The 141,319-nt window shown below is 41.3% G+C and overlaps 6 protein-coding genes and 1 long non-coding RNA gene across 12 annotated transcripts; 2 read left to right on the plus strand and 5 right to left on the minus strand.

The window, feature by feature from the left end:
• Window positions 1-864: 864 nt before the first annotated feature.
• LOC118220200 lies at window positions 865-8,690 on the plus strand. The gene is made up of 2 exons (XM_035403918.1): window positions 865-1,350; window positions 6,083-8,690. The coding sequence occupies exon 2, from the start codon at window positions 6,102-6,104 to the stop codon at window positions 7,749-7,751; it is 1,650 nt and encodes a 549-aa protein (XP_035259809.1). The 5' UTR covers window positions 865-1,350; window positions 6,083-6,101; the 3' UTR covers window positions 7,752-8,690.
• Window positions 8,691-10,235: 1,545 nt separating this feature from the next.
• On the minus strand, window positions 10,236-37,201 carry LOC118220199 (liprin-alpha-3-like). The gene is given in 33 exon segments (XM_035403917.1): window positions 10,236-11,848; window positions 12,643-12,706; window positions 13,071-13,233; window positions 13,451-13,519; window positions 13,801-13,976; window positions 14,379-14,476; window positions 14,789-14,964; window positions 15,326-15,352; window positions 15,750-15,812; window positions 16,503-16,703; window positions 16,871-16,952; window positions 17,080-17,173; window positions 17,889-18,040; window positions 18,556-18,689; window positions 19,128-19,374; window positions 19,849-20,042; window positions 20,143-20,308; window positions 20,521-20,600; window positions 20,737-20,799; window positions 22,149-22,280; window positions 22,514-22,597; window positions 22,813-22,947; window positions 23,340-23,433; window positions 23,756-23,808; window positions 24,760-24,852; window positions 25,954-26,082; window positions 26,306-26,365; window positions 26,449-26,523; window positions 27,041-27,205; window positions 28,156-28,257; window positions 33,791-33,980; window positions 33,982-34,923; window positions 36,993-37,201. Coding segments are annotated over 31 exon segments (3,687 nt in total). The 5' UTR covers window positions 34,119-34,923; window positions 36,993-37,201; the 3' UTR covers window positions 10,236-11,848; window positions 12,643-12,653.
• Window positions 37,080-56,263, plus strand: LOC118220202. The gene is made up of 3 exons (XR_004763928.1): window positions 37,080-37,219; window positions 40,711-40,818; window positions 56,156-56,263. It is a non-coding gene; the product is annotated as an uncharacterized LOC118220202 (long non-coding RNA).
• Window positions 41,806-61,087, minus strand: si:ch211-234p6.5 (pleckstrin homology domain-containing family A member 4). Of its 6 annotated transcripts, none has more exons than XM_035403911.1 (24): window positions 60,752-61,081; window positions 57,970-58,042; window positions 57,459-57,557; window positions 57,224-57,296; window positions 56,926-57,026; window positions 56,424-56,542; window positions 56,118-56,324; window positions 54,174-54,510; window positions 53,909-53,968; window positions 53,292-53,435; window positions 52,486-52,551; window positions 52,257-52,337; window positions 51,920-52,087; window positions 50,282-50,380; window positions 49,915-50,017; window positions 49,742-49,827; window positions 48,908-49,018; window positions 48,550-48,649; window positions 48,334-48,389; window positions 47,459-47,596; window positions 46,260-46,871; window positions 44,625-44,749; window positions 44,256-44,371; window positions 41,806-44,022 (listed from the first exon to the last, which is right to left on the minus strand). In XM_035403911.1, exons 1-24 carry the CDS (start codon window positions 60,805-60,807, stop codon window positions 42,476-42,478), a joined length of 4,677 nt encoding a protein of 1,558 aa, XP_035259802.1. In that variant the 5' UTR covers window positions 60,808-61,081; the 3' UTR covers window positions 41,806-42,475. The 6 variants fall into 6 exon arrangements, with proteins under 6 accessions (XP_035259802.1, XP_035259801.1, XP_035259803.1 ...); XM_035403910.1 differs by having other exon boundaries at window positions 49,915-50,023; XM_035403912.1 differs by having other exon boundaries at window positions 49,915-50,023; window positions 53,301-53,435; window positions 60,752-61,080.
• A 956-nt stretch (window positions 61,088-62,043) lies between these two features.
• Window positions 62,044-72,885, minus strand: LOC118220201 (nucleobindin-1-like). Its single transcript, XM_035403919.1, has 13 exons — window positions 72,713-72,885; window positions 71,846-71,978; window positions 71,439-71,546; window positions 70,387-70,519; window positions 67,815-67,918; window positions 67,399-67,584; window positions 66,770-66,860; window positions 66,140-66,198; window positions 65,618-65,710; window positions 65,212-65,301; window positions 63,283-63,456; window positions 63,047-63,161; window positions 62,044-62,926 (listed from the first exon to the last, which is right to left on the minus strand). Exons 2-13 carry the CDS (start codon window positions 71,972-71,974, stop codon window positions 62,832-62,834), a joined length of 1,377 nt encoding a protein of 458 aa, XP_035259810.1. The 5' UTR covers window positions 71,975-71,978; window positions 72,713-72,885; the 3' UTR covers window positions 62,044-62,831.
• Window positions 72,886-73,444: 559 nt separating this feature from the next.
• On the minus strand, window positions 73,445-76,917 carry LOC118221459 (G1/S-specific cyclin-D1-like). The gene is made up of 4 exons (XM_035406543.1): window positions 76,504-76,917; window positions 75,291-75,506; window positions 74,454-74,780; window positions 73,445-73,870 (listed from the first exon to the last, which is right to left on the minus strand). The coding sequence occupies exons 1-4, from the start codon at window positions 76,708-76,710 to the stop codon at window positions 73,697-73,699; spliced, it is 924 nt and encodes a 307-aa protein (XP_035262434.1). The 5' UTR covers window positions 76,711-76,917; the 3' UTR covers window positions 73,445-73,696.
• A 16,366-nt stretch (window positions 76,918-93,283) lies between these two features.
• On the minus strand, window positions 93,284-99,737 carry LOC118221584 (stonustoxin subunit beta-like). Its single transcript, XM_035406795.1, has 5 exons — window positions 99,629-99,737; window positions 97,277-97,306; window positions 95,046-95,108; window positions 94,381-94,520; window positions 93,284-94,283 (listed from the first exon to the last, which is right to left on the minus strand). The coding sequence occupies exons 1-5, from the start codon at window positions 99,678-99,680 to the stop codon at window positions 93,858-93,860; spliced, it is 711 nt and encodes a 236-aa protein (XP_035262686.1). The 5' UTR covers window positions 99,681-99,737; the 3' UTR covers window positions 93,284-93,857.
• Window positions 99,738-141,319: the final 41,582 nt, after the last annotated feature.

Here is a 141,319-nt window from a genome sequence, read left to right on the forward strand (position 1 = left end):
ATCCTTTCATCTTTTAAAACTTTCAGGTAGAAAGGTTTTGGCGAAATGAGAACGACAGATTGGTAAAGGAAAGAAAAAGCCAGGGGTGGCCCCTTTCTCTGAACATCGACCAGTTTATGGCTTCCCATTCAATTAGAGCTTTGACGCTAGACCAGCAGCTGATTGGACATTAACGGTTCCCAGTTCTGGGAGGTGAAGAGAATACACTCGACACTATACATCTCTATGCTAAGATCTCCTCCCATTATTTCTTATCGCCCTTCGATCTCTGTGCTTTCCCTCCTCGACTCATTCCACTTTTCTCCCACTCACTTTACGCGCTTATCTTGCCATACTTCTCCGTCCTCGCTTTCTCTCACACGCACACACTGTAGTACCGCCCCGACAATTTGATTGTTCGTCGTGACGTCATCACTTACCTGGCTGATTTACTGCGACTGCAAAAAGAGAAGTGCACGGACCCTGGGCAACTCATGACTTCTCGTTTTTATATTTCAGAAAAAAACCTCTTTGCTGGATACATTACCTCTCCTGATTAAATATGGCCACATCGACACTTATCAGTTAAGAACAGCAAGTGGGATGTGGTAGATTTAGTTGTTGCAACATTATAGACATATGAAACACGTGTTTCTCATTAAAAACTGCATTAATACCTCCATCGCGGTCAACATCTGAAGATATCGAACGGTCGTGCATAGCTGTATTTTGTTTTGATTATTTCTCAGTAAAACGTTTTTCCAGAAATAACCTGTGTAAATTAGGAGGCGGTCGATTCTGCCACTCTTTACAGATGTTCCTCATCCTGTCTGTCTCTGTTGTTGCCGTCCACGCAGTCCTATTCCCTCTTTAGAAATCCTCCCCTCCCGCTCTGTTCTTCCTTCCACGTCTGTCTCGAGAGTGAGTGAAGCTCACTGCGCCAACTTTTTGCGACATCGACTTCTTCAGCCCCAGACTACTAACATTTATGGGACTTATAATATTTATTTTTAACCCTGACTTGACTTAATGTCCGCATTTAATAAGTTGCTATTTTGACATCGCAGTTCTTAGGCTACCAAATTTCGTCAAAAATAACTACAGTGTGTTGTGGGATGTCTTATTTCATGTTTAGATGGTCACAAATCCACTGCCAATTTAAAAAACATATTTTAAGGACGCTATTCTAAACGCATTATGGTTAAGCGATATAATGTAAAGATTGCTTATATGCAGAAAACATGTAGGCAGTTGATTTTGACAATTATATCACTTGAAGCTATGATTACGGGTTCTTGGAGAGTCTTGGACCACCACGGAATCAATGTGTTGTCCGCTGAAAGAACGAGCTGTTGGAATCTCTCCTAAACGGTAAGAACACATTATTATTATTATTATTATTATTATTATTATTATTATTATTATTATTATTATTATTAGTAGTAGTAGTATCAGTAGCCTAGAAGCATAGTATTAGTAGTATCCTTTTTCTTGTTGTTGCCTTAATTACATGGGGCTGTAATTCAGCCTTTATTTGCCACTACATCAGTTGCTACAACAAGCAGGTATTTTATGTTAAGCTAATTTAAGCCACTGAAATGTAATTGCGACAATAAAAATATTTAGGTTCAGGGAAATAAACTACAATGAACTAGAATATTTCTCGTACCACCCGGACATGGTACACACATACATTTGATAAAACAATGTTGACAGTAATGTATGGGGTTAATGGGCTAGTACATACATCCTACAAGTAAATGCATGTTATTTATTTTATTACCAGAACACTGAAACACACTACATATTATTACTATCATTATCTCTTAACTGAGGGAATTGCTACCTTATTGCTATAAGGTAGCAATTGCTATCAATGAGTGTAATTCTTGTTTCCCACATGATTGCAGCCCGGTGCTCTAACCCTGCTCTACTACACTCTGTGGCCCACAACTGTATAGTATATCATCCATATGGCCCACATTTGTGTAATTGTCTAGTCTTGTTATGCCATTTTTTGCATATGAAATAGATGTTCAATTCATTTTATATAAATATTTTTTGAAAACCTGAAATACATAATTTTAGTGCTTCTTCCTGTCCATGATGTCGAAAAAATGATTGTTCTGAAAAAATATTTTTAAATCGTTTATTTTTATTGGTTTTTATTTATTGTACATTTTTAGAAGTAGAAACTAGCATTATGACAGTTGTTTCTGCCTTATACGTGTTCTTATAATTATTTATAATTAAGTTATAAATGCACTCATTTCAAAAGTAAAATGGCTCAACAGTACCGCTAAGTATTTAAGCAGCTCTATCACCCTTTGCAAGGGTTGTCGACTACCTGTTTGAATGTTTGTAGTACACAGTCCTAATGAGTTTAATGGTAAAATTGCACTACTAATCAACTAATAAGAGCTTTGTAGATACTGTCCTGTGATTTCCCCCCCATAGTTTGTAGGAGCTATATGCATTCATATTCATTAATGCTCAAGTTTTGATTTTCAGATGTATAGAAAATACATTTGTGATGTAAATAGATTTTTTTTTTTATTCTTGCAAGGGTTATTCTGACAAGAATTCATCTTTTTGCCCTGTGGGAAAATACATAATGGATGGTACATTTTTCTCTCTCTTGTGTGAGGCATTCACACAAACAGACTATAGTCAAGATTACCAGTTAAGTGGAAGCATGCTGTGAGAGACACTAGATCATGACAGAATATGGTCGACAGAATACATGGAGCGTGATGTGATCAGAGAATCAACAGGACTAATGGACTGTTTGTGCTAAGGACAGAAAAGCTCAACCATGTGCGGACAAACACACAACCTCAGACACACAAGTGGCACAAAGTAAATACACCCTCCACGTACTATGGCCGTAAAACTGTCATTTGGTTTCCCAAAGCATCGGCACATGCTCTATCTGTTTCCCTTTTTCTCTAATGCATAAGGCTACAGAAGCCTTTTAACTCTCATTGTATGCCTATCACTATGCTCTTCAACCGTTGTGCAGCAAAAACCTGATGTCTTACTTTAACAACCTGAATTCCAGTAATAATGCAAAATTAATGTCTACATAGCAGTTGTTGTACTTGTAAAATCACCATTGACGTGTTTACAAAATGGTCTTGCATGGTTTGCGTGTTGGCAACTGTATAAGTGTCTGGGTTTCCTGTTGTTGAGATGATTCATGAATGATCTGAGTCATTGCAAGTTAAGGTTGATTGAAAGAGGACTGAGGACAGAAAATGTATCTCATTTCGTCAGTGTTAGTAATGCCAGTGTTGATAACCTTGAGGAGTGACACCATGGGTGGTCAAACCTGTCAGCGTTCAGCTGCTGTCTCTTGTTTTATCCAAGTCCTTGCTTAAAGGGACACTCCTACAAAGGACTATGTCTTTCTCAAACTTATTATTGTCTGCGTAATTTTTTTGAATGTTTTGTAAACCCACCCAAATTTATTGATCTGACACAGTAAGTGATGGCCTGATTCTTTAATGAGCTTTCTTGGTTGACCAAACAAACCGACATTGAACTTTATCAATGACAGAAATTTGTTTGAAGGGAACTAAAGATCAACTTTAGTGGTAATTGTAGATTATTTGAAACAGCCATGAAAACAATAATCCTTGTCCTTGCTAAATGGGCTTTGTAAAAGTTCAGATGCTGAAATTATGAGCATATGTAGTCGTAATCAGATTATTTTAGAAAACCGTGTATATCAACTTGCCAGAGTATGTGGAGAAAGACTTTATATTGAGCATTGCACAGTAAAGCATTCTAAAAGGTACACTGGAACAGTAGTTTGCTAATGTGTGGATCCCTTAACAAGAACAGCATGTCCCTAGAGATCCCGCTGTGTGATTAGAAATATAAACTAAAGCCACATTTTCCGTGGACATAACAAAAAATCCTAAAGAGGAGTCTACTCAGGGTGATGTTTCCAGGCCTGCTATGAGGTAATGGGTGTAATTAATTCCGAGAAAGGACATTATCTATTTTATTGGAAATGATCATGAAATCACAGTGCTGGGGTAATTATTTAAACTGAGGAATTAGTTGAGTTCAAATGTTTAAATGACTGTACACCTTGAATAAGTCAACATTTCCAATTTGGAAATATGATCTTTGCTCTTTGTACTTCTGTCAAACTATACAATACTAACTTTAAAAGGGTACAAGCTCCTTATATTGACTGGATGCCAGAACTTACTGTATAGTGTAACTTGTACCAAGAGGTACGAGGGGCAGTATGTGTGAGCAAATTCGCTACAATATCCATCACTCCAAACCAGCCAGTAAACCCAGAGTGAGCTGGCCGAGTCCAGCCACGACCAATGAAGCATGTCATTGGCTCAAATGAAGCGTGAAAGTGCTTCTGTGTGCCACAGAGACAACGAACGCTGTTATCTGCAGATGTGGCTGCCTGTCTTTTGAGTTCACAGACCCCCGTCCTGTAGCCAGCCCTCTCTGCTGGAAGGCTTTGTAAAACAAGCACATCTATGCAAAAAATGCGCTCCTCTTTCTGTCATTCGTTCTCAATAAAAAAAGGTTAAAAGACTATCTCATAAAATGCATCCTCTCTCTCTCGCTCTTTTATTTACTCTTGGTGTTGATGGGGCTGTTTGGCTGTTTCTGGCTCAACATCACTGAGCTCCTCATAAAAGACAGAAGTGCACATTCTGTTGCTACCAATCAGTTTTCTAGAGCAGCAGAGTGTTGATTGTATTTGAGACCGGATTAGTCCCTGTTGCACTGATGGTGTCTCACATTCTGGCATTTTCCACATTGCAATAACACCTCCTTGTCAGGCCTTCAGAATGACATAGTGACGGGTATGCTATTCAAATAATTTAGGAAGGAGGTCAAAGGTCAGGAGAATTAGTCAACTCCAGGTGTGAGTTTTAATAGACAACTTGAGGCAGTGAAAAACATAAAGAGCAATACAGAAATATGGAAACTTTAATTTTAATACACTTTCTCATGCAGGATAAATAAATGATACTGATCAAAATAGCCAATTTTATAAATAATCTCAAAGATGATATTCTTACACTTACAGATCTGTGATACAATACATACACACAGAAGTCACATGTATTACCTGGGAGTGATTTGTTTATAAACCTCAGTACAAAGGCAGTCATGTGTCCACAGATATGCTACCTGCCAGTCAAAAGTTCAAAAATACATTTGATGGTGTAACGAGTTGCACCAGTTCTGAGAGTCTATCAGTTGCTCATGCCAACATGTAAAAATGAAAGCAGCGGAGCAGTCTGTAAAACCGCATCAATAAAGTGAGCGATCCCATCAATATCTGTTACAAAGTATTGGCAATCCAAAGGTGAGTACTGCATATTGTGCTTTTGGCAGCTCAGATTGCAGGTTTAGGTGTTTTCTGTAGTTGGATCCTTGACCTGGAGTGGTGCTCTCTTCCTTGGTTTGACAGCAATCTGTCAGTCAGGGCCCCAGAAGCAAGGGTGCGGGCGTGGCTGTTGCTCGGCGTGTTGACGTTTGAGCGTGTAAATGTGCAGCGGTGAGCACCCCTGGCTCTCGCTTCCTATCTCTCCCCCTTGCGGTGAGAATGACAGATCACCCTGAGGGAATCTCTAGTCTAAACCCGCATCATTCGCATTCTGGGCATTCCTCCCGTTTTACTCTTTTTCAGGTCTATCCCTCCCTCCTTTCTGTTATTCATCAAAAGAAAAGAAGGACACCTGGCTGTACCTTGGGGTGGGGAGGGTGTAGAAAGAAATGACATTTGTATCTGAGTGCAAGTCAGGGAGATTTAAGTGCTGGAATTTACCCACATCACTGCAGTTGAAGACACACACCTCTGAGATAATGGGTTTCAGATTTGCTCAAGGCAACCTTTGGCAAAGCATGTTAAGATGTTAGCTCGTGAATGAATAATATGTCGTTATTGAACGTTGGTCTTGTTTGCCATCTAGTGGCAGAAACAAAATGCTTAACCACTGAGCACTGTCTCCAAACAATATTTCTTGTCACATATGTCATGTAGAGTTATTTGGAAAGAAAGTTACATTTCCTTGTCTCCCTCTCATGTAAATATGTTCTGTCTGTTTTTTCCTAGTTGATACGTCTTGGGAGTGATGCACTGGCTTCCCTTGGTTGCCATGGTGATCACCTCGGCCCTGCCCTCCCCTCGCAGTCCTGCCCCAAGGCCCATTGCCGCAGCGACAGAGCCTGGCAGAAGCCTTGACAACCACAAAAATTACAACAGTGAATACCACAGTCTTTCTGATGCAAGTATGAGTTCGAGAACTGACATGACAAATAGCAAGCAGGATCACGTGGGCGTGTCCTCTCTGCACAGCACTGACCAAAGTAGTGAAGGCCTGAAAAACTCTAATCATCTAGAAAATGCTTCACAGAAGGATTTTACTGTGACTACTGCTGCCAATCAAACAGACAAGACATCCCTGAGTGATACAGGAGACTCTCAGTTGCACAATAACCACAACCAGGTGGACTACAGTTTACCTTCTTTAATTAATCAAGTGGACTACAATTACCAGGACAAAACAAAGCAGGAGAAATACTTACTTCAAAGCAAAAGTAAAAAAGATCCCCGGATTGATACTGCTACACAAAGGGACAATACAGATCAAGATACTGACAATGACATTGTAGGGGGAAACTTGAGAAGCTTTCACACTGAAAACTACAGGTTACAGGACGGACAAAGGCAAGGGAACTACATTTCTCCAAATAACCGCAAAGCAGAGGAATACAAATCTCAGGATATCACTGCTCATGAAGACAACCACTTACCTGCCACCATTCAAAAGGAAAATTATTTTCCCCAAAAAACAAAGCTCGAAGAACACTATAAAATGGCAGACATTTCAATTCAAGAGCACTACAGTCCGTATGAATATGCTATCTCCAAGGATGGCACCATTGCAACGGGCAATTATGACAAGCCAGAAAAGCTGTCGGTGGCGGACAGTACTGGTAACTGGGGGGGTGAATTGAATGAAGTACAAGGGGCATCAGAGACAGATATGATTGGAGGGAAGTTGCTGGGAGAGGCAGATCTGTTGTTTTTGGACACACACCCAAGAGTACTGTTCTCACCCTCTCCCTCCCCCCCAAACCATCCCCCTCTCTTACTCATGCTGGAGGGCGGGTTTACCGAGGACGAAAGGGTGGGGGAGGACGAGGAAGAGAGGAATGAAGGAAGCGATACGTACATAGAGGGACCAGGAGATGGGAAGAGACAGGTCGAATCCAAGCGATTTGACAGAGAGGCAGACGCCCGCTCGGAGTCTGGAGCTGAGACAGAACAGGCCTCTCACCCTAAAGCCAGGCCCAAACGTGCCCAGGCCTCCTATGTCGGGCTGAGGGAGATGTCGGTGTGCGACGCGCATAACGTGTGGGTAACGGACAAGAAAACCGCCGTCGATCTCTATGGGCGTACCGTCACCGTGCTGTCTGAGATTCAGACCCTGTCAGGTCCTCTCAAACAGTACTTTTTTGAGACGCGGTGCAGGACAGCCGACCCCCGCGGGTCAGGTAAGAGCAAAGCGGAGGTGGCCCCGGGGAGTTCAGGGCCCATGGGAGTCTCTGGAGGGAGTTGCCGGGGAGTGGACAAGAAGCAGTGGGTCAGCATGTGCAAGCCAAAGCAGTCCTACGTCAGGGCTCTGACTGCGGATGTCGACAAGAAGATAGGGTGGAGGTGGATCAGGATCGACTCGTCCTGCGTATGCGTGCTGCTCTCCAGAGCCACCAGGAACTAGTTAGGGAATTTGGGGACGGGGTGGGGAAAAAGGGAACGGGATCAGAAGTTACAGGATGCACTGCAAGGGAGTGTCTCAAGTGTTGTTTGGAATCTGCTGCTGCTAACATTCCCAAGGGATGTCATACTTCTCTCTGTCAACTCAACTGTGCTGAAGATGGTCACTGTACTGTTAAAAAACTGTTACATCAAAAAAAAAAAAAACCCTACATAATCTAGAAATCCATATGATTATTGTGCCTTCATAAAGTGAGTAAATATGTTCTCTGGAAGTTCTCTAAGTAAAGAAACTCTACTGCTCCCTCTATTCATCCAGTGAACCTCGACTTTAGCCTTCTTCCCATCCCAAACCTGACTAAATATCTTAAACACAGGTGGTGTTTATGCCTGTAGGCAATCTATCTGTGAGAAATGATTTGAGTGGATCATTCAGAATAGGTTTGGCACACCATGTAGAAGTGAAGCTATGCTGAAGCTGCCTCTGTTTAAAGCATAATGAAAGAGCTGAGGAGAGGGCAGGAGGCCTGGGTGTTTCCAATGTAAACTTTGATTCAAGCTCCATCTGGTCAATTTTCCGATTTTCCGTTGAACCTTGGACCTGCCTTCTGCCTTCTGCCCTTCTGCATTCATTCTCCCCCTCCACCTTCATGTCATATGACCAACATCCATCTCATCTGGCCTCATCTGCCATGGCTATGTAACATGGGAAAATCTCAAATCAAAGGGAAATATGTTGATGTACGTTTTTTATTCTTCTGATGACTTTTTTATATTTTATGGATGATGTAAATTATTTGTATTGTTTAGTTTACATGTAATCCGCTACAAATATGTTTGATATTAATATATTTCTTGATGTATGTACTACATGCGTGCACTGTATGTATGTGTGTGTATTTGTATGTACGTGTGTATGTATGTATATTACACATACAGATTATGTATAATCTGTGTATATAGCTATATATTATATATGTATTTATATTAGGTAGTGATTTGTTGATAGGTGGAATGAAAAATCAGCAGTATTTGGATATTTGACTTGAGGATTACCCCTTATACTACTGAATTCATCCTTTTTATATTGCGAAATAATGTACAGTACCACAGGACACTGAACAATCAATGCATTCCTTCAACGAGTTTAGTTCTTTCAGGAAATTTGTTCTCCTAGCATATTTGTGTTTGTGTAATGAAATTAGAATACTTTCATATTCATCTTTTCATGCTAAAATATTTCATGACCAGCATGTCATTAACCACAGACAAGGCTAACAATATAAATGATGTTTCCCAACGTAAGTAATAAAAGTAATTAATTTATGAACTGTGGTCTGTGTTTACCACTAGAAGATATGTGCAAGAATGGCAATATAGAAAATGACAACAAAATCAATCTCACTATTGAAAGAGTGCAATTTCTGCAGGGCTGTTGCCTCTTTCCATGTCCATGCAGAACCATAGCAGGGATTGAATCTTCAAAGTTGAGGAGATATGACTCGATATATGTATGCCTGAAATATCCAATGCAGAGATACTAACGGAATTTTTATCACGTGTCTCCTGGCTGAATGGCAACTTCTATGCAAACAAAATACAAACACGAGCACAATTCCAGGGCTGTGCCTTTAGTGGGTCCACATGCCTTTTGAGATGTAGTTACGATGCAGTCCACACTTCGGTGGAACTACGCAGTGAGTGAGTGTCGCATAATGGCTGAACATCCAAACAAGGCATGTAGTCTTTCCTAGTTCACATTTTCACACAGGCACATCTAGTCTAGACTTGAGCATAAATGCATGCCGTCAAAACACATAAAAATGTAAATGCAGCAATGCTCACTTTAAACCAATAAGTAATCACTTTAAAATGAATCGGTCAACTGCATAACACTAGCTAAGACAGAAATTAATAATATTTTATACACATGGATTTGACAATAGATATACTGTATCTGTAAAGTGCCGCTTCATACTGTTTAAGTATAATCATTTATGTAATGATTATTGTGAAATGAAAAGCATTATTATTGATGTGAACAATATTGTTAATTTACTAGACAGATTGTTGATACTCCTATTTTTATGTCGAAGAAGTTTGATAGGTATAATAATAACAATAGTAATCATCATTACGGTAATCAAAATACTAATTTTGAGTTGCACTAACATTATACTTTTAAAACCATTGTAACAATGTACTGATCTTATTCATGTTGTACATGCAGTAATATTTATTGTACATTAATTTATATGGGTGTTCATTATTCAAATCCAGTAAATCAAACGCTACCTTATTCAGACTAGCGAGCCCGTCATAATGCACAACGAAGACCAACTTGCACATTTATATAAGGACATCTACACACAAATGGACTCACCAACCCACATGCCAACACATAATCAGAAACTTCAAGAAACCCTTTGTTTCAACCCCTACACCTCTCAATGGAATCTTATACAATAAACACTCAGAGACCATACTGTTACAGTGGTTTTGCATCATTTTTTTTAATTTTACCACTTTTGGTTTTATCATCATTACTGTAATTGTCATGTTTGTCTTGTAATTTTCCATTGTTATGACTGTTCTCTTTATTAATATTTTTAATTTAAATCATAACACAATTTGTTCTCAAAATTTACACATACAAGTAGCATATTTTTACTGTCCATTTTTAAAATGTATTTACTTTTCAAACTAAATAAATTAAATTGAATTACAGTCAGTCAGAATCAAGTAATAAATGAACAAGTACATACAGATATTCAATACATACATACATACATACATACATACAGAAATAGTAGTTATCATAAAAATAAAAAATAAATAAAATACACACGTTTTGCAAACTCTTCCCCCACTTCATGTATATCTTTTAAATTCATTATAATTGTCTTTCTCTAAATTTGAGTTCATTGTCACTGTTGTTTTGTCATGCATTTGAACACAGAAGATAATCTTGTCTTGTTTTGTTCACCAGTGCCCCCTAGCTGCATATTATTCTGTGCTCTCTCTCTCTCTCTCTCTCTCTATATATATATATATATATATATATATATATATATATATATATATATAGGCCTCCCATCCGCCACTCATTCCCTGTCACTCTCTCTCTTCTGTTATGGCTTACGTGCATAAAGTGAATCCCCCTTAAATCACTGCCTATACACTTTCTTTTTGCTTATCTTTTCATCTATCCTCTATGCTCTTTCAGATCTTCCACTGCTGGTTCATGGAGGTGTATCATCTCTTCTACTGTCCATTTCTGTCCGAGAAAAGACCAGATTGAATGGAATGGACAGTGGTGAGGTTTATTCTGTTATACAAACACAAATCATAGGTCACCGTCCACCATGAACTTGTTTTCAACCAGGCAAACTGAATGTGACCTCAATACAGTTAATCGGAGGATAGGATGAGCTGACCTAACCAAGCAGAAGTACAGCCCACTTGCATACACACGCCGTCAGTCTGTTCTATGGCAGTGTCCGCTCTGTCGCAGTGTATAGACACTGCCAGTTTTACATGGATTCACACTAACATCACCACCATGGATGCCTGGATACAGAGCTCTAGTTGAACATGAAGACACCTATAACATATTCATATTATTCATATCCCGCCGCACATGACAGAGAGATCAAAGTGAGCCCATGGGCACCCCAGAGAAGCTTCGCCTCTTCAGATTAATAGAAAACGAGAGCAAAAATGGCTGCCAGGTGGGCGGTTTTTACGTCCTTAAACTGTGACACTGTGTAAAGATGGGGCTACCGTGGATAACTGCAGTCAGTTTCAAAACCATCCTAACGGCTTCACAGCACAATTGTGGACAGACAGAGAGAAAGAGAGGCAGACAGATATATTTTTTTATCTCTTCCAGCTATTCATACATTTGCTGTTTCTCATCCTCATTTCTTCAAGACATCAGTGCTTTCTTCTCTCCAAGTGTTTTCTCTCATTCTCTCTGTTATTGCAGAATTGTAAGACAAATATATATTTATATGTATTTATATTTATCTATATAGCTTTTGTTCTTTTCATTGCTTCCCTGTTGTTTTCCAAATGAAGGAAACACAAATCCAGTGGGTCCTGTAGAACATACAAAGATTATACTTTTTTTGATACTGTAGGACTTCTCAGTGAATACATGCTAACAACTTCCAGCACATTTTTGTGCAGAATTACAGAATTACTGTCTAGTCACCTTCTAGGATAGGAAGTTTTAACTTGGTAATACAGAATTCCATTTTATTGTTTTATGTTTAAATTGATATTTACGATAATTAGCAATACAGCTGTGTCTATTCTTCTCTGTATCATAAAGTCACTGGCACATAGTTCAAAAGACAATATTCATCCTATATGGGCACTTGACAATGGCACAATTTGTACAACTTTATTTTTTATAATCTCTTCATAAATTTATGCATTTTAATTTTGTTGCTTTGATATATATGATATTTATTTGTAACTCAAGCTGTTTTTCTGAATGGAGTAACTATTGGTACCTTTTGTTAATGGTACCATTGGTTCTGGTATTCCTATCAGCTTTCTAGGGAAGCTGCTTTGTTCTATTTTAATCACTGTACTGCATTTAGTTGGCAGTAAGTAAGCCTAATATTATAAATCCCATAATGTTGCCCTGTGGTCTAAGGTTATATGCCAGAATTGCATAACTGGAAAATGAAATAAAAATGAGCAGTACAGAATCTACTTAAAAAATTTGAATGGAAATAATTCCAGAATTGCCAGTACAGACTTGTACTTCGATGAAAGCGAGTGGTAATCTTACTTTCCTTAAATGTAGCAACATTAATACACGCTGTAAGCTGTTATAATAATAAACAAGGCGATACATAATGATGGCTACAGACTCTGCTCACCCCAGTGTGTCTCAGCAGGAGTATGTTCTCACTGACCCTGACTCTCCTCTGGACCCAGAGTTAACTGCGAGAGAGAGAGACAGAGAGACATAGAGAGAGTAAGAGAGACAGAGAGAGAGAGAGATTTACTGTGACAGGTGCTATATATAGTGCTACACAGCATTGCACTGCACTCTCCAAAAATGTGGTTTACATTACAGTATGCGACTGATGCTGTGGTTCTTGGCATGCTTAAAAAAACAGGTGCCGACAGGAGCGGTGCCATGACAGGCCCATTGCTGCCCCGCTGCAAGTTCCAAAAAATGCTCTTTGCAGTGAAGCTGCACTGACAGAGTGTTAGACAGACAGACAGGCAGGAACACACTGGTGGAATGGCGGAGTAGACTTGGCAAGAAGAAGGCATCAGAAGGAGAGAAAACACTCCTCACCTTCGCTCTGAACTTTCCTCAAGGTCACGGAGGGCGTGGAGATGGCTGAGGCACGGAAATTTGGGGGCAATGTTTCTGAGGAGTCCGAGGTGACTCCCCTCAGGTCCTTCTCTCGGAACATCTTCCTCCATGAGGGCGAGCGAGTGAAGGTCTTTGTGCCATCCTGAGAGACAGACGGAGACAGAAACCGTCACCCTCTGGGCTCACATATCAAAGATCAACCACAGTTGCGTGGAGGTCCATAAAGCATTTATAGAAGTGTGTATTCTCCAAGGATGACTGCATGTCTTTTGCAACTTCTTTTGTTCTGAATAACAGCTTCTGGAAAGCAACATTTAATTTCTTGAAGATTTATTATTATTGTTATGATTTGTCTTTACCTCATCGGGCCTTCTCTCTGTTCCCATGGAGATGAGAGCGTTGTACTCCTTCTCCAGAAGCTGTCTGGCCTGAGAGGACGAGGAGTAGGAAGACAATAAAATCCTCAGTCATAACAGTGAATCATGGATTGTGGATTGGAGACAGCAAAAACCAAGTATTTTAGTCACACTTAGACATAAAATCTTATTTCTATTACTTTCTTGCTTTAAGATTTTGAAGATTTGACAACGGGGTGAGAACATTTCACTTGTCAAGCAAAACGTAACTTTAAAACCATGCTAATGTTTTGTTCTTGAGAGAAAGATCAAACACAGTCAGGATGGAGCAGTGGTTGGGACAGCTGGGCTACCTGTGTGTTCTGGTTGGGGATCTGAAGAAGCAGGGCCAGGTCGGTGTAGTCAAAAGTGTCGTCGAGAGCCAGCAGCGCCCCGTGAACCCCGCTTTCGGTCAGATTATCCGCAAACTCCTTCAGACCCACAGTCTGCACCCAGCACATCACGCGCTCGTTCGACCACACCATCACATCTAGACGGGAGGGGGGCCAAGCTTGTTAGAACGTACCATTATCTTTTTAATTGGCTTATCCTTTATTCATCCAGGTGAGTCTCACTAAGATGACACCGTTTCAATGAAGGCCTGGCCAGTCAGGTGTCAGGTAGGTGGATGAAATGGGGGGCAGTGTTGTGGCTGAACAACTGCAACTGTGACTAATTAATCTGGTTCATTAATTCATCTATCTTCCACCAATTAAGAAAAAATGTCAGACAGAATATCCACAACTGGAAACTCCTTGAGACCTTACAAGCACTCTCGTAACACTTGCAGGTTATATTTTGGTTTAAGTCTGAACAAACACTAGAGTGGTGCAGAAGGGGAGGAGGTCATGAAGGAGGCCTGAACGGGGAGATGAATGTAAGGGGAAGTCACCTTTGTTCTGATGTTGACTGTCGTCTCTCCTCCTTTCCAGCTCCTTCCTGTCATAGTTTAATCTCTTCAGACACATGATGCCGTAATGCAGGCTGACCCTGAGAGAGAGAGAGAGAGAGAGAGAGAGAGAGAGAGAGAAAGAAATCACAGCCATGGGTTTGGATGCAAGTCAAGAATGTGACATGATGTCACTTCCATACGACATGGCCACCAGGTACATCAAAAGACATCAAACTCAGAGCAGCAGAACAGGGACTTTTGAGCCCCTTTTGAGGCAGAAAAGTAGCTATATACAGTATAGGGTTGTAACACTGTAATGGTTAACATAAAGCATAGGGTGAAGAATGGCATCAGATACAATCTCCGTGAAGCACTGGGTGCTTGGAGCCGAAATGGCGCCGGGCCCATACCTATGGAAGCTGTCCACCATTTTAAGCTGCCCCCTCAGCTCCTTCTTGGTCAAGTGGTCCAGCATGCGGGCATCCACCAGGGACTCCATGAAGTAGCTGCGGTACTGAGGCAAGCCCAGGCTGGGCAGCCACTCGTTCCCTACCCACTCATGGTTCATGTCCCCATAGGCCAGGATCTACAAAGAGACGAGGACATGAAGCAGGTGGAAACGAGAGCATAAATCACGCATAGGAACGGGAATACAGCGACGGAATAGACTGAAGCAAAAGGCCAGAAGGAGGAAAATAAAAGGCAGGTAGACGGGAGGAAAGGGGAAGAGAGGGTGGACTGGAGGGGATTCAGAGCACAGAAGCAAAGCGAAGAGATGTAGGGTTCTGGAGCTTGAGAAAGATTCAAGTTTGCACATCTAGTCTTTGCGAGAATTTGTGCAACTGCATGCCTATGTGCTTGCAATATGCGCATGCATATTGCATGTGTGTGCTCATATACATACTATTAGATGCCTTTTTTGATTTTAGTTCAGAACAGGTACTTACCTGATCCCAGCTAATCTCTTTCAGCTCCTTGTAGGTAGGGGAGGAGAAAGTAGAGAAGGAAAGACGGAAGGAGAAAGACAGAAGGGAAGAAGCGATTGAGGGCAATTTGATTGAGGGAAAATGGAGGTAAGGGAGAGCAGGGTGGAAAGGAGGACCCAGAGGGAGGAATACTTTGTTAGTGAATGGATATTAGTTGGAAAAATTCACACTTAAACGGAAATTGAGGAAGCAAGGGGTTCAACTCTACTGCCTAATTAGGAAGACAGACAAAGAGAAAGAGAAACAGAAATGAAAGAAATTGAATGCCGGGTGGCTGAATTGCAGGTGAAGAAACTGCCCTAGATAAAATGGTGTCTCTAATGATAATAAATTATAAAATGGCCGATTTTTTCTTTTTCTTGAAAGCCATGCCACAGATACTCACAGGTTTGGTGGCAGTGGCCAGCGACTCCATCTCAGCGTGTGTCATCCACACATTGCTGGTGGACTGTAATCATGTCCAGTCGTGGGGATTTAGAGAAATTGGAGAGAGAAAAGCATCACATGAGATATGATTGAGATAATGAGGTAATTAACGCTTTCTATAAACAGCGGAAAAAGTGTAAAATTAATTTGTAAGAAAAAATTAATTAAGTTAGAGAAAATGACCTAAGGCCCTTCTAATATAACTTAAGTATAAACAACATAGGCAGACATTCACAGAACTTTGGTTCAAGTGGATAATAAATCTTTAAAATCATATTTACATTATGACCTTTACACTTATATTTGGCAGGAACTGTAGGAGTAATAATTCCAATGTATTTGTACTTGCACTTTCTGCACATGGCAAATTGAAACAAGCAGGGTGATAGTGTAGATAGGCCTGTATTGGAGTCATAAAGGTAACAGTGATTGGGATCATATGCACTGTAGGTAATCCACCCTATGGGGAGTCTGCAGTGTGTGTGTATAGTCTGTAGTGTGTGGGTACACTCTGCATTGTGAGGGTACAGTCTGCAGTGTGTGGGTACAGTCTGCAGTGTGCGGGTACAGTCTGCATTGTGTGGGTACAGTCTGCAGTGTGCGGGTACAGTCTGCATTGTGTGGGTACAGTCTGCAGTGTGTGGGTACAGTCTGCATTGTGAGGGTACAGTCTGCAGTGTGCGGGTTCAGTCTGAAGTGTGCGGGTACTGACGGAGCGCGTGCTGGCCGGGGCAGAGGGGCTGGTGAGCGACACCATCTCCTGGATTGCGAGCCGCAGCTTTAGCCGGTGGAGCGGGTTGCTGATGCCGATCTCCCTCTGGATCTCCGTGTCCGACAGGTTAGCCATGATGGCACCGCTCTTCACATTCGCCCGACACGCTGCTACATACCACGCCGGCATCCCCACCCACAGCTACAGGGGAGAGAAGCGAGCAAAGACGGGAGAGGGAGAAAATGGCGGAGCAGTGAAAAGTGCCAGAAAGACGACCTTAGTCAGCATAATTCACAGAAGAGAGGGAAATTATTATTTTTCCTTGGTGGCTGCGTTGACTGAGAGACACCGTCAGACAGACTCATTACCTCCAGCCAGGAGACTACAGTGGGCCCATCCCAGGAGGCGAAGGGCAGCCCCTGACGACAAGCCTCTTCCAGCAGCTCATGCCTGAGGTAGTGAAGGATAAATACATATTAAAGTAAGGTCACCTGATCACGTCCATTAAATTCCAAATAGCCAGTCATAATCTGGGTAAATGGTGAAAAGGAAGCTGCGAAGAAAGATATTTTCTCACTTCTTCTTGCTGCGTCGATCCTTGTCCACAGATCCAGCCAGCTTGGTCAGGCCCAGAGGGTCTGCAGAGCCCAGGTCTTCAGAGGGTGTGGAGGCTGAGAGAATAGAGAGGGTGTCAGCACAGATACAGCTACAACTTTGGCCCTATACGCTATTCATCTTGAACAGGGCAGCCATTTTAACTGTAGTTGCTACTGTCTTCTGCTTCTATTTTTAAAATGCTTTCACCACCCACCTCCCTTTTTCTCCCCAGCTTGGAAAGTCCAACTGTATTCAGCAGCGCTCATGCTGCTGTCTTCGCAGCAGAGTGTAGACAAGCACGCACTCTCCTTAAAGCATGTGATGTCGCCAGCTGCTTCTTTTCACACCGCAGCCCACAAGCCAAGCTTGCACAGATGAGTCAGACACTTAACGCGCAGCACTACCAAGCAGACCGCGGAGGCCGGATCAACCAGCGGGCTCGCTAGATAGTGCTGAGGCGCGGATCCTGGCCGACTGAACGCTCCCTAACCCTGAGAAACACTGCTGCCAATTAGGCTATGCAACAGGGGCTACTTGCCACAGTTGGCACAGTCAGGATTTGATCCTGGACAACTGGGTCAATACATGCACTGGAACTGTCCCTTAACACAGTTGATGTGATGACCCACCCAGCAGCCCCTGCCTTTATTTTTAACTAAGCTACAAAAATGTGACTTCGTCATCACACAACAATTCATCACACTCAATGATAAACTATGCGGTACTACAATGAACGTCAGCGGCTGTGCAATGTGCATATTGCATATTTGTGTTGCTCTTTCTTTTCACCCAGTGACGCAGACTCTCTCCCGGGCTGGCCCATCCTCCCTTTCTCCTTCTTTCCAAAGAGGCGGCCGATGGAAGACTTGATGCTTTTCTTCTTGCTGGATTTGTGAAGGGAGTCCTGACTGCTGTTGGAACTGCTGCCATCTGCTGATAGGCTGAGACACCAGAGGAAAGGAAGGTATTCACATAAGCCTAGCGCACAAGCAGGGAGGGGTTGCTGAAGTTAATGCTTATACATATCTGAAATATCAGTCCTGGTTCACTTTAAACTTTGAATACAGAATTTTTAAATACAGAATGTGACAATAAGGATATGTAAAATATAGGCAGAAGTATTTTTTATGTATTGGAGAACACATTCAATTAGTTTAATTATTTGGCATACAAGCTGGTATTTATACAAGTTGGTAACCTTTTACCACTGGGAATATTCAAAATTCCAGCAAAGATACACGTGTCGTAGTTTGTTTAATTGGAAAAGGCTGCATTAACATTAAAAAGTCCCTCTCTGTCTTGATTTTCCATCTTCCAGTAAAGGCAATTTACTGCCATATTGACATACCATGAAAATGACATAGCCTGTAGTTTTAAATATCAGCTTACAAATCTGTAATACAATTTTGGACGTTGGGAGACAAAGATGTCTAGAAAAGACTAGTGGCTGGCTGACCTGCGGAATTCACGATGGTCATCAAGCCCTGCCCCTGGATGTGTGTGAGTCATTCTGTCCAACCGTAGTGCACGAGGTGTGGGAGGAGGAGTGGAGTCCAGCAGGGCCAGGGACCTGTCATCCTCCTTATTGTTCTGAAGTGAAACATTTCCTTTCAGTAATGCTGGCGCCTTGGCTAATTCTGTTTAGAGCAACTCTGGGGCATAAGGAACTAAAAATCCCCCCGTTACCCAAGTGGCTTGTTAGAAACAAAAATAAAAGGCTAGGCAGTTCCTGCCCTCATGGCCAAAGGTGTCTCTGTTTATGCTGCCATATGCAAAGAGAGACTCATTTACAACAGGAACTGGAGGCAGTGTAACTTCCTGTCCACATCCCAGGACTTCAGTCAATGGTCTGAGTTAGCATTAAAAGCAGACCGCTGCCTTCAAAGAATTGACAAGACCTGGAAAACAGTTCTAAAACTCAAGTTAAACTGGCAATACAAACTCGAACACATGAAGCTGCAGCAGGATTAGAACTCCAGCTCAAAATGACTGACACACGCTTTCTACAGACCCGGAATGGCAGCGTACCGGTCGGTCAGTCTCCCGGGCGGGAGAGTGAGGCAGGCGGGGCGTGGAATGTCCGGAGCTGGGGGGCGAAGGGGAGGCCAGGGTGGAGGAGGTGAGAGAAGGGGGGATGAAGCCCCGACCAGTCCCGTCCCTTCCTCCGCCTAGAGAGGATGGGGGAAGCGGGGGGCCATCCAACGCAACGCTGCTGACCCGGCTCTCGATCTCCTCCGCCCTCAGCTCTGTGCTTTCCTTCTCCTCCTGAATCAGTCTGGGGGGGGGGGGGGGGGGGGGGGGGGGGGGGGGCGGGGGGGGGACGAGAGAGGAGTAATAATGAGAGCTACGATTAAACCTGTTCTCGCTTTCTTTATACCCTCCCTCCCAAACCCCAAAAGTCTTGCCATATATCTTTTTGACCTACATTCATTATGAAGGATGCATATCCTCACTCCTTTTCGCCCTTATGAACAAAACTTGCACAACAACACTTAGCAGCTTAACTATACGTGAAATCAAACAGCCACTAATTTCCCTGTGGACGCTACATGCTAATTCAGGCCAATCCAAAACAATGACACTGCTGAGGAAAAAGAGAAAAAACTGCATTATTGATCAAACCATTGCAAGAATATGGACCCCAAGGAATCAGAACCTTTCAAAATCCAATAGTGAGTCTTGTGTTCTCCCTAATACAGGTTCCTGACCCCCAATGAGACCAGCCTAAGTGGGAGAGAGAGCCGCTCACTTGATCTCTTTGTTGATGGCCTCCAGCTGCTCCTGTAGCATGATGGCCAGGGTCTGCACGTCCGTCTGTCCGCTGGGCGACAGCAACTCCGAGCCGAACAGCGTCTCCCTGTCCTCCTCCTCGTCCGAGCACCCACCCTCCACGCCTCCCTCGAACCCGGGGCCCAGCAGGTTGCCGCTGTCCCATTCTCCATACTGCAGGGAAGGGGGGGAAAGTGAGGTTAGCGTAAGCAGCGTGGGCTTGCTGAGCTATCCCAGACAGTGACACGGTCAGGCCTCATGTGGGCCACGTCACCTTGCTGGCTTCATCTCTGGCGCCGCCCCATCGCCCGCGGTGAGCCCGCCTGACCACGCCCCCGGAGGCGGCATTGCCATAGTGATCCAGGTGTGTGGTGGAGCCAGCCGGGAGGGACCCGCCTCCTTGGGAGTATCTCAGCTCTAATGCACTTCCTGGGAGGGACCTGACAAGGGCAAGGGCAACAAAAAAAGGGGGGAGAGGGCAGTTGAGGCCACTTTGGCTGTTCAGCTTTAGGAGAGGAATTCAACACAACATGCAGTAATTAGCATGCTATGATCTAAAATGGCATTTGTGCATTATTGTTCCCTAATGTATAAAGTGTTTGTTAATGCTTTTACGAAACATAGATACCCTTCAATCGCCAATGTGGCTAACCTGGAGTACGAGGAGCCAGGCCGCCCTCTCAGCTGATCCAGCTCCAGCTGAATCCTCTCCAGCTCAGCTATTAGCTGGTCCTGAGAGAGAGACAGGGAGAGAGAGAGAGCGATAGAAAGAGGGAGAGAGAATCAATATAGCATGCACATACACAGAGAAAAATTAATGAACTGATCCAAACCCATACCGTCTAGACGGTCTGAGCTAGAGACATACCTTGTTAGCGAGGAGATCATCTTGTATCTTCTTCATGTTTGCTAGCTCCTCTGAAAGGGCATTCTGGGAGCAAAAGAGAGAAAAAAACTATTTTGAATGCTGACACGTGTAATGAGTACAGGATAAAACCGACATGAGGGTCGAGGCGCACCTCTACACTAACCAAAGTAGAGCACAGTGCAGATTAAATGTATCCAAGTTTGTTTGAATACATTCTAGTGATTAACTTGAACAAAAACATTTGGTTAAGCAAACCGCACTTCAAAGATTAGCATAATTTTATCTGGTCATCGATCTTTACCAACAGTGCTGGATCATTGCATATTGGCAGGGCAGTAAAGTGTGACAATATTGTTGCACTTGCGATTTAACAGTGCGAATATAAAAACATATTTGTATTGCACCCATGTGACAAGTTGTTTAGTTAAATTGTGTTTCATTAATATAAATGTTAAATCTGCCAGACTCAGAGTTCAATGAGCTTTCTCTTCTAAGACGGATAATTGCGAGCACTATGGGAGATGTATTTCAAGTTGTCACTATCATACAAAGCCGAATCACAAAAAAATGTCTTCATCCCAAACATTATGGAGCTCACTATACATAGTTTGCACTTCACTTGTGAATATTTGTTTTATAATAAAGCATGCCAACCGAGACCAATAGAATCCCCTTTAAGGTCTGTGCTACAGTGATTTTCTCTGTGCTAGTAAATTTTTTTAACCTTATTAGCACTAGTGCTACAGGCTAAAAAACGAATACAAAACCCTGCATATTGGCTATACCAGAGATAAACATTGCTTATTTCCCCTTATCCTGTCATCCTATATTAGCTTAACAGAGGAAACCAGTGTGCTTATGTTCCCAACAATGAACAAACAGAATATGTATTCATCTATTAATACAACATCTCAGCAAATAAATGCACATTGAACTTACACAACAGGGAGTTCACTAAACTAAAAAAATTCAAACATTATGTTAGCAGCAAAGCTTGGGGAGGGGAAGGGGCGAACACAGTATTAAGCTACCATGTGTTGCGTGAAACCTGTTTGAAAATCAGAAAATCACCAGGGATGTTTTCAAAAGCGAACAGACTTGCTGAATAAGTTGGCTCAAGGCAGTGCTCTTTCACTGCAGCATAGATAATTATGCCATCGCACAATATTATTGTATCAAGGAAGCACGCTGAACCTGCTTACAATCACCCATTTTATACCACACCCTTTCATTGACTCTTTCATAAAGATTCATCAAAGCGCATGTGACTTTAGACCAGGAACTATAATTTTTATAAAATCTGCATGGTTCCTAACGATGAAGTGTGGGACAAGGCTTCTGTTGACATTACGAGACACCGCCCTCCCGAATTAGCCTCGCTGAACAGCCACGCCCGGGTTTGAGTGCAGCACCTTCTCTTCCAAGGCCGCCATTCGCTCCTTCAGGTGAAGCTGTAGTCTCTCATTGGACTCCGAGAGGAGCTTGTCCACCGTGTCGGATAGCCGCTTGTTGTGCTCGTCATTCATTCGCTCTCTCTGTCTCGCCTGGAAAGGAAAGGGGAAAAAAGGAGGGGCGGGGTGAAATGGAGGGAAAGAGGGGAGGAGCTTGTACTGTACAGGACATCCACTGCGCTTGACTGGAAGTGGTGCTGGATGGTGAGCGGAGAGTCCTTGGATGCAAATGGGGATCGACAAATGGGTGGTGTAGAAAAGAGAGGCACTATAAATAGACAGAGAGAAAGAGAGAGCGAGAGGCAAAGAAAGAGAGAGATAGTCACCCTCTGTAGCTCCTGATTCTTCTCCTCCAGTTGTGCCTCCATCTGTCGCAATCGCTCTTCAAAGTTGCCATGGCGTTCTTCCGCCTGGGTGACAGAACGGGAGGGAGGGGTGGAGGGGAGAGAGTGAGTGAAAACGAGCCAATAAAGCACATGCACAAAGACTCTCTTCTGGGATACACCACTCTCATACTGCTACAGTACCACAAGAGATTCCAGCAGGCAGAGAGGAAGAGAGCCCAGGGTACGGTGAAACAGAGGAGCTGAAAGGCGGAGAGAGGGGCCCAGAGGGGGAGCGGCACCTTGTTAAGAGCGGCCACTCTCTGCGCGAGCTGGGCCTCGATCTCCGGTAGCGTCTCGGCCCTCTGCAGCGTCTGCTGCAGCTTCTGCTTGGCGTCGTCCAGTCGCTCCTGCAGCTGCCGGTTCTTCTCCTCGCTCTGGTCGGGTATAGGAGGGAAAGAACGAGCGTGGAAGACACTTATGTCCGCTGATCATTACTCCTCCCCCAGCAGTACTCTGTTCTTAGAGTGGGGACAGCAGACTTCCTCCCAAGGTCAAGATAAATGTCACTCTCCGCCTCTAAACTACACCAGCGTCCTGCCCGCAGACAAGACATGGCGAGCAAAGAACGATTATATAGTCCTGACTAATACACGTCGTCACATTTTCGATTCAATTTTATTTGCATTGCGCTTTTCACAGAGAACTGTCACAAAGACACTTTACAGAGTCGACTCTACATTTGGACTGTAGGCCTATCCTTTCAGTCTTCAATATGACAATATTTACTTCTGTAATTTCTGAATCATGTAAACAGTAACGTTGGTACCTGTCTGTAGAGAGACTCCTTGCTTGCCAGTTCATTCTCTAGTTTGTCTTTTATGTCGTGGAGTGAGGTTGCCTCCCTCTGGGCGCTGAGGTATCTGCACGGAACAAACACAAACCAGACTAGTGTAAACACTGCATAAAATGACTCACTCAGGAAGAAGCAAGAGAGCTTTACTCACAGGAAGACGAAGACAAAAGGATAGAAACCGCATTAAACCGTTTTTCATCATAAAATGTCTCTTTGGTCCAAGTTCAAACACCGGTGGAGAATTGTGTGTAGGAGTGGCAGTCGGTTAGAGAGTAAACTAAAAAGAGCAGGTGAGGTAAAGTACTGTGGGAAATTCAAGTGCAGATAGGACACAGAACAACTGAATTCTGGGTCAAAGGAAGGCTAAACTGCAGTAGAGTGAAAATTACCTGCGCTCTAATGTAGTAATCCTCTCCTCCATATCTTCCCTCTGACAAAGAGCCTAAGAAAAAAGAGACAGAAACTATCAGGCAAAGTCTAAATAAACCATCTGTTTCTGCATTGTAGATAAACCACTCAATGACAGTAAATAGCAGATACACAACGAAAAGGCAGAGGGGCGCAATGATAAATGGCTGAATGTGAACAAGTAAGCTCCAGAGAACAGAGAAAACAGATACTTATGATGGTATAATAGACAATTGCCCTGTTTAAAGTCTATCACACACGCACTCTGTAAAGAGAGTCAAAAGCCCCCATTAAAATATGGAGTCATTTATATATTGAAGAATACTATTTGTTGCCATTCAAAAAACAGCAAGAAAAAAAAATCGCTGGAAAGCCATGTTTTTTTGTTGCCTGTTTTGGATTTCACTTGCAAACTCAAACAGGCTCATTAGCTCCTTTCATGTTGTTTACAGTTCTCAGGAAACGTGGATTTGGAAAACTCCCTTTTCAACAAGACTTAAGTTCTATAAATCCCAAGCAACTTTTGCACTTTCAGCAGACAACAACCAAAGGAAGCTGCACCTAAACACACAGGTACAGACTTGTTCTTCTAGCCCATCAATTGAATTTCAAACAAGTTGGCAAAGTTCTCCTTGACAACGTATGATAACATCCTCTACGGTAGCCTCATATTGGAACTTCCCCCATTCCAATCTGAAACTTGCGTAAGCCTGTTGCATAGTTCCAGGGCAAATTCTATGGCATATCACCACCAAAATGATTTGCATTTCACATCCCATAAACTCATAAATGAATCACGCAATACATAGTTGACAGTGACAATCAGTTTTGGCTTTTGTTCGTAGGGATTCCTGTGTTTTAATTCATGACACTTTTGTAGATTTTAAGTCATGTTGAACAGCGGTAGATAAAGGCAGTTTCCAGAACAGCCCCAAATGTAGGACCCTTCGGATTCTACACACAAGAACAGTCGAGACATACCCACCTCTTTAACATCTCTCTGCAGTTTCTGATTGGCCTCCTCAGACTTTGTCAGCTCCCTCCTTGCAGCAGCTAGCTGTTCCTCTATTTCTCCTACCTGACAGACGGAGACAGTGGGTGGTATAGGAGATGAAGTTATTGGAGGACAGGGGACAAAAAGACAGCTGTTCATATTACTTCAATTCCTTTGGCAAGATTTTACAGTGACTGTGATTCCACAACTGCCCACAAGAGGGAAGTGTGGTAACCCATAAGTCAGCTTGTGTGCTTTGAACTTAGCTATGAAATAACTGCAATGAACAAGCCCTCGCTCTGTGAAAGTCACTCCATACTCATTTTTCTTCCATATTCGCTCTCGAGAGATTTATAAAGAGAACAATTACGAAAAAACACAAATATCATAGGAAGGAAATGGAAAGTGCGATGCAATCAGTTATTCTTTAGGGATTTGATGGAATAGAGAAATGGGATAAACAACCCTCTTACAGTGGTTTTTAGTTCATAAACTGAAAAGTATTTGTTTAATCCACTTTATGTGAGAGGTTGGTGTAGGAGTGTTGTGTCAGCCACATCGTAAAATTACTGTGTTTTATGGATATCACTATAAGTGAAAGTGAAAACAATGTGTTGCAAGTCTACAATATAAAACAAACAGTAGCAACAGATTTTCAAAATTTAAATCATCTATGTATGGACACATTTTAAACAGTTTGCTTTTATGGAGATTCTGCCGATTCAGAATACCATATAAAACAAACCCCTATATAGACCCTAAATATAGTAACACAGAATCTGATTTGCAATTTTTCTACCCAAGTTCCCAAGCAGACTTAATATTTTATATTTCAAATATATTATAAATATCGGAGGTGTGACCTTTCAATTAAGATTTAAGTCCAAAAGTTAATGCATGTGGCAAATTGTTAAATGAAGATGTTTTTATGATGTGAGTGACCAAAGGTGGTAATGGTGAACAGATAAATCCTGTACATACAAGGAAACCTTTATGTGGGCCCACGGGAAACCATTTGGGGCTATTATTATTTAAAAAAGAAGAAATCCAAAATGGCAGTTAATGGATGTTAGTAGACCAATACTGAAATTTCATGGCAGGATACGTACGTTCAGGCTAAGCCTTGGCAAATGGCATAATGTTTATGTCCTAAAAAAGCAAAGGTGTGCCAGTGTAAGGTCCCACCTGTCGGCACATGAGAGCCAACCTTTCCCTCAGCTGGGAGAGTTCTCCTCTCTGTCGCTCAATCTCTCCCTCTCTCTGTCGGTCAACCTCTCCATCATCCAACACGGAAGAAGGACCGTTTGGCAGGCGCTGAGAGAGTGTGGAAAAGACATGAGAAAGGAGGAAAATCAAGTCGACGAGAGAAGAGAGAGGGAAGGGGTGATAAAGAGAAAAAGGACTAGAGATGCGGGGAAAAGCTCTTGACAAATATTAAATGGCGCTGCGGTCTACGCACACTAGTAGCTGTATAGCCTCTTTTAAAAGACTATCCTTGTCGAAACACACACAAATACCGTATGCAAAACCACCTTACCTCTTTCCCATTATCTAACCCTTGTTGTCGTCTTTTGATCTGGTCTCTTAAGGAACTCACCTGTAAGCCAAAGAGAATAAGGCTCAATGGCTTGCAACTGAAGCAGAGACTTTGAAAAATACACAGCGCAGACATAACCTTACCTCCTGGGAGGAAGATTCCAGCGACTCCTCTAACACAGAAACCCGTTCGAGGGCCACGCGCAGCCTCTCTCGAACCTAGGGCCAGAAAGGGGAGGAGTGGAATGAAGAGGAGGGAAAAGAAAAAGGAAAATGAAGAAAGGGAAAGAATACAGAAGGCACAGGCACAGGAGAGCCGGACAGAAGCAGGGATATGATGGTGGAGGAGGTTGTGACCGGCTGTAGTATAAGGGGGTTGGGGAGGATAGTGTGTGGACTGAGACAGTCAGAACCACTGAGAAACAGTCGGCACACCATATATCACCTCTCCTTTTCTTACTGTCTCCCTCTTTCACCAACAGACATTTCAAGCGTGGCAACGCAGTGCTCATCATTTCCATGGTTACATCTTCCTATAGGATGGCTCTTCCTTTCAAAGTGTTATAACATACTTTCCAAGTGATAAGGATTACCAGCGCTGGCATTTTCAAAATTAGAATAAATCATTAAAGGTAAAATGTGCACTTTGCAAGTTAAAAATGTCTATAACTATGCGTTATACTGGCCAGAATTCTAAAGGGGACCTGGTAAAAGCAACATCTCCCCCTTGGCTCACCTTTTCATCCAGAGCCTTGTGGTGCTCGAAGAGGGACTTCAGGGCCTTGAGCACCTCCACTTCACTGGAGACCCCAGCGGGGGACTGAGCCTGCCTCTTCACCACAGTCATCCTCAGGCTGCGCTCATGACGGGACACCAAGCACTCCAGGTGCTCAAGCAGCAACTGGGGGAAAGAAAGAGGAAGACAGGAAGTGAGGTCACAAAGACAGACCTCTGCAGACAGATAGTCCATTTGATAGACGAGCCAATGATCCAGGAGTATTGCAGGTTTAACAGTTACCTCTCAATAGCGAACTCTTGCGCCACTGAAACATCCGGCGAGCAAACCTCCAATCCAATTTAAATTAAACTAAGATTTGAGGGCTCTGGCCTCCAGAGCTGGAAATGCCATTCCTGATCATAGTGGCTCATGGGAGATGTATGCTCTAGTAACACTAGTGCATGCTACTGAGAGAAGAAGATAAATAAAACAATGTGAGGACAATAGGGAGGGAAAAATAATGGAAACTGAACAGAGAGGGCAGTAGTGAGAGAGAAGAATTTGGGTCATTGTCCCTATAACTACAGGAGTAGCTAGTGACAGGAGCAGAAGGAACACAGACAGTTCACAGAGGTGAGTTGGGTCGCCATGCCTAGCTTTAGGAGCCTGAATAACAGCACTGTCTTAACTTCTGACCATCTCAACCAATGGAAAATGTTTTAATCAGCTTGCGTAAGTACACATTGGTCTAAAATGCATTTCAATCAAAGTGACAAACTGCTTTTGCTGTTCTTGATTAAAACTATAAGGTATATGTTTTCTCTCTGCTTTCTAAACCCTTCTAGGCTAATCATGTCATCTGGTAATCCAGACTGTACCTCTGCTTCAAAAATCACTGAGAGAAAAGGAGTGGAGTGGCTGTCTGTTACCCGTTTCAGCGAAACAAAGAGATGAAAACAACCAAAAGAAAGCGTTCACTTACGACTGAGAGAAGATGACAGAACGTGAAGGACAGTGAATAATTCTGACACCTTGCCTTCCCTCAGCTTAAGCATGCTCTGTCAGCAGAGTTAGTTCTCAGGTTTACAGCGAGGGAGTCGTGGCTCAGACAGGGATGAGAGGCGGCGACTGACCCGTGTGTTGTTCCTCTCTGCCTTCAGCTCAGCGATCTCCTCTTCCCTCTCCAGGAGCTGCTCCCTGCACACGTTCAGCTCTTTGGTCAGCACTGCAAACTCCTGAAGAGAAACAGAAAAAAAACCATCAAACGACACGTAGCGTAAGAGCACACACACACACACACGCAAGCACGCGCACGTACATGATCACGCATTCCCACATGCATGCGCACACACACAGACGCAAGCACCCACGCAAGCACACGTACATGCTCGCATGTATGCACACTCACACACACACTCCCTCTGTGCCTTGCACTCACACACATTTAACTCTTTAGTTAGCATTGCAAAGCAAAACATCACACAACTCCTAATAAAAGAGCACACAAATATAGTGGACATACAATATATTGCTTTTAAAAAAGTATCCTTCTGTAAATTAATATTTCCAATATCATAGTAGTTTTAATCCGGTTTCAATTTTCCAAGATTGGTTAAATTACTTTAAAATGGCACATTTTACTGTGTTATTTCATAAACAAGCACATAAGCACGAACCACACGCACGCACGCACGCACACACACACACACACACACACACACACACACACACACACTTGCACGCATGCACACACTCGCATGCACACACCCACCAGAAAACAGATTTTTGTCTGGTTGGTGGACTTTTTCAGAGTGTGTGTGATGCACTGTATCACATAAATATCTTTCTGTGGTGACCCTTCCAGACTCATCATTCGATTTGGTGTGCTTTAGCATTGCTGTTACATCACACTGTTACACACTGGAGCATAACATAAACTCAGATAGCACTGCATGAAAGCACAATAATAATTGCACTCACCAAAGTGGTTACTGCAATATATTTGCGTGCACACACAGAAACACACACACACACACACACACATACACACACAAACACCGCTGACTGTCAGGGTATTTACATCCATTTCAGGCAATCCATGTATGAATTACAGCACTTTTTATATATACTTCCCCCTTTGTAGGAGACCAAAAGTAATTGGACAAATTAACATAACCTTAAATAAAGTCATCATTAACATTATCTGAAATTAAGTACTTAGTGGCAAATTCTTTGCATTCAATGACTACCTGAAGTCTGTGACCCACAGACATAGGCAGACGCTGGGTATCTTCCCTGGTGATGCTTTGCCAGGACTATACTGCACCCATCTTCACTTGCTATTCGTTTTTAGTTTTCAGGGCTTTTGCCTTCAGTCTTGTCTTCAGCAAGTGAAAAACACATTCAGTTGGATTCAACATTCCAGTTTCTGGCCATGAAAAGCTCATCGGTTGCTTTAGTAGTATATTTGGGGTCATCGTCCTGCTTCAAGGTGAAGCGCCGTCCAATGAGTTTTGAGGTATTTGGATGGATCCAAGCAGAAGTTTCTGTAAATTTCAGAATTCATCCTGCTGCTGCCATCAGCAGTCAGATCATCAATGAAGAGAAGAGGGACGGTACCGGTGGCACCCCTATATGCTCAAGCCATAACACTACCTCCACCGTGTTTCAAAGATGAGGTGCTATGCTTTTGATCATGAACAGTTCCTTACTTTCTCCACACTTTCCTCTTTCCATCACTTCGGCACAGGTTCATACTCGTCTCATCTGTCCATAAGACTTTGCTCCAGAACGCTACAGTTTTTCTTGTATACTTTTTAACAAGCTTTAGCCTGGCTGTTCTGTTCTTGAGGCTTATGAGTGGTTTGCATCTTGCAGCAAACCTGCTGATGCTGGTGTAGTATTCTCTTTGTGGTAGTCTTTGACACCTCTATACCTACATACTGTACAGTGTTCTTCATCTGTTGGACTGTTGGGAAGGGTTTTTTTCACAACTGTAAGTGTTCTTCTCTCATCCAGTACAGTGGTCTTTCACTGTCTACCAGGTCATTCGCTATTGCTGATCTCACCATTGCGTCCCTTACTTCTTGCTAATATGTCAAACAGTTGATTGTGGCACACTCAAAGTTTTAACTGTCCCTGATCGATTTATTCAAATTTTTCGGCTTCACGATGGCCTGTTTTACTTGCAATGACACATGCACTTACATGCATTACAAAGCCAACACTACAAAAATTGTGTCACGGTCCAAATACTTACAAACTGCACTGTACGTGTGTGTATATATGTGTGTATTCAAACCCATGGCAAAAATAAAACACAAATTCAACACAGCATAGTACCAACAGTCGGGCACTCAATCTTCCATCTATTTAGTCTATTTTAAAGCATCATATTCCAAGGGCCACATTTTGTACTCACTCCCCGCATCTTGCACTAGTCTCTGAGGTCATGTAAATTCAGATAATGGCAGTACTATTTCTCTTCAGATCCTTTGCTACATGCTAAATGAAAAATAACAACAACCAAAATACTTGTAGAATATTAAAGGCAATTTTTTTTTTGGTTTTTGGTTTTCAGAAGGCATGAACAACAAACAGCATGCACATCAAAAGAACCTGAAGGATTATAATATTAAGAGTAAGAATGTTTCTCAGATTATGCGAACAGTTGAAAATATTATTTACAGTCAATATTCATTTGCAAGGACTACATACTCACACATAGTAACACATTCAAAATATTACAATATTGTGACAACCAAAAAAATCTTTAGGAAAAAACCTGATAAAGGCTAATCTACCCGATATGATTTGCCGTTTTATCACATAACTGTTGTTTTGCAAACTGGAATATTAAAATAAAAATAAATCTTGTAGAAGGGGTTAAGATTTTAAAAATTTCTTACTGGTAACCACAAATTTGTTCCTAACAACACAATCCCAGGACACGAAATACCAATCAATAGCATATTGAGGGATCCAGACTAGATCTGAAGTAGACCAAACTGTTTCTCAGCCATCTGCAAGAGCCATCTGGACCACTCCACTGACCATCACGCTCTCCGCATAAACACAACTCTTTAGCCAAGCTAGTATATTTAGCTTCAGTTTACCCACTCTGGCACCATAACAACGCAGGACCACAGGCTCCCCTATAGTTCACTGCCATGCGCAGGTATGCTGCACTGTCACTCAGAAATCAGGCACAAGCGTGACCACTCCCACCACTTGGCTGACCGCAGCTTTGCACGCGCTCACTTCGCCCACCGGTCCTCTCATTAGCAGAGGTCACTGGAACCGCTGAACAGAACACCTGGCTCCAGTCGTTCTGCTCGCCTTGCCAACTACAAGCAGTCAACATGCTCTCGCTGAGTTGCCTGTTTTACGGCACGCTTATGTTTCCATTCCACAACACATGCGCCTACATAAAGAGGCAGGAATCAGAATAATAAGTAATGCACATTTGGCAGAATTGTTTTATTCTCAAAATCCACAATATGACAATTTGTAATTATAAAAAGGTTTTTTTTTTCTCTGCGAAGAGATGACCAGCTGTTTCTGTAAAAATCATAGGCAGAATTATCTCAGTCATCACAAGATCATATAAAACTGATGCCGCTGTTATTGGCAAACAAATAATATTACACTAAAAGCTGATTCTACAAATGTAGCAGTATGTTGCGTTACATTTGCATATGAAGACAAACCATGCCAGGCTGTCAAGCAAGAGTACCCTTTGCCTTGTGATTTCCTTGTGATGAAAACTATTGAAATACTATGAAGCCATCCCAGCCCAAATCTTTCAAGCAATAATCGGAAATGAAGTTTTAGAATGAACCCTTCAATCCTCTGTTTGCATTAAAATATATAAATCCTGACAGGCAATTTGTCATTGTGAAGCTTCTGCTAATTCTGTGAGTCATTAGAACAAAGCTGTCAGATATGCAGGTTGCCCAAAAGCCCCATGATTAACATGGGCCAATCAAACATTACATTCTCACTCTCTCCAGGGTAGTGCTGAATGGGGAGCTGTCCAGCAATAAGTGGTGCTGAAAGCACTTTCTGTTACTTTTCCCTACACTTACACCTTTTCAGATACATATTTACATTGCCATTGTCAAGTCAGCAATTGGGGTGTTGTAACCCCAAGCTAAGTAACATAAATATACGAGCTGCACAGTCAGCGAACGAGCTCGCGCACTGGTCAGCTTATGTTTGAGTCACTGATCCACTCATTCAGTCAGTCAGAGATGCAGACACAGTGACACAGATGGAGAGGAAGAGTAGGGGAGAGAGAAGGCTGTGCAGATGGTGACACAGTGGGCCCATTGGCGCTAGGCCTTCTGGGATTGTATCTTGCTGGGAATGGGCTAGAGTTCCCATTGGCACCGCTGTCCCACAACTCGCTTCAGTCCTCCTCCTCTCTGACTCCATTTCATTCTCACTCTCAGTTCAGTCAGTTGAGTGGCTGTGGTTACCCATGAATGCAGGGTCCAGGGGATGTGTGTGGTGTATTAACCGCTTCCCTTACTCCCAGGACAACGTAGGTGCAATTGTGCTGTAAGGTCCAGACAGTCACTTATTCTCTCTGCCTTGCTTGCTTTCGCTCTTTATCTCTGTGTGCTAACTCACAGCACCTAAGAATAGATTCTCTGGAGTCCAAATTAGCATGCAACAATATGTAAATTGAGCATAGATTTGTCGGTGTCAGAGCCTGTTTTGTATAACCATCTCTCTCTCACTCCCATATTCACATACTTCTAAAGCTTTGCGAAAATGCCACCGCAGCAGTAGATGAAGACTACTACCGGCCCCTCACGCATCATGTTGGTCTTTTCATGAACGGAAGTGTCTTCTTATGAGTCAACTCAATGTATTTATATTAGATTCACTCTCTGTCAATGCTGTGGTTGTGGTACTTTAAGGTACTCTAACATTGTCAGTCACCTTGTACAAAATATACCTCCATTCTCTCTCTCGCTCTCTCTCTCAAAACGTCCCAGTGTCGGTATTTTGACTGACACTAAAGTTTATCTTCTCTCTGTGGTTTAGGCCATTCTGTTATGTAACTAACACCATGCCCCTGTCCTTTGATAACAAATTCTGAATCGATGTAGAAATGTAGTCCAAGCACCTCCTCTCTTCTTGTCTGGGTCTCTCTCTAAGTCTGGTCTCAGTCTCTAGTGAAATCTCTTCCAGTGCTCCAGCAGCACAGCGTGTATACAATGGACCACAGCTCTCACTGAGCATCTTTATGGTGACCTAATGCCTGTTCATATGTATAACGTTTATGACCACATATAAATTCAGAATCCCTAATCATAGGGAAATCGGGGGGCTGGCACTGATAATGATGGAAACTCAGAAAGTCCTTTAAGTAGATACTGTAAAATGAAGGTTGGATCACTGCCACTCCTATGCCTCTCCTTGTCCTTCCTGCTTGTTTTACTTCCTTGAACCTCTCAATAATTCAGTCCTCCCCTCCAGCTCCGTACCCTTCCAGGGATACCTCTCTTCCATCATCAACCATCACTCAGTGGACTGCACAGTAATCAAAACTTATTCAAGAGATCATCCCAACAGCAGCTTCGGTGGGACATTCTGATTTGAACCAGACAATACCAGGATGTCTCCTCATTTTTTCAATCATTCATAAACTCTTTAAGATTATAATAGGTTTTCACTTCCAAGGGTCAAAGTATAGAGGCAAGATCATATTGTCATAGCAACGGCAGACCGTGTGCGTAGACATAGCCACTCCCTTACCTGTGGCAGGGCGATGGACAGCTGCCTTTGTAGCGAGTCCTTCTCGTGCCCCAGCTCCCTCAGCCGCAGCTGGGCCGTCCCGAGGCTGTCCTGCGTCTCCCTCAGGCTCTCCAGCAGCCTCTCCCTCTCCGTCAGCATGTTCACCATCAGGGACTCCAGGTTGCCCGTGCTGCCCCCCTCGTCCCCCCCCCCTCTGCCCCCCATACCCGCCTCCCATCGCCCCTATTCCGCCTCCGCTCCCGACCCCGCCCCCGGCCGGAGAGGAGGGGCCCCCGCCGCCCCCTCCCCTCCCGTCCTCCGAGATGGTGGGCATGACCTCGCACATCATGGTGAGACCGGAGTGTGTGCGCTACGCGGTCGGCAGGAGTGAGCGTTCCGCTGGGGACCCGGCTGCCTGGGTTCGCCTGTCACGCCGTGCGCCCGAGTGAGAGTGTGTGGGTGTCTATGTGTCTCACTGCCGCCCTGTTTCAAGTGAGTGGGTGTCAGCAATGCCTATGTGTGGCTTACGTTATAGAAGAGCGATCGGTCGATCTTTTCTGCAACTTCAATGAGCAGGTTTAGTTTGTTTAAAGACCCATACTAACGGCCTGGGTGCGTGTGATTTTGCAGGCCGCGATATATTTGTTCCACAGAATTATTTTACGATCAGTGTCTTTTCTCAGTTTATTGCAAATAATTTCAGCGTATCTGTGTATATGAACTTATATACGCACAGGAACTTGGGCCTGTGTTTGCGTTGAATGATGTTTTCCTATGAGCTCAATTATCTGGTAAAATATGCTTTTAAAACGCCTCTATGGTTTTCTATCCCACATGACTGTATGAACTTGTGGGGCTATGTGTTAGTCATTCTAAAGCTGTCGGTGACTGCAGACTAAGAGGAATGCTATGATATGCTACAGAGAATGTGTGTAACTTCATGCAACGTTAGGTGACATGCTGTGGCCGCAGAGAACTCAGTGATGTGTAGTTTAGCTTTCTTGAAAGCTGAAATCTAAGAAGGGTCCACGAGGATGGGGTTCAGGATGACTTGGTGTGTCTAAGGGTTTAAGAGGGGAGGGGCAAAAGGGGAGGCTGGAATAGAGGAGGTCCTACTTCCCCAGGATTGGACTTCACAGCACGTAGACAAGGAGCTGAAACAGAAAAGGAGCGCTATATTAATACAGTGTTTCGTCATCACAGTCTGATCTGACACATGGTATGACACCTTGACACCAAAAACCAAAAGCAAAGAGGGGTTTGGGAAGTGATGAAAGGATAAAGGTGAGGGGACTACAGGGACTGGACACAGCAAAAAAAGCTTTGTTCATCTCAGTGAAAAGTTTTCATTTTAGGACTCATGGAGAAACAGAGGAGGACAAAAGTATTTATTTTAGTTCAGTCATTTAACCAAATTTTTTAAAACTTATTTTTAATATTATTTTTAATATCTTAACCAATATCATTTGAGAATTGGTGAAAAGTAAAATGATAAGGAAAATGACTAACCACTGTGAATCCTTAACTATTGAATCATTACATTCATAATTAATTACAGTATTAAAATTAAGTCTACACTTTTGGAAATGGGGCAAAAATATCCTGTGGGTGTCCAGGCCACTGTACGATGGCGCTTCCAGATTCTGATAGGGAATATAACAGAAGGAGGAATTCCTGAACGCAATACATACACTCTAACACATGATACCACCAATAAATGCGACTGTTTCGTGTTTACAAAGCTGCTTACATCGTAACTATACTTACAGCCTTACAGCTATATAGGCAGTACCAGACACGGGGGCGCGAAGCGTAACTACATGAAGATGAAGCAGCTGATAAGGCCGACATTAAAATAGACCTCTCCAAATACCAATCAAATAATAACAACAACAACTATTTATAAATGGAATATTACCTTATTCGTTTTAGACACCCTATAGGCTATCACAAAGTAAGCGAAGGAAGGTCTTCAATGTGCTATTGAGAATAGGCTGCATGTTCTTTTTATACCATGAAATGGTCCAATAGAATCAATACTCACAGGTCGGACACTCAGCAGCTAGGCAGACAAACATGCATGTATATAGGCCAGAAATTGTGTATGGTTTTATGTCAATTACAGAAAAGAAACCTGAGTAGACAACATGTCGCCGGTTAAGATAACCAAACCTCAAATTCAAAATCTATAAAAGAAATATCACCAGTCAAATGAGCACACGCGCGCACGCGTACACACAACACATGCACGCACACACCTATGTTGAATTATATTTAATTAAATTCTACATTCGCAAAGATACCGTTCTGTGACATTACATAATTCTGCTGGCTGTTAACACCTATTTGGGTGACGCTGCCATATAAGACCCCCTCCCATATTGTGTAGCTAGCTATGTAGCCTATGTATGTTTCTGTTTGTGCTGTTTTCGGAAGCTCCGGTCTACAGTGCAAGACCACTGTAGCCTAATAGCTAATAACAACGACCCGAATTACACTAATAATAATAATAATAATAATGCGATGATAATCACATCATCAGGGGTCCGGGATCTGTATGAAAATAAACGTTGTGGAGGTTTGTGCTCATATGTAGGCTACTGACTGCACCTAGTGTTCTATGTAAAGACACAATTCGAACACACAGGAGCACGAGATAGGTACACGCACTCCATATTAGCCTATCAATATAATCGTGTAATACAGGATAAAGACAGCGAGAAATGATTTTCCTAGTAATTCTCTAACCTCGATTTATGGTCATGTGTTTGGACACATATGAGCTATTTACGAAATATACAACACGGAAGAAGGTCTTATATGATTCAGTAGCATGCGAGAAACTGTCTAAGAAACTAACGACAGCCTATATTTTACAATTAATATGAGGCACACTATGCATATAGTTGACTTAAGGTACGTTTAAGATTTTTTCCTTCAACTTATCCTAAATTAAAACACACATGTAAAATTACTTGTGGTGTGGTGTCCAAGCTAACGCACCTGTCAACGCATGAAGTGTCTCGACATTCCAAGCTTTGCATCGTTTATTCTTTTTTCCCTCCATTCTCTCTCCCTCCCTGCACCGCTACACAATCGAATACACATACAGATTTATTACATGCACACATTCACACCGTCACACAAAACACGCACACACGGACATTTCATGATACAGTCACAGGCAATGGGTATGAAATGGGTTATGGGTTTTGTCGCTTACCATGATCATCGTCGCAAGCAGATGGTTGGCATTATATTCCCTTCGGCTCCATCACAGTCTCTCTCGTTTTTTCAGAGCCAATACCCCCTTTAAAACCCGGATAACTGTTTTTCCTACTCTATCTCCTCCCTCTACATGTAAAAGGCACAAAGCAACAGAAATCGACGCTACAACACCACACCGTTGCCTATATCCCCTCCTCCTCTCGCTCTATCTCGGATGAAAAGGTAATGAGTCTTAAAGAAACATTCTCAGAACATTCAGTGAATTTCAGAATTCATCTGCCATCTCTGTCTTTCTCTAACACACGTTAAGGACCTATCGTATGCCACGGTTGATAATACATTATCAATGAGAGTGACAGGTAGCCTACAGCAACTGACAGCATAAGTTGCAAAGGAAGACGTGTTATAAACTACATACCATGACAATTGTAACAACGTTTTAAACACATCTGTAAGCATCAACTGCGGAAGGAAAAACACAGAGTAACAGTGGTATCCTCATCTCACCTCAGTACCAGCATCATGTAGAACCTACAATGCGGTGCTATTGTACTCCTAATTAACCATATAAATCATGTTTCATTAGCGAATTGCTAACAGTATTAGGGCATATGGGTCAAGTATAGATTCAGCTATCTATGGGTAGGTGAATCAATGGAACCATTTGCTTTTGTAATGTTTCATATTTTAAAACAGCTATAAACTCAGGGTGGTACAGCGAAAACTGGCAGAACTTTACAGGCTAGTGATTGTTGCAAATTGCAAACCATATGGTGCAACTGGGTAACATAATGGTAAAAACAAGTCATTTATGACCTTTGAAAGGTCAGCAGTCATGTCCCATTTCACCTTGATTCTTGAAACATGGATACATATGTCCTCCTCACAAAGAAGAACTGCCTCGAAGACCCATAATTTCCAGTATACTGGATTTTCTGTTTTAATTTTATTTATTTATTGTTTGAAAAAGACTAAAGAATCTCATGATGAAAACTAATCAGATGAAACTAATTTGGAGAGTTACCATACATGTAAGTTTTTGGATTTTGCTATTTCCCATAGCACTATGAAATATTTTACTCCAAACAGCTTTGACATATCAGCAGGCAATATTCAATTACATTCATAACTTAATCCAGTCGGATACAATTAAATCCAAAATACATGCAATCCGATGTTACACTCCAACCACCTAGTCGGCATATTGTTACAGAGGTGCGAAATAATTGTAACAGTAAGTGAAAACGCCGTATAATGTGCGTAGGAAGGTTTTTTCTGCACATAAGGGCTACTGATGTTAATCAAGGAAACACATTTCCGATGGTAACATGAGACCAGCCATGTTCTCAAATTATGAAGCATGGGGCTTTATTTGTGACAAAAGTCTGTCCATAAACATTAATGCACAAGCAACTTACAGTGAAGTGACTTGTGGTAACGTCCAAATCGATGAAAGCCACTTTTGTTTGTTTCTGAACATCCAAGTAAACTCCTAGAAAGCAAATAGCTGACCATACAGACCAATCTGGTCTGCGCTTATTACACAATAAAAGTGTTACACAGTCCAGTGTTAATTAAACTCCAGCAGTGTTAATTCAACTCCTAACAGATAACATTTGGTCCCACTAAATTGCAAAGAAGGCTCTACATCTAAAACATGGTCAATGTAAGGTTCTGAATTTTCATCATAACTAAATATGCAAATGAGCCATTCTCCTTCACCATTTTATTTTCAACTGGTGTGCCCAACGACTGAGGTATGAATACATGTATCGTAACGTAAAAGTCACAGGTTCGATTCACAGGTAGGACACTGCCATTATACCCTTGAACAAGGTATTGTATTAACCAGTATTGTTTCAGTATATATACAGCTGTATAAGTGGATTCAATGTAAAAGTTGTGTATGTCGCTCAGGATAAGAGTGTCTGCTAAATGCCTGTTATGTAATTTTCTTCTCAAGATCTGTACTTGATACTGACAATAATGTTGTAAGTTGGACCTTTATAGCAGGCTCTGGGTAAATTGCAAAGGTAAAGTTGCTATGCCAAAGATGGCTGAATAACAGCCAGACATATTGCAAATTTGCACACAATGCGAACAAGAATACTCAATCTCATTTTGGTTGCACTATGTAGAAATTATGGCACTTGTAATCCCCCCCATTTCAGGTCAACATGTCTGGGACACTAAAAAATGAAAATAGTCATGTTCAGTACTTTGTCACATATTCTTTTCATGCAATGACTGCTTGAAGCCTGTGACTTATAGACAGGTGTTGAGTATCTTCTCTGGTGATGCTCTGCCAGACCTGTACTGCAGCCACCTTCAGCTCCTGCTTGTTTCGGTGGCTAGTTACATTAAGGTTTCTCTTCAGCAAATGAAACAGATGTTCAATTGGATTTAGATTGGGTGAATGACCTAGCCAGTCTGAAAATGTCCAATTTCTGGCTTTAGCAGTATGTTTGGGATCATTGCCTTGCTGTAGGATGTAGCGCTATCCAATGATTACAAACCTAAAATTGTGGAGTACAGAGCCAAATCAAATAGAAAAAAAATATGCAACAGGAATTTATGTTGTTGCCCTCATCTTAATTCCATCTCTATAGCTGGCTCTCTAATGCACCACAACACAGCAATGGAGACATATTTGGACTATTCTAGGGCTAAAAGTGACTGCGCAGTAGAAAAATGTACTAGAAGTGTCAAATTTACAAGGTGAGTTTGAAATCTCCCCTACACCTCGGATACAAAAATTAACTATTGTCCACCATTGGGGGGCCCTATAACTGAAGCAAGTGTGTTTAGGCTTAATAATCAGGAATTTTATTTCCTCTGATTTCCTGAGAGACAACCTGTTTCATAGAAACTATGATGTAATTCTCCATCTGGATTGTTTTCCCACCATTTTCAATTTTTTGAGAAACTTGGACACTGTAAAAAAACTTTCATGTGAAGGGCAGAATGGAACCTCTGTTCACACGCACAAGATCCAAACTCAAAACACAAACCATCCAATCAGTGCCCTTCGGGGAATTGCCGCGGTGGCGTAATCTCAGACGCACCCAAAACACAGCAATGGGCCCGTGTTTGGGCTATTTTGGCCACTGGATACACAGTATCACTGGGACTAACATTGTGGGAACAGATAATCTTCGGCCAGCTGCTGTGTGGTTGTCTCAATGGTCTGGTGGTGTTATGAATTGCTTCGGATTGCTTGCGCCTACAGTTGGACCCTGTCATAGCTGCCTGCAGCTCTAGTTATTATCTCTGTTTCTGGTTCTATAAACTGTAAACAAGAGTCTTTATTGGCAAAATCTGAAGGCTAATTTAATAACATGAATGTCCCTGTGTTTCTTCATACGTGTCTCAAAAGTTGTTAGCTCTCAGGCTTCTGTTACAAAGTACTCTGTGGTACACCTGTGCCTTGCGTCAAGCAATGTAAAGCACTGTGTCACTAATTATATGGTTGTGGATACAATTCTGGCCAATGCCCTTGAAAATTGCCCTTGAATTGCCACATTGCACCAGTTACTTAATTCATGATCATTTCAGGAACAGCAACTTTACAGCACAATAGGCTTAGCATATAATTGCTATGCATCTGAACAAATTCTTAAGGTAGGTACAATAGGCCACATATTGGAATACATCACTGAATCAAATCTACTCTGCTATCTGCAGTTTTAACTCCTCCATTGTTTTACTTTCAGAAGATTGTATGGAGGCACTGTGTTGACCAGAAGACCGCCATTACCGCTGGGATCCAGGGAACAAATTTTGAGTTTGCATAAGAAAAGTCTGTGTTCAACATAGCACTGGTGAGAAATACAGTAACCTACAAGATAAAAAAGCAAGTGTCACATGATTTGGGTCACTAACAAAATGGGCATTGGGATATTTTTTTTAAGTAATCAAAACTGTAATGTCACTGTTGTGCTTTTTTTATAATATCCGTCTTGACTTTTATTTGCCTGGACGTAAAATGGAGTATTTTAGATTTGCAAATGACGTATGACCTATGGATCTATTGCTGCCGTAATTGGTCTGTAGCCTGCATATGGATCTGTGTACATTTCAGCAGTATGCGTATGTGGGAAGATTTAAGATAGTAATTTCTCTGCACACCGACGTCAAGAAAGAATAAAATACAGACACCGGATTACCCGCGTTCTCTGTTCTACCAATCCCATTCTGCTGAGCAGTCGATTGTTCTGGATTTTTTTAGCCAATCCACAACTCACGTTGTATGAGCGCATCCAGATGAAAGCGAATGGGAGATGTACCTGATACTGGATAAAACCAATGCAGATTTAGATCGGCCGACACTCGCGGAATAAGGCGGGGCTGTCTTAAAGGCAGTGGTGTCCAGAAAGAGATGATGTAATGTGTTTTTGGACGATGATGTCATTAACATAGACGCGGTAGAATTTAAAGAGACATTGTTTTATTTAAAATGAAGTACCGCATCAGGCCATTTAGGAACCTACGGACAGGGAAATTAGAGTGAAGCAAAACGATTGAAATAATTTCATTGTCTAGGCTGAGGTATAGAGGGAGAGGATTAACTCAATAAAGTATAGCACGATTCTGTCTTGCAATGCATATGTATGGCCTACATCGCGGCTTGATTTGGCTTGTGGAGGGAGAGAGAGAGAGAGAGAGAGAGAGAGAGAGAGAGAGAGAGAGAGAGATTGCGGTTGGAAAGGGAAAAGGCAGATTATATAGATAAAAAATTAACATATGAAATGAATAGAAGTGAAAGTAAACACAGAAGTATCAGCCATGCATAAGTCTAAAAAGCAGACTGTAATTTAAAATGTTTATTTATTAACAAATCAGAAACACATAAACATAATGTTACAATTAAAATATAGGTTATAGGTGATTTCATTCTAAAAACATGCAAATATATGTCTATTGCTAATAATAATGGAATTATCAATGGAATTCAGTATAACAATCATTTAAGTAGGTTAGTATATAGTCTGTTGCTGATGTGTTACATTCATTTGTACAAATATGCTTATGAAACTCAATTTAAATGTGATTTTTGTACTTCCTGTCCATTCTGTTATCTCCTCTTTGGCAGAGGTTTACATATAGAGGTTAAACATTTGCAACAAACGCAACGTAGTTCAGAGAATAGTGGAATGAATGATGATAAAAACATTTTGTACGCATCTTGCTGAAACTGAAAATTCAGTTCAGCAACTATGGATGACATTAGGTTCCTTTTGCCACCTCATGCCATGGGGGCCAGTTTCCTCTTCGTGTCTCTTGCCCTGCAGTGTCAATCAGTTTGCTTTGACTCCCCTCCTTGCCTAATGTAACTGTCCATCTCTACGCTCTGACTGTGTCTCACTCCTTTTCTCATTCTGTCACGTTCACATTTTCTTCTTCAACTTACTTGCACTTTCAAAATCAAGGGATTTTCTGTTTTTCAATATCTATTACTTTCTCAGCCCTCTCCCTTCATTATAAACTGGTCCTCACCACAGTAACTCTTGCCTTAATAAATGGAGAGCTCTGATTGTCATTTCCATTCTTAGGCTTTGAGTTCAGATTGGCTTGATCCCTTCGAAGACAGACTTCCTTTCCCTTCCTTTCTGATAATTCTAGATTCTCACTGGTCCCCTCTGACTCGGTCTGCACCTCCGTGGATAGTCCATTTCCTGTTTCCATTAATGTCTCAGCACTTTGACTGGAGAAAGCAGAATGCCCAGGCAAACTGATGGGAATGTGTTCGGTGTATCTGAACGAGAGGGGATTAGATGAGGGGAGATCTTTAACTGCCACTGGGCATTCTTGGCTTTGATTATCTCGCAACGTGGCACCGTAGGCTATTTCCTCATAAATGTGCAACTCATGTGTTGATTTTGGGGAAGAATGAGGAATCTTTTTGACACAGAGAGCAGGGCATACATTCTGATCACCCAGCTGTGGGTCCTGTGGTTCACTGCTTAAGACGACCTCAGTATTAGCTTCCGCTAATGAGCCACGAGCAGCATCAAAATTGATTGTGGCATATGGTGTTATTTGTTTTGTCAAACATTCTGGGGTGTTACAATCCTCAGTATTAGCTGTATCATACCCGCTATTAGGTGGAGACTCTTGCTGTTTATTTAAAGCACTGACCAGATTCTGGGGCTCCTCACACTTAATGGTTGTTTGTTTGGGTAATTCTTTCTGACTGGCAAATAATGTTAACTCCTCTGTTATGTCTGAGTCAGGATGATCAGATTCTTTTGTTTCATTGGCTAATTTAATCGGGTCAGGGTTGTAATTGTGTTTGGGTAGGTTTTTAGGAGATGAGGTATGAATGGCTGTGGAATTTGTTTGTGTGCCTTGCTCAGAAGCTTCAGGAAATGTACTCAATGCATCTTCCTCCAAACTGTCTGCACTTTGTTTGGCTGCAGACAAGAGACTCTCTGAGGTAGCATCAGTCACTGTGTGCTGAATTGTAAAGTCACAGGTTGAACTGTTATGGTCTTCAGATGTAGCATTTTCACCGGTGACTGATTTTATATTGGGATTGATTAAAGGTATACATTTTACCATCTGATTAGTGGAAAGGAACCACTCTGCCCTCCGATTGGTAGGCAAAAAGGGGGTTTCATTTCGATTTCCTGTCACTTCCTCTACCTTTTTTGTGACATACTGGAATGGACGGGAATTTCCTGCCTCCTGAGTGGATTCTAGGCTGTTATTGGTTGGAAACACAGTCAGTTTGGTAGTATGATTGGATGAAAGGAAGTTTTTCTGGGGCACACCTTTATGGTGCCAACTACTGACATCAGTATCACCCCTGTGACCCTTAAGGGGTCGCTGTGTACATTTTTTCAGGACAGAATTCTCACGTTCTGTGCTTCCTTCTACCTTAATAACATTAAGAGGTGGGACTCTGGCAGGATGGGGTTCGGTTGTAACATTAATGCTGAGGTCAGGATCCTCGTAACTATGGCAACAGTGGTCACAGTCCACTCCTTGAACACAGCAGTATTCCTCTGAATCTCCTGAGCCAGCTGGGAAGGAGAGTGAGAGAGGTTGATATATGAACTCTTTCCACTCACTTACAGTACTGTAGCAACTGACCCTAAACTGACCTTAAAACTGACCATAGGATTCAAATCCTTTGCATATGTACATTCATTCAATAATGACCCCTAATCTGCCACCCCAGCAACCAACTAATATCATAACATATATAAATGTCTGAGAAAGAAATAAAGGATGTAATAGTACATATAGTCCGTACCTGCCATTTGCCTTTTTGAAGCATTGTTAGGTAGGGTGAAGGAGTGTTTCATCAGTCTCTCTATATTGTCGCCTGTCTGTGGACTGTTGGGCCGCACATTGCTCTCTCTGACTGCACTGAGAGAGAGAGAGAGAAAGAGAGAGAGATAGAGAGAGTGCCAGAGAGAGAGAGAGAGGGATGTGGTGAAGAAATAAGAGTATATGAGAGAGAAAGAAAGCATAGGAGACAGAAAGAATTTGGTGGTTAGGGTAAAATGGATAACACGTGCCGACCTGTACTCCAAGATATCTAGATGTTTCCGTAGGTCCACAAGTACTGTAAAGACAAAATGGCCGACAGACAGACAGAAGTATAGACAGATTCATGCACCTCCTGATTACTCTTGCCCTGATCCTCTCCACTCGTCTTAGTTTTGCATCCCTCTGTTCTGGGGTCAGGCAGAGGTCAGGATCAACTTCAAGGTCAGAAACCAGAAAGGAGGCGCGCCCTCCAACCTGTGAAGGAGAGAGGTCAATGCACAAAGTCAAACAGGAGTGTGTTTAGGGCCCAGTTTCCAACTCAAAATTATGACCAGTCTTGAATGGAAATTTGATTTTATGGACAAGGACACTACAAATGGTGTACTATGTCCACATAAATATCCATTAACAGCCATGAAGAAAGCGTACAGTAAACATGAATATTACATTTCCATAAGAATTGTTACCATTAATAAACTAAGAAAATAATCTGATTGAGTGATATCTCATCAATTATATAGGATAACAAAACTATAGCTGGTTCTGGTATAATGGTGCTCAGGTATAACTGGACTTCTTAAAAGTGCCGATAGTGTTTTGCCTCCAAGCTTACCCAACTCATACCTAACCATTATCCTCAAGTGACACTACAGTAGGTGTCTTTTCTGAGTTGTTCAGGATTATGGTTCGACTAATGCATTTTAAGGTATTAATAATTTCTGTCAAGATATTATATTAAGCATCACATCAGTTATAAGTATACATCAGAAGATGAAAATTATGTTTGCCCAAGGCCCAGCAACCATTTGATCCAGTCCTACATATACATTTTCTATTCAGCTGATTAGCTAGACATAACCACCCATTCAGCCAAGAACAAGACACGTTTTTTATTTCTCTTTACTTATTCCTTATTACGTTACTTTCTACTCAAGGTATCACAAGATATTGTATCTCTTTCCTTGCTGCCCTCTCCTCTGTTATAATCCCCCTCCCTACAAACAGTGCTTTATGTGGGGGGAAATAATCTGTACTGTGTTTGACGTCTCCTAATCTTCAGATGATGTCTGTCTGTGTGTTCCTTCCTTTGCATTTGTTGCTTGAAAATCTGTTCCCTGGCCCATAGCTGTTCCCTCTGGGGGTGCATTTCTACTCTTGTGTATGGGAAAGTGTTTGAAGTGCTGGTGCACGCTGATTTTGTTATAGCTAATTCATTGCTGATTATAAGTTTTATCAGCATTGCAAAAAGCACAAGCCTTCTCATATATACTCCTCACACAGGGAATTTGTTCAAGTGGTTGTCACTCACATTACTGCTCTCTATTGACAGACTGACACAAATGTTTTTCAAAATAAATTATATGAATTAATATGACGTGCGACCTTATCTAAAAAGAAAATGCTAAAAATGTTTTCTATAGATTGCGGTTGAACAGATCCCACAGAGGGAACACATTTGGCCTCAACTCTTGAAAAACTAGGAGGTCGTTTTGTTTTGTCTTCAATAAGTCAAGATAACATCAGCGTTACTTAGCTTGATACTTTTGTCTTGCTAGCATGCTGCAGCCTGTACTTAGTAGTCAGAAAGTACATAAGCATGTACTGGATTTTCTTTAACTACATATTCTTGCATATTGATGCTTTATCTAGAGGTGGAGTTACTTAGTGAGAAGTGCCAGTACTCAAACAGTTAAAAATCAGAAGTGCCAGTCATGGCGAGTACTGGTGCACTTCATGCCTTTAAGCCTGTTCGCCTGCAACTCACCTTTTCCCTTCTGCCATTTGCTTGCACACTGCCAGTAAACGCAGAGCACCCATTTTCGTCTCTTGATCTAAGGTCAGAGTGCAAACTTCCGTTTCCTGATCCTGACCAGTCACATCTGTGTTGTCGCAGAGAAATTTCAGGCTCTATACTGGACGCCTCTGGGAGTATAGATTTTTCAGTTGCTCCTTGCATCTCGCTCGTAGAGGACTTAGGACTTTTTTGGTAAAATAAAGAAGTGTCATCCTCTATGGCAGCTGTGTGCTGGTGATTAGGCAATTCCCTTGATGTATGAGGCAAATTTGATTTCTGCTCGGTCATTTCTGATGACGGTTCTTGACAGGCAAATGCCAGACTTTGGTCATGCCCATCTTTCATTACTTCCATTGGTACCCTGTTAGAATTTTGGTGACGCTTCTCAAGAAACAGTTCTCTGTGTTTCCTGTGTGACTTTCTGTTCTGGTCAGGTACTAATTGATGCATCCCAGGGGATATTTGCTCAGGCAAAGGAGTGGCTAGCTCGTAAGGGGGGTCCTCGACGGACACACGCCTGGCAACCAGAGCAGATGGCAGGACAGCAGTGAGGACTCGTGTCACTCTGAGAGGAAAGGGAGGCTAAAGAAACAAAGATAAAGAAAGTGAAAGGACACGTTAATGTAGTGCAAATGGCTCATTGAAACATATCGTGAATAGTCACATTGGACCATTGAAATACACTCAATCTTGTTTTAATATTCCTGAAGAGGCCATGTTAATTCAAGTATTGCTAGAGTGATTTAAGCTCCAGACATAAAACTAAAATTAAACACACGTATACATTCATATGCACGTGTGCACCCAGGCATACACACATACAGTATATTGTATACATTTGCACGCACACACACACACACACGCACAATATCTACATGGCTCATGCTTTATGAAACGAGAGTGACTCATCAGTGCATTCCCTGGCTTTGGCAGACAGCAGAATGCCAGTCTTGTGGAGCTCCTCCCCTCTCTATACTGCAGTTCTGTAGCCCCGCAGCCTTGTCCTCTGGAAGAATCTAGCAGAGCACTCCTTTGATGCTTCTGTCGATACGCGTCACGTAAGAGTGAACCCAGCCTCATCTCGATTACCCACAAAGCAGGGAGGGAGGCCTGGGCAGTCCCCTGTAGAGTACGATTTAACGTTCACTCTCAGTGTCAAACATGCTTACCTCTTCTTTGGGAGGAGATGGCCTTTGAGACTGGCTATGGTTGGTGGGACTGGATGTAGGTGCTTTTTTCTGATTGGCCAGCCTCTCCTGGTTTCTTTTCATCCTCTCTCTCTGTTCCTCCTCACTCATCCTCACCCTCTGCAGGAAAGATGGCATGGTTAATACAGTGGACAGGCTGGATTTCTGGGTTTCTTAACCACCTGACTGAAAGGAGGGTTCGTACACAGTGCTTGTGCCCTCACTGAGCACAGGCACATGTTTAAACTGAAACAGATATAGATTCCAGCTAAGAGTCTAGCTAATACATTGGTGCAAAGCAGTGGATATCCAGATATCTGCTGCCCTCTGTTGTTTCTCTTTGGTATGACATCATGCCCTAATTACACCGAACGAGGGAGACACAGCAGGGGAATTTGTTTCACACAACTAGTACTATTCCCCATCACATATGGTTATTGGATCTGAATTATACTGGTTTAATATAAGGGTATGGCCACAGACTGCTTTGAAATTATCGCACAAAAGCCGGTCCTTCCTGCCACATCCACGGCATCGTCAGAACTGTATTCTTCCAGTGCTGATCTCAGACGTAATCAGACATAACTCAGAAAAGGGACAAACTGCCAATCCTGCTGACGGCACACTGCAGACATCGCCGCTGAATGCGTCATTAGCTGACTCAGACCTGCATTTACGTGTATGTACTGACATGGCGAAGAAACACGGTAAATGTAGATTAGCAGGGTAAGATATTTTTACATTGGATGATTATGTTTACCAAAAGTTATTCATTTTCAAAATGTACTGAATAGTGGCTGGCATACTGCGTATTAATGGCCTCTTGTTTTGTTTGAATCTGTGTAAGTGCAGCTCACCTTGACTGTAGTGTCTGGTGTGGACCAGTTGGAGGCAGTAAGACCAGGCAGAGTGCCTGTGTGACAGACAGATGACCCAATACATAAACAATTTCTGTATCAATTGTTTGGTACTAATATTACAATATGTGTTCAAGCTATTCAGTTATTGAAGATTTATATATTAAGATCATTATGTACCAGGTACACAGAGGCTGACCAGAATAGAGATATTACCTGGCATGTTATCCGATTTCTTCCTGTCTCCAGATAAGACAGATGAGCTTTCTCCTGATTGTTCTGACCGATGATGGGAGGACAGTCCACTGTAGAGACCCTGAGATGGAGAAAGAAAGAACAAAGAAATGAGAGGAGAAAAACAGGGTGGGAGGGGAATGGATGGTAAGAGGGCGCAGTGTGATATAGAGAAGGAATGAAAGTTTAAAAAAGGTAAAATTAGTGACATTGTTAAGTTGTGTTTATATACCACTGCTTGATCTCATTATTGGTTGCATGAGATTGTAATAGGTCAAATACAGTAGTGAACTGAAAAATATATAATTGTGTAGGTCTGTTAGTAGCCATTGACACTCACCTCCAATTCTGATTCACTTTCTAGCCAGCCTTGCTCCACCTCTCTGTCCTGATTGGTCCCCTGCAGTTCCTGAGGCAAAGGGGGGCGGGGTGGGGGCTCTGACTGCACCCCCTGAATGGACAGTTGATTATTTAAAACCTAACACTCTTGTGTAAGGTTGGTTTTTGAATGTGTCATTTTTCATTTGAACATAATTTATGAAATAACTGAAGAAATAACTTGTTTGAATATATTGTAACTAAGCCCTTACCTAGACTGGTGGGCAAAAACACCTAAATTGATTATTTATGCAGGGATGGATATTGCTATCAAAGTTGTTGATGCACTGATTTTCTCACTGGCACTAATTTAAGAAATCCATTAATTTATCAACTACAAAAACAACAAAAGCATCAATATCCAACCAACAGGTATTCGCTTTAAATATAGACGAAGGAGCTCAATGAAAGCAGGGGAGCGAGGAAGTGGAAGGACTGCAGAAGGGGACAGAGAGGTGGATGGCTGACTGGAAAGAAAGGGGAATGAAAAGGGAGGAATGAAGCGATGCAAATTTTTATGCAGGATAGGAAGAATAATTTTTCTTGAAGACCAAAAAAAATAAAATAAAAGTAATAATAGAGGATGACAAATAGTGGTTTTTGCTGTGGAAAAGCTGAAGGACTACAGACCAAGTTATACTAATTCAGTCGCTATGATGAAGTCATCATTTACGATGAGCATTGATTATCCCATTTCTAATGCAAACTTTTTTTGTGTTCTGCATTTACCAATCAAACAACACGCATTCATTCTCCATCCCATAAAAAACAAATACAAGCAAAAAATGTAATGTACCATAGATGCATCATTCTGCATCCCATCTGTTTGTGGACCAGGGGCTCCTGGGTGGAGAACAGACTTTTGTAGAATTGGGGAGGCAACTGATGAAGGACACAGAGAAAGTTAATTTGTTCATTTTTACACAGTGAGTATATTTAAAATGAATGCAACAACATGCTGTAAGTTACCTATCTGCCTTGGCAACCTCAGCATGTTCCGGAAATGATTCCGATTGGCCTTGAGGCCACAGAGAATATCCTCCATCATCCACAATTCCCTCTGTGCCTGGGACTGCTCCTGAAAATTGGATTATTAAATGTATGCAGATTGTGTAGGCAATGGGTAAGAAAAACTGTCATTTTTAGGTTAAAAAAAACTCAGTGGCCAGAAAAGGAGACCAGTGTAATGAGGGATATTCATTTTGGCTATGACCAGTTCTGAAAGAGAGAGGAAGCATTCATTGCATGCCATTAAAAGCTGAATGAGGGAATTGGGATATGAAAGACTTGAGACTAGAGTAAATGAGAGAGAAGGGAAACAAAGAGAGGAGTTTACCTGGGGCCTCCCAAAACGACAGATGTGCTGGAGGTGTGAACGAAGGACAGACAGCTCACTCTCCATCCTTTCATACTGACACCACACTCTTTCCATTTCCTGACAGGAGAAAAGCAGAGAAGATGAATCAGATACATTTTTTCAATCCTACTGAAGATTTGTTAATCTTTGTATGTATATAAAGTATGTTCTTATGTATGTTCATGGCCCCTCTTGGCCAATGCTGGTTTGATGGAGAGCAGCAGCCAATTGATACATTACTAGTAAATCCATGACATCTTTAAGCCAATTGTTCATACTAAATCCTTTTTTTGTATTTTTCAATTCATTAATATTGTTTATTTTACTGATATAAAAAGCTAATGCAATAATGTGTCGCTAACTTCTACTGTATATTCTGCATGTGTTTTCCAAGTAAGCAAACCACAGCACAATGAGGAATTTGCACATCTAACATATTTGATAATAGTTATGTTTCTTCTCTACAAGTAACAGAGCTATTATCTCTGACAACAGGATAAAGCCATATCAATGCAAAGATACATTTAAGTTATACATACTGTAAAAAAAAACAACATCAGTCAACCCCAAATGTTCTTTAAGTTTAAGAAAAGACTTCAAAACACCATCCCTAACAATCTGTCCTACGTAGCTAATACAATGTTGCATCCATGAGTAATTAATTAAGATTCTACCATTTGCTTTTATGAGTGGATTTTTCCATATTGGACTTGATGGCAGTACCAATCCATTACAGCCAGTCACATTTGCACTGCTCTAGAAAATGTGCCTACCTTTTGACACTGCAGCTGTTCTTTAAATGTCATTCATGGCATATACAGTGCAGGGAAGTGTACAGCTGGTAAACCAACTGAGAATTAACTAACAGATGACTAACATCAAGAGGTTTGTTAAGCTCATTGTGAGACAAAAGGTTTCACATCCTGACATTATCACACTTATGTGTACAGTGTGTAGTGATACAGAAGCTCAAAAAGTACAAAGAAGGGTAACTAATTTGGGTCCTGGTGTGAAAAATAATATTCATGTGGTAAGACACATATTTTTCTTCACAAATATTTCAAGTCTTCAGGGAAAAGAGACCCAAGGGGGATTTGATACAGATTTTTTAAATTATTAAAATGGATAAATAAAGTGAACTGCATTTTTCAGTTTCAGTAGAACAAGGAGACATGGCAAGTAAATAGCTATAGGTAAATTCTGCATGGATATCAGAATTTTAAAATTTATTTATTTTTACAAAGAGAAATATCTGTGAGTGAAACTGCTTGCCAGGTCATTTTTTTGTGAGCAGAGATCCTCTGTAAGATTTGAAGCAGTGCTGGGCATTCTCTAGTATCAGGCCTAGAAGGGCTGATTGACCTGATAATGTCATTATGCCTTCTGATCGTCTTATGTTCTTAAGCAGATAACGGCAGAGAAATTACTGCACAGCTCAGCTGAGGAACTACAGACTGAAATAAGAGGCAGCTGACTGCACATACTGGGGGACACACATGCCAGTTTGGCCTCTCCCAAACTGACAGACTACACTGCAGTTATGGGAAAGAACTACAAGTACACATGGGCATTACAACTGCAGACAAAAGAACAAATTAGAAGAAAAACATAACCTACCATTGATACATCACACATTCTGGCCCTGATGGTGACCAGGTTGTCCTGGAGCAAAGCTTTCTGAGATAACAATCCCTCCTGCCCCCTGACACCTTGGCCTCTGAACCCCTGACCCTTCCATTCCTCCAACTGCAGCCTAGCCATCTCTAGAGCACACTGCACATTGTCCTGGGACAGAGAGAGAGAGAGAGAGAGAGAGAGACACAGGGAAGAAAGTGCATTCAGCCATAATGGATATCTTGAATATTCTACAGGCTGACGAAGTCACTGAGTCACTGACCAGCCCACTCACCCACACTCATAATGTTCACAAGCTGCTGTGACTGCCAGAACTGACCTTGTCTGCTTGAAGCTCGGCCATTTCTATTGAGAGAGACTGAAGCAGCTTGTCACAGCCGCACAGCCTAGTCAGCACAGCCTGAAAAAAGGATAGATCACCACCAGAAGATAACCACCCCCACTGTCCCAATGAAAGGGCACAATAGAAAAAAATCATTCCACTAAGGACCATAATCATAACTGTAATCAGTATTAAAATGAATGTCAGTTTGAAGTTCTACACTTACATCAACTTCGCTCTCTGGGGTCCTCATTTGTTGATCTCTCTCCTGGAAGAGGTCAGAAGTTGCAGGCTGCAAAAGAAAAAAGCTCATTGATCAAAACAGACAGAGGGAGTCGACTGCATTGTATGCAATATAGAGTTTATATTACATTCAACCAGTTGAAAATCTTCATCCTTAAACTTTCCAGATATGAATACCCCCTTCACCACCATTTTTAAAATGTATGTTGTGTATCAGTAAGTAATAAAGTGTATCTATGTTGACAGGTCTGTATGTCAGTGTCTGTAGAAACTAAAGCAGGAGATACTGATAATGGGAGTCCGAAAAAGGAGAGGGAAAAAAGTAAGAGGGAAACAAATCACATTGCTCGATTTGCAAAGCTAAACAAAGCACTATAACAATACTTAATTGGCAAGTTCATATATTTTTATCTTTATAAAATATATGCCTTTGTTTGCTCATAAAATGAGTTGGCCCATTCTAGCACATGAAACCAAAGGGACAAGTGAATAATTTAAACAAATTCTGGATTGTCTATACATAGTCAGACATCTCTCATCTTCCTCATAATCAACCTGACCACAGTGCAATAGAATAAGCCAGCCCATTATATAAGGCATGTGAAATGCACTTTTAATACAGAATAGCAGCATCTCTATAATATAAATACTGCATACAGAAACACAAACAAACACCCACATGCAGACACAAACATACATACATATTTACATAGACAAAGAAACAAAGGACCATCACAACCCATTCATTCAGACTGACATACAAGAATTCAGACTGATATGCGGACTAACAGCTGGTACCATAGCTGGCTGTAGCAGACAAACAGACATATGGCTGCGATGGTGATGGTGATGGTGAGGTGGGGGAGGGACAGGGGCAATTCTTGGAGGGGGCAACGGGGGCAATAAGCCAGCCTGCCCCCCCGGAGAGCAGGCCTATGAAGATAGAAAGGACATAAACGTTCTGAAATAAACAAAGTATAATAGGTGTATAATAGACCACAAAGAACTAACTGAATAAAGAAACAGAGTGACCTACAGTGTACAGTATATATGGCACATTTAATTTGCTTTAACCATTTATTAAAAAAACAATAGTGATGTAATTACTCCCCTGGTTTATTCGTACTGACAGGCTACTGTAAATACTGGAACTGACTGAATTCTCCATATCCATATTAGAACAGAGAATGTGAATTAGAACTGCAAAGAGGAAGGCATTCTCTAGTCTGTGTGTACATATATATGATACAGTATATGTAATTACACATGAACAATTTTGATGCAGCAAACATTTGTGTCATTGAAGAGAGTCTACTCGTCCTCAAAGTCTTTTGTGAAGTAAATCTTCATCGTCCAGCTCGCTGATTGCAGTATTGTTATGTGTTCCTGCCTGTCTCCATCCATACCTTTCCTGCAGCTCTCCTCGCAGTGCTGATGGGGTGCAGGGAAGAATACCCGGGAATAGGCTGAACGGGAAAATGTACATGAAGAATAATTTATTAGATACAGTATCTAACGTGGCTGTTGTTGAATAATATCTCCCCACTCTCTCCTTCCTTCCACTGCCCTCTTAATCTCACCTCCTACACGTCTAGTTTAACCCCTCCTTACCCTTCTTCAACACTTGCGTTTACATACATAAGTCCTTGCTTTTTTAACAGCCATGCTTACCCTGTTAAGGGTGTGCCTTTTCTCTGTGGTGGGGGTGAGGGAACAGGGGCTGAAATCAAGCTTTGGGGATGGTGGGGCCGAGCCCATAGACTGCGGGGATAAAAGGGGGTCATCCTGCGGTCGAATGTCAACCCTGCCCACAGGAGTATGGGGGCGTGACCCTAGTTGACTTCTTGGGGTCAGAGGACTGGGTCCAATGGATTTCATGGTTTGGGGTGGCGTTTGATGAGAGTAGTTCAGGGGGAGGGTGTCTTGCTCAGCTGTCTCCTGGGTGAGGGACTGGCCACGCCTCCGATGCCCACCAAGGTTTGTGGCAGTCGAAGTTCTGGGTGAAGGACTAAGAGAGAGGGAGGAAAAAGAACAGAATTCAAAGGGATCGCAGTTATGTTTGGACTGAGTGAGCATCTCCTTAAAAGTAATTACATATTGTTGTACCATTAGATGCATTAAAGGCAGTACTAAGAGAATCCACCAAATTAGTCACAGTCTACCTCTGAATCATTTACCTTTCAGTGGGCTTTTCAGCAACGCAAAAAATATAATCAGTGTTGTATGACCAGTTCACTCAACAGTTCTATGAAAGATTAAACACACGGAGGTGGGTTTCTGTGTGTGGTGTTACAGCTGTTCTGAACCAAAATGCAAGTATTGGATATTACAGTAGCACTTGAAGTAGTAATCATAATACCTGAAATTTGACATAATGCATCATAACCATTGTTATAAGCACACATAAATAGTACACCCAGTTATTATTATAAGCTTGTAACAATGGTTATGTTTTAAAATATGTAAAATCATAGAACATGTGACATCATGTCACTAATGCCATAATGCTTATTATTACAACTTATCTAATTTTTTCCCAATTACTATTGGTCTGTTATAATATTTATCCATGTATAGGTCTATGACAAGGGTTATGGCCATTATGCATAGCCAATAAAGGTATTTATCCTCATAAACCTATAAGGTCTCACCTCTAAACCTACACTTGTTTATGCTAACAAGATTATTGTATTTCATGACTGTGACTAAGATGCTATGAAACTATGAAATGCAGAGGAACTAAGGAAACAGCTGCAGAATAAAAACATTCACTATTTTGCAGCTCAGATACGGTCTAATTATGCAATAAAAAATAGAATGCTGTCATTCAGTTTGTGGAAGACACCAATAGAAAAGTCACAATGCGGCATGTTTACACACACAGATTAACAAGGCTCTAAGAAATGGATACCGAGCAACCAGTCACAAGTAGCTTGGCAACCTCAAGAAAAAGGAAACTTACATTTCAGGAAATAAAGGTAATGGCCAATGAGATACAGTGTTACAATACTATCCTGCAGTATTGGAGTATAATGCCAACTCAGAGGAGAAAACCTTAGTGACATTAATTTGTTAGCCATAACAAAATGAACAGCGGATGTGTATACAGAAAAGATGGCAAGATGTTAGGTGGTGTGCCAAAAATAAAATTATACATCATACAAGCAAAAGGCACAGACAGTGGTGGAGCAGAGCGACAGGAGGAACAGTTGTGGTATAGAAGCAACTGACACAGCTGAAACACTGACAGGAGAAGGCCACATAACGTCTAAAAGTAAAACTGAATTCATGACTCATTTTATACCCTACAGAATATATACACAAAATAAGTAAAACATATATCATTTTAATATTATATCTAAAAATAAATGAAAGGTGATTGGTAGAAACTTGTTTTTATTAAATGTAAATCTTTGGAACAACACGTCTAGGACAGTATCAAAATACAAATTGTGAAATTCCAGTGGGCTACTTTGAAAAGACCTTTGGTAAATCTGATCATTAGTTGTACGTATACATTGTCTCATCTACATGTTCTTTATAATGACAAAGAACGTTGTTTTGTATTATTCACCTAGTTATAAATATATGTCTTAATTTTGCGAATTGTCTTACCTCTGTCTTATGTTCTTCTGCCTTCCCCTATGTTCCAGCTGTGGTGTTCCCATTCTTCCCCCCACTAGTGGGCTTGATTCATTTTGGGATCCATTGCCTTGCACTGTCATCTGCGTCGGACCATTTCTGACAGAAGGTGTCTCAGGAAGGGCCAGTGACTCACTGCTGCCCCCGATCCTTGTGAAGTCCTGGTAACTCGAACAACGCCTGGAAAAAAGAAGGTCAACGCAAGGTCAGTTTATATATTCTCATCAAATCATGCCAGATTTAAGAAGGCAAAGTGAGTAGCTAGGAGTCTTGAGTTACCTGTTTAGGGAGCCCTCCATTTCCATGTTGGCTGATTGACTGAGAGCTCTAACCCAGCCCAGCATGTCCTCTTGGGTGTCAGCACTGAAGACATAGGAACGCATTCCCTGGTGCACTGCCTGGAAAACAGCTCACATGATTCTGCATGTACAAACTGACTGACAGCTCATAACAGTACATACAGGCTTTGGAGCTGAGAAAGACTAAGAGATACGGCATGGATGTTATAATCGAGAAACACTGATGCTAAAATAATGTCTTTGTAAAGTTTACCCTTGGATGGCTTGTACGCTACAGGGCACTAGCACTGAGTCGGAAAGAGACGCCTGTCAGACAATAAGCCTGGCAGTGGAAGCCAGACAAATTAGCGCACTTAACCCAGAGAGGTATCTCCTTGAGTACGGCAGAATGATTGGACGTGGCCAGCAGCGAGAACAACGATGGCAATGCGAAATGAAATGAGAGATTTTCCATGTTGGTGAGCACAATTCCTTTTACTTACTTTAAAGGCATATTTTCTGTGCTTGCATTCACGAGGAGCGCAGAAGAGAATATTGTAGCTGGGGAGAGGAATACTACCCAAAACAGACTCCTCCCTGCTGTCTGAGAAAGAGGGCAAGAGAAGAGAAATAGTACATTATTTCCATGTCAACTAGGAGTCATTTAACACATGAGATGCATTCATTAGGCACAACACAATAGCCTTCATATCTTGTTTTATCTATTTATTCAAAATGATCTACATTTTGTGTTCTACAATTTATTCCAGTTGTTGCATACAAGAAGACACGCATAGTTACCTTTGTAATAAAAAAGACAAAAGTCAGACAAGACAAACCATCTTCTTTTCCACAGCTTTAGTCCTGAGCTGTCCTGGAAATAGACATTGCATGTATGCAATAACATTCAAAATAATGCAGGGGAGCAAACATACCACTGAATTAGCTTTTCAGTATTACTGCAGATTAGTACTGGCATAGCATTAAACCTTTTATCAGTGTAGCGCATATTTTGGACGACTGGCTGGTGGTGTACCTGTTTGTATAGCCAACCTCTGATCACCACCGGACAGTTAGGGTCTCTCTTCACAGCTCTGGCTCTCTTGCCAAAAGTCTGCACTTTACCATCACTGCCCTGCAGGGAACAGGTAGAACTCAAAATCACACAAAAACCAAGAAAGGCATGGATAGGGTAATTCTGGTATTGTGAGAGACATGGAGAAATGTAATATGAACATTAAGAAAGACATGGAGAAATGCAACTGACACTGTGAAAGATGAAGTGATTGAGAAACACAGACACTGTGAGACACATGGAGAAATGTAACTCCTGACACTGTGAAAAATGCAATGACTGAGTAACCCAGACACTATGAGTCATTGGGAAAAATGTATCTCTGACACTGTGAAAGATTCAATAATTTAGTAACAGAGACAATGAGTAACATGGAGAAATGTAACTGACCCTGACACTGTGAAAGACATGACACAGGGAACACTGACACTGTGATGGGCATTGCTGACACACGGCTGTCATGGAAACAAACCTTGCCATGGACAGGAAAAGCAGAGATTGTGGCCAGACTAGAAGCCTGGCTTACTCTATCCTGCTCATTCATTCTGTGAGAGAGAGAGAGAGAGAGAGAGAAAGAGAGAGAGAAAGAGAGAGAGAGAGAAAGAGCGAGAGAGAGAGAGAGAGAGAGAGAGAGAGATCAAAAGATCACATTTGTGTAGCGGTTCAAAGAACTTTATTTCAGTCTTATTTTCGAGATTTCTAATGCATTATTTTCATGTACACTTGACCATACAGAATATCCTACAAAATTAAATGTATATTTGTAATGCAAAGAATACTGTAGCCAACTACATTGCATTCAAAAAGTCTGGGAGGGCAGAAATGAATAAAAAGCATGTCCCAAATACATCTCAAACAAAGAATATTCAATGTAAAAGACTACATTATGGCAGACTACATGTCTACGATGAAAATGATCCACGAAGGAATACTAAAAAAGACTGGGTTAAGTGGGGCCTGGCAATGGAGAACAATGACAGGCCAATCCATCAACCTGGATTACGAAAGGAAGAGGCAATGTTTAATAAAAGAGATCTGTAAATAACTTCCTTTAAAGCCATACTTTGAAATTCCCATTGCTCCAGGTCAATGAGGATAGTTCAATATTTAAGTGTGACTGTACCACTGCAAGGGAGTCAAGAAGAACAGCTTGTGTATAAATAAAATAATTTGTGTTAAGTGGTTAAAAACTTTGACATCTTAATAACATCTTTGTAATTTTAATGCAGGAATACTATTTAAATGCATTTATTACAGATTTAAAGTAATCAAGTAAACATGGCATGTGCAAACGTTTGGGCACTCTGTCAGTTAATACTTCACATTTGGCAGGTAATATTTCCTGTGGCCAGTCTTTCTATTGGAATTTTAACCCCCCACTTTTCCTTACATAACCTTTCTAGTTCAGAAACATTCATGGTGTCCTAGCATGCACTGCACATTTGGGACCTCCACACAGAAGTCTGGGGACTCTGACAGTCATTCTAAAAACGTCATCTTTCTTTCTGGTGAGTACTTTGGTAAGGTATGCTTGGGATCATTGTATTAGTGCATTGTACAAAATATACAGTATTTTTGTCTACTCCTCCACTTATTTTCAGCCTGTTTGATAAGAAGTTATTATCCAAATCCCAGGTTAGACACTGCTGTTGTAAACTCACTTTATGAAACTAGAGCAATTAAACTTAAAAAGGAACAAAAACTTAAGTCAGAAAATCAAGTCAAAATTCTCTTAATTTACAGGCTCTCTGCCACACACTTATTGAGTTCTATACTGAGCTGTGCCATCCTTGCTATTCTAGAAGGAAACTGACAGGTGACAGCTGCATTGCCATGGAGCAGGGAGGGTCAGGGAGTGTGTGAAAATTAATCTGTTGGAATGCAGAACTGGAATGTTGCATTTGCCAGGGACCGGGTGCAAACTGCACACATATTTACACATTAATCTTTTGGGATATGATCAACACACAAAAAATAAATAAATAAATAAAAAAAGACTCCAGAAAGACTAAAATAATGAGCCACAGAAAACTGGCAGTGACTGTGTGTTTGTGAGAGAGAAAAGAGATTGGTGTCAGATGGCAAAAATATTTACAATAAGGGGATGTGGAAAATCAGGTAAAATACCTCTGTCACTGTCATTGTTTTCAGAGAATGAAATTGTGAGAGGAGAACTTATACAGTGTGTAAACACTCTTCGGACAATAAACCCAGTGAGAAAGGAAAGGAGAGCGAACAATAAGGAATTGACAAGACTGGGAGTGGGGATCAAGGGGTCAGGTTATGTGGGTGGCAGGGGGTGCCGAGCTGCCAAAATATTCTGAAAATCTGGCTCACTGGTACTGAGGTCAGAGGCCACAGATCAGAAATGCAAAATTCTGGAGAGCAAGAGCAGCTAAAGATGCTGGTTTGTCCAGCATACAGACACAACATTGTGAGGGCTTGTGGGCTAGACTGCATCATGAGAACCCGGCACCAGGACATATAAGGATGACAGTATATCCTAGAGCACAGACACTACAGCACAACAATTTACAGACAGCATATATCAATGAACCCAAGAAGATCACAACATACGTCAATGTGTGTAATGCCTGGCAGTTAAAGTGCGTAGGCCTCCCACAGGCTTTGACCTGACTTTACATTGCCTTGCACAGTAAAGAGCACTGCATAATGCAGCGGATAGCCTGCGCTGTTCTAGGGATGGAAACTGATTGAATCTGGGGTCAGTGCCATTGAACACAGGACCACTTGCAGTACAGACACTAGAGCATAATGGCACTAAAAAGCAAGGAACAAATACATTTATATGACGAAGTGATCTTTGATCGTGGTCATATTTTGGAAATATCGCTAATTTAGCTTCAGAGGCCTGAGGAAATCAATGAGCGCTACCATAAGCAGAACATAAATTCACAACTGCAAAACAAATTTGATAGAAAAAAACCTGTTCCCGTTACTTGGCTTCATACTTGGCTTGGTCAAGCATATTTTCAGATCACCCTTTGTAACTTCTTTGGTTGTATTGAAAAAACTGGATGCTCATTGAACCGTCTAATCATAATTATAAAGATCCTGAATGTTCGTCGTAAATCCGGGGCATCTAATTTTTTAAAATTATACAAGAAAAAAAAACAATTAGGAGTGAAAGATACAAACATTCTAAATGAAGTGTCATCTTTATAAGCAGTGATTCTTTATCATTATAACAAAATGACAGCTGACTTCAGAGTAAAGGTTCTGTATTCAAGTACCTGACCAATCTTTTCCACTCTTTCGTTGACTCTTTCTCTTGCTCCATCCCAGTCATCAATGCATCTTGCTGTTGTTCGTTTTGCCCATCAATACCCGCTTAACTTCCCCACAGCCAAACTTTCTTTGCTTCAGAGCTGCCTTCTTTTCTCTGTGCCCTATCTCCTCTCTGCGTATTCCGTGTTTATCTGCAGTTCTCTGCCTACCTACACTGTCTTTTGAATGTCAATCTCTCTTTCTTTCCTCTCACAGTGAGCCCTCTGTGTTCTCTCCTTCCTTCCCCTTTGCTCTCTCTCTCTCTTTCACTCTCTTTCGCTGAGTGTGGGATTGTGTGACTTGGGCATTTGAAAACAGCTGTCCTCTCTCTCTCCCTCTGTCATTTGATACCAAGTCCCCACCTATATTAACCCCCTTTTAAAGGCCTAGCTCTCTAGTAAGCACCAACAAATTATGTCGCCCATCTTTCCATACATCTTCAGTATTAAGAGATTTAAATGAATTATGAATAGCTTTTCAGTGTGACCATACCATAATTCCCTCTAGCCTTCTCCCTCATTGCCAACATATTCTTGTGTCAGTTATGCTGATGCTGTAGTAAACCTTCCACCTTTACCATAATTTCCCCAATTTGTCCAATTGGTTTCTAAGACTACTTGATTTTGGATAGCGGTAGGGAAAGAGTAAAGTGAAACAGGGCATGTGTGAGGGCACGTGCGTGTCTGAGTTGAGAGGGGGGTTACTAAGGAAAGACGAAGCGTGGGAATGAAACATTTTCCAGGTTTTTTCAGTTCTGTGGAAAACAAGAGTGGGAACAATTAATACACTGTGACCAAAGCTGAGAGGCAGCGGAGAGGGTGAGGGAGACAGACTTTGGACACAGTCTAATATGATATCAGACTAAGAGTGCAGGAGGGTCAGCTCTACTCACAGTCCGCACATCAGAGCACAAAGACAGAGAGCGAGTGGACTGGTGAGGTTAATGAAGAGGGCAGGAACAGAGAAGAACAGTGCCCAATCTATAATTACCCCCATCACAAGTGACTGGCCACATAACTTGCATAGCTTCCAATGGTGACGGTGTGCCTGGACGAGGAGTCAGAGAGGAATGGGTACGCACAGACACTCAAACCAAATACATAGGCACCAAAAAGGAGACATACAGATGCAATATATATCACACAATAACACACAGACACTCATACGATTATCTTGCATATAAACACACACACACACACACACACACACACACAAGGAAACAGAGACATACATACCAAGAAAGTTCAATAAAGCACCATTTTCTCATTAAATTGAGCTCTTTATTGGAACTTAAAAACAGTACAGAAATAAAAAATGTGTGTTTAGGTATGTCCCACTTAGGTTTGTGACTGTTTGTGTGCATGAGAGAAGGAGAAGAATTAACCAGGAGCGGAGGGAATTCGATTTAGAGGATCGTAGCAGATGGGACAGCAGAACAGAGAACGGCTGAAAAAGGAGCAGCAGAACAGAGCGTGCGTGGAAATAGGAACATCATGTCAAACATTAAAATTATCAACACCATTTACCTCATTAAATACAGCACAGTTCCACCTGCGTCCACACACACATCCAATGTTAGCATCTGACGCAGAGTATCATTGCAGTAATAATAATGTGCACATTGACTTTATTCTATACATAACTGTAAATGAGCATGATACCAGTGTAATGGCTCATCAGAGACCATTTGTTCTGAATTACAACTGCTTACAGCAGCGAACTGCGGTTACTGATGCCAGGAATGGTATGTATGTTTAAGCCAGGGAAGGGGGGTTAGGGAAGAGCATCTTCTCAGTTCTACCTCATCCGTGCTTTCAAATCGTTTGAAAATTGTGATGAATGAAGTATCGCAGCCTCCCTTCTCTGCATCCGTGGTTAAGCTTCAGTCAACACCAAGCCGCTCAATGAAGATGTCGCGGTGCTGGCTCGCTAAAGAGGAAGAGGAAGAGGGTGGTGTAGGTGGGGCCCACCTAGGGGCTGTGACGCTGAGGGGAGATGGCGCGAGTGTGGCTCTACGTGCTCAGAGGGGTGGAGGGTCGCACTGCGTTAAAGGGTGTGTTGGGGAAGATTCTGGGGTGGCTCCACTGGGAGGTTGTTCTTGGCCTCTCCCACCACATCCTGGGAAATGGGTGGGTTAGCACCTGGAGAAGGAGAGGGGGCATTAAAAACACAAAGAGGCACTATGCAAGTCTACTGGAGGTAGGTCCTTTCTTTACAACACAATACAACACATTTTCCCATTTTCACTCTGTCCCTCTCACCTTCTTCTAGTTTCTTCAACCCTTCCTGAAATTGTAGCTCGTTATTAGGGCCTGTAGGGGGCTGCCCTTCCGGTGCCTGTGCTACTTTCTGTCTCTGGGACATCTCCATTACTGCCTGAAAAAAAACAGAAAAAGGGGGAAATTCAAACCCTTCTTAAGAATATACATAATTTCACTGAATGAAACATCCTAGATTTTTCCAGTGAAACTCTGGCACTGTCACCCCTGACCCTCACCTGCTGGTACTCTTTCCTCTGTGCCTCCAGGGCCTTGCCCCTCTCCTTCAGCAGCTCCTGCTCGTGCCGCAGAGACGCGGCCCTCCTGCCCAGTTCCATCTCCTTCTCCCGGAGCTCCGTCTCAAACTTCTGTAGCTCCGCCTCCGAGTACACAGGCTTTGTGTTGTCCAGGGTCTTCAACAGACAAACGATCACGTCAGTCTCACCACCACTATGGCTATGTCTCTAGACATAGTTTGCTTAAGCCAAGACAAAGACCCCTCCATAAATCATAGCATAATTATTTATTCTTAAATATGTACTACACAAAACTTCAAACTGACATAATAAAAAACTGATCCGGAGGAAAATACCTTATTTTGGAATATTGCTGAAATGTGCCTCTTCATGGTTATCGGGGAAATACAGTACCTTCTTAATATATCTCAATATTTGTTTAAATCTAAAGAAGGTTTCTGGACTGCACAATTGCAACTCTTGTCAAACAAATGCATTTCCAGCATCTTTAAAGGTGTACTGTATCTGTATCTTTAGAACAGCAATTAGATTTTTTCACAAATCTTCTCCATGATTTAGCAAATTACATACACAAATAAAGACCTGTACATTTCAATCTTATGATGAGAAAAGCAGATTTATGGACCATTGATTCACTTCAGTCAATTAGTTGATCAGTTAAATAATTTTGATACCTGTTTTTATGTAATTCACAGAATGCATATCTATGAAAGACATAATGTGGCTTAAGATGGTAAATGATCCTTTCATTATCAAAACCAGCAAACACCTTGTTAAAATTCCGGGATTGCAATTGTGGTTGAAACATGAACCAGCACAGACAGAGGGTCTGCAGTACCAAGGTTGGGAATCATTGTTCCACAGCACAGTGGCCAACATTGCTGGATTTCTCTTTGTCCAGAGGAAAGAGTGCCCCCCACTGGCGCACTAACACCTCCAGCAGATGCAACATTTTCCCAAGGTGGTCTCCCATCCAAGTACCAAGCAAGCCCAAGCCTGTTTAGCTTAAACAATTTACCATGAGAAGGTTGGTATGGTTGCTAGCAAGTTATATGGAGTATAAAAAGAACTAAAAGGATATAAGGTGCTATAATATTAACTAAAAAAGGAACCGTAGAGCCACAAAGAAAATCGTTAGAATCACCAGCAAATAGATTGCTATCTCAACCTCATAGCAATTTCAATTGAGTTTTAAATTGCAATTCAATTAATTGAATAATAATAATTTCAATGAATTGTTATTATTTCAAGTGAATTTTCTTTGTTTAATTCATGTGGTTGAAGAGAAAATGGGAGTAAGTCAAAATATTTGTTCCGTATAATGAAATAGGGCACATAAATTATAAGACAAAACAAACTGAAGGTAGCAGGTTAACTGTCATTCTTTGTCATAAAGTCATTCTAGTTTGACTCAACCAGGAACAAAGAATCATTTTGATCTCTTAACCAAAGGAGGAATGCATCTTTATGAATCCTGCATGCTTGGTATTGAGCCCTATTTGCATAGAAATGGTCATTTTGACAGCAAAATACATGCAAGTAAACAACTGAAATATACATGACCAAGATTAAGCATCTCTGCTGTTATGTTCCTGATAGTTCACTTCATGTGCTTCCCACCCATTGTGGGGGCTTAGTGCATCATATGTAATTTTTAAAAAATGGTACTGGCGGTGGTTTAAACAGGCACAAAAACATCCCATAGCCTTTTGCGGATTCCCCTCTCAGAAGTATCTCTCAAATGAGCAATTAGGAAAAATATTCAGTTACATATTGTGAGTGTATTCATGTTGTGACAACATTAGACAGGGAAGGATGAGTCATTCTTTACATACAGAAGTAACAGTGTTAATATAACATATAAATGCTTTGCATATTACTATTCCTACAAGAATTCAAACTCTTTCTCACCTCCCATTCTTTAGGATTGTTGAACTCTTTCTTCTCTGTCGATTTCAGGAACTCCTCTAGGCTGACGAGACGATCATGATTGGTATCCACCTACCAAAAACAATTGGGGGAATAAAAAAGGTAAATAAGGTATGAATAACCTTCAACAGGGGTTACCAAACTGTCAGAGGATTAGCTGATTGCTGGGTATTGCAATGGGGACAGTACAGTAATATGAAGTCATTACAATACAATTACGATAAATGCAAGACATGGAATAGACAGAATTATGTACTTTAGCTTTTACTTTATGTACTATTGTGAATGCTACGCTTGTGCTCTATGGACTTTCTGAGGCACAGAGGCAAATAATACATAGACAGCAATCGAGGGATGGATGGTTATGAAAGAGAAAGGGAAGACTGACATTCTTCATCACATGTTCTCTCATCCTCAGCCTCTCTTCCTCCATCTCCATCATATCATCCTCTTCATTCCTGGGGTCATACACCTTTGCCAGCTGAAGGGGAAAGAGGGGTGGGGAAGGAGAGGGGGTGAGAGAGAGAGAGAGAGAAAGGTTTAGAGTAAAATTTAAAAAAAGAATTTATTTATAGTTATTTTCACTTAGATGTCAGTATAGATGTTCAGAATCTGTATACATTGTCACACTTTTTTTCTCCTAGTAATTGGGAATATTGTTAAAATGTGTATGCCTGTACAAATAACACTGTAGACCATGTTAACGTTGACAGTTATCATTATTAACTGCTGAAAAATTGAAGAAAACATTTTTGCAGAAATGGCAAAAAAGGGGAAACCGCCAAAAAAATCATGGAATCCGTGACACCCGTGACTTCCCTGACAAACACCCAGCCTTACATATATACATTTACTGGAGGCAGCAGACCACTAGCAGTGATACCAAACAGACAGAGAAGGATTGTAATACCTCTTTAGTGAACAAAGCCTCCAGTTCTTGCTCATCCAAAACTCCATCTCCATTGGTATCTTTGAAAAAAATTGTGTCAGAAGCAGAATTACAACATAGTACCTTCATGGACATTTTAATAAGGACCTGTTATGCAATACCACAAATAAAATCAGAGCCAAATAATTCAATACATTTTCTTTTTTCATAGAATTCATAGTGGAAGCCATTTTGCAAAAGAGGGAGTGCAGCATTAGTCCATAAAACAAGGCTCTTCAACCATTTCTTCAACATTTAAAAATTGTACATAATGGCTAAACATTTCCCATACTATTTATAAAAGTAGAAAATAAATGATGTACTATTTAAGTTTGTATACACACTGAATGTGAACAGCACAAGTAGCTGCATATCTATTCATTTGCTGTTACTGAGAGGCCCGCTGACACTGCAAAGTCTCTTCAGAATTCAGGTTTTCCTCAGGAAAATAATTAGTAAAGGGGGAAGTGACTCAGGCGTTAAGCAGCGGTGGCATAAACCGGCAAGCTGTGGTATTCACACGGAACAGTGGAGTAGTGCCGTTCCTTAATTTAGGTCAACTGTCAAAAAAGAAGCAGAAGCCGTGTGCTAGGGGAAGACTGGTGAACAGACCGTGGAGTTTGAAGAAGGTTTTGGGGTTGAACTCCTGAGGGTCTAGGCCATCGGTCTCCTCCCACACTTCTCTGAGCTGAGCCACGCTACCCTGAGGTAGAGGGAAGAGATAAGGAAGGTGAGAATAGCGCACTGCATGTTCACAACAATGCAGCAGAGTGAAGACCACACTAACGCAGGCCAGGTGTGAGACGAGGTTGGGTAGCGCACAGACAGGCGAAAATGCCTGCCTCTAGAGCATTTGTGCCTCTTTACCCTGATGTCTATGTCCTTCTCTCTCCTTAATTTCATCCCTCAGGAACCACATCTCTCTTCGCCACCTCTCTCTAACTGCATTCTGCATTTGTATTTGTTCTAATATTGTAGCTTGTTCTTCTCCCTAGTTTGGCCTGGCATAAATCAGGTCAGAATAATGTTAATTACGTGAACTGAACTGTGTGCTTGGCTATAAACAGCTGTACGAAATGAGTATTGTACCTTATTGAACCTGTGTTTTGAATTTGTCCAATGACCATGATATGCACTTTTGTACGTCACTTTGGATAAAAGCATCTGATAAATAAATGTGATGTAATGTAATGCATTCCCTTCCTGCCACCTGCCCTGGCCTCTGCTCCCTCCTCTCTTACCGGAGCATTGACTTTAGGGTGCTGTCTGTGCTTCTCCTTTAACTCCTCCAGCCTCTTCTCCTCCTTCTCCCTCTTCTCCTCATCCAGGCTCTTCAGGTACTCCCTCCTCTCGTGCTCCTTCAGCATCTCGTAGCGCTTGAACTCCTCATGGCGCTCTGCGTCGTAGCTCTCCAGGTCCTTGGTCGCCTGTCGCAGACAGATTGGATGGGCCCCATGAGGCAACAAAGCCAGAAAACAAAGCCCTACAGGAGACTTCATTCATAACGTCCTGTTTCACGGTTAATTCATGTCTTTCAAATCTTTATGATTAACTTTGCTCCCAAGGTTAAACTGTATGTTGCCATGGTATCTCCCCAATCTTGCTTTCTATGCTCTCTGAATAATCCCTACATCACCCCCCCCCCCCACTTTGTTACCGTGGAGATGAGGAGCTCCAAGTCTTTGGCTTCAAAGGTGTTCTGGTTGTGGGGGTCCAGGTGCTCAAACTGCTTTAGCAGCGAGGCATGGTCTATCTGCATGTCTGGGAAGAGAAGGGGCAACATTAGACTTGGATTAGCACTGGACACTTTGGGGACACAGAAAGTTTAATGCACCAAAATCATTACATTGCCATGATATCTACGTGGGTGAAAATGCTAACTCTTTGTGATGATTTTGTTATCAACTGTATTATTAGTCAATGGAAATACAACAATCTGTTTTCAATTCATTTTCAAACGAAGCTTTGTGGAGCTTTTCTGATGAATCAGACAACAAATAAAAAAACTATTTAACAATGCTGAATAATAATTTCTGGAATTTCTTAATACCCTACCCTCATAGTAGAATTTGGGAAGGTTTTCCATCATGTTGGCCTGACTCCATTTAAACTAATAAAACCATAAGGGATCACACTCAACTGCAATGTACTATCATATAGAGGCTTGTATCAGTAACGGTACAGTGCTTTCAGAAGGTTTTCATACCCCGTGGTAGGGTCCTGACATATTTCGATATATTGATATTTTTTAATATGAGGCTCATATCGATATTGATAATATGACAATTTCTTACGACAGTGACTTAAATAATGGTAAGTCATATGTCCACGCTGTTCATACACCCTCTCCCCCTCTCACTGTGTGTGTTGGTACTGTTCATACACCCTCTCCCTCTCTCACTGTGTGTGTTGGTACTGTTCCTACACCCTCTCCCTCTCTCACTGTGTGTTGGTACTGTTCCTACACCCTCTCCCTCTCTCACTGTGTGTTGGTACTGTTCATACACCCTCTCCCTCTCTCACTGTGTGTGTTGGTACTGTTCCTACACCCTCTCCCTCTCTCACTGTGTGTTGGTACTGTTCCTACACCCTCTCCCTCTCTCACTGTGTGTTGGTACTGTTCATACACCCTCTCCCTCTCTCACTGTGTGTGTTGGTACTGTTCCTACACCCTCTCCCTCTCTCACTGTGTGTTGGTACTGTTCCTACACCCTCTCCCTCTCTCACTGTGTGTTGGTACTGTTCATACACCCTCTCCCTCTCTCACTGTGTGTGTTGGTACTGTTCATACACCCTCTCCCCCTCTCACTGTGTGTGTTGTTACTGTTCATACACCCTCTCCCTCTCTCACTGTGTGTGTTGGTACTGTTCCTATACCCTCTCCCTCTCTCACTGTGTGCGTTGGTACTGTTCATACACCTTCTCCCCCTCTCACTGTGTGTGTTGGTACTGTTCATACACCCTCTCCCTCTCTCACTGTGTGTGTTGGTACTGTTCATACACCCTCTCCCTCTCTCACTGTGTGTGTTGGTACTGTTCCTACACCCTCTCCCTCTCTCACTGTGTGTTGGTACTGTTCCTACACCCTCTCCCTCTCTCACTGTGTTTTGGTACTGTTCATACACCCTCTCCCTCTCTCACTGTGTGTGTTGGTACTGTTCATACACCCTCTCCCCCTCTCACTGTGTGTGTTGTTACTGTTCATACACCCTCTCCCTCTCTCACTGTGTGTGTTGGTACTGTTCCTATACCCTCTCCCTCTCTCACTGTGTGCGTTGGTACTGTTCATACACCTTCTCCCCCTCTCACTGTGTGTGTTGGTACTGTTCATACACCCTCTCCCTCTCTCACTGTGTGTGTTGGTACTGTTCATACACCCTCTCCCTCTCTCACTGTGTGTGTTGGTACTGTTCCTACACCCTCTCCCTCTCTCACTGTGTGTGTTGGTACTGTTCATACACCCTCTCCCCCTCTCACTGTGTGTGTTGGTACTGTTCATACACCCTCTCCCCCTCTCACTGTGTGTGTTGTTACTGTTCATACACCCTCTCCCTCTCTCACTGTGTGTGTTGGTACTGTTCCTATACCCTCTCCCTCTCTCACTGTGTGCGTTGGTACTGTTCATACACCTTCTCCCCCTCTCACTGTGTGTGTTGGTACTGTTCATACACCCTCTCCCTCTCTCACTGTGTGTGTTGGTACTGTTCCTATACCCTCTCCCTCTCTCACTGTGTGCGTTGGTACTGTTCATACACCTTCTCCCCCTCTCACTGTGTGTTGGTACTGTTCATACACCCTCTCCCTCTCTCACTGTGTGTGTTGGTACTGTTCCTACACCCTCTCCCTCTCTCACTGTGTGTTGGTACTGTTCCTACACCCTCTCCCTCTCTCACTGTGTGTGTTGGTACTGTTCATACACCCTCTCCCCCTCTCACTGTGTGTGTTGGTACTGTTCTTATACCCTCTCCCTCTCTCACTGTGTGTGTTGGTACTGTTCCTATACCCTCTCCCTCTCTCACTGTGTGCGTTGGTACTGTTCATACACCTTCTCCCCCTCTCACTGTGTGTGTTGGTACTGTTCATACACCCTCTCCCTCTCTCACTGTGTGTGTTGGTACTGTTCATACACCCTCTCCCTCTCTCACTGTGTGTGTTGGTACTGTTCATACACCCTCTTCCTCTCTCACTGTGTGTGTTGGTACTGTCCATACACCCTCTCCCCCTCTCACTGTGTGTGTTGGTACTGTCCATCTTGGCCTTCAACAGCATCCTGAGTCTGGACACCTCTTGTCGCTTCAGCTCATCCAGACGGGTCCTGACGTTGTGACCCACCAGGTCCAACTCTTTACTGAGACGACCATTCTGAGAGGGACAGACGGAGCGATGCAGTATTTACATGCTCACTGAGATGACCATTCTCACAAGATAAAAGACTAGACTGAGTATTTAGACACAGACATAGTAAAAGAGAGAGCGCATTGGGTCTTTCTATGCAAAATCAATGCTGACGTGCATGTTGATACATCCCTTAGATAACACTGCATTTCAGCATTTAGCAGACACAAATTGATACTTGCTCTTGATACACAATCTGTTTACACAGCTGGATATTTTGCCGAAGCTATGCAGGTTAAGTCCCTTGCACAATGCAAGTATAACCAGACACAAAACCTATTAACTACAAACTTAGTTCCCTAACCATTATGCTACACTGTTCTCCCATTTAAAATTGAAGAACTGAACGGGGAATTTTTCATTGCCAACAATTTGATAGCCCATTGTCTCCTCTTCTAATGGTTAACATCCTTTTTGCCATTCAGTGCTGAGAATTGTTTATGCATGGTGTGGATCAGTGAGTGAGCAGTACAATTGCCACTAAAGTTTCTCTCTCCAGTTGCAGCCAACATGTTATCAAATCAAAATGATTTTTATAAAAATTGAATTATCTGAAAATGACGCATTTCAAAATATTCAGAGCTTGACACAGGTTTCAACATGACATAACTGTCTATGTTATGTGAACATAGAAAGGGTGCTGCCTTAAAGGGCATGACAAGTATAAAAAACCATTGAATTATTTTATTAGATTATTAAATATTTTAAACTTCGGACAAACACCACATTAAGTCTAAGTCGTTTACTACACAAAAAATGAGCCTTCAGCTTATACAGCCATATAATCTCATTCACACTGCACTCACAGTGATAACCCGATGACTGAATGTAGGCTAAACGCTTTGAAAAAGCAAAGACAAAAATTGAAAGCAAAGAGAAGCGTTACCTTGATATCTTCGGTATTGGCGGACTGTAGCTTCTCTCTGAAGTGAGGGTCTGTCTCCAGTACCTCAATTACCTCCCTCAAGTACCTGTCATAGTACAGGCCTGTGTCCTGTAGAAAGAGGTAGGCAAGACTTGTTTCATACACTGACCGCAAGAGGGAGAAGGTAAGTACAACAGAGACACTGTACAAAGCAAAATTGGTTAGTACACCACACAATTTATCCTTAAAATGCAATATGGTTTTTCAGCTGTCCATATCTGGTGTGACCGAATGATTGAACTATGTCATAAGTTAAAAGACATTTTCCTGATGATCAAGTTTCAAGAATTCGGTTGTGTGTTAAACTGACCACTTTTTACTTATTTAGTCCAAGGAGAGACAGATAAGATGTTTGATGCTTAACATACCACACTTTCTTCCTGTTTCGGCTCCTGGGGAGGTACAGTTTCCTGCGGCTTGGTATTGTGGTCAATGGGCACTGACCACACCCCCAGCAAAATGGACAAGGGCAGCAGCCACTGAAGTGCCACAGTCATTATCCTTAAACAAAAAGCACTGACTTCAATACAAAAATCAATAATGTAGTAAAAACAGGAATGGCTACAGAGTCATTTATGATTCCCTCTTTATTCATCGCTAAGGAAAGACTTACTGTAAATAATAATGCTAAATTTGAGAATGTGTCAGCTCAACATTTCAATGAGCATACTTAAATTCAACAGAGCGTAATTCAGTAAATTTTATATTCAATCCACGATTCAAAATAAATTCTAGTATAGAGTGAAGTCGTGGATATTCTACGATTAGAGACAAAAACCATAGATCCATGCTTGCTTTTTACTAAATCGTCAAATGCTAGCCCAGGGTAGGAAAATCAGCATTTAAAAAGATGACATATCTCGCCATCTCGCACGCTAATTTCAGCTGAGAGAACCGTTACTAGTGAGTCGCTACGTAGAATGAATTGAATTTACATCCTGTTATTTTAACTAATCTTGGATCGGCTGTTTCAGCATCCATGTTCGTGAAACATGGTTCTGCCTGGTAAGCGCAGAGATGTCATCTACCAGTCGTAGGGTGCGCGCCTTGCACAAAATAGCAGCTATATGTTGTTAGCATTAGTAGATAGCTACCGTACACATTAGCACCCCACAGTGTATAGATAGTCTGTCTATCCACATTGCTGAATTCAAAACCCTCAGTTGAAAAAGTTAACGTTATAGTTACGTATGTATGCCGTTATCTATGTTACCACTAACATCGCACTTGCTTACCTTAACGAATCTTTCGTTTCCCGTTGTATCTATGTCCTACGTTTATTTTGCTTCCCTGGTGTCTCAACTACTCAATTCCTCTGACGTTTTCTTTACGACTCAACGCGTCGCGTATGAAATACGTCATAAAAATGTACAAAGTGTAGTCGTTCATTCTCCGAACGGCACACACGTGTTAGCAACTGGTTAGCAAACCTTACGCAAGGATTCTGTTTTTTTCCCCCGCTTAGAACTTCCGTTTCTCGGGAAATGTTATGTTCAGAATGACAGGAGCATGATTAGCAAAACAGCTTAAGGCACCGTACCCCTTCCTACAAGTTATCAACAATGTTTGTCTTTGATTTGTTGTCCTTCAAAAACAATTTTTTTTAAGTAAATGGCGTTAATAATACTAATAATAATAATAGTAATCAATCAAATAAGAAAATGCATGTGCAAAATGTGAAAAGAAACACTGGACTCGATACAGTAGGGTATGCTATAATTGTATTGATTAAATACATTTAATTGATTTGAAAAATAAATCTGTATAAACATTTGGATAGATTATTTCACGCAATACAAAATAAAAATATGGCAGTATTCATAAATAAACATAAATAATATTAAATAAATAAATACATGAATAAATATATAAATAGATAAATAATACATTCGTAATGAACAAAGTGATTAAGGTAGATACAAAAAATAAAATAATAAATATTATAGCCACAGAAATAGTAAGGTCGATATAACAGGAATACAATAAATTAGATATGTTCCAACTTAACCATTGCTTTAAATGAATGTAAATAATATTATATTAATAGACATATAGGAATTTAATATATAAATAAATGTAAAACATACACATAAGGAAATCGATAGACAAACATGAACATGAACTATCTAGTACATATTTATCAGTCTTAACTGATTCGTCTAATTAAATCATTTACATTTATTTTTTAAAAATAGATAATGCATTAGCACTCAAAACACTCAAAAATCAATCTCCCTTAAGTCAGTTGGTGTGCTGGCTCTTTCTGTGTCAATTTCCTCCAGTGCTTCCTCCTCCTTCTCAACTTCTGGACACATTTTTCTTTCCCTGGGTCCACTTCTGAGATGCTCTGTGAGGGCTCCCTCTATCAGCTCTGTGTAGTATTGCAGCACACCCTGTGGGATACATACACAGACATGCTGTACTCACGTGTGGTACGTTTTTCACTTTCACCAAATAGGACTGGTGATTTACAATGTGGCACATAAACTGTTCAAAATATAATTTTGTTATTTTGTACGTTAGGAAATTAATATAGGTTTCTAAAAATAAAGACAATCAAGTGTTTTTCTCCCACTGGATTCAGTGGAATAGAGTAAATTCAAAACCAAAATTGTTTTTGTCAGCAGAAATTATGATAGAGAGAAGAAAGAAAAGTGGCATTAATAGACGATGCATTGTATAAATATGTCACACATGGATCAAATACATAGATTAAATACCTTTTAAATGGCAGTAAAATTTAAAAACCATCCTGCAGATCCCTTAGAATTGTCAATGAAACATGCTACATTGACATATAAATATTCTGTTCTGAATATTGCTGAAAATGGTTTGGTATTTTTTGTGTTCTAATTAAGATGAACTATGCCACATGCCATCAAAATAAAAACATTTCTCTAGATGACTACCAAGGTTTTTACCACATATATTTGCTCAGGTTCTGAATGATGATCATGATTTCTGTCTGGCACTCACCAAATCAATCTGACAAAGTGTAGCCAGTTCATTTGTGCCCAGCTGAAGACCTTTGCTTCCTAGACCAGAAAGGGCAGCATTCAGTGCTGCTGCTGCAATTAAAGATGGAGGAATTCCCAAGAAACGAGAGTCACAGACACACATGGCCACCAGTGTGTCAACGTGACGTCGTAGAGTTGATAATAAAGCTTGAGAATCTCTGTCTGTTTGTCCATCCTCCTCCACCCTCTCCCTCTCCAGTGAAAACAAGAAGTGTGGGAGGAAGTCATGTGGGGTTACCACAGCAACATCCCATCGGAGAGTTGCCAGGACGACACGTTCCATGTCCTGAAAGAGAGAGAAATATATTAATTGGAGGACACACTTTTATTTTAAAACCCAAATTCAGTTACATACAAGGGGAGAGAGAGTGAGAGAAAGAGAAAGAGAAAGAGAGAGAGAGGGAGAGGGAGAGAGATGGATCTGAACTAAAAGGAAGCAGCTTCCTAGACCCAAAATAACATTTATTTGATAGTTTTTCTTTTAATGCAATATCTTTAACTTAATAATATATCACACACAGCTGATTTATTATTTATTTTTGCAATGGGAGTATGGGAGTCAAAGTTGATTTGTTCGTCTAACCATTTGACCTAAGAATGGACATACATCAGGCCTGCTCAGATGTGTCTAATTGCCCTCAAACTTAAAAAAATCTAAATGCTAACAATCCAATTCTTGAATCTCTTCTGCCTGTTATTGGCCATGAATGAAACATGAAGTCTAAGATGGGCACATGAAGCCAGTCATAAAGCTAAAAATAGTCATAGTGCCATGGTGGCATGTCAAATGACTCACCCTTAAATTGTTAGGCAGGAAGCAGAAGTTGGCTGCAGCACACAAGTTGCCTGCACTGACTGGTTCACTTCCGGTCACTTTTGACGCAATGAGGATACAGGCCGCAGAGAGACAGAGAGGTGAGACAGGAAGGGACAATGATGCAGACAGGAAGCGATCCAGCAGAGAGACAGAGAGGGCGTACACCGATTCTTCACAGCCACACTCAGAGCACACCTGAGGAAGAAAGACCAAAAGAAACATGCACACAAATTCACCGTTAACTGATTATGAAGTCGCCAACACATGATTGGAACGTTACTTAACCATGATTTACACATACATTTTATTAAAAGACCGTTTTAACATCTCAATGTCCCAACTAGTCCATTCTAAGGTAGGCTACTGTCACTCTACGGCTATCTTTCCTCTCATTTGTGTTAGTGAAGGAATGTGCAATAAAAAAGAATAAAAAGGAACGCTTCATAAAATTCAATTTTGGTGTATCTGAGCAATAAATATATAACTTCCCATCACACGACTCAGTAGGAAGAAACTAAATCATCTTAATGGTGGTAATACTCGGAACAGTTTTTATTTGTTTTTTTTTGTTTGTTTTTTCATACAGCAATTTCCCATTTATCATGATGCAGACATTTCCTCTTACCATCGTATCATATCACATCATAATGCAGATCCTTGAATAATGCATTCAATGTCCAAAAAACTTTTTCCTTACCCTTTTAAATAACTTAAATTGTATTACAATTAGTAGCTTCAATGAGTGAAGTCAATTTTTTTTTTTTCATAAAATGAATCAATACAAATAATTGCAGTGCATAAAGTTAAATTGCTGATACCTTTATATTCTTAAAAACAATGTTGAAACTGGATATTTGATCTTCCCAGATACTTCCCAGTAATTAGGAAATTATGTAAGAACCTGATCAGTCTTCTAAATTTTACATTTCATAAATAATTATTTTGAGACCAATACACTAACTTAAGGAGAGTTACATTATTTGAAGTATATAATTAAATCTATAACTTAAGACACTTTAAAATTGTGATTGAAATGCAGTTTAGGTAGGCTCATTATAATTATAATTTTAAAATAGATTTTTAGATTATCTTTAATCATTTGGAAGCCCTAATCTCAAATCATTACCAGCATCTACAAAAAGGCATGGTCCTCAAACAGATCATTATAAATATGAACTTGCCAAACACTTACCTCCAGCACCCATTTGGCCAGTTCTTCCCTCCTGTGGGGCTCCCTCTGGATCAGTGAGATGTAGAGAGGTGAGAGCAGGTATCGTTCCTCTGACTGCAGCAGCCTGTTGATTACGCGTCCCCCAGACACGCTGGGGTCCCACTGGGCTCTCAGCTGAGGTTTGTGGGAGACCCTTCCCTCCTCATCACACCACAGTGACGCAGACATCTGCAACAGTGAGGTGGGCTGCACTTATCCTTGGTGGAGGCTCACTCTAACCTCTCAGGTTGGTTGTATCTTTGCAGGTTCTTTCCCGTTATTTGTTTTGCGTTGTCTGTGTCTCTGTGCCAAGTGTTGATGTGTCCGTTCCTCAGTATCTATGTGTCTCACCTGCGGACTCTGAAAGGGTGTGTGTTTCTCTCCAGTCTGACTCCTCATCTCTGCTTTCATCTTTTTATACATCTCATGAAAGAATGGCCGAGAAGGAGGGGTGAGTACAGACAGAGAGTGTCAGAGAGAAGAAAGAGGGGAGGGAAGAACTGGTAAAAATATATAATAAAAAAGACGACAATTGTGTGTGCTCAACAATGGAATTAACAGGTGGGCAGAGAGAGTAAAAGAGACAGGGAGCCAGAGGGAGGGAGCAGACAAGAGAGGGAGGGGCCAGAGAGAGAAGGGAGCAGATTGCCTCCGACAGAGAGGGACTGGTAAAGAAAGAGTGGGAGAGCGAAAGAGGTCATCTCCAAATTGTGACAATGAGAATGAATAACAATGGAAGAAACTATGTTTGGTGGTAGTGAGAGGGAGAGAGATGAACAGAGGGAAAGAGATATTTCTGTACCATCGCATTAATCCCAGTGCTCTCATCCCAAATCTGTTTTTGTGTTATTCAACAGTTGGCAAATGGAAATCACTACAGTGGATTTGCGAACACAAACCCATGAGGCTCGGAGTTTACAGTTGCCATAGCAGCATTAGCGACACAAAAGCAAATGTACAGTATTACACTATATACACAATACAGAAAGTGCCTTCAGTACTCATAAAAAGGATAGTTTAATCCAACATCGGTCTTGCTAACATCAGTTTTCTCTCTCCCTCGGAACTTTCATTGTCAAAGGAACCTGTGGCACCCTCCCACCGTCTGCATTAATCTGTTTATTGCACCATGAATACACCAGGGAGGGCAGGGCGTGGTATGTGAAACAGACAGTGGCGTTCAGCAGGTCAATGAGGCGTATTGTCCTGCTCACAAATCACTGTCAGACACCGGCTTCTGGCCTTATGGTCCATTGTGCACACTCACAAACACGCACTCTCCTCTGGGGCTCTCTGTCAGTCACAAAAGGGTCATGCGCATAAGGAACACATGCACTGTATTTGACACCGTCAGTGACTTCACTTGACTTTTTACTCACCACATTTGTGGTTTAGGGCTATGTTTACATCTCTGTGCCATTCTTTAATTTTGTTCTTTTTAAGTCTTTAAGAAATAAAGATTAACACATTTTTTTTTTTGTATTTTATGGGTGAAGAGCAATATAATATAGTAAAATATTTTAAAATCCATTTCTCAAACATTGTATTAAAAACAGTGAATAAAGATCGTTTAGCCATAGGTAATGTTGACCTGTTAATAATGTGACGTAATTCACTTTTTATTTGTATTTATAACTGGAATTCTTTTATTTGTCATGTGACCAATACTCTACACTGTGTTAATATCACCGCATACTCTACCCAAGTTGATGGCAAAAAATGGATTGTCTTTGTATTCTCAGTCCAAATAAAACAACCCAAACCAATCTAATACACTTACTTTACCCACATACTGTACTTTTTCTTAGAGAGACAGTACACATAAGGTAAATACTGCAAATGTTTATGTTGCCAAGAAGAAAACAAAAGCTATGTTCAGATTCAAGAACTAAAAATGAACTGATTTTGGTAGAAACAACACTGGAAACTTCATATAAAATAAGCTGTTAGAACTCTTGTTAACATTAAACAGATGCCTGAATAGTGAAACAGAATGTTCTCATTTCACCCCATATTTTGAGACCCTGGCTAGACAGCAGACAATAAGCAGTATAGCAAACTTGGAAATTACACAGAATGTGAATGTCTACTGTTTTAGAGAGCTGTTCTATGTAAATGTACAGAGCTAATGTTAGAGACAAGTCCTTAAAGCTCAGAGAATAAGCACAGATACTTATGCGACAGTATACTACACACAGTGCCAACACAAACGCACCAGGTCACACCAACAAAGCAATTTGAACTGCACTTAAAAACTGTGAAATACTGATGGACTCCAAAAGTTAAACGAGTAGAGGGATGGAGTAACAGATAGGCTGTTTAAAACAGCGTGCTAAATTCATGCGTTGCAGCTGTATTCAAACAGACATCTAGAGTAGGGCAAAGAAGAAAAGAGCAAAGACAGAAGGAGGGAGAGAAGGAGGAGTGGCTCTCCTCCCCTTATTTTCCAGCTCATTTCTCTGGAGAGGGGAGAAGTGTGCTCCTATTCTCTAATGGGACTTTCCACTGACACCTGCTGACTGACAAAAGTAGGACAAAAGAAGAATGAGAGCATTTCACCCAGTCATTAGACTGCATTAAGTCATGGTATATTATGGATGTTTTATGGTTTACTATAGAAAAGTACACTTAACATCTCATGAGTTTAGTAAACTTTGGTAAAATAATTGTGATTGCAAGATCATTGACAATTTTGCCAGAGTAGTAATAGAAATGGACAGCATATCTATCAGGAGACAGACACAGAAAGAAGCAGAGGATTTGAATCATGCCTTCAAGCATGGCATGTGACAGAGTAACAAAAATACATTTTATTTATAGTTCTGGGGAAATATATCTTATTTAATAGATTTCAGAAATTTTGAGTTCTTAAAGAATATTTAAATAGCAAAACCAAAATCAATGTGTAACACAATTACAGTAAGGTATGATGCTAACTATATTCCGAGTTGATGTGTTAGTAGACTGTATCAGTGATATGTCAGTGAGCTCAGTGACAGAGAATTGACAGACAGGAATATAACTAGCACAGCCAGACAAAGATGGGACAGAAGGAATCCAACTGTCAAACTAAAAGCCAGCTCCAATTTTGATAAATGTGCAAAGTAAAATAAAAATTCTCAAGTAAGCATTGATACTACAGTACATCTAAGTCTAATCATCAGAAACATTCAGAAATTTCTTATGTGATTTGTTGTACAAATACTATAACACTAATAATACACTTACAGTAACACTTACAAAGCAGCATACATTGCTTTGGAACATGTCATGAGCTCTAAATAGATTTCTAGTCTGAATAGTTATTTACTTATACCTACTCTGTCAGTACAAATCATACAATACATATGCACAGTATAAACTTAGGTGGGCTATGAATCAATATATTTAAGACTTGCTAATAAATCTGGAGCAATTTGCAGACGGACTACCAGGTTGTTACATAATTTGTTCCGAGAATCCATCATTAATATTTTATATTTGCATAATAAATGATTATTTGTTTGCTGCTGGCTAAACTAAATAAATCAGGCAATGCTACACAAAAAACCTTTGTGTTTATTAGGGAAGTGACTTCACAATGACAAAGGTTCTGCAAAGTTCTGAAACTATCTGTTGAGAGTTGAAGCAAAGTGAGCAAGTAGATTAGTTGACTATGCCAGCACCTCCATGGACTCCCCTCTGGCTTATTGGACAGACTGGATTCCTCAGCACCAGTTATTTATGTTGACAAACCAGAGAATTCCGCTGCTGCTTCAAATATTATGGCTGTGAATATAATGAAACACATGTTATTTCACCTGGCTGAAGATTCTGTCACTCCACTATAGTAGAGCAAATGATACTGCAGCTAAAACAAAATTAAAATAGCCTAGGCTAGAAAATATATTTATTGCTACCTGCTTCTGAATCTGATAATACAACAGGTATAGCTGCATACTATTTCCTCTCTCCACATAAAAACAGTAACCAAGCTCTCCTCCAGTTCCATTACCAATCTCCTGCCATAAAATGTGCAACAATATAATGTGTCTTGCCTAAAAAATCCACTAACCTGTTTCACATAATTCTCTAGAGAGTGAGACGATTCAAAAGAATAATGAAGGTGCAGTGACTTGAAATTGTGAGACTTTCATCCAGGAATAAAAAAGGTACATACATACATTGGGCAGTGAATGTCATGACATTATAGTTCACTGGATTTCTCTCTGGGTGATGTTTCTCAAACTGCTTCATAAAATCAAAATTGTGCTAAGCCCCAACCCTACGAACAAACACCACCAAAATGGAACATTTCTGTTCAAAAAGATGGCACTGTGCAGTTCTTCTGGCATGACTCATTCTGCAATACTTAAAATCACCAGCAGAGGAGGCCATTGTTTTGACAAAAAAGAAAGGCCTATTTTTAAAGAGCCAGTTTTTTTTTGTTCTCTTATTAATGCTGACATTGCTCAAGACAGAAAACTATGGCTAGTCCAAGAAAGTAAATTATCCTGTAAAATATATACATAACAACATCATAATTAAAGACATTTTTTAGCATCTTGTTGTCACAAACATACACATGGTATTTTCTTTCTTATCATTTTGATCTATTATTTTGCTGGCAGTGATGGACATTGCACTGGTAGCACTTTTTAATTTATGTTTTGGCAGATTTGCTGTCATTTGGCACAGTCCCCAAAATGAAGTGATTTTTTAAAACCACTGGCAAGGTCCTGTAGGTTTCTATCTTCAATGAACCCATGTACTGTCATGAAAAACCCAACTAACTCTCACAAGATTAAACGAAACAGTTGATATCATAGCAAATGCTTGTTTATTGCAAATAAATCATTTTAACGTTATGCAGTAGCATGTAGTTGCAAAAAAATAAAATAAAACCAATCGGTAGAAGCAACAAACCATTTTTTTCAATAGTGGATTGTATTTCCCCAACTACAGTGGCCTTTATAGATAATTAAGAAATGAACAGTGCCCGGATCACAGGGTGTTAAATAACCACATCATTTATTTATGTATTTGGGTGGATACTGTAGAGCTACAGTAGCTACAGTTAGTGAATGTAATGTAATGTCAGCAGGTTAAATATGTTTTTGAATGATGAGCTGAATGTCCTCCGCGGATTTCTACAGCCCTGTTGATGACATACCATTTATCAGACTAACATTTTACAGACGACAGTGACTTTAAAAAAATAATAAAATCAGATGACTATCCCTGTCCCTTGTGTCCCTTGTTCAACATTGCTAGCTTGTGGTTTTATCCTCACGTTGGGCATCGCTGAAAACATTAATGCACAAGATAAGAATTGAATAGAATTTAATTTAATATGTTTGCCTATTTGTTTACATTATTGACACATAAGAATAATAATTCAATGTGTAAAATTAGGACGCTGCTATATTTCAGTGGAAATTCCCCATACGCAACAGCCATTACACGCATAACCCCGGCACTTAGGTATAGACTCTTTTCAACAACAGCTGAGACAAATGAGAGCTAGCGCTACACAATGATGTCAAGCTGCTTATTTCACAGTCTACCAGTTAAGCCTGCACAGACAGTGAGTCAGGGGAGGACCCTTTGTCTGTGACTTGTGCAGGCAGACTGTGGATGGATGGCTGAACAAAGGGGGTCACGGGCAGTGTTCCTTCTCATTTTCGCATTCATGAGCAAAGTCTTATGTCTCATGGGTATAAAGTTCAGCACTTCGAGCAACTTCGGGGTGGGAGGGTGGGAGATAAATTGTTTATGTGGGTTTATGTGACAATGAAATGCATTTTATGAATATGTTTTAAAACTCAGCAAAAAGAGAAATTGTTGATCAGGGACGCGCAGTATTTAATTGTATTTTCTCGATGACGTTCTGTGATTTAACTACAGATAAATTTGCCTTGAAATCGATTCTTAAAAGATTTGTGGTCATGGTATCACATCATATATTTATGGTATGGACAATAGATGGAAAATAAATGAAAAATAAGCTTCTGAAAATGAAATAGTAAAACAACATTAGAGCACTGATTACAATAATATACAGGTTGTGGCCAAAAAGGTGGAAATACTAGTATGAAGGCACATATTAGGCCGCTGGGCCACTACACACTGCTGGAACAGCTTACGGTATATGTGCTGTGGCAAAGAATCTACCAGCATCTGGAATTCTGCAGGAGGAATACAGAACCCTTCTTTCACATAAAAAAGTCAGGCCTTGTTGACTAAGGTGAAAACCACTGTCCTAGATGTTATTCCAGAATCTCCCATAAATGCTTGATTAGATTCAGATCTTGTGATTGATTAGGTCATGGCATATGGATAACATGGTTTTTATGCTCACCAAACCACAGGGTGGCCGTACATGCTCTATGAATAGAGGCATTGTCATCCCCAAAGACACTCCTCCTGGCAGACATAAAGGCAATGACATGGGATGAAGGTGATCACTCTTGGAATCACTGTTGGAACTGCGCACTTGCCTGTTTCTCAAAAACATGACAATGGATGATTCATCAGCCCATATAACATTTCTTTGCCGTTCAGTTGTCCATTATGTATACCACTGTAAGCACACCTGTGCATTGCCAGGTGAAATTAGTGGTTTGTGCACCAGAATTGTAACATTCCACTCTGCAGATTTCTCAAAAGGCCGTTCTTCATCTGATTGCCTGCTCATTCGCAGGATTCATCCTTGTTTACTAACCCAAGTACATCACAGTCCAGGAGTACGCCCCTTTGACCACAGGTGCCATAAACATTGTTGATGATGTTCCCTCATAGTTCTAAGCTGACTTCATCTCAGACGCTGTTCCTTGTGACAAATCAGCAAGGTCAGCTGTCTTCAACACTGAAAGTCCAACCAAACCAGCCGCAGCAGTCACCCCTCTTTTAGTCCCTAGGGGCCTGTCGTCTAGCCATGCTAACCATAATTACTGGCAACCTTGTAATTATGCTAAGTCCTTTATTAACTTAGGTACCACACCTGTGTGGAAGCACCTACTTTTGATATACTGTATCCCACAATTACACAAATGGCTAAAATCCCTTGGACTGGTTAAATTAAACCCACCTTAAAACTGAATTATTTTATTGGTATAAAGTTGCTCATTACAGCAATGCAAAAACTTGAATGGAATTTCTACATAGCAAGCAGCGGTAAGCAATTTATGGCTATGCTAGGCCCTTGTCATTTTATTTTCCAGTGCATTTTTTCCCATTTCTCATTGCTTTGATCAACTGAGCTGAAATCCAGGTATTCATTCAAGTGCATGATTCTCCTACTCCACTGGCTGTCGCTCGCCAACAAAGGTCAGCATGGTAGATTTATTTATAAGGCAGTTTGTTATTTATTTACTTATTTATTAACTATTTTTTGTTGCGCAGTGTTTGAACAACAGAAGTTGTGTAGATGGATGCTACTTCAAACAGCACTGGCAAGGTTCAGAGTTGATAGATTGCAGAGTCCAATCAAGCCCTAGAATCATCATGCCTTAACAGAATGATCCACTCAGCAACCCAAAGCAATACTTTTTAAATTATGTTGCTACACAAAGTAATACCTTCTAAAATGTCATAAATGTGCATTTCTGCTTTATTATTATTATTATTATTATTATTATTATTATTATTATTATTATTATTATTATTACTGAATCACACTCCATTTTTCCAGTAGATTCAGACACATCACCGTGAAAGCTGAATACAAACAATGTACAATAAAAAAATGGTGTTTCAGCTATATTTTTATTTCAGCTATATACCATAATTATGCTTGTTTGTAAACGAGTGGCATATAGTTTTTAGAATATGGCTTAAAAGGCATCAAAACAGCAAAATATGTGAGTATGGAATATTTTTAACTCAGAAGGTAAGTGAAATACATGCAGATGACAGCATGTCAGAATAGAAAATGATGGCTCAGTACATTCTTCAGTACTGTATGCAGGTCAAAATGACTGACAGACAGATTGATAGATACGTGCATTGTACTCATTCACCTTGGAACTGGGCTACATGCGATTACTCATCTTCTTCATTCCCATTCGCCCCACTTATTCCCAGCCATATTTCAACATGAGCCATGTGCACTATACCATATCTCAAGTTAGGAATAGTTACACAGACCATCAGGTTAGGTTACGACTTTGACGCATGCCGGACATTTACATGTACCTACTGGCGCAAATATAGCTTCTCTGAAATGACAGGCATAATATTCTTAGAATACAACCTCTAATGCTGTATTCTTGGTCAGGAGGATATGTCTGTCATTTTTCTTGTCTTTTGCTGACTCAGTTAAAGTAAACTGTAGCCACCTTCTCACTTTTACACTTTCAGTATGATTGGATTCCTACCCCATGACCATCCAACCTGTCACAGGCCATCAGTCAGTACTCAAGAAGGGGAGAGGGACGACAGAATGAAGTTAATACAGACTCACCAGTTAGCAAACTAAAGTGAATACTTTCACACTGACCCTTTGTATTTGAACCATGCTGTCTATACCTCTATAACATTTAATTAATAAACCCAGATTTCATTTGGCATGTCTGTTGTGCTTTACTTTTATGCTTTTATGTTTTGTATCATTTAGCAATCTGCAGAATTTGAATGAATGGTAATTAATAATCATCCTCAAATTTGTCCATTCTATGACAGTATAATGTGAACATGAACCTCTATTAACATGGTTTTAAAATTAATATTTGTTTTTCAGTTAAACATGATACTTCATTTAGGCACTTGTCGTGTAGCTCCAGTACACCTCATTACCCCTCACACTATATGACAGGTGAATGGGCGCATATTTCTTTTTTTGGGCCAGTATGCGAGCACCCCACTGAGTGGCTGTCATGGTCCTGTGTTCCTGTCTGTGTTTCCCTTGTTGGGCCGCCAGATGGCGGCACTTCTGTTTTGTGTCCTGCTCCCCTCCTGTTAATTGTATGATTGTTTCAATTGTCTCGTTATCCCATCATGGTTCCCACCTGTGTCTTGTTATCCCCTCCTTCTGGTTTGATTGTTTTTTGAGTTCACCTGTGTCTTGTTACCCCTTGTCTATTTAAGTTCTCTGTTCCCTTGACTCGGGTGCTGGTTCCTTGCGTGTGTTCTGCCTTGTGTTTGTTACCTGACATACATGTACCTGCCTGCTTGTGTTTGTTTCCCGACTGTATGTACCTGCTTGTTCCCTTGTGCTCTGCCTTCCCGTGTTCTGCCCCGCCTGTGTTTTTGAGTTCTTGTTGTTTTCTGTTTCGTTAGATTATTTTTTGAGTTTGTGTTTCACCTGCCTGTATTTTGTTCCTGACTTGTGTTTTTGTCCTTCCCTTGTGCTCTGCCTTCCCGTGTTCTGCCCTGTCTGTGTTTTTGAGTTCCTGTTTTCTGTTTCATTAGATTATTTTTTGAGTTTGTGTTTTAGCCCATTGTGGCCTTGTCTGTTCCTTGTTTGTTCACCTTGTGTTAGTAAAGTCTTTGTTTATTTTCCCTTTTGAGTTTGTGTTTTTTTTCCCTCTGCGTTTGGGTCCCCCCTACCCGGACCGTCACAGAAGGAACCAGCACGTGTGGGACCCAGCAGAGGTGTTTTTTTTTTTTTTGTTTTTTTTTTTGTTTGTGTTTGTTTATCATGCCACCGGGGTGGTGGAGTGACCCGGAGGACTCGCCACCCAGCGACTGGGAGTCCCTCGCCCTTGAGCTTCCCAGTGCCCGGGGTGGGCGGTCACGGAGGCGCCGTGGTCGGGCTGCCTCCCGGTCGGCCAGACCTCCAGCTGCCCAGCCAGCGGTTCCCGGCCCTGCGTCATTCGAAGGGACTCGACTGGCGATCTTTCCAGGGCCCGGCCCGCGGGGGTCCCGCCGGTCCCGTCCAGCTGCCCAGCCTGGTTCCCTACGGCTGTGGTCTGTGCTCCTGTCCCCTGCCCAGCCCAGTCGGCAGGGCCCTCGGCCTGCTCCACCCCAAGTCCAGGAAGGGCCTTCACGGCCTGCTCTGCTCCAAGTCCCGGAGGGGCCTTCACGGCCTGCTCTGCCTCAAGTCCCGGAGCGGCCTTCACGGCCTGCTCTGCCTCAAGTCCCGGAGCGGCCTTCACGGCCTGCTCTGCCTCAAGTCCCGGAGCGGCCTTCACGGCCTGCTCTGCCTCAAGTCCCGGAGCGGCCTTCACGGCCTGCTCTGCCTCAAGTCCCGGAGCGGCCTTCACGGCCTGCTCTGCCTCAAGTCCCGGAGCGGCCTTCACGGCCTGCTCTGCCTCAAGCCCCGGAGCGGCCTTCACGGCCTGCTCTGCCTCAAGTCCCGGAGCGGCCTTCACGGCCTGCTCTGCCTCAAGTCCCGGAGCGGCCTTCACGGCCTGCTCTGCCTCAAGTCCCGGAGCGGCCTTCACGGCCTGCTCTGCCTCAAGTCCCGGAGCGGCCTTCACGGCCTGCTCTGCCTCAAGTCCCGGAGCGGCCTTCACGGCCTGCTCTGCCTCAAGTCCCGGAGCGGCCCCCAGAGCCACCTGGAGCCCCGGAGAGGCTCCCAGATCCGCCTCGAGCCCCGGAGAGGCTCCCAGATCCGCCTCGAGCCCCGGAGAGGCTCCCAGATCCGCCTCGAGCCCCGGAGAGGCTCCCAGATCCGCCTCGAGCCCCGGAGAGGCTCCCAGAGCCGCCTCGAGCTCCGGAGAGGCCCCCAGAGCCGCCTCGAGCTCCGGAGAGGCCCCCAGAGCCGCCTCGAGCCCCGGAGAGGCCCCCAGAGCTGCCTCGAGCCCCGGAGAGGCCCCCAGAGCCGCCTCCAGCCCCGGAGAGGCCCCCAGAGCCGCCTCCAGCCCCGGAGGTCCCGCCTGCTCTGACCCTTCCGCGGAGGCCGCCTGCTACACCCAAGTTTCGGGCTTTACTTGTGCCTCGAGCCCCGGGGGGGCCTCCGGAGCCGCCTCAAGCCCCAGGGGGGCCTCCGCAGCTGCCTCGAGTCCCGGGGGGGCCTCCGGAGCCGTCCAGAGCTCCGGAGAGGCTTCCAGAGCCGTCCAGAGCCCCGGAGAGGACAACGGTCCCTTCTGTTGTCCCGCAGGGGCCGCCGCAGACTGCTCTGGCCGCCCCGCAGGCTAAGCCACCTGCCTCTCCCCCTAGCGTTCGTGCTCCCCCTAGTGTTCTCGCGCCCCCCAGTGTCCGTTCTTCCCCTAGTGTTCTTGCTCTCCCTAGTGTCCACACCTTGCCCCCTGGCGTTCGTGCTCCCCCTGGCGTTCGTGCTCCCCCTGGCGTTCGTGCTCCCCCTGGCGTTCGTGCTTCCCCTAGTGTTCTCACGCCCCCCAGTGTCCGTTTTCCCTCTAGTGTTCCCCCGTCCTCCAGGGTTCGTCCTTCCCCTGGTGTCGTCGCTCCCCCGAGTGGTCGTCACTCCCCCGGTGTCCGTGCTCCCCCCAGTGGTCGTCCCTCCCCCGGTCTCGTCGCTCCCCCCAGTGGTCGTCCCTCCCCCGGTCTCGTCGCTCCCCCTGGTGTCCATTCTCCCTTTGGTGTCTGTCCTCCCAACCGTGTGTCCGTGTGTTCCCCGGCCCCCCTGTCTAATTGTCTGCCCGCCTGTTTGTCTGTTAGTCTACCCGTATGTGTGTCAGCCAGTTTGTTGGCCTGTTTGTCTGCCCCCCAGGCCGTCAGCCCATCGGCCAACGTGTTTGCCCGCCTGTCTGCCTGTCTGTCTGTGTGCCAGTCCGCGTGTGTTTTGTCTTGTTTGCCTGTGTGTCAGTCCCTATGTCAGTTGTTGGGTTCCCCCCTCGCCTTCCCTGTCTGCCTGTCCCTTTGTGTGTCCATCGGTGTCGCCGTGTGCCTCCCCGCCTGCTTGTCCCTGTGTCTGTCTTTTTAGGTCTCCCTATTGTGCCAGTATCTGGCAGTCTGTTTCCCCCTCAGTCTTGTCCAACCCAGTCCAGTGTTGTCGTGCCCCGTCTCGTTGCTGTCCTGTGTCCACCTCGCCCCAGTCCAGTCCTGTATGTCTGCCTTGCCCCTGTCCAAGTCCCCCCTGGTTTCCTGAGTTCCCCCTGGTTTCCTGAGTCCCCCTGTCGCCCGAGTACGGGCCCTGATTTTCCCCCGAGTCGCCCGATGTGCGGGCCCTGAGTTTCCCCCGAGTCGCCCGATGTGCGGGCCCTGAGTTTCCCCCGTGTCGCCCGAGTGCGGGCCAGCCCTGAATTTCCCCGTGTCGCCCGATGTGCGGGCCCTGAGTCTCCCCCGTGTCGCCCGATGTGCGGGCCCTGAGTCTCCCCCGTGTCGCCCGATGTGCGGGCCCTGAGTCTCCCCCGTGTCGCCCGATGTGCGGGCCCTGAGTTTCCCCCGTGTCGCCCGATGTGCGGACCCTGAATTTCCCCGTGTCGCCCGGGTTCTGCCCAGCCCTGAGTCTCCCCGTGTTGCCCGGGTCCTGCCCAGTCCCGAGTCCTGCTCCCCCGTCTGAGTCCAGTCCCGAGTCCTGCGTCCCGTTCTAGTCCTGAGTCCCGTCCTGTTCCTGTCCAGTCCTGTTTCTGCCCTGAGTCCTGTGTCCAGTCCTGTTCCTGTCCAGTCCTGTTCCTGTCGAGTCCTGTTTCCAGCCCTGAGTCCCTCTCCAGCCCCGAGTCCCTCTCCAGCCCCGAGTCCCTCTCCAGCCCCGAGATCCCTTCCTGTCCACTCCAGCCCCGAGTCTTGTCTTGTTCCGTTCCTGTCCAGTCCAGCCCCGAGTCTTGTCTTGTTCCGTTCCTGTCCTGTTCCTGCCCCAGTTCTGTGTCCAGTCCCTGTTCCTGTCTGAGTCCTGTTCCCTCGTCAGAGTCCGGTCCAGAGTCTTGTTCCTGTGTTCTGTCCCTGTTCTTGTCTTGTCCAGTCCTGAATCCGGTCTCCAGCCCCACCCTCTGTTGACTCCCTCCCCGGGTCGGCCTCCTGGGACGTCAGGAGCCGTCCCTTGGGGGGGGGGTACTGTCATGGTCCTGTGTTCCTGTCTGTGTTTCCCTTGTTGGGCCGCCAGATGGCGGCACTTCTGTTTTGTGTCCTGCTCCCCTCCTGTTAATTGTATGATTGTTTCAATTGTCTCGTTATCCCATCATGGTTCCCACCTGTGTCTTGTTATCCCCTCCTTCTGGTTTGATTGTTTTTTGAGTTCACCTGTGTCTTGTTACCCCTTGTCTATTTAAGTTCTCTGTTCCCTTGACTCGGGTGCTGGTTCCTTGCGTGTGTTCTGCCTTGTGTTTGTTACCTGACATACATGTACCTGCCTGCTTGTGTTTGTTTCCCGACTGTATGTACCTGCTTGTTCCCTTGTGCTCTGCCTTCCCGTGTTCTGCCCCGCCTGTGTTTTTGAGTTCTTGTTGTTTTCTGTTTCGTTAGATTATTTTTTGAGTTTGTGTTTCACCTGCCTGTATTTTGTTCCTGACTTGTGTTTTTGTCCTTCCCTTGTGCTCTGCCTTCCCGTGTTCTGCCCTGTCTGTGTTTTTGAGTTCCTGTTTTCTGTTTCATTAGATTATTTTTTGAGTTTGTGTTTTAGCCCATTGTGGCCTTGTCTGTTCCTTGTTTGTTCACCTTGTGTTAGTAAAGTCTTTGTTTATTTTCCCTTTTGAGTTTGTGTTTTTTTTCCCTCTGCGTTTGGGTCCCCCCTACCCGGACCGTCACAGTGGCACCAGAGAGTAAACAACCCCTGAATACTCTCACAGTGGTGCGCATGTGCATGGGGGAAGAGTACACTGGAGCACAGTTGTTACTCTCTCAAATGATCTGCAGAAATTCCATTAACACCACTCATATAACATATGAGTGCCGCATATACTGTAACATACAGTGAGCTCCATGACGTTTGGGATAGAGACATTTCTTGATTTGGCTCTGTGTTCCACAGTTCTAGAGTTGCAATGACACAATTCACATGCGGTTAAAGTGCAGATTAAATGGTATTTTTTATACGTTTTGGTTTCACCTTGTAGAAATGATAGTACTTTGTATGCATATCCCTGCATTTCAGGGCACCATCATGTTTGAGATATACAGTATCAATGTTATGTGAATGAAAGTAATCATGCTTGGTACTTTGGTGCATATCTTTTGCAATCAACGACTACTTGGAAGTCTATGACCCATAGACATCGCCAGGGGTTGAGTATCTTCTCTGCTGTTGCTGTGCCAATCCTGTGCTGCAGCTATCTTCAGCTCCAGCTTATTTCAAAGGCTAGTTGCCTTAAGTTCTCTCTTCAGCATATGAACATCATCCAGTTTCTGGCTTTGGAAAAACTCCTTTTTGCTTTAGCAGTATGCTTGGGATCATTATCTTTCTGTAGGAATGCCATCCAATGAGTTGTGAGGCATTTGGTTGAACTTGAGCGGATAATATGCTTCTGTACACTTCAGAATTCATTCTGCTGCTATCAGCAGTTACATCATCAATGAAGCCAAGTAAGACAGTGCCTATGGCAGCTATACATGCCAAGACCATAACACTCCCACCACCATGTTTCATAGATGAGTAGAGGTGATTTGGATCTTGGGCAGTTCCTTTTGAATGTCCACACTTTGCCCTTGCGGTGATGCTGTCAATCTTGGTCTCAACTGTCCACAAGACTTTTTTCCAGAACTCTGCAGTTTTTGTGGCAAACTAGTGGTTTGCATCTTTCAATGTAGCCTGTGTAGTTCTGTTCATTAACTTTTATGCAGTCAGTAGTCACTGACACATCCATGCCAGCCTCCAAGAAAGTTTTTCTGATCTGTCAGACAAGTGCTATAATTACTACATGGTGAAACCAAAATGAATAAAAATACCCTTTAATAAAAGATAAGAATATGCACTTTAAAAAAGAAGAATGTTTTTGTTCCAAACATTATGTAGCTTGCTGTATATGGACTGAATCTGGCACAGGGGGATTAAAACCCAGAAGCAAGATGATGCAGAGTTGTGCTGCAAGATCAAAGATTTTACACGGACAAGTTAATAATACAAGGGCATTGTGCTCAACTGCTGTGATACAATTTTACTCCTTAATCTACACTAACCTGCAGACATATGTAGGTTGCTCTAATAAAAAGGTTGAGGACATTTTAATGAAAAAATGTTTCTAAGCATTTTAAAAAGCAAAAACCATGTGCAGTGCTAACTGCATTTGTTCAGGTCTAAATAAGGTCTGATAGAGTAGTTTCATTTTGATAAAAGTGCGTTTGATCCCTTTTGGTCTCAATGAATTGAACTGAATATTTTACCGTGTGGTTTGACCATGGATTCAACCAGGGGTCATGATTAAGTCAATAATTAAGGCCATAATTTGGTGAGGTCCTATACTTCACAGGTGCTCCTACAGGAGCAGCCAATACAAGACCTCGTAATAAAATATAATTAGTAATTATAAACAATGATACAGTCTATAGGAAGAATCTACTCAAATATTTGCATAAGGACAAAAATAAAATGAAATAGAAGCAATAACTTCAAAAACATCAAAGACTTGGAACTGAAAAGTGAAAAGTATTCTAAGCATAATGATGAAACTGAACCTAAAGCCCTGGGGCACCCCTGTGTATTTTGGTTTCCAGACCAAAATAGTTGCAACCTCAGAATTTTAACTTTTCTAAATTAGGTGCTTTTCTTGTTTAAAGGGATTATTTCCCTTTTAAGAAATAGCTATGCATGCCATGAAGAATACAAATCCCGTTTTCACATTGTGCTTATTGTGCTTTATTTCTAACAATTACATAAGAAGGGGAAACAAATTGATTCAAATTTCTATATCAATATCCCTTCAAATGTAGTGGGACCCAGAGGAATTGCAAATGAAGTAGTTCTACCAGGAGCTGATTTTAAATATCACTAAGAACATAAACCAGTCTATGGAAGGATTGGAGAATGAAACAGTGCAGCTGCAGCCTTTTTTAGAGATCATAGATCAAAGCACTCAAACTCTCCAATCCAAAGACTAGCAGCACTGAATGATAAGCTAGGGACGAGACCATGAGGAGTACTGATGCGATCAAGATTAATATGGATATAAATTATTTGCTCTTTCTCTGCTACAATGCTAAAATCAGCTCAAACCCAGCCAAACAGTATCATTATCTATGTCATGTTATTGTCAGAGGAACTGGAGATCCATTTTACTTGAAATGATCTGAGAGATATACCCAGTCAATTGTGCAATCTAGCAAAACAATTTCTGTGTGTCAGGTCCTGCTTCAAAAAATTAATTAATTTGTAATTTAAAATTTAAATATGAAGGCAGGTGGGGGATGTGTTATTACTTTCAGCTTACATACTCACGCAAATTAATTGAATCATTGATTTTTTCATTTGATGAGTTTCAATGTCTACCATTTATTCCTATGTTTTTCTGAAACCCCATAAATATTTCCAAAAAAGTTATTCTGTAGTTATTCTCCCTGTTTCACTTTTATTATTTTCCTTAATGTGATTTAGAAAATGAAAACTTAAAAAAAATATATAAATATATATAAGACACATATAAAAAACATATATAATTTTAATTAAAAACATAGCATAAAATAAAAACATTGATCTGGGCCAAGTATGAAAACCCCTGTACTTTGGTGGGTGGGGCATTTCTCATAAACCAATAAAAACACTTTTTGAAGTTTCATTGCATTGATTGAAGTTTGCTTATTTTGTCTGAATACCTGCACATGTAGCTTGAAATTATGCTTTAATTTTCTTTTATATAGAAGATAAAACTGTGTATTGCAAAAAAAAATGTTTACTACTTCAAAAGCGAAAATGCACCTATATATCATAAAGAACAGCATCATGATAAGCTGACTGACAAAAATAATGATCAATTATTTTTCAAGAAAAAAAGAAAATTTGCCCACACAAATATAGAGGTTTGCACATACATATTTATTTGCACAGCATATTCCTGTACTGCACTACACATACAGTTCCTTCACAGTCTAGATACTCAAAGTATCACATACAGTTCCTATCATATATAATATATGAATTAGACATGAAACACAAAAAACTAACTGCAATCAAATTTAAATTATAAAATAAAACATTTATTCAGATATGTAACAAAAATAATTTTTTTACTTACTAACTATACTATTTCATAATAACTATTATTAACCAGGTCATAAATGATAATGATAATAATAAGAATAGTACTTAATATATTAACTTAATGTTTAATAATTTTTATATTAATATAAATATATTTTGTACCCTTGTTCCCCTCCCATTCCTGTTTTCAACCAATTCATAATTGTTTCTGGTGTTTTCAAGGAAAAATTAATTCTAATTTCTTTTACTCCTCTCCATTCTATATAAATCTAAAAGATGTTCTCTCTCCTTTCCTTTTCCAATACTGCTCTTTTCTCCTCTTTTCTGATGTTACTTTACTTCAAATTTCCATTTTGTTCCCTCATTTTCTCATTTTCTGTTTTCTCTCTCAATCTTTCTTTAGTATACAGCAAGAAGATGACCTTCCTACCCAGATTCCTGGCACAATGCGTTCTGTCATTGGGTTCTGAAACTTGTAAATCAGCTTGACTTCCTTCTTTCCTGTGTCCTCCTCCCCCTCCTGTTTGCATTCCACCAGGTAGAAGTTTATGAGCCCAGCTGGCTGATCCACATACATCCCAAGAGTAGAGCAGTGGGGGATGCCCATAACCTCCACAACCTGGCCCTTGTGCCAGGCATGATAGCAGGATCCAGCCCAACCCACACCCCAGGATTCATCATTCTCTCCAAGACCAGAGGGCCCATCATAAGCCTTCCTTCCAACTCTTTCATATGTGGCACCAATAACCACCCATCCTGAAACTGTCACTTCCCAGTATCCCCTTGTACCCCATAAGCCCTCATTGCAGAGCACCTATAGAATGAGAGAGAAAGGAAGTGTAGATATTTTTCAAAAGATATACCTGACCAATCACAACAGCATAATATCATCAGCACTTAAACAACCCTACCTGTGGTGTGAGCTCAAATCTCTCAGGCCTGTCCAGGTAGGGACAGACCTCCTCAGTCAAACGAACCACCTTAGAACCACCCTCTGACACCCACAACATCTTCTGAGCAGTTTTTTCATTCAGAGTGAGGTTCATCCAGTCTGTGTGTGCGTGTGTGAGAGAGAGAGTGAGAGAGAGAGAGAGAGAGAGAGAGAGAGAGACCGACAGAAAAAGAGGAGAGAGAGAGCATTAGAAAAGATCAACTTAAGTGAACAGGGGTGTCCACCTCAGTAAGGACAGCAGAGTGTCTCCCTACCTTCCATTGTCTGATTCCAATTTCCCTCTTCTACATCTACCCCCTGTCTGCCCTATATTCTTTTGAATGCTTACAATTTTGCAAAACACTCTAAATTCTAAATTGTTTTCCGTATACTTCTCAGGATATTCAGAAGATACATGATGACTCCTAGCACCTGGTGGTCCTCAAATGCTACATTTGCATTTTTTAGGTGCTCAATGGGAAGTGTCCTTATATTGCTGTCAGAGCAAATTACACAATTTTAACATATGCTGGGTCATTTATCATTGAAAGAGTCAAAAATAAAAATTGAAATAATAATAATAATAATAATAATAATAATAATAAAACAACATTTTTATAAATAAATTAAGTCAAAATTCCTTACATTTCTGGAGCTCTGCTCTGCTGGAAGGCTCTGGGACATTTGGGTCATAGACAGGAGTTTCCACTGCGGCGAGACAGAAAATTTGGCAAATCTCATTCAGTTACACAGCATAAAAGACTGTTGGCATGAAGAGAGTTAAAATTTGTTCTTAACTTGTAACTCAAACGTAAACCCATTCCACTGACTTTGAAACAAGACACGGAGATAGCTTGAGGAGATTCTTTGGTGGACCATAATTCCCCTGATTAACATCTGAGGTCATGAATTGGCTATATTGTTTTTCATAGTCATCCATCAAGTGGTGGTACTGTAGCCTACTTAAGGAGGATATTGGCATCAATGAATGTGCTTTACATTAAAGGCAATCACTTGACTAACTTTAATTGTAATTAGATTGATGTTTTGTAGAAAATCACATGGGAATCCCCATTAAAAAATATTTGATGGTTACAGATACTTTGTACTTAAGGAGAATATTGGCGACTTTGTACTTTCGCTGAGTATAAACATTATTAGCAACTCCACTACATCTACAAAGAAATCATGTACTTTTTGCTAAAATACATTTCTATAGACAACTGTCGTTACTTGTTACATTTCGTATGGTCGTTGCATTTCTCTGGGTTGGCCGGTATAATTTGGTGAAAACATTCACGGTCATTTTTTCCCCCTCTTTTAAAAGTTTTTGGGGGGCTGATAAAAAGTGATACCACCATCTATAGGACATTGCATATTAGATGAGAAGTAGTGCAGGTAGGACTTGATTGAGATCATGTGCCATTGTGTACCCCAATGTAAATGGCGTACATTGACTTGACTTGCCCAAGCATGAACACTGCACAGCGCCAACGTGAGTGCATTGGCTAGCGAATCTCATTTATTCTGTGCCAGTTTAGCCGCTAAAAGTCACTGGTTGTAACTATTCATTAGTTCAGAGATTTCGAAATGGCAGAAGCGGAGATTCTGAAAGCGATGACGAACTCAGCCTTTCCAGTGCCAATGCACTGATGACCACCCATGGCCTTATTTAAAAGAAATGTTTACCTTTGTTGGAGTACAAAACAACTCAAACAAGATGATGTCTACTTTCTTTATCTGTAACCATCAAATATTTTTGAATGGGGATTCCCATGGGATTTGCTACGAAACATTAATCTAATTACAAATAAGGTTAGTCAAGTGATTGCCTTTAATGTAAAGCACATTCATTGATGACCATAAGTTTTTTAAACTTACAGTAGCCCAAACATTAACTAGCTAAAGGTTGTGACATCACCTGGCAATCTCAAGCCCAAACATTAGATAGCTAACAGTTAACACAGAGACTGTAAAAAATAGCGTCAACATTACGTTTGTGTAAACTCAATTAAGGAATGAAACATAATGTTGCTACAACCTGCCTCACCTTGTCGGAGGGCACATGAAGAGTGAATGTGCAGTTAGTGGCTTGGGCCGTACATATGATATGTCATACCAATTAATTTAGCTGTGATGAGTTCAGCTTGTTAAATTATTTATCAATGAGTTTGGATAATTTACTTTTTGAATTAAATATGACTCCCCTTACAAAAAAAAAAGAAAAAAAAAAAGAAAACGTTTACTTTTATTAGGCATACTTACGTTTACAGTACAACTGTAATGGTGTATTTGTTACACGCATGCAGCTATAGAGAGCAGAGCCTGGGGCATTACCTACTACAGTAAGTGAAGGCACCTATATTTCCCATCTCAGGGTAAACAAAGAAGGCTCAATTTTTCAACTCGCAATGTGGCTCCTTATGTCTTTACGCTATACAGAGATGTTCATGGTTGTAAAAAATGGTTAGTTTTGTTTTATTGAAAAATGTATTTTTCAAATTGTACTTTTGAAAACTTGAGTACATTAAAACACAGATATTTGGAGACTTTGACTCAAGTTTCTTTTTTTTTTTAAATAGGTGACTTGCATTTCTACTTGAGTAGTTATTTTATGGTTGTATCTTTACTTTAACTGAAGTGTGGTATTTGAGTAGTTTTGACCACCACTGCATCCATAGTACAAACAGGGCATTAAATAACACATTGCCTGTGTGTTTATTTTATTTTATTTATTGTTTTATCAAGCATGCCCTTAATAAATGTCATGATTAAGAATGTAACCACAAAGAACACTGACATGATTAAACATATATTCACTGTGAAAAGTTTACATTTAATTCTATTCATTAATCATTTCACACAGCTTTTCTTACCAGCAGGACCTGGGATAGCATTTTTCTGTTCTGAAAAAAAAGAGAAAAAAAAAAGATGTAAATATAATTAATCAGGAGTGAAAACAACGAGTGGATGGGGTTAAAAAGTCACCAGAATCGGAGTAGGTAAAAGCTAACGTAAGTCCAGCAGTCTGCCTTATATACACTAATATACAGTATACAGTATCAATACCATACCACTGTTTCTAAATCAGCCCAGACTGCATACCTAAACATGCATAAATAAATTGCTTGTTGTCTTCATACCTTGGTGCCTCTTTCATAATTTTCTATAGGATAGGACAGAGATAGTCAGCCTTGGTCCTGCTGATATTTTGTCAATGAGAATGGCTATCCAGAAAACCCTGTTTGTAGTTTAATTTTCTACTTTTCTACTGACCTGGTTTGTGGGTGTTAATCTACATTTGGATGTACCTTTGCTGAAAGGTCTACTGTCAAAGAGCATTGAGCAACATTATGAATGTCAAGATGTAACACAGATGCAGGGAAATGTTTAGACTGTGTCCTGGCTGTCTCAATATATAATTAATTCAGCCACTCAAGATAATAGAAGAAGCTTTGAGTGTGTATGCGTTCAATAGAAAGTAAAGACTTAGCTTAGACCTAGCGCAGGGAGCACTTAACCCTTTTGCTGCCTTCTTTAGTAATTGTATATTTTATTTTGCTGTCATCTTTGTCTTGAATTCATAGAACGTCATGAACAATATTAGCCTTTCCAACAATGGGCAATAATTTTTTATATTGAGGGTCTGAATCACAATAACTACTCCTTTGGGTAGTATTATATGACCACCCAGACTCAAAACCAAGGTCACATATAAATATTCATGGACAATATTGAACATTTAGCACATTAGACGATAATATTTTATTATCGTCTAATCACTAAACTGGTTATTCACCATTGATCTCCTTCAGAGTAACAGCAGCGGTAATTCATATTGCACCAATGAGATATTATTTTGGTTTGGATCACTTGATCAAAGGTAATCTCTGGTTATCTACGTATGAGTGAAGAACTCTGTGTACAGGTAAGACTTGATTTTAAGTTGATGCTTCATGACTTTTTGAAGAGTTACATCCAAGCTGTTTGCATATTTCTCTGGATTGTGAATGTTAGAGATCACGGTGTGATCTTATTAAAATATTATGTAGGGCAAAACTAACTTGAGAAAATATTGATATTGAGAGAGGAAAAGAAGACAGAAATAAATCAGTGATAAACAGACACAGGAAAAGACTGAGAGTGGTGAGGTGAGAAAGAATTTAGAAAATGATTGATGAAGGGAGCGATTTCCAGAGCGAGACTGGTAAGGAAGACCGAGGTAAGAACACGGAGCTATTGTAACATGACCCCTCTGCCTGTAAACAAAAAATATTCAGATCGTAAATCACACAACGTATGCTCAGTGATGAAAGCTTACATTTATTTTATGGCTGGCTTTCCCATTCGAGTTCATTTGTGTTTGTAGCTGTTTATCTGACAACCTGCTTAATATTTTTGATGCACATTCAAACCTCAAATTAAAAGTGAACATACAAGAGCAGCTGTGAAGTGGCACCTCGATCAGGATGTCTTAATACCCATCGTGTACAATGTACAATACAAGGATTCACATGTACTTCCTAACAGAGACTTACCTATTCTCTTTCCCATACTACTGACCCAGAAAAACCAATTCTCCTTATTAAGTTATGGTGATATGTATTGTATTTCATATACAGCAATTGCTTGACCCTTCGTCACCATTGAACACAAGTGCCCTGGCTGAAAAATAAGGGTGCCACCAGAAATTTTCAGCCCCATGAAAAGATCTCACATTGGGCCCCACGACACTAGGCCACCTCATCCCTAAAACCCTGTGTTTGGATCATACCATTCTTAAAATGTCATTTTTTATTCTGATTTAAAAAAATTACCTTTTGGCTTGTTTCTCTGTCACACTAAATTTGTCTGACAATATGACTATGAAAACGACTAATGAAAATTTCTAAGAAAACATATACACAAAACAATACTGACACTTTTTTGGCCCTATAAACTGTTAATACAGTTTAATCCATTTTCTGCAGGTGTTGGCACTGCAGTGTCATCCTCATAAAATGTAATTTTTAGTTTCCTCATTATTTAAGAGTAATCTTTTGCAGAATTTTATTTTAAGAAAATATATTGACTGGAAATTTGTACTGTCATTTAATTTCAGATATCTATTTAAAATATAATGACTCTCATGTATATAATGTACATTTAAAAATAACATTTCAATGTCTAACATTTTACACAATTCTGCATCTTTTTGTCTTTGTGTTGCCTAAATGGGCAGTTCCTACCTGACTTCTGCGAAACAGGAATTAATCTAGCTGCTGATGTTCTGCTAGGCATTTTAGAGCTGGGTTGTTTTCCTCTTTATCTCTCAGACCAGAAATGCTTAGCCTGTCCCTTTCTCAGGGTACTTATACCCAATGAAAGAGGTGGAGGTGTTGGTGGGGCGAGGGCTGCGGGGGGTGGGGGGGTGGGGGGGGCTGAGAGGGCAGATGAAAGGGGTGTGAGGGAATAGGGTCAGACATGAAAGCAACTACTGTATGAGGTTGGCATTTGAAACCTGCGTAACCAAAGTGTCTCTTCAAGAGCGGAGAGATGGACAAACATTTTGGATATGACTGGAACATGGAATGTCTCCCAAGGTTGTCAATCAAAGCTATGGAGAGCTCATCCAATGACACAATTTTTGAATCTGAACACAAAGTCAAAAATAATTTTACCAAATACACTCATCTCTGCTGCTGAAAATATTAACAGATTATTACTGCAAATATATATGGTCTGCATATGTTGCATAAATGATAAGCAGAGTAAATGTTTCATGTCAATTGTTTAAAAAAAAAAAAAAATTAACCATGAAGGCCTGACAAAAGTTCCAAATTAGATTAATGAATGGATATTTATTAACACATTTATTTTATTTTGTATATTCTTATCACTTTTTGTGCATATATTCAAACTGGTATTGAGTTTGGTTCTCAAAAAAACCCCCACAGTTTGGCATGTTTGTCATACATTGTGCACCTTTTTCATGTTTGTAATGTGTGTCCTTGGTGACATTTTCTCACCTTGTGAAACACACAAATCATTTGAACATGACAGAAGGGTAACACAGTAGATGTCTACCCATCATCCCCGCAGTGTCTCCTTCAGAATCTGACTCGGCTAACCACCTTCACTTTAAATGGAATAGATAACAGAAAAGTACAATAAATAAAAATATATGCCCTGTATTTGCAAATTAGCATTTGGGACAAAGACATATTTTGAATTGATTTGGCTCTGTATTCCACAATTTTAGATTTGTAATCAAACAATTCATAGAATAGTTGAAGTGCAAATTCTCAGCTTTTATGGGTATTTTTATACCCATAAAAAAATATCTTGGGCAGCTCCTATTGACCTCCACACTTTGCTCTTGCCATCACGTATATACAAGTGAATCTTGGACTCATTTATCCACCTTTTTTCAGAATTCTCCCGGCTCTTTTAGGTTCTATTTAGTAAACTGTTTTTGTGGCTGACTAGTGGTTTGCATCTTGCAGTGAAGCCTTCAGTATTTCTGTTCATGAAGTCTTCTGTGGACAGTAATCCCTGACAGATCCAAACCTGCATCCTGAAGAGTGTTTCTGATTTGTTGGACAAATGTTTGAGGGTTTTTGTTCATTAGGTAAGAATTTTTTAGTGATCAACTTTAGGGGTCTTTGTTGGCTTACCAGGCAGCGAAATGAGGCTGATAAATAAGAACGCTTGAGGTTAAGTTGTCTATTGAATTAATTTAGTAATATGTAATAAACTGATTGTGCCAAAATTTTAATTGAGACATCTATTCTTTCTGGGGAAAGATATCTTTGTTATAACTTTGTTAATTACAATTGAAACTTCTATCTAATTACCAAACATTCATTGTAGCGTGCTGTCGAACAATCTGGTAATCCGAACGGCAACATGAGTTTGGAAAGCTTTTTGGGGGTTTTCAGTAGGTAATTGTGTAATACAAAATGCATCAAAACAAATCTTAAAATGAACTTGTATTTCAAATATTGACAAAATATCTGATCTTATTGTAAAAAATTAAAAATAAAATCACAAGGCTTTTCTGGAACATTAGGATCCAATAATCAAATTGGATACTACCGCCCCTGAAGAATAGCTGAACCACAAGAACCAATGTTTTATTCCAGGCTCTGTAGGTCTTATACAAATAATCTTATTCAAAACATTATTTGTACATTTCCCAGTATTATTTTTGGGTCTGGATACACAGCTACTATGAAGCACAGAGTTTCTAGCTTCTGCCATTTGCTGTGTGTCCCTTCTATCCAGACAGACATAAGACCTACACCTACAATTTCTTGTGAGATTTTCCATTCACAGTATTTGTGATGTATAAGTATTTTCGCAGTCACTCAGGATAAACGTGTCTGCTAAGTGTAATGTAATAACAAACAGCTTTTTTGACCCAGAAAGTAATTGATTTGACATAAGTAAATGAGTTTGACCCCTTGTTGAGTGATGCATATTTTCTGGAGGATAGAAGTAGAATTGTTTCTAGCTTCATGTGGACCCATTCAAAAAAATACCATCACCAATCAATGAGAACTGGGGAGGTCTTACTTGTAGGAAGAGTAAAAGCCCTCTTGTGAATATTGGGTGGGCTGTAGGGCATTTTTTAAATAATCTACTGAAGAACCTTTTCTGTTTTGATATTATTCATCATTCGCATTTTTGTTGTTATTTTCCCATGTTGTTTTATTTTAAATATGTGGAAATAGGCTATATGCCTATTGCTCTGTCCTTTAGTGTGTAGCTACAAAGGAATGTATAGGATGAAAACTAGAACACTATGCCTGACATCAAAATCTGTGCATGTGGGCCATAGGTGTACAGTAGGTCAGGAAGCCTGGCCTTACACTGAGATCTTGTGTAATCTGAATGGCTAGGCCCACAATACTTTGCATAAATCTACACAGAGTAAAATATGTCTCCACAAAGATGCACCTTCCCTGCATAACTTATTTTAAGCTGTATGGCCTTGCACACCAGTAGTGTGTTATATCTATGGTGAAATGTGGTGGTGGATCTTTGGTTTCACATGGTTGTTTTACAGGGTATCCCCAAGGAAAACTGTTAGTGTAGGGGGAAGCGCCTCACACTACAAGCAGCCCCAGCGTGAAGCAGCAAGCTGTGGCATTCACATGCTACAGGCTCTACCTGGCCTGGTGAAAACATGGCTACATAATGCCAGTTTTGTTAAATAGCACACAAGATTTTACCTAAGATCATAGAAAACTGTGTAGGGTTGTAGATTAGGTCAACCTTTTTTGTCAGTCGCACTGCTGCAGGTAGGGTCAAAAACTTTACAGCACAGAGAGGAAAAAAATATACATAGCAAAAACCTTTAATAGAAAAATTTCTATTAAAAAAACTTTTCAAATTCCATGGTATTATAAAACAAAATTCATGAGTGAAGTGCAAGCAATATATAGTAGTGATCCGTTAGTGGGGCTGCCTAACCATCCCACTAAAGGTGAATTACAGGTTTTCATCAATGGAAGGCTCTCATGAATTCAGCACAGATGCAGTGGCTCTGCAATTAATATCTGGGGGAAACCATGTTTTACATATTCTGGTTCTGGGGCTCTTGTTAAAACCTGTGGAATTAGAGAAAAGAAAAGGCAGAAACCAGGTTCCCTCTGAATGTATAGAATATAGTTAATTCATGGATTATTTATTTCCTTTAAGCACTATCTATAAAACCTTAAATAAAAGGAATTCCTGTATCAAGATTTGATTCTTAGCTTATGATCGGACAAAGAAATGCTCACATTCTCTACGTAGAATGTAAAATGATGCAGACAGCTTTAGGCCTCCCTACTTGTCTATTTGTAATTTGTCTTTGGTCACCCTCAGCAGTCCCAAGGATGACGTGCCGAATGGGGGGATGTTGTAAAGGGGCTATTGGTGGATGGACTCTAGATAAAGGATGAGTGTGCTTAGTGCCATCCCAGGAGGCTCATTACTCATAGCCCACAGAGTGCAGCTATCCAATTTCAGCCATCGCGTTTTATTAAGTATAAATGCATTATTTGTTGTAATAAATAGATGAAAAATCTAAATGGAAGTAAAGGATATATTATGTAAAATATTTTGAATGCTTTCATGTAACATTAATATACACGTGCTTTCATACACACATAAATGTATGTATTTTTAAGTTTTTGTAGAGCTTGTCGCATGTTCTGTTTCGTAAGGGCTTTGTTTCAAGTGCTGTAGTTTCTACATGGTGAAATCAAAATGTATAAAACGCTTAAAAGCTGAGATTCTGCACTTTCACCATAAGTGAATTGTTTGATTACAAATCTAAAATTGTGCAGTAAAGAGCCAAATCACGGGGAAAAAAATATTTGTCCCGAACATTATGGAGCTCACTGTATATCCTTACAGTATATCCGCAACGCCATTTTCTTCGCAAGAAATTCATTAATAAACCCATGTCTTGTTGACTGAGGCACTATTCTACTGTTTCCATAAATTGGGATAGTGGCTCGATTTTGGTTCAGATCTAGTGTCTGAGTTGTATGGGTGCCATTTTTGTCATGCTAATCAACTATTGCCTTGCTTAGCAACTATAAGCCTACTCTACAACTGTTATAAAATAGAGAGTTGTCCTTTTGCTACTCTTTGCTACTCTCTATGTACACTGAAGAGTACCCAATAACCCCAAAAATTTGTGATTTATTCCAGCACAATACTGTTGATGTTTATACTGTCAATCAAATATTGACCAATGCAAAGTGTTGTAGTCTGTATTTCCCGGTCACTTGTCTCCCCAGTACTGTCTCTGTGTCTGTGTTCTCTGAGCTGCTTCACTCCCCTGTACTTGTGTGATTTCACTATTCGGGTGGTTCCGGGTTTTCGTGGTTTCCCCCCTTCTTTCCAGTCTCGCTTTACTTTCTTCCTGCTGATTTCTAGTTTTACTAATTTCTACTAATCCCTACTAACTTATAGATTGTAAAGTACTAACCTCGCTAATATACTAACATGTGAATATTACTAATGGACTAACACACACTAGTTTTGGGTTTTTGATAGTTTAGATCACTATACTAATACATTAACCAGTCTCCCCTTTTCCATGCTGCGCTGTAGCTCCGCCCCTTTTCTTTCTAGCCTGCTCTAACGCTGAGTTCTGCAATTGCCTGCACCTGTCTCTTGCTCTAACTGCACCTCTCTCTCTCTGCACGTGTTTTACCTGCTAAACCCAGGCCGTCTGTTATCATTGTTGTCTATGTGATTCCAGTCCGCGTTTTGTCAGTCCCCTGTCATTTAATTAGTTATCCTAATGTTCTTCACCTGGATGTTGTTTGTTACTCCGCCCTCCCTCACGTAACCCCTCCTTGATTGTTACCTTCCCCAGTGTATAAATGTCAGTCTTTTCCACCATGTCCCTGTCAGAACGTTGATCAGATTCATTGTGCCGATTATTTGTAAGCCTTTGTATTTTGAGATTCTTGCGACACCCCTTTGCCCGACTTCGAGTTTGCCTGCCCCTTTTGGTTTTGTTTGATCTGGTTCGACCTTCGCTTTTCTTTGACTTCTCTTTTGCCTGCCCCTTTGTACCTTCGCTATCTCTGATCTCCTGGTTTTTGACTTTTTGCCTGTCTTTTTACTTTTCTTCTGGAAACTCGATTCTGTACCGCACTATCTCTGATCACCTGGCTTCGAACTTCGCACGGAATAAAGACAACGTTTTCTTGGATTTCCCTGGTCTGCGTGTGGGTCCTTACTCTGAACGTAACAGTACGTTCTGACCAGGATGGACCCAGCGGACCCTGCCCAGGTACAATTTGTACTTGGGCAGCAGGGAGCCATGTTGGGACGCCACCAGTCCCACTTGGAGTCGGTCTCTCACCAGCTGCAGACTCTAACCTCCTGCGTGGCAGAGCTGACATCTGCACTCCGGGCCTCCTCGCCTGGCTTCGCTCCCCAGCAACCTGCGGCTCCCGCTACGCCTGACATCCCACCTGCACGTGCTCGTGAACCCCACCTTCCTCCTCCGGAGAAGTACGACGGAGAACCTGGTGGCTGCCGCCCATTCCTTACCCAGTGCCGGCTGATCTTCCAGCTACAGCCAGCTACCTTCCCCACTGAGCAGGCCCGAGTTGCCTACATAATCACGCAGCTCACCGGGCGAGCTAGGAAGTGGGGAACGGCTGCCTGGGAGGAGGGGCTTCCCTGCGTGCAGACCTCCACGCTGCTCGCAGAAGAGATGAAACGGGTCTTTGACCGCTCCAAGCACGGCCACGATGCGGCGCAAGAACTCCTGCACATGCGCCAAGGTGGTATGACGGTGTCGGACTTCGCCATCGATTTTCGTACTCTGGCTACCGCCAGTGGCTGGGAGAAGAAGGCTCAATACGACACCTTCCTCAATGGCCTGTCTGAGCGCGTGAAGGACGAGCTGCTGACCCGGGACCTACCCGAGGACTTCAACGATCTCATTGCCCTGGCTATCCGCGTGGATTCACGCATCCAGGAGCGCCAACGGGCTCGCAGTCAAGGTGTCTACAACCGAGCAGTCACTGAGAGGTCCAGGACCACTGCTGCATCCCCTACCAACCCCAAACCTCCTCCAGTCATGATGCCGGACCCGGAACCCATGCAAGTCAACCGTGCTCGCCTGACCCAGGAGGAGAGGGATAGAAGGATGCACACCAGGTCCTGCCTCTACTGTGGGAAACCAGGTCACTATGTCGCAGCCTGCCCGTTAAAAGACAACGCCCGCTAGTGTATCGAGGAGCACTAGTGGGCATGATTCCGACTGAATCCTCCTCAAAACACCGGACTTGCCTGCCTGTCACCATTGAGTGGGGGGGACGAACCAAAGGGACCACCGCTCTCATCGACTCCGGGGCCGAGGAGAACTTCCTGGACGCTGGGGCCGCCGAGAGATGGGGAATCCCCTTGGAGAAGGTATCATGCCCCCTAGTGGCCAACTCGCTCAATGGTCAGAAGTTGGCAAACATCACCCACACCAGCGTTCCACTCAAGGTTCGGCTCTCCGGTAACCATCAAGAAGAGCTTCGGCTCCACATCATTGAATCTCCCCACTCACCCATCATTCTCGGGCACCCCTGGCTTGAGAAGCACAACCCCACCTTGGAATGGAACTCGCACAAGATTTTGGGCTGGAGCCCATTCTGTTTAGCATCTTGTCTGCGAGAGGCCCATTCTTCTGTTCCCGAGTCACCTCATCCCGAGAAGCCGACGGATCTGTCGGCGGTTCCTCCCGAGTACCTGGACCTTAAAGAGGTCTTCAGCAAATCCCGAGCCACCTCTCTGCCTCCTCACCGCCCCTACGACTGCGCCATTGACCTGAAGCCCGGCACCACTCCCACCAGAGGTCGATTGTTCTCCCTGTCTCGGCCGGAGACGGAAGCAATGAACAAATACCTCCAGGAGTCCGTGACTGCCGGCATCATCCGTCCTTCATCCTCACCAGCGGGGGCCGGATTCTTCTTCGTGGGGAAGAAGGATGGCTCACTCCGGCCGTGCGTCGACTACCGTGCCCTCAATGACATTACGGTCAAGAACCGTTACCCACTTCCCCTCATGGCTTCCGCCTTCGAACTCCTGCAAGGAGCCACGATATTCACCAAGCTGGACCTGCGCAACGCCTATCACCTGGTGCGCATTCGAGAGGGCGACGAATGGAAGACAGCCTTCAACACCCCTACCGGACACTGGGAGTATCTGGTGATGCCCTTCGGGCTCACAAACGCACCAGCTGTTTTCCAGACACTGGTCAATGATGTTCTGAGGGATTGGATAAATAAGTTTGTTTTCGTATACCTGGATGATATCCTGATCTTTTCCAAAACTAAGGAGGAACATATCATCCAGGTCCGCAAGGTGCTCCAGAGACTTTTGGAGAACCGCTTATTCGTCAAGGCGGAGAAATGTGAGTTTAGCTGTAACACCACTTCTTTCCTGGGGTACATCATCTCCGCCGGCAGCATTCAGATGGACCCCCAGAAGATCCGGGCGGTTGTGGAATGGCCTCAGCCAGACTGTCGTCGGGAACTGCAACGTTTCCTGGGCTTCGCCAATTTCTACCGTCGTTTCATCCGTAATTACAGTTCTCTGGCAGCCCCACTCACCGCCCTCACATCCATTAAGACCCGATTCCAGTGGAACGCCCAGGCTGAAACAGCCTTCCGAGCCCTCAAGAACCACTTCACCTCTGCACCCATCCTTGTTCATCCTGACTCTGCTGCCCAGTTCATCGTAGAGGTTGATGCCTCCAACATTGGGGTGGGAGCCGTTCTCTCTCAGCGTTCACCCAGAGACAATAAGATCCATCCCTGTGCCTACTTTTCTCACCGCCTGACACCCACGGAACAGAACTACGACATTGGGAACCGTGAGCTGTTGGCGGTGAGGATGGCTTTGGGAGAGTGGCGTCACTGGCTGGAGGGCTCTCAAACACCTTTTCTGGTGTGGACTGATCACAAGAACCTGGAGTACCTTCACACAGCCAAACGCCTCAACTCTCGCCAGGCCCGATGGGCACTCTTCTTCTCCAGATTTGACTTTACCCTTGCTTACCGCCCTGGGTCGAAGAATACCAAACCTGACGCCCTCTCCCGCCGGTTTGAACCACCCACCAAGGATCCCTCACCTGACACCATCCTCCCGCGGAGCTGTTTCATCAATGCCATCCACTTGGACATCGAGGAGAGGGTTCGTAAGGCCCAGGAGGATGAGGCTGGTCCAAGTAATTGCCCAGCGGATCGTCTCTACGTTCCTGCCCAAGTCCGCTCTCAAGTTCTCCTTTGGGGCCACGCTTCGCAACTTTCATGCCACCCGGGGGCCACCAGAACCAGGACCTTTATTCAGAGACGCTTTTGGTGGCCCTCCATGAAACAAGAGATCTTGGACTTTGTGGCTGCCTGCTTGGTCTGTGCCCAGAACAAACCCTCTCACCACCCACCCTCAGGTCTGTTACAACCCCTCCCCATCCCACACCGCCCCTGGTCTCACATAGCGTTAGATTTCATCACAGGCCTACCCCCATCCAACACTTTCACCACTATCCTCACCATAGTTGATAGGTTCTCTAAAGCTGTTCACTTCGTTCCCCTCACCAAGCTTCCCTCTGCTAAAGAAACCGCCAACTTACTCATTCATCACGTTATTAGACTACACGGCATCCCCACTAACATAGTTTCCGATAGAGGCCCCCAGTTCACTGCACGTTTCTGGAAAGCTTTCTGCTCACTGTTGGGTTCCTCCATTAGTCTATCCTCAGGATTTCACCCCCAGACCAATGGCCAGACCGAGCGGGCCAATCAAGTTATTGAAACCGTCCTTAGATGCCTCTGCTCCAAGAATCCCTCCTCATGGTTTTATCAGCTACCCTGGGCAGAGTATGCCATAAACTCTCACACCTCCTCTTCCAAACTTTCTCCATTCGAGTGCTGCCTAGGGTACCAGCCGCCTCTGTTCCCTAGTCAGGAGGAGGAGGTGGGGGTCCCCTCAGCGGAAGCCTTCATCCGGCGCTGCAGAAGGACATGGAAGACCGCTCGCTTCAACTTGCTTCGCGCCAGCGCCAGGATGAAGGTGACGGCCGATCGCCGCCGCTCTAAAGCCCCCTCCTACAGAGTTGGACAGCGTGTTTGGCTCACCACCAGAGACATTCCCCTACATGTTGAGTCCCAGAAATTAGCTCCTCGTTTTATTGGCCCCTTTCCTATTGTTAAAATCCTCAGCCCCACTGCTGTTATATTAAAGTTACCCTCCACCATGCGCAGAATTCACCCCACTTTTCATGTTTCCCGCTTAAAACCCGTTGTTACCCATCCCCTCTGCCCTGCCCCTGAGCCCCCCCCTCCCCCCCGACTCATTGATGGTGGTGATGCCTACACCGTGAACAAACTGCTGGATGTTCGTCGTCGGGGTCGCGGCCTTCAGTACCTGGTGGACTGGGAAGGCTACGGCCCCGAGGAAAGAAGCTGGATCCCCTCTCGCTTCATTTTGGATAAGCAGATGGTTAAGGACTTTCATGTCAAACACCCTGTACCACCGGTGAAAACGCCAAGAGGCGTTTCCTAGGGGGGGGGGTACTGTTGTAGTCTGTATTTCCCGGTCACTTGTCTCCCCAGTACTGTCTCTGTGTCTGTGTTCTCTGAGCTGCTTCACTCCCCTGTACTTGTGTGATTTCACTATTCGGGTGGTTCCGGGTTTTCGTGGTTTCCCCCCTTCTTTCCAGTCTCGCTTTACTTTCTTCCTGCTGATTTCTAGTTTTACTAATTTCTACTAATCCCTACTAACTTATAGATTGTAAAGTACTAACCTCGCTAATATACTAACATGTGAATATTACTAATGGACTAACACACACTAGTTTTGGGTTTTTGATAGTTTAGATCACTATACTAATACATTAACCAGTCTCCCCTTTTCCATGCTGCGCTGTAGCTCCGCCCCTTTTCTTTCTAGCCTGCTCTAACGCTGAGTTCTGCAATTGCCTGCACCTGTCTCTTGCTCTAACTGCACCTCTCTCTCTCTGCACGTGTTTTACCTGCTAAACCCAGGCCGTCTGTTATCATTGTTGTCTATGTGATTCCAGTCCGCGTTTTGTCAGTCCCCTGTCATTTAATTAGTTATCCTAATGTTCTTCACCTGGATGTTGTTTGTTACTCCGCCCTCCCTCACGTAACCCCTCCTTGATTGTTACCTTCCCCAGTGTATAAATGTCAGTCTTTTCCACCATGTCCCTGTCAGAACGTTGATCAGATTCATTGTGCCGATTATTTGTAAGCCTTTGTATTTTGAGATTCTTGCGACACCCCTTTGCCCGACTTCGAGTTTGCCTGCCCCTTTTGGTTTTGTTTGATCTGGTTCGACCTTCGCTTTTCTTTGACTTCTCTTTTGCCTGCCCCTTTGTACCTTCGCTATCTCTGATCTCCTGGTTTTTGACTTTTTGCCTGTCTTTTTACTTTTCTTCTGGAAACTCGATTCTGTACCGCACTATCTCTGATCACCTGGCTTCGAACTTCGCACGGAATAAAGACAACGTTTTCTTGGATTTCCCTGGTCTGCGTGTGGGTCCTTACTCTGAACGTAACACAAAGGCATTGTATGTCACAACAAGATGGATTGGTGTTCAGGAACTGATGAATGATTTAGTGTAGCCATTTGATTGTGTTTATATCGTAAAATTTACTCCAAATATCAAATAGATTGAGATTGATTATATGTAATTTGATAATAGATTTGGAAATGTGACTTACAATTAAATTTCTCATTATTTTTGTGGAATTTGAGCTGAGATTACTTGATCATTTTTAATGCCTACTCTGCATCTCTTTCAAACCATTAAAAAGCAGCATTCACATTTGCATCTGCCTTCCAGCTGAGTTCATATCTTCATATTTCACCTTCTCAAATTTTAATAGTAGATGAAAAAAAAAAAACACTGAGAGGGACTTTAAAATAGCACAATATGATTTCCTTTGTCAAACATGTTACAATTATTTTGTGCATTATTAAGGAAAACAACAACACAAAGAGAAAGAAAATAAAATTACATAACAGTTAAATACAGCAAGAGAATTTAAAACAGCTCAAAAGAACGAGCGTTAGGGAGGCACAGGGGACTCTAAAGCATTTGGCCTATCCCTGAAATTAGCGCATTGAGCCACCCTGACACTGTTCAGCTGGATAGCAGTCCACTTTTACACGCCACCAATAGACAGAATAAGTAGCTAAGTGTCACGCACCAGAACCAAGTCTCCTTTTACAGATTGTGCACAAGTACACAAATACATTATATTTGACAGAGACGTTTTCATTGAGATTTTGTGTGAACATTTTTGGAAACACCAGGTAGAAGTTTCTCTAGAAAAATCAGACCGTAAAATGGAGGTTCATACAAAAGCATTGGTGGAACGAGTCACTGCTGACACATTCAGTCTGGAGAAAACATTCAGACCCGTTGACCTGCAGGAGTGACTTTGACCCATTAATCCCCTGTCACTCTGCGGGGTGTTGGGGAACATGGCTAGTGGTGTGAGGAGGGGACTAACCTGCAACTGTCATATACTAAACTTGGATTGGGTTAGAGAGGAGGAGGGGCTAAGAGAGAAAGATGGACAAAAAAAGAAGTGGAAGAGGGATGAAAGAGCGAGAGTGACAGGTGCATGAGCACATAGTTCTTGGGAAACCATTATTTGATACTAGGCTTGACACCAAAGGTTGTCATCCAGGGGTCCTTGACATGTTATAGCATCAGGAAATATAACAGTACATGCAAAACAAAAAAAAAGTAAATCTTAAGTATTTTAGTCTTATATTATCTTTTTTCTTAACCTTAAACTCTTATTTCTATTATTTTTCTGCTCAAGAAGATAAACATATTGCCAATGTGGTGAGACAATTTGACTCATTTCAAGATTTTCCAATATGGTAAGACAATTTCACTTGTCAAGCAAAAGGATAACTTACATCAAGCTAAGATTTTCTATTTGTGAGAAAAAAATAAGATAAGTCTCATTACAAGACTAAAACACTTGTTAAGACTGACTTTTTGCAGTGAGGGAAAATAAATTAAATTATGTAACACAACTAGTCACTGAATGAATGTATCTATTTTGTTATGACTGATATATTTCTTTTTGGCTGGACCGCAACAGTTGGGCCAGCCCTACAAACATTAATGTCTGTGACTGACTGATTGAGTGACTGAGTGAGTGATGAAGTTACACCATTGGTCGGCCGGATCACGTGTGCTAGGTCCAGCCATATACAGTTTTAACCTGGTCTTGTTGAACCAAATTAAATTTTAACCGCCTCGTCACAAAGCATCTTTTAATGAACTAAGCAACAATGAAACGACATAACGTTCTTATCAAGTGTCTTCCGTAACCTAAAATAGGATAATATATACTAATGGTAACCACAACAGGGAGCCAGCTGCCTATGAATAGTACAGAACATAGAATGTTAGTTATTTCACCAAAAGCATGCGCTGGAAGATATTCTGTAATATTGAGATGTTGGTTATGGACATATGTTAATTGTTTTTATTTATGAGGTAGGCTATATTTAGGGTCTCATATTTCCCATTTTGTGAAATTGGACAGAATTAAAGAATTTATGCCATTTGGCATTAACCATGTTTTTGACTTGGCATTTATATAGTTAAAACGGTTATTTGTGCCGTCCCTGCCTATAATGTGAAGAGATTTTTGAGTGTCTAAATTTGTCCCCTTACCGTGGAGCCACTGATCTGTATAACTGGACCCAGCCTTTCAGTCTAGATTAAGAGCCCAGAAGTCTATTGGCTCTGGAAGCTGGCAGCAGTAAGAGTTTAATTTTAGAGACCATTATAATTGAGTGAATTTTCACTCAAAGTAAAATGAACAGATTTCTGGTCACATTTTGGGCTTCATTCTGTAATTAAAAATGTACTCCAAACATTATAAGGGAATCTTCATTTTTTAAAATTCATTTGAAGCACCAAAATACATATGTGGGTAACTTTATATAAAAAAACACTATTCTGGGATCCGCACTGAAACATTATGTAAGAAAAATAAGTGTCACTGTATTAAACATTGGCAGATGTACAGTTTTTTTACAAAGTTAAGGGAATGGTTGCTTAATTAATGCACCAATTGGCATACCTGTAAGAAACTTCTCATATCTGAGTAGCGAAGGAACATGTGTAGTCTTACCTGGTGCTACTGGAACAGGATTAATCTAATCTTACCTTGGTTATCTGACTCCAAAATGTTTTAACCTTTCCTCTGTGCTTACAGTTGTGCATAGAAGGAGTGTGGCTCTATACAGATCAATATCTATCTTGGTAGATGCAGACGTGCCTCTGGCATGTGTAGCCTGCATAGATTTAATTGTGTATCTTAGCACAGCACTGGTGTATAAGCAAGTGACTACAGGGTGCTGATATCCTAACTTATATTTTTATATTAGGACCCTGAAATTGCTAGGTGTGCAGTGGTAACAGTCAAAAAGGAATGGCAGGTTAAAGTTAATGCAGTTTATTTTACAGTATGTTCAATGATGGCAATATACAATGGTGCAAAAGTGTGTGTAGTGAGATGTTTTTTGCGAGTGGTGCGCAGGTCGTACTGACAAGTCTCCCCAAACCATTGCACATCTCCCCTTATATACCCAAGACCAAAGTCAAACCCCAAGTCGTCAAATAAGGACACAACAAAACAGGACATCAATGATCCTGCTTGCGTTATCCCTGTAAGCATATCACACCGAGTTAACCTTTGTAGCTGAGAAGCCAACTTGTTCCCCATGACATCAGCTTTCAATACCAAACATGATCCCTACACTGTATTATGGAGAACCAAAGTTTTACTAAATGCTGATCTAGTAGGATGTTTTGTAACTGAGCACTGTCTCTTCATCACCCCTGCTGACTCCCTGCCAACACAGTAAACACAGTCTTTTTTCCTTTGGGGGGTCTGACAAGGGGCACACTTCTGCAAACTGCCATACACACAAATACGCCTATACCTTACCTAGATTAAACACTATACTAAAAAAACACATTGCTTGGCAACAAAACACATTGCTTGGCAATTAGCTAACATTAGCACAGTAGCTGACTTGTCATTTGTATAGTTGCATGGTTACAAGGCGGCAAGAATGAAAAAAAATGTTAGAAGTTTGAATTTTACTGAATTAGCAATTATAGCCTATACATCTTTAGGAAAAAGTTAAATATATCTGGTGATTTTACCTTGACATCAGCAATTTTTGTATCAGTGCATGCATAACCTTTGTGAATTGCCAAGCAACATGTGCATATTATGAAATAATTGACGTATGAAAACACTATTGTGATCACATTGTAGACAAAGTATTCCTTAATATCTAAATTGTGATTGGAAAATGGGTATGGCAGGTCTGAAATGGTCTAGGTTGAGTCTCCACTGTTCTTAACTTCTAGCAATGTCCCCAGTAATAGCTTGCTTATTTTCTTACTTGTATAGTACAGTGTGTGTGTGTAACCTATTCAAGTGTGGTGGTAGCAAGTGTGGTGTAGCCAAGGTCGCTAAGTTCATGGTCATAGTACACGAAACAGTGCGTCAGAGTGCTGGCCCTCTGTTGCCCTCTGTTGGCTCATCTTATGCCCTCCCGGATACTGTACCAAAGTGTCAGTGGCGCCCCCTACCTGTCATGTATTTTATGTTGTGTGTCTCATACTCTAATGAACTCCAGAATGTAATAGAATTGTTTGTAACTTGTAAAACATTGTAAGATGTGCAAAAGAACCTGTGTCTGCATGAGAGTGGAGAAAAGGTTCTTGCCATTTAGGTTTTATTTCTGAACGTGAATATTGTTTCCTACTCAGGTGATAATGGATAGACTATATGAGACTAACAGTGACAGTCATCAGATCAGAAGGTATACAAAACATAAACAAAGAATTGAAGATGATACTTCACACAACTGGACATTTACAGGGAATAGGGAAAAACTTGGCCAAATATTTCACTTTAGAGTTAATTTGCCTTCTGTGAGCTGCCTAGTGCGTTAGTACATTTAAAATAACCATACACAAGTATTTATAGGAGCGGAATACGACACCTATATTCTGTCTGGTGATTTTGCAGATGGTTAGGTTTTACTTCGTTTTTCAGTTTGATGCTTGAGCACTGATGCACTGCAAAATATAGTATGTCCTTTCTCATGAAAGGACCCGTACTGTAAATCATTTTGGATAAGTGCATTTTCCAAATAAATAAATAAATTCTTTACTCAAATCTAAGGGCAAATTGCCATTGCAGTTTGATTAAATGTCCCTCTTAGTTTTTAATCAAGTGAGAGAGGTAGAATAAAAAATACTTCAGTCATTTCATTCAGTGCATTTCTAATTAAGTAGTCTGTTGGAATTTAAAGTAGAAAGTGTCTGTAGCTCATGCAAGCAATCAGGTGGGTGTAATGAGAATGGAAAGCTCTATGAGCTCCCCACTGATAAACACTATAGAGTCCCATTCAGCAATACAACCCTCTCAACAAGCATAGAAATAAGGCAGGAGACACATAGACAAAATTAACCAATCTCTCATCTCAAGAGCAGGATTTATGAGGCAGCCATTTTTTTCCTTTACAGGTTAGTCGTATAATATGGTTAATTGCTACCAATTAATACCTCATAGAAAGTAACTGAAAATGTAATAGGGCATTTATTTGTTTAGGATATTTTGTCAAAATTTCTGAGCATTAGCAGTGTATTACCAGTGACAAGTAATTGTTTTGCTTAGCTCAAACAACAAAAAGATCCTGGTGCCTCAGAATTAAAATGAAAAATATAACAAATGTGGTATATGTGGTAAACTATACTTGTCCCCTACATGGTATATGAGCTCAATTTTACATTTGAAAATCAAGTTATTATACTTTCTACATTACATGTAAGTCATATTAAATATCACGTTAAAGTAAAGAAAGCTGCAAATCAAAACCCTTAGACCAGTAATTACTACAGTTTTGCCATATGATGTAACGTTAGTTTCTATATAATACTGCAAAGATTACCTTTACTACCTTTATAGTAAATAAATGGGACCACAGTGTGTATATTAGGCTACATAAAGATTAGTTTTAGTTTTAGAAATGATGTTAGCTACTACTACGACATACAGTATATAATTAAATTATCTATATGGCTTTGGTGTCTTTTTACACCTGTATAATTTTGTACATATCCAGTTACAGGTCTGTCATTAATAAAGCATCTTACCGGATGTAAATTAAACCATTCACAAAACTGCACAAGCTACGGAATCCAGATACAAACCTTTAAGGCCATCGGTTTGTTTCCCCTTGTTTTCCTTTGTACTTCTGTCCTTTGCCAGCTAGAGGTCGCAATAGCCTATGGTGGTGGTGGTGCTATATGATTAGAGACCAGGGGAGAGAGACGGGATGTGATTGCGGGCCAGGGGTGACAGGAGGGGAGTTGATGAAATGTTAAATGCGGACCATGGGGGGTGGAGGGGTTAGAGCAGGAGGGATTGGATGTGATTGCAGATCAGGGATAGGGTGAGGGGGTAAGGGGGAGGGGGAGGCAGGGCACTGGCATGGACACAAGTCCCCCCCCCCCCCCCCCCATTTGCCGCCCCTCCAGATGGTTGCCACCCCTCAAGATGAGCGGCTTCCTAGGCCATCATTTATATTGTCTATGCTTCAAACCGCTTGTTGTGAGCACTTGCATAAACAGACTGCTTAACAATCTTCAGCAGCTCCTGATGATACTTTAACATCTAGTGTAACATGTAAAAAGCCAGGTTTTCATAAACAATTAAATGCAAAGGTATTCGGACAGTGACACAATTTTTGTTGTGTTGGGTCTGTACTCTAGTACATTGGATTTGACATAAAATAATGATAATGAAGTTAGAGACTGATTGTCAGCTTGATTTTGAGGATATTTACACCAACATCAAGAGATCCGTGCAGGAAGTACAGCCCTTTTTATACATAGTCTCTCAATTTCAGGGGAGCAAAAGTAATTGGACAGTAGACTGCTCAGCTGCATGTTTGTATCATTAGTTCATTCACAAGAGAGCTAACAAAAGGTCTAGAGTTCATTCTATAAGTGGAATTTGCATTTAGTCTAGAGTTGATTCTATGAGTGGAATTTGGATTTGTTGCGGCTGTCTCTCAACATGAGGACAAAATAAGTGCCAAAGCCAGTAAATCAGGCCATCATGAAGCTGAAAAATCAGGATAAATCAATCAGAGACATAGCCAGAACATCGTATGTGTCAAAATCAATTGTTTGATACATTGGTATGCACTGGCTCAGCTATAGCAAACAATTTGGTAAACCATAAAAGATCACTGTAGTGGATGAATAAATAATACTTTTTGAAGAAAACCCCCTTTTCAACTGTAGACCAGATCAAGAATTCCCTCCCCGATGTCGGCATAGTCGGCATGTGTCAAAGACTCCCATAAAGAGATGACTACACCAACATAACCTCATAGGGTTCACCGCAAGATGCTAACCACTGATAAGCCACAAGAACAGAACAGCCAGGGTAGAGTTTGTTAAAGAAGTACACTACACTACTATATGGCTGCCACTGGAACTGGCTCTTAATTAATGATGTGCTGACGGCAGCTGCAGGATAAATTCTGAAGTGTACAGCAACATCTTATTTGCTCAGATCCAACCAAATGCCTCAAAACTCATTGGACAGCACTTCAACTTGTGGCAAGAAAATTACCCTAAACATTGCTTAAGCAGCCAAGTTTTTCAGGGTGTGACGAAGTGGACTGTGGCATGCCACTTGTCACTAGTGCTCTCCTACAAACGTACCATGCATTTCTTTCATTGTTCACAAATGCATCCATCCATCACATACATTTTCTTGTTTGTTCCTTGTTTTAGTTTTGATTTTCAGTGGTTATAAAGTAAAATCAAGCAAGCGTACACAGAAATACATATGTGTCTTTCAGCAGTCTCAGAACACCGTCAGGGCTGGATTTTGTCCCACTTTAATGCATTCCCTTTCCTTGCTCTCTTCTCTCGAGTGAGCTATATTGCAACAGAATTTCTGACGTGCAGCAAGCAAACTTAACAGGTGGTCTGCAAGGGAGGATAGACGAGGAACAAACCAAAATGGAACTGAATGCCCTTTGCAACCTATGTAGGAAGTGCTACCCCATAGCAACCTCTGCTCGGTGCACAAGTATTTTTTCATAGGATGACATTGGAAGGTTCGTGAATAGGTCATTGAAACCTTACCCTAGCTAATCTTGAGTGATAATAAAAACACACCAGATGGGCTTATAAAACACTATCGCTGGTCTTTGGGGTGCCTTAAATGAGGATTTATTGTGAGAAAACCTCACTCAAAAACACAAACACAAAAATGTGTAGGCTAAAGGATCTGACAATCCCCCCTTCCATCCCTCAGCATGCGTTCATGAATTATTTGCAAACCTTTCAAACTCTTCCAAAGACAAAATATTGCCTCTTTTCAATTTCATAATGCACTGATTTGATCGTTTTGTCTTCATGTGTGAAGCATTACATATTGGGATTCATACCCTTCTTGCTGGAAGCTTGCATTTTATATGCTTGATGGGAGGGAGGAAAAACAAGATAGCGAAGGAATGTAATTGTTCCCTAAATATGACCAAAGTCATGTTTTCATTTATAAAATGATGATGTCACAATGTCACACTGGGGAGTAATTGGATTTTTTGTAAACAAAAAGCAAAACAAAACAATTTAATGCAATATAGCATCCATGTATCTGTTTTAACACGAATACATTTTAAAAATTATTTTAACATTTTTGCAATTTGATTGTCACGTGGAGCTGTTGTATCCATTTTTCATTCACAGGGGGCTCTATTACACAAAGCACAATGTTCAATGTTCTTTTTCTGAGAAGAGAATTTTGTGATTTTAAAATGGAGCATGTAAATGGTTCATTTTTTGATGCAAAGCACCTCATGAACCTGGCTTGTAACTCACTCACTCACTCAATCACTCACTCACATTTAGCAGGCTGAAGGTTTTCCACAAGAGTAAGCTATTAGGGATCATTCTGCTTTGCATCAGTGACACTGTGTGGCCTTGATCCAGGGCATAATGAAATATGATTTCCATAGGAAATCAATGAAGTGGTCAGGTATAGGTCTTTAAATTGGGACAAAATCTAGTAATATATTAAAAACACTGCAATTTTCAAAATGCAAAAAAAAAGAACAGATGTGTGGCTAATTGCCAAGAAACTTCTGGCTGACCATTGCTAATTGCACAAGCCCGTAAAATGACATGGTTAACATTGCTTCTGCAATTGAATTTTCAAAGTGAAACCATTTGATTATGGTCAGCTAGCTATTGTTAGCCTCATTTTAATGGTCATGGACCAAAATGCAGTTGACATGGTTCCTTACTAGGGGATTCAATAAGATAGAGGAAGATGTCATGGAATGATACCTCAGGCCACTGAGTTGGATCATTTGTCCACGCTGTGTTCATATAAGGACAACACTTGAGCGCCATTCAGATCATTTTGCCAAATAACCTTTAATGGTTATTAGGAAACAATGATTTAATGTAATTTGCTGACATTATAAAAATAGCAATGATAGCTGGGTTGATCTACAGTGTGTCCCTATTAATAGCAGTGACAGACACTGGATTGTTTTCTTCCTCACTTGGCTCTGGCTATGTGCCTATGACGCGTTACTGACTGGATCTATCACTGATCATTGCTTGTCTCCCTAACCCTGGCCCGATACCAGTGTTCCAAGTCCGCTCCATTCCATCCAATCCTAATTGACTTCTCAGAGGTTTAAGGAGAGTATGATGCCTATCTCTGATGCACTCTGATGTACCTATTGACTTGATAGCACTTGGCGCGGATTTAAAAAAAAAAGATTTAATAAGCTGAAAGCTTTGTAAAGCTGATCTTTTTGTTCCATAAGGCCTACTCCTAAAGTATTTATGCACATGAGGTGTTGCCCAGTGCGGAGGAGTTGTAAGGAAATCAGAATTCAAGAACAGAACTACTATCCCTTTGGACTGAAATCCCTGTGAAAATGCACTTACAGTTCTCACCCTGACACACCAGCAAGCACATCCCCCTCCCAAACAAATGAATGATTTGTGTGTACATGTGAGAAAGCTGTAGCTTTGTGTGTATGAGTAATTCAGGGATGGGAGTGAGAGTGTTAACGTGTGCTTGCAAATGTTTTAGTAGTGGATTTGTGCATATGTGCAAGCTCACGCACACACACACACACACACACATACTCACTCTCTCTCTCTCTCTCTCGCTCGATCATCGTTACATGTACAGTACAAGTCTAACAACATACATTGATATAATTAGCATAGAATCATTTTGCCACAGAATCTCTGATTTACACCCAAACACACATGGCCTTGTGTCATGGAGTGCCTATCATTTATTTTGTTCATCAGGAGTGAATTCACTGAAAGCCAGCTCATATGAACTGAAGAGAATGGATAATATATCACTGATTGCATAGTATTGATATAACCCCATGGACACGCACAGGCCTGGACTGGAGGAAATATTCTTTTTGCCAAGAGGACAGCATCTACAAACTTGTGGACAGAATATTCATCAGTGGAGACCAGATCCAGAGATTGTTTACAATGACTATTAAAGAGATGAAGGTGAGTGAACATGAAAACTGGAGTGGGGTCAAACATGACTGGAAGTTCCTGTTTATGACAGGACATAATAACTGTTGCACAGACTTAACTATGAAGCAGAATGTAGGTGGAAATGGCTTTGGCTTTAAATGTACTCTGAACACCAGATGTCACCCTTGGCTTGGTGAAATAGAACTGAAAGTGTCCTGCAAGGACTTTCAATTTGTATTTCGATTAACGGCCTAGCTGGTGACACTGACCAGACCTTGCAGTTTTCATTGAGGATCATCTTTTCTCCCTGGTGCCTTGGAAAAGTGTTGTAACAATGAAACCGACCACAGATTATTTTAATGTGTCACCCCATAAAGATAATGTGAACGGCATATAAAAGACATACTGCTGGTTTCTACTTTAGGGTACACTCGGATATTCCCAGTAAGATGAGAAATATGTAATCGTTTTTTTGTGCTTTTCCAGATTGGGGAATGCCTATGGAAGAAATAGAAGCTGGAGGTTAAGTTCAATTGCAGAAAGCAGCCAAGGAGAAGATTTTCTAGAAGGAGTAGTTGTCGGGGACTACAGAGAATCAGACATGTGACCCCAAAGGTCACTACAGTGACCTGACATAGAGACCTACAGGTATAAATCTATCTGCAGCAGCATTATAATACCAGGCTTATTATTACCAGGTTTCCATGTTCAGGGCTGTATGTTCATTTTACTTGTATCTGAGAATGTGTGTTTGAGAGAGGCAGACTGCATAAGTCTATGTGTATGTGTGTGCATGCTTGCATGTGTGCGTGTGTGTTGGGATCACAGGTAGTTTTATAAACTGAATTTCATAATGTGAGCTTAAATGTGTGCTGCCTACAGTATATTATCTCTTATGAGGTTCAAGTTCATAATAATAGAAACAGTAACACTTAAAATGAGATACGCTCCATTTTATCGCTCTTACTTATTTGGTTGTTCTTAGTACAGCATTTCATAACTGTTATGAAATATATTTTACAGGATGCAGCATTTTATTATTTTGGCTGAGTTGATATATTGTACAGTCTTTAGGTTACTACATATCTGGTGATCCCATAAACAGTGAACAGTCTTCCAACTATTTCTTCTACTGCAGGTCATATGTTCCCAGGGGCTTGAAAATTGTTTACCTAACGTGCTGGCAGTAATCTGAAATAAAATCACCCCATCAAAATCACTTCCTAGTTGAAATGGGCCACGTTTTACATCTAACCATTAGTCACACTTTTATGGTGTGATAACTGCAGCCTTCCGGTAGTTTGAGTTAAAAAAATAAAATAAAAAGAATAATGCAAGGCAACAATGTCAGGGAACAAATTTGCTTGGATTATTTACTGTAATGTTTTTAGTTTTTACAGCTATTTCGACCACAGATTCTAAACGTTTGAATATTCTCTGCTGTGCAGACCCATTATTTACTAATGTGTTAAGTTTACTGAACTATTTCTACATGATATGAACACTAACAGTGGACACAGAGAGAGAGAGAGAGAGAGAGAGAGAAATCTGCTTATCTTCATCAGTTTTGATTTGCTCAAAGCTAACCCTATTAAGTTTTCTTACTCATTGAAAGATTGTTTAATAATTGGAATGAAAACATTTCTTTATTACAACCAATAATCCTAATCCAAATGTTTTGGCTAACGAGACCGCTAATGGGACATATTTAGAGTATGTCAGGACGGTATGATTTGTAGCTGGGACTACGCATAGCACTCATGTCATCCCTTTGATTTTGCCCCTTGACCTTTCTTTATATATATTACCTGCTGATTCTGACACGGACGCCTAAACAGAGTGGATAGGCTCAAGATTACTACCTGATTAAGGTCCCTTAAACAGTACTGTAAAAGGACCCAAACTATTACTTGACAGCAAATTGTTCTGGTGGCATTGGTAGAAGTTAGGGGTGTGCAATATGTGTATTTGTAGCTGCTCAACCACAATACTGTTTTCAACCCTATGTGTATTTGTATTTATTTTTTGATAAAACCCAGAGGTAGAAGTCACAAAAACTGGAAGTTTGTAACCTTCCTCCAGTGTTCGGGTCAAATCCGATTTACAATTTTCCTGAATCACAAATATTGTGTTTTTCATCTGATTGCCTCAAGACCTTATGTTTTCCTCCACACTTGGCATTTGAACATATAAAATTGCTGATCACCACTTTCATTGAATTTTGAGTGGTTTGGTCAACTTTGTCACACCTGTGGTGTTCTGGGTCTAAAATGACCGCCATAGGAAAAGAATGGGTAAGACTATATTATGTTCATCCAGAAGATGGAAAACATCCCCATACACTCACCCACACATCCAAAACCACAACCCCCTCACCCCCCACCCATCCGCCCCACACCCTTTCATCCATCCCCCCTGCCCCCCACTGCCCCACCCTGCCCCCCCACACACATTCGCCCCCTCCCCCCCCCTTCCTGCACACACACACAGAGGGGGGTTGGTTCTCAATGCGCTTATGTGCCCATCCCCCCAGGTGAAACACACCTCCCAGACAAAACAATTTGGTGTTAGTTACGGGAACCAAACTCTTTCTCGTGCTTATGTGCCCATCCCCCCAGGTGAACCACACCTTCCAGACTAAACAATGTATCATATCTTCTCACAGACCCCATATATAAAGCTTTCTTTGTTCCTTGCTCTCATTTTACTCTGTGAACACAATGAGTAGGCGACTGTCTGTCAGTGAGGCTCTGGACCATATTTTTGAACCAAATGATGATGGAGAGGAGATTGAAATTGAACCAGAGATAGAGGAAGATGTCTCGGAAATGGAAGACAACATCGATCCAGATTTCGATCCAGACTATTATGAGACTGACCAACAGTCAACAGACAACCAGGAAGAGGCCCCTGAGGAAGAGGCCCCTGAGGTGACATTCCAGCCCAAGAATGGCAACTTGCTCTGGTATTCATCCTGCCTGGACAGAGGAGGCAGAGCGAGAGTGGAAAACATAGTGAGAATGACCCCAGGGCCAACACGGTATGCAACGTCTCGTGTGGATGACATCAATTCCAGCTTCCAACTCTTTTTACCGGAGTCCATTGAGAAAACTATACTGGACATGACAGACTTGGAGGGGAGGCGTGTGTTTGGGGACAAGTGGAGAGAATTGGACCGGGCAGACCTCCAAGCCTACATGGGTCTGTTGATTCTGGCAGGAGTATACTGGTCAAACAATGAGGCTGCACCAAGTCTGTGGGATGCGGAGTCCGGGAGGCCTATTATTCCGGGCAACAATGTCCTTACAACAGTTTCATGTTCTCTCGAGAGTTATTTGATTTGATAACAGAGTTGTCATGTTAACCATTAGTTGAAGACATTGTTTCACAACTTAAAAAGGTGTTAAACAAAATTTGGTGATTTATGGTTTTTGTGTTAATATGAGAGCAGTTAAAACAGACCGGCTAAATTTGGCCGAGAACACTATAATAACGGGGGAGCAACGAACACTGGAAAAAGGGTAAACAACCATTTTATATCTGAATAGATACAGATAGAGACTGTTTTATTGGTCGAACATATACAGATACAGGTACAGATAGAACACACCCTAGTGGGAGGAACTAAAAAGTGGACATTTTCTGTAAAAAGGGTCATATGTTATTAAACAGGGACTGACAGAACATCAGGCAAGATTCAAATATCCACATTGAATCAACTTGCCAAATGGCAGCAATAGAAGTACATTTTCCCAAGAAAGGCTGTTCACAATAAGGTGATTAAAGGTCCTTCAAACTCAAAACTAGTTTTTTCCTAAAAGAATAGCACAAATGGAGAGTTATTAGGATATTGGTAATAACAACCGTAAATTATGTTGGAATTCATATCTTCTGTAGAGGCAGTGTTATGTTAAAAAATAAAAGTATGCTCAATTGAAAACATGTTGACTTTATTTCAGGGGCAAAATTGTGCGAGCAATCAAATAATTAACAGACTGCAATCATTTTAGCGAAACAAAGAAAGAGCAGCTTACTCAGGGTTCCTCCAAGACCAAACTTGAGAGCCCTGTGTAAGCTACTTTTCCTTTGTTTTGCAACCCTGGACCTTGCTACATGCTGCTAAAAGTTCTTAATTACAGACTTTTAATGTCTAATGGCGATTATTTACCCTCTTCAGCCAAAGTATGTAAGAAATAACAATGATTGCTATATGGGAAATGATTGCTAAAAGCCCTGTCTGGAGGGGATTAGTATTGCAGGACAATGTCAGTAATGTATTTTCTCATCATTGCACATCAGTGATTTCACTGGCCAGTCCATAACGGAAAAAGCCTTTCCCTTTATAATATCCAAAAATTACTGAGGGGGCATGTCTGTTTGCTGTTTCTGGATGTACTCATTACACATTCTCGTCTTACAGGAAAAAAAAGAAAAGGAACCAACACAACACACGTGTAATGTAATACAACTAAAAGAATGAAAAGTTTTTATATTTCAAAGACATGTCGAAAACAAAGAAGACTCAGCACTGGACTCGAGAAGAGACTTAATGCCTCATATCAGTGTGGGGAGAACCACGCTTCCAACACCAATTTTAGCAGTCGATGCACTACCACAGTGGAAAATATTATGAAAATGTACCACCCAAAACAGTTGTAATTTGCATTAAATACAGATACGTTTATCTGGACGGCAATAGAATTATAAGAGGAAAAAACCACTGGCACATAAAATTAATTACTGAATTATGCCAGTAAAAATTTACCTGAAATTTGCCATTACCTCCCCTAGTGAAATGAATCCCATCTGGACAGGGCTTTGAAGGTTACATGTTAATTTGTGAAGTTCATTTTTAAATAATAATTTTTATATGCATTGCAAAATTGTACACATTTATCAGCATTATTTGTGGAAACATGTTGACCTCTTTCTTCTCTGGACACTTGAAGAATATTCATGGCAAAGATCAGCAATGTGCAATGAAGCGCAGGTTATGTTATTGGTGGTTATGCTGAAAGTAAACGCTGGCGTATCTTTACTTAGTGATTAAAATAGATTTTTCTAAATTGAATTCATCATTTAATTTAAACAGAATGTGGAGTGGCTGTATTACTTGCCAATTGATTAGTCAGATTGTTGGCAGGCTTCTAAATCAAGGAAAATGAATGAAAACGGGTGGAGCCCAATCAATGATCAGTTTAAAGGAAAGTTTGCCGCCCAAATAAATTTCAGCTCACCAAAGCCACTGCGTTCAGATAATGTGTCTACATGTTCAGCTTCCATCTAGAGCCCAGCTCCACAGAGAATGTGAGGGACTCATCGGTCTGTCATGTGATCCCCAGACATTCTCCCTTTGAAATAAATATGCACTACACTGCAGCATGGTTTGCATATTTCTTTCTCATAGGCAGCATTGACAAACAAAAGTACTAGCTCAAGCACTTGTTATCGTTTAGTTCAATACCATATAACTGCTTTTAAAATGTTAGTTAAACAAATCATTATAGTTTTAGAGTGCAACAATATGAGATTACATTTGATTTAAAGGTGAATGCGTTTTATTTTTCTTTTGATCTATAGTTTTTGTGATTAGTGATTGCAGGGATTATTCATGCCAGATGAAAGCGTATCATTTCTGAAATACACAGCTTTGGAATTAACAGGCTACTGTTTTACCATGCAACTCCAGCTCCTGATCCAGGCCAGGGTTCTTGTCCCAACCAAGGGGCCAAGTCCAGGGTTCATTTTTGAAGTTCACTTCCTTGTTGACAGACTTTGCTCAGACTTTGCTCTCTAGTGCGTCTTTTTTGTCTGTTTCCCCACGTGGTGATTATTGTGACATTTGGACAATATTTAAATAATTGTTAGACCATTCTGGGACATTTCGCATAACTGCCATGTCACTGTGTACCACTGGGTGGTGGTGGGTTGGAATCTCATGACCTTGACATTCTGACCCATCATTCTCCCCTTAACTGTGAGAAGATGATGAATACACACACCCATTTCATACTGCTAACATTGCCATTCCTGCTGAATTTGTAAGGCATGTCCTATTTGACCTTCTCTCCAGTTTTTTTTTTTGGTGTCATTTTTACTATTTTTTTTTATTTTCTAACAAAATAATTAGTCAGCAACAAGCAAATTTACCATACCTACCTCAACCTAATGTCACAAGCCAATGCTTATTTGCTATAGTAACTAGCTCAATATGGAAATAGAATTAGAAACTTCAGCTCCCAAACCATTTGGCTAGTTAGCTAACATTAACCGGCAAATACAAAACCTGTGAAACTTGCACCTCACCGTCTAACTGCATTTTGTCTAGATTGAAAGTGAATTGAACTATTGCATGCTCCTCCTCCTCCTCACTGATCTTCCCACATACACCAGCATCTGTATAGCTATTAGGGGTGCGAATAATTGCGACACAAATCTTGCTAAAAAAATCCTTTTCACTCAACAATTGTGTTTTCATTTTTTGAGCATAAAATATAACTCATTACTAGTAATGTATGATTCAGTAACTTTGAAAAGTTGCATTTGCATAATTACCATGATTTCTAAAATGTGGAATCTACGTAATTTTTTTTTTAATCTCAAAAAAATTAGTGTAAGAATAGGTATACTTAATTAGTCTAAGAATATAAAAATTATACATTTAAAATGTCACTTTGTAAAATTACTGGTAGCAATATTTATAATAAATAGTATTTATATAATAAAGTTTGTTAGGGTTTATGGTTGTGCTTCAGTATAGGAATACTGTAAGCATTGCGTTTGAAGCAAGTGTATGGTTATTTTTAGGAGGAAGGGAAAGGGAAAGCCCTAGGAGTCATTTTAAATATGTGGTTGTTGTGTTAAGATGGTTGAAAAATGGTAGGAAATATGTTTGAAGTCACTATGAAAAAAATTATTTGTCATGATAAATGCACATAATAGTGTGCATAGTGTGGTCCATACATGTGTAGTCCATAAATATGTCCCAATAGTGGAACAATTTCGGTCCCATAAATCAAGGCATAACCTTGGTGTTAACCTTTTCCCTAGCTCCTAAACATGACCCTAATCTTGGCGGAACCGTAACGCTTACCGTATTCCTAACACTAACCATAATCTGCACCTAATCCTGAGGCTAAATCCTATTTCTAACCCTAGGAGTCATCACATTACATTACATTACATTACATTATAGGCATTTAGCAGACGCTCTTATCCAGAGCGACGTACAACAAGTGCATAGGTTCATGATGTAGAGGTGCAAAAGAAACACTAGAGTGAAGTAAGGATCGTAGTGCCAGAAGTGACCACATCGATCAGGACTCCAACCCTGTAGAGTAAGCTTGTTCAGCAAGCAAGAATCCTACCAAGTACAAACTAGCACTGGAATCACATCTAATCACACCTAATCAGACAAAAACAATCCTGCCAGATACACTAACATAATCATATTATCCTAACTAGGTACAGTGAGCTGAACTATAGGCTCGGGAGGGGTGGGGAGAGGTGCAGCCTGAAGAGATGAGTCTTCAGTCTGCGTTTGAAGGTGGTGAGATTCTCTGCTGTTCTGACCGTCACGGGGAGGTCATTCCACCAGCGAGGGGCCAGGACAGACAGCAGATGGGAGCGGGAAGTACAGACGCGAAGAGGGGGAGGTGCCAAGCGTCCAGAGGTGGCAGAACGGAGAGGTCTGGCTGGTGTGTAGGGTCTGATGATCCTCTGAATGTACCCTGGTGCTGACCCCTTAGCTGCCTAAAATCACAGACATATGATTCTTCTATTACGATGGATGGGGAAAAATCTAAACATTATAAAATCAGCAATATGAAAAATGTGTTTCACAGAAAAAATATCAAAATACATGAGCTAGAGTGTCACAACTTATTAGTAAAAATTAGGGTGTCCAACATTAAAGAGTAACCCTTGTGCTTCCCCTTTCCTTAGCTCCTAAATACAACCCTAAACTTGCTTCAACCTGAAAACTTACATTACCATATTACTAGCCCTATCCCTAATTCAAATGCTAAACCCTATTTCTCCCCTGAGAAGTCATCTCAAATATGTGATTTTTCTATTAAGATGGAAGGCAAACAAGCTAAGGGTGTTTTCACACTTGATTTGTTTAAGCATCTCAGCATTTTTGTACAATGTGAACACACCAAACAAACTCAGACCACTGTGAAATGAACCAAACTCAGACCACCTTAGGAGTCCACTTTATTTAGGCATTGTGAACACAAATCAGCCCCAGTCCGCTTTGCGTTTTGTTGTGCACTTTTATACCTCGAGACTTGCCATACATTGATTTTGCGCAGTTACAGACTTCTGAGAATACCCGACTAAAAGGAAATAGCAGAATGGCTGCTGGTGGTGTTTGGGGGATTGCATCATATTCATCAAAATGTAGCACAACCAGACAATAAACGCATCTGCTGAAGCCACCTTGAAGAAAATTACCCATTATCATAATGATTTTTGTTAATGATACTGATTGCATCTTCACTGTCATAAAAGCTGATCCGTTTCGTACACCAGCAAATGCCCCAAAAAATACGCACAACAAAGATAAATTCCAAAGAGCACCGTTGATTTAACACCATTGCTCTGATGGCAAGGATTTCATTTCATCAGGCTATTACCTGTAACCCATTCTCTCTTCCCCCCCCCCCCCCCCCCACTAGAGGAAGCTTGACTAGATCATACAAAAGGAAATGCTGTTTCAGTGATTAAGCAGCAAAGCCAAGAAATGCAGGTCTGAGCAGCATCCTTTATATAAAACAATGTGTGCACGTTGTGCCGATTCACTCGATTAATTGCAAAATACAAATGACCCAACAGAGAAGCAAATCATGTTTGGTAATGCTCTTGGATGCTACAGACGTGAAAGAGGGCATGATGTTGTGGATTCAGGGTAGTTTCTTTACGGGCCGCGAAGCTTGCATGAGAGTACTATTTAGCATAATATACCGCAACTCTAGGGAGGTAGCAGGCCCATAGGGAAAGAGGTTTTTCTTAATATTATTGTTATATTATTATTATTATTATTATTATTGTTATTATTATTATTATTAAATGCATGTATGATGATCCATAAACAAGTGATAATTCATAAATGTGTTTTATTATCCACAAACATGCATCTTTCAATTGTCTTGTAAAATGAAATGAATTTGACATTTCAATTAATGAGCAATACATATATATTTGCGAATACATATTTTCCCTTTTGCACAAATACCTCATGCTTTATATATGAAAACCAAAACTAAATTTCCAGTTACTGTGTGTATTTTTTGCAGTAAGACATTCTCAAATGTAAAATTGGCTTGTGGAGTGTTGAATTTGCATTTGTTGAACAAGTGACACACGTGATGTAAGTTTGTAATTTTTCTTTTTTTCTTTTATCGATTTTGAGACTTTCCTTTCGCTGTTCCTGCACCACGATCCACACACAAATCGCTATCAATCCACACACCAAGAGGCCATTTCCATGTTAGTAAACTTTGATGATGTTTTCTGTGGGCGGAGCCAAACTAGTGGCAGAAAGAGCAGTCTCTTGATAGTTTGTCTAATGTAGTGGTGGTAGAAAAAATAAAGATCTGAGCATGAAACTTTCATCATTAGCTTGCTAACTCGATCGCAAAGTGCAGCACTGGCAGTGAGCAGAGAGGTTTGAAAGCGCTCCATTAGTGATGTCTGCATGAGATTGGTTGAGTATGAAAACAAGTAGTGATGTGTGTATGTGATTGGTTGAATATGAGAACATGGTTGAATATGAGAACATGAAGTGATGTGTGTGACTGGTGGACTACATGTAGTGATGAGCATATGTGATTGATTCAGTATGAGAACGTGGTTGCTGAGGCTGACAAACGGTCGGCTGCAGCAAGAGTTTCCTGACCAAACTGGTTGCTTGATGGAAGAGAGGTACATCCTTTAGTGGAGGGGTCATATTTTTAGCTAATTATAGTTTTGAAAGGTAATGCATTATGCAGGGAGCAGATGGTAAAAGATATGATTATATATAAAGACACAGTACGGGCTGAAGGAACTGTGTGATTTAGGTGAGTAATTCTCAGCTGGTACAGTATAGTATTACGATCCACACATAAATAGCTACTGATCCACATACCAATAGACAATTTTCATGTTAGTAAACTTTGATGATGTTTTGGCGTGTTTTGGATGTTTGGCGGAGCCAAACTGGCAGACATTGTACACATTTTGTGTATGTGTCCTGCAAGCAATTGGCTACCTTCAAGACAAGATGTTGTTATTGGCTGATGTAGATAAATGTCCAATGGGAGGAATTATTGATTGTGGTACAGGGGGAATTTATGATGATGTAATTGACAGGAAAAAGAAGTAAAAAATGCAAAATCACCCAACTTCCCACATTATTGTATGGATGCAGGAAGTTGTTTGTGAATTCTGTGTGTTTACATGAGGTCAGAAGGTGCAGAAGTTAATGTTCTTAAGGGCTAAGGGTCTGTGGACATTGTGGTTAGATCTGTACCTTAAAAAGTTTCAAAGTCTTGGTGCTGTATAGGTAGGGGGCATGCCAACTCACCAAGCCGTAACTTGGCGGGATGGTATACATACCACACCAATCATGAGAATATTTACATCTGGCACTTGAATAATGTAATCCCATCTAGCTATGGTACTGGTACAAATATCACTGCAAGATCTCCTTGGATGTTTAACAGTTTCATCATAATGATTTTATCCCGCTTGCATTGTTGTCCCTGCCCTCCCCCTGTCTGAATGCCTGATTTTTAAATGGAAAAACAAGTAACCACATTTTACCTGGCTAATTGTATGAAAGTTTAATGCTCTGTACATTAAAGGTCATACTTCATTCTGGTACTAGATCTGACATTCGCCGCACCAACCTCTAGTTTCATACAAGATGCAAACAGATCTCTTGCAAACAGACCTCTTGCTGCATTGTCAGATTGCATCTGTATTGTCCTTACTACTGAGCACTGTGAGCATGTCCCTTCAAACTGACTGTTTTAAAAACCACTGCAGTGCTAGCCTGGAATCAGCCTGCCCACTAAAGGAACACTGACAGCAGGTCTTGTCTTATGACACTGCCTTGTAGCATCAACCCATATCACAGATCTGTCTTTTTCACTGATCCCTTAAATTAACCTTTCACAGGTTACCTTTGCATCCTAATCTGAAATACTGTACCAGGAGGTGAGAATTACTAACTTAAATGACCCAGTTTCTTCAGCCCTTACTGTATGTCTTTATATATAAGCATATCCTTTACCATCTTCTGCCTGCATAACGCATTACGTTTCAAAACTATAATTAGCTAAAATATGATCCCTCCACCCCAGGATGTCCCCCCTCTGCCATCAAGCAAAAACATTTTGTAAGCCCACAAATTGAGAAAAGGTGGAAGTTTCCTAGATTTAATTTAGTTTTTTTTCACACAATTTTGTACTAATCATGCATAAAAACATAATCATTACTCTCCTGTCTTTTTCTGATGCAGAAATACTTGAGCAAATCCCAGTCTCTTACCTAAATATGACATACTGAGATGCATTAAAAACATTGAGAATGTATCCATCCAGACTCAGGTGGAGAGGAGTCCTGCATTAATGAGAGAAGAAAATGTAAGAACATGGAGTATACAAAGTAAGAAGGAGCATGGCTTGAGAACTGAGACATCAAGTCATGCCATGCAACAGAGCAAAACAGTATCTAACTCAGAAAGGGGCATGGCACAAAATTAAATGAAAAGGGAAAAATAGATTAAAAGCCTCAGCCTGCCAGGAGCCATTGGGTTCAAGTCAACGGGAGCAAAAGTATTTTAAAACCAAGAACTGAAAAAAATGTGCTCAATATTTTTCATTAACTGCTCAAATTGGAGGAAGCAGTATTCCGTATCTGTCTTCATTAAAGTGTGGACAAGGGGCCTCTTACCTGGAAATTAGCTTGTGGCGTTCTGGGTGAAATAGAGTGGGTTGTGCTTGAGTCTGAAGCAAATAGCAACATTTGAATGAGTAAGAACTACGCAGTGTGTAGATGAACAGCCACTGTGCTTAGGGCTGTAACCAGACCGGTTTTTCAGGTCATCATAATGGCAGGCCACATGATGAACATGGTTATCTGGCATTACTATCAAAATTTCAGAAGTTTTAAGAATTTTGACATGTACATCAAGGAGTTATTTTATATTTAATATTAAATCGATTTTTGGTTGTACAAACATGATGACAAAACACAACTATTAATGGGATAAACAAAAATGTATTATTTTTCAGGAATAAAATGCAGGAAAAGGTGGAAAATGAGTGCCACTTCAGTACAGGTATATTGATTGTGACAGTCAATTCAGGTTCCAGCTGAGATGTACAAATCCTGCATATATTTATCGTCCTACGTCTACAATCTGGTGGGAAACAATGGCTCAAATGCCTACAGAACAGTAACAACACTGTCAGAACAGTAACAAACGGATCAATTTTCAGGTAAATGAAACAGAACATTGATCAAATAGAAGCTAAACATTTGGTCAGCCTATGGGGTATGTCATCTAATGCAATCAACGCCTGTAGGAGATTTAATAAGCTTCCTCATTACAGAATACAGTAGTATACCAACTAACAACTTAACTATGCAAACTGTATTTTCCCACACTGCTGCTTTCATATTAGCCTTATACTGTTAGATAGTTCACTTTACTAATGCACGAACAAAGAGAGAGGTGCTGATCTGACCCATTCTGTAATTATCTAGCAAACAACTGCAAGGTAGGCTATTACAGCTTGCACAAGTGGTTTGCTAGCTAGTTCATACATTCCACGTTTTAAGCTAGTAAGCTAGCCTGGGGTTAAAAATATAACAGGAAAACTAAAGTCTGTAAGAAGAGACTTTACAATTGTTTTTGTAGTTTCACACAGAAAATAACTATTTTATTTTACGAATGGTAGAGAAATTAGCCACTCAGAAATCATTGCCATTGCCCTGGCTCCCATCATTTCAACAGCAATGTGTGTGCTTGTGATCATACTGTATGAACATTCGGTTCATGGAGAACATATGCCGACAGATGAGCATGGCTAATTTTATGCTCTAAACAAAACTCATATTTATATTATGAGTTAACCTTAATTAACCTTAGATCTAGCATTCAAAGGATACATACTGTATTCTACTGGTCATTAGCTACCAGCAACCATTACTTGTTTTCTCATTTTGGCTACTTTAAGCAGTGTGCTGAAAACTTAAGAAAAAACTCAGTAACAACTACTGAGATCATGTCCTTGATGTTTTCTGTCGTAGCTAAGGCTATGACTATGGCAATATAGAGGCAAGTGACAAATTAAAGAAGCCACCAGAACAGCTTCAATGTGCCTTGGCAAAGATGGTAAAAGTCCCTGGAACTCTGCTGGAGGGAAGGAACACCATTCCTCCAAAAGATATTCTCTCATTTGATGTTCTGATGATGGTGATGGAGAACACGTTGGTCCAAAATCTCAATTGGGTTGAGATCTGGTGACTGCGAAGACCATAGCATGTGATTCACATTATTTTCATACTCATCAAACCATTCAGTGACCACTTGTCCCCTGTGGATGGGGCCATTGTCATCCTGGAAGAGACCACTCCCATCAGGATAGAAATGTTTCATCATAGGATCAAGGTGAGCACTCAGAATAACTATGTATTGCATTTTAACAAGATATTGTGTTCACTTATTTGTATAGTATGACAGTTGTATTTGTCTGTTTGTATTCTTGTGTTATTGTTGTAACAATGTTTATGCTGCTTTCTTGGCCAGGTCACTCTTGAAAAAGAGATTTTAATCTCAATGAGACTTTTACCTGGTTAAATAAAGGATATATATATATATATAGTATTGATTTGCAGTGACCCTTCCCTCTAAGGGGACTAGTGGACCAAAATTATGCCTGGAAATTGCCACGGAACTCCACACTGTAGGGATTAAGCATTTAGGCCTGTACCATTCTTTTGGTGTACACCACACATGCACTCACTCACTTGAGAAGAATATGGTGAAGGATGACTCATTTGACCATATCACTTTTTTCCACATCTCTGTAGACCACAGCCTATGGTTTTTGTACCACTGAACCCTCGAATGTGCATTCATCTTTGTAATGAGGGGTTTATTACAACTTCTGTTTTTACTTACATTTCACACTAATGCACACTAATCCTACTGAAACACTAACCAGTCAAGCAGTCTTTGTGACTGAAGCTCCTGCCATCCGTGCCCCAGTAATGAGCCCTCTTTAAAAGTCACTTTGATCTTTTCTTCTTGCCATCTTTCCAAAATCAAGGTCAACTGCACCTGCTCAGCATTATTGCACATGCCAAAGAGCATGATAGGATGTTAATAGTTTAATTGTATTAATTGTATGCGGTACATCTGTAGAGAAGAATCTGCATTTGTTATGTTTTTCCACTAATTTATTCAGGTTTTTACTTTAATGTGTCACATGTCTGAATGTCACAGGTAAAGACACAAATATGTAAATAATTTCATCCATCAAGAATGCAAATTATGACCAAAACTAGATGATAGTGCAGACTGAAGTCAGTAGCCTATCATTGTCAAAAAAGCATTAACACTATAATAAACACCAGTTTTTATCTGCCCTTCTCAAGGTCTCATGTCTAAGCAGCCGTATATGTAGCTTGACTACACCCCCCCCCCCCCCCCCGCCCCCACCCCCCATCTCAAGTTGCAGAAACCAAAATAGCCTCATGTTCAGTATTCCTTCTCCTTCCTGTATTACTGTGAACTTTCTCAGAGAGTTGCAATCAAAATTACGATCAGTTTTATCACTAATAATTATGCGATGAAAAGATATTGGCCTAAATTCAATATTTTATCATTATCTTTCAATACTAACTTAGTTTTCCCATCATCACCAACACAGTTTGGAATGAAAAAATTGTTTGTACTTAACTAACATGTACTTTATTTCAAAGTCAGATTTAACTCTTGAACCCTGTTACTCTTGCCTGGGAGTGTGCTATACAGTCTGGCCACTTGGTAGTACTAATAATTCATTTAATTACCTGGGGGAGAAAGAAAACCAGGGATGGATTTCAATTTTAGGTCCAGATTTGAGTATCCATGCTCTAGAACATTGAGTAATCACAGCTATGTCCCTGGAATTTACTACTGCATATGCAGACATATCACTTCTTTAATTAGGGCTATGCAATGCACCAACTGCACCAATGGACAGAAAACATTAACTAAGGAAAACAACCCATACATATTCATGGATTCACCTCACGGGATACTAGTGCAGTAAACTTGCACTGACCACATTTAGAACATAATAAACTCCTCAAAAAAAGTTTGGAAATTTGTGTTTGGTCGATCATATCTCTGTTGTTACTGTATTATTAGCATTGTATCTTATATCATTGGAAAGCCTGTTCATTTCCCTTTACAATGGTGTCCCATTTGTAAGGATCATGCATTTGTGGGATGAGCAGCACAGCTGATTATATGGGTGGGGTCCCAAGTGAAATGTGGCAAATTTCCCTACCAATGTCAAACAGTGTATTCTCCTGTTGGTATTGACTCTATTGTTTTGAGGTGTTTGGGGGATTGGATGATTGAACTGTCTATCAGTAACAAGGAACAAACAAGACATATTGGTAATTTTATGCTTTATTCATTGAACAAACAGTCAGGAGCCTCAGTAGCGGGTGGAAAAACCATATGCAGCCACAACAGCCTGGCACCTCCGCCTCATGCTGGTCACCAGCCTGGTCACGCGTTGCTGTGGGATGGAATTACATTGCTCAAACAGGATTCGTCACAGGTCAGCCAACGTGGTTGAATGGAATGGCCTGCCAACAGCCCAGACCTCAACCCAATTGAACACTTGTGGGATCAGCTCGGGCGTACTGTACGTGCTAGAGTGACCAACGCAACCACGTTGGCTGACCTGTGACGAATCCTGGTTGAGGAATGGAATGCCATCCCACAGCAACGCATGACCAGGCTGGTGATATATGTTGATATGCAGCTCCAGCCCTTAAAAAATATAGTGAAAATATTGAATTAACATATTTATTCACAAATGTTTTGGTATCAGTTCAACTAAAATCTATATTTTCTTTAATGCTGATTGTGCTACCATTCAATTTAACTTGTCTGAGTCCAACAAGAATGAAATGTTAGCATTCTTCACAAGTGATTATGATTTTAGGACTTTGTGAGGATTGTGGAGCGTAAAATTCACTGCAGCTTTGTGCAAATAGCACAGGGCTTTTCTATTTGGCAGCTCATCCTCTGGTCTGGTCTCTGTGATTACTGATAAGTCCCATTTTAAAATGTGGCCTTCTGAAATCACTTCATCATAACTTGTCACCATCTCTTCAGCCTGCAGTGTGTAGCTTTTCACACTGGAGGCCGATGAGCACTTTCCTACTATCCAGTCCAAGTGTAAATCCGTTAAGTCTGCAAGCATGCCAGATAAATCTTATGAGCTGGGATATAGTTGCATGGTTGCAGTGCAGCATAATGTGGGTGCAGTGTAGTATAATGGTTGGGTAACACAGCATATAGATCTTCTAAAGATTGTAGGTTTGATTCCATGGTGGAGCACTGCCATTTAACAAGGTAGATAAAGCAATAATCTTGAAGATTTTCATTAAAATAAATGTCTGTTAAGTCACTATCTATTGCCGAATTAGGTAACACAATGGTGATTGAGCCTATTATTATATTAATTTATATTATTATTATTATTATTATTATTATTATTATTATTTATGATTAAGAACTGGGTGTCTGTGGCGACATTCCCAGGAAAAAAATCACAAGCGGCGCATAGTTAGTGATGCGTTTTTCATCACCCATCAGTGGTTGGTCTGCTAGAGAGGGTAGGCAGAGCTAACGCAACAGGCTCGCTCTTGAACTCACTTGTGTGTGAGCGGCATACTGTTTTTTTACAGTAACAGAGAAGGGGGGGGGGGGGGGGGTTATGGAACCCTAAAAAGTTGTAACATGAGAGGTCATATTATTTGTTGATGTAGATTTCGTATTACATTTGATGATAATGTAACGTTACTAAATTACATAGCTATTTGCACAGCTAACGCTAGCTACCAGACCATGTCAAGAAAGGCAACATTAGTTTAGACAACGTTGCGCACAGTAGGCTATCCATCTCTCATATCAGGTAACGTTGCGTTAGCTAGCTAGCTAATGTAATTAACACAATCTAATGTCAGCTAACAATTAGAAAAAACACTAGCTAACGCTACCGCCCGGTTCCGACCTCGCGAACAGTCACTCGAATGCAATGCTACCTTGTTGCAATGTGCTAACTAAAGGCCAGTTCAGATCAATGATTCGCAACGAGACTGGATGCAACTTGCAAAATTCCAAGAAGTCGGATTGTAAACGTTCTAAAACTGCATTGGCGATTTGACAAGGTGGGTCTCTTGGGACCCCAGGCAACGGCTTCAGACGCTCTGCAACTAATCAGTTCACACCGCTGCAATTTTCTCTGCAAAATTCTAAAACCGTTTTGTCTCGTTGCGAATCATTGATCTGAACTGGCCTTAACGTTACCGTTATTTACATTGCCATAAAGTTCATCAATATATTATAATGATCGGAATAAAGCCGGGGTATAGGTGGAGCCAGAGCCAGGTCTGATTTCTGTGTAAAGATGTCAAGCCAGAGAAAACTAAATAAAAGAATACGGCAGTATGGATTAGCGTTGTTATTATTTTATTACGCTTCCTCATATGTTCCTTCAGCCTTGATGCCGTTTTTTTGATGAAATCTCCTTTGTTTTATTCTTCTTGTTCTGATTGCTAATTTAACACCCAGCTCAGCTTTATCCTCGAACAGTTTAGCTAGCAAAACCAGAAACACCAGGGGTAACATTTTGCAAGGCAGTTGTTTAAAAAATATCACACAACAATCATTCACGAAAAAGACTGTTTATTGTGCACGAGATGCATAGTTGCACGAGCCACAGCAAATCCCACAAATTCTTCTCTGCAGTGTAAAGATGTTCATACCGGGCAAAAGGTGGATAAAGAACTTTTGTGGAAATTGATCATCACTAATTCTACCCCAGGTCTGCTACAGCATTTTAACCTGGCTCAGCGGTGTAAAGACAGCTTAAGTTAGCCTAATGTTAGACAATGAATGAGCATGTACATAACGTTACTTTTATAGTAACCATTTTTTATTCAGTAAATAGTAAGTGTTATGTCACACCAACATCCCCACATCTAACCTCAGAAATTGATGCTGTAATGCTGGACAAGGGTGTCAGGGTTGGTGTTAATATAAAGTTAAAAAACGTGGCCTTTTAGTGTTAATGGACTGGGCTCCAATGTATATTAAGGACTCTGGACAAAGTATTACAAACTGAAGACTAGAAACCAGATCACTTTGGACAGAAGTAAAACAATGACTGTGATCTGTAGGTGAAAAAGTTCACCTATCACATGCATTAGTAGTGCCTGGAAACAGTTTACTGAGTCTGGCTTTGGTAGTGTGTAGTGGGTGGCAGTGTAATATGATGGGTAAGGAGTTGGTCTTGTAACCTAACGGTCGCAGGTTCAAGACCCCGCTAAGACGTTGACGTTGTACCCTTGAGCAAGGTACTTAACCTGCATCGCTTCAGTACTTATCCAGCTGTATAAATGGATGCAATGTAAATGCTGTGTAAAAAAAGTGTACGTTGCTCTGGATAAGAGCGCCTGCTAAATGTCTGTCATGTAAAAAAGTATATCTCAAGACCTTAAACTAAATCAAAGTTAGTCAAGCACATGAAGAGCTTCTTCCCAAAATTATTCTGTATGGTCAGGTGCAATTTTCCCTTCCCAGCTACACTTGAGCCGCGTTTCCACCGCAGGAACTATACCCCGGAACTAGGAACCTTTTGAGGAACTCGGTGCGTTTCCACCGCAGGAACTAGGGTCTAAATTTAGTTCTGGGGGCTTTGTTTTACCCCCCAAAACGTTCCTGCTCGGGGGGTAGTACTTTCCGAAAGTACAGGAACCTTTTGGGTGGAGCTTGCAGCGCTGAACATTTCTGATTGGTCGAGTATTCGTAGCATTTGTGTTGTATTTATTTTCCGCCATTACCCGCCTTGTTTGAAAATATGCAGCGGCAAACCAATTTATTTTCATAATAACTTCAAATCAAACTTGTATGTTATGCGGCGCAGTAGCCTACTTTTGGTTATAGCCTGTCAACGTCTTGGAATTATAACGTGTGCTCTTCTGTTCTTTTCTTGCTTTAGTATTCGTTTTATAAAATGCTAAGCATTCGTGCTGGGACAGCATATTACGTAGGCTACCAAAACATTCAAACGGATTAATTCGGTTGCTGAATATTTTCTTCCGGATTTTCTTTGTTAGCCCGTTGTAACTGACTCAAAACGTTTGATACAGTTATGTGAGGTATGCGGTAGTTCTGCATAATTAACATTGGTGATACAGTACAAGCAAACTGGAAATCACCTTCCGCACTTTTTATCCGGGTAAAATAACAGGTTAATTCTAGTAATCTTCCCTTTAGCTTTTTCAGACTGCCGTAATTTTACTCAATTTTACTGCCATTTTTCAATTCCACGAAAAGACCAGGAAGACTATGGACTCATTTATGGTGCATGGTTCGCATCTGGAGGGCACACTTCGCTGCTCGGCTAGCAGTAACTTCGAAGGAAAGCAAACGGTGGCTGTACCACTACTAATTTACATTTTCACGCAAGTCCGAGTTTTCGTTCTATTCTTGTCATTTTGCGATTAGCCTATATGGAATTGACGACGAGAAAGTAATAAAACAGCAAATTGTTTACAACGTGTGCATGTTTTCTGCTGTTAATGAATGTGTTTGAGAGGATATATGAAAATCAATAAATACAAAAGTAACCATATATAGTCATTGTTGGTAACCCATTGTATATAAGTGGAATAAACCCCTCCGGGCTGTCCCGGTTATTAGAAAATAATGTAGGCTACTTCGGTGGTAGTATGGGGTTACAGAAGAAATCATATGACAGATGGACCGACGACAACGTCAGTGGGCTAATTTGCCTAATCTTCGCGGTACTTTAGACCCCGGTGGAAACGCAGACAACCATTGGCTGAAGGAACCTTTTAGTTCCTGGTAAAGTAGTTCCTGGGACTGAAAGTTCCGGGTAATTTTGGTGGAAACGCGGCTTTGGTCACAGAAAGTTAAGAAGTCCCAGAGGATGGTATGAAATCAAATTAATAATCTACCACTTGATTTGGGAACCAAGAGGGATTCATCTGTCAAGGAAACAGTAGACAACTGGGGGAATAAGGCAAAGTGTGTATGAGAACAATCACATACTTGAAAATATAGAAAAAGACTAGATTGTAGTCAGCTGAATTTGTCATGAAGTTCATTGAAATTTGCAAAACCAGCCATAGATTTAACAGACCTTTCTCAAATACTACTTCTAATACTATGGGCTTAAAATTTCCAAAGCCCACACCCATTGACTTCTGAGTTATATGATCCTGGATCACCTTTTTCAGAAGTCTCATGGCAATTTTTTTTGAAAAAAAAAAATATGCTAGAGTGTATTTTTATTTTTTTTGTATTATTACCTTACAGTAGAGTGTCTGTTCTCCGGTGACACAGGTTATGTCGGTGTGTGATGAGCAGTAGAATGCATTTGATGAGTCAATAGCAATCATGCCATTTTGTGTGGTGATGAGCTGTACAAGGGTAGACAGTGCAACACAATCAGCTGGCCATTTCATTAATCAAACATTGCAT

The sequence above is a fragment of the Anguilla anguilla genome, chromosome 2, assembly GCF_013347855.1.
Source record: "Anguilla anguilla isolate fAngAng1 chromosome 2, fAngAng1.pri, whole genome shotgun sequence".
In the NCBI taxonomy this organism is placed as follows: Eukaryota; Metazoa; Chordata; class Actinopteri; order Anguilliformes; family Anguillidae; genus Anguilla; species Anguilla anguilla.

Coding starts and splice junctions, on each gene's coding strand:
- LOC118220200 (XM_035403918.1), top strand. CDS start 6,102: ATGCACTGGCTTCCCTTGGTTGCCATGGTGATCACCTCGGCCCTGCCC.
- si:ch211-234p6.5 (XM_035403910.1), bottom strand. CDS start 60,807: ATGACTGGGATGGAGCAAGAGAAAGAGTCAACGAAAGAGTGGAAAAGA. Junction 50,381..51,919: donor GAATGTGTGATGTATCAATG/GTAGGTTATGTT, acceptor TTCTCCTGTCAG/GAAATGGAAAGAGTGTGGTG. Junction 49,828..49,914: donor GAGGTTGCCAAGGCAGATAG/GTAACTTACAGC, acceptor GTCCTTCATCAG/TTGCCTCCCCAATTCTACAA.
- LOC118220201 (XM_035403919.1), bottom strand. CDS start 71,974: ATGACTGTGGCACTTCAGTGGCTGCTGCCCTTGTCCATTTTGCTGGGG. Junction 67,585..67,814: donor TGGAGCTCCTCATCTCCACG/GTAACAAAGTGG, acceptor TGTCTGCGACAG/GCGACCAAGGACCTGGAGAG. Junction 65,711..66,139: donor AGGCTTTGTTCACTAAAGAG/GTATTACAATCC, acceptor TTTCCCCTTCAG/CTGGCAAAGGTGTATGACCC.
- LOC118221459 (XM_035406543.1), bottom strand. CDS start 76,710: ATGTCTGCGTCACTGTGGTGTGATGAGGAGGGAAGGGTCTCCCACAAA. Junction 74,781..75,290: donor TCCTGCCTAACAATTTAAGG/GTGAGTCATTTG, acceptor TCTCTCTTTCAG/GACATGGAACGTGTCGTCCT. Junction 73,871..74,453: donor CACTTTGTCAGATTGATTTG/GTGAGTGCCAGA, acceptor TGTATCCCACAG/GGTGTGCTGCAATACTACAC.
- LOC118221584 (XM_035406795.1), bottom strand. CDS start 99,680: ATGCCTAGCAGAACATCAGCAGCTAGATTAATTCCTGTTTCGCAGAAG. Junction 95,109..97,276: donor TGCTATCCCAGGTCCTGCTG/GTAAGAAAAGCT, acceptor GTCTCGCCGCAG/TGGAAACTCCTGTCTATGAC. Junction 94,284..94,380: donor GATTTGAGCTCACACCACAG/GTAGGGTTGTTT, acceptor CTCATTCTATAG/GTGCTCTGCAATGAGGGCTT.